The sequence below is a fragment of the Sinohyriopsis cumingii genome, chromosome 2 (assembly GCF_028554795.1).
Source record: "Sinohyriopsis cumingii isolate HCF-2022 chromosome 2, ASM2855479v2, whole genome shotgun sequence".
NCBI classification, from domain to species: Eukaryota; Metazoa; Mollusca; class Bivalvia; order Unionida; family Unionidae; genus Sinohyriopsis; species Sinohyriopsis cumingii.
In genome coordinates this window covers 141,927,053-142,071,231 of record NC_142962.1, presented here as the reverse complement: position 1 = coordinate 142,071,231, position 144,179 = coordinate 141,927,053, and the positions used below count along the sequence as shown (strand labels likewise).

At 36.6% G+C, this 144,179-nt stretch overlaps 3 protein-coding genes across 7 annotated transcripts; 2 read left to right on the top strand and 1 right to left on the bottom strand.

Annotated features, from left to right (window-relative positions):
* Window positions 1-23,095: 23,095 nt before the first annotated feature.
* On the top strand, window positions 23,096-89,794 carry LOC149805969 (adhesion G protein-coupled receptor L2-like). Its single transcript, XM_089950763.1, has 27 exons — window positions 23,096-23,256; window positions 25,123-25,332; window positions 32,535-32,697; window positions 33,023-33,151; window positions 42,049-42,345; window positions 43,219-43,530; window positions 43,986-44,051; window positions 44,460-44,591; window positions 47,567-47,679; window positions 49,278-49,436; window positions 53,462-53,563; window positions 57,811-58,030; window positions 58,365-58,517; window positions 59,245-59,314; window positions 64,512-64,641; window positions 66,259-66,320; window positions 67,479-67,602; window positions 69,597-69,706; window positions 71,100-71,199; window positions 72,730-72,898; window positions 73,632-73,698; window positions 77,434-77,494; window positions 77,808-77,893; window positions 80,492-80,618; window positions 81,864-81,905; window positions 85,655-85,771; window positions 89,039-89,794. The coding sequence occupies exons 3-27, from the start codon at window positions 32,613-32,615 to the stop codon at window positions 89,198-89,200; spliced, it is 3,195 nt and encodes a 1,064-aa protein (XP_089806889.1). The 5' UTR covers window positions 23,096-23,256; window positions 25,123-25,332; window positions 32,535-32,612; the 3' UTR covers window positions 89,201-89,794.
* Window positions 89,795-99,712: 9,918 nt separating this feature from the next.
* On the bottom strand, window positions 99,713-108,477 carry LOC149805968 (uncharacterized). Of its 3 annotated transcripts, XM_089950766.1 has the most exons (3): window positions 107,182-107,336; window positions 104,887-105,050; window positions 99,713-104,131 (listed from the first exon to the last, which is right to left on the bottom strand). In XM_089950766.1, the coding sequence occupies exon 3, from the start codon at window positions 104,027-104,029 to the stop codon at window positions 103,100-103,102; it is 930 nt and encodes a 309-aa protein (XP_089806892.1). In that variant the 5' UTR covers window positions 104,030-104,131; window positions 104,887-105,050; window positions 107,182-107,336; the 3' UTR covers window positions 99,713-103,099. The 3 variants fall into 3 exon arrangements, with proteins under 3 accessions (XP_089806892.1, XP_089806891.1, XP_089806890.1); XM_089950765.1 differs by lacking the exons at window positions 104,887-105,050; window positions 107,182-107,336 and adding an exon at window positions 108,195-108,477; XM_089950764.1 differs by lacking the exon at window positions 104,887-105,050.
* Window positions 108,478-109,065: 588 nt separating this feature from the next.
* Window positions 109,066-132,141, top strand: LOC149805967 (uncharacterized). Of its 3 annotated transcripts, none has more exons than XM_089950760.1 (4): window positions 109,066-109,219; window positions 128,240-128,414; window positions 130,303-130,353; window positions 130,847-132,141. In XM_089950760.1, exons 1-4 carry the CDS (start codon window positions 109,167-109,169, stop codon window positions 131,009-131,011), a joined length of 444 nt encoding a protein of 147 aa, XP_089806886.1. In that variant the 5' UTR covers window positions 109,066-109,166; the 3' UTR covers window positions 131,012-132,141. The 3 variants fall into 3 exon arrangements, with proteins under 3 accessions (XP_089806886.1, XP_089806888.1, XP_089806887.1); XM_089950762.1 differs by lacking the exon at window positions 109,066-109,219 and adding an exon at window positions 126,784-126,959 and having other exon boundaries at window positions 128,207-128,414; XM_089950761.1 differs by lacking the exon at window positions 109,066-109,219 and adding an exon at window positions 126,789-126,959.
* The last annotated feature ends 12,038 nt before the right edge of the window (window positions 132,142-144,179 follow it).

The following is a 144,179-nucleotide window of genomic DNA, read 5'->3' as shown; positions in this document are numbered from 1 at the left end:
CGTCTTGGGATTCTCCTTCCACGGTCTCCTCACATTCCATCTTTAAAGTTTCTCCACTAGGTAAAGAGGGATAACAGTCTTCCATGGCTTCTAATAATCTAGAATGACTTCTCTCAAACTGTTGATTTCTATGGTATTATCGAATTCTGCATACAGGATGACGTTCACTGTCTCGTCCAGTGCCTTTTTAAACTGAAGTTCCACACGAATCTGACCGGATTTTATAGGGTGGAAATGTCCCTCGTCGCTGCCTTGGTCTGGAGTGAAATCAAACGCCCACAAAGCATAGCCTCCTGCATAATCTTCGTACGTAATACCGTGACTGGTGTTGGTTCCTAACTGACCGGTGGCTTCGTACAAGGACAAGTACGATCTCAAGTAATTTTTGCTGGCAAAGTCAGGTTCGAAAGGTCGGGTACACAAGGTTTTGCCATCGCGACTGACTTCGATCTTGGACACGTCAAAGTGTTTAAAGTAGAAAGGATTTCGATTGAAGGCTCCGTTGAAGGCTATATTCTCGACCATACCAACGATCAAACGTTTGGGTAGCTGTCCTTGAAACAGATGATCTTCGATCATGGATCGCTGTCCAGTGGGAATGGTGAACGTTTTCACTTCCACGCGTCGTATGGGATATTTGGCGGTCGTTCTGCTCAACGTCTGACTGATGTCGTTTCCCACTTTAGGTAACACTTCCACACGGCGTACGTAGAGTCTGGCTTCTAGGATTTTGGTTTTGTACTCGTCAGCACTAGCCAATAAATGGAAAGCGGTACTGCTCCGATTCAGTCTCAGGCGAACATTCACTCCGTTTAGCAAATATTTCTCTTGCAACCACATGTCCAAATGCAAACGGTCCATCAGTTCTAAACTTTTGTCGACTCCTTTGATTCTCTCTCTTCGTTCTATAAATCCCGCATTGTTTTTTTTGACTGCTGGATCGGTTTCTAATGTTTCAAACTCGTCTGTTTCGTCAGCTTCCCATACTACACAGGCATTGAGATGAGTGTTCTTGGCATCTATTCCGTACGTCAAGAGATTTTCCAGGTAGGCACGATAAGGGTAAGTATCCATGCTGCTACTGACCAGTTTGTTATTCAAGTACAAGTCCACTCCACTGAACAAGGAATGCATGAAATTGTTGACGGGAGCTACTGCTTCATCGTCTATAGGACCTCCAGTCTTATCTAGAATTTTGACTTTCAGGTACAAGTAACTGCTATTCAGATCGATGTAATCTTCGGGCTGTCCTTTGATTTCAAACTCGATGGGAGCGGAATCGGTCAATGAGGAGACGGGGTGAAATTCCACCCACTGAGATTCTTGCATGGTCATCATGGTGGGGGGCATGGCAAACAGATCCAGTTCCGTCTTGGAACAAGCGCAAGACTCTCGGTGCATCATTTTTTTGTTCTGTGTCTCAATAATCGAAAACGTCTAAGTCTCGAACGGTTCTTCTTTTCTTGGCCTTTCTCGCTTGAAGTCTGGTGAAAGGGTGTTTTCTTCGTCGTCTCTTTCTGCCTTGTCCTTGCTGAATGCCTGACTCGGTAGCGTGCAGGGCATTTATAGGTGTGTCTCGTCGGCCCAAAATGTCTTTGCCCGTTTGCAGCAAGACATTTTTGCCTGCCCTCATGAAGGCTTCTTTAGGGTTTTGTTTGTCGATGATGACATTTTGGAGAAATTCTTTGCCTTGCGTCAGTGCCGCATCTTTCAAGGCGTGCAATCCGCGTGTCACCATCGGTTTCAACACCGGGGCCACCGAACGAAAGGCCGATTTTAACATATCTCCTAAACCGTGTCCTCGCTGTCGAGCCACCCCTCGGTACACTGGATACATGACTTGCTTACGAGTCGTGAGAGAACCGTTTTCGAAAATGGAGTTTCACCGTGACTTTTCCTTTGGTGAATGGAATATTTTGTCCCAGATCTCCTTTTATAGTAATGTTGACCGTGTCCAAATACGACTTGCTGACCGGCAAATAGTGAGGATGGACAAATTCTCGGTGGACGTGGTAAGTGTTTCCACCTTCCTCGTCAGCGTTTGCGGCAGAATCCACTTTGAAAGGAATGACACGCAGTAACGGTACGGAGGTGTGTCCCACCACGTTGTATTCCACCACATCGGAATACACGAACATCAAATTCAGTCCTTGGTTCAGTTCTACCGGGGTACGAAAATACTGGCCAAAAGTCTCGTTGTCGTAAATGATTGATAATTCGGGGGTTTTTTTTTGTTGTTCTACTCTCTTCCTCATCTCCATGTCACCGCCCAACATGTCAAACAATTCATCACAAAAATAGAAACCCATGATTTTATCCTCAGGAAATTTTATCAGGAAGCGACGAGCTGTTTTGTGGTATTCCAGGGTGACAGTTTTGTTCTTGACATTCTTAAAAGCTTCCCCAAACACGCCATTAAACCTGGTGGCTATGGTGTTGACCAAATGTTGACCACTAAAATAATACCCTTGGGGAACGAACAAGTGATAGGTGGTGTACTTTAGATTTTTTGTGCTAGGGGTTTTATGCTTATATTTGCTATGGGTATCCATCCACTGTTGTATTTGTTCGTCATAAACTTCCACATCAAAAACATTTTGATTGGCAACGACATTGAGGACTTGGGTCGGGTGAATCATTTCTACTAAAGCCACTTCCCAATGGGCTTCGTGATCTAAGGGGATGGCTTGAGGTAATTTGGCCGTGTAACAGCACAACGCGTTGTTGGGAAACACCTCCATGGAACTGTCACTGGGTAAGGTTAAGTAAAATTGGTTTTGGTGACTCATAATTCCAGAGTTCTGTGGCTGTCCGAGGGGTTAGTGGATGTCAGAGGCGTGTCTCCGCCCAAAATGGGGTTCTGGTTGTGGTTGTTGGAGTGGTGACTGACACTGGCACTGGACACAACGTTCCCGTTCGAGGAGAATTTCAGGGAGGGATTGGGAAGTAGGTAACCGATGCAACTGCTCAATAAAATGGTCCACAATTGTTTGTCTCCTTGTTGCAAACTCAAATTGGCGATGGCTGCCCCGATGACACAATACACCACGAAGATTTGGCAGAAAAAGACGATTTGCGTTTTAGGCACACGTTCTCCACACCACACCCACAAGGGTTGTTTTTGTAAATCTTGCACAGAAGAACTAGGGGAAGAAGGAGTGGTCGACGTAGCTGCGTCTGCTGTGTGAAAGGGCATGATGGTCACTTCTTCTTTTTATAGTCGATGACTTGCGAAGCGTCGATCCAAGAATCGAAACTGGGTGGATATCCTTTCCAACGTACTTTGACTTCTTTGACACGTCGTTTGCCCACTTTACGGGTTCTGCGTTCGAGAATGCTTTCGATGTCGTACACGTCGTCTTCTTTTTTGGTGACACGTTGTAACTCGGGCAAATAAAACGTTCCTTTGAGTACTTCTCTGTTCATGTCTTCCAATTTATAGACGGCAGGATGACGGCCATGCACTCGTCCAGTGACGCGAAACAATTCGGTCGTCCAGTTAGGTAAGTAACCTTTGTCGAAAGTGAGTTTGGTTTTGCCAATGCGCACCCAATCTCCTACGGCCAACTCTCCACTTTTCTTGGGGACAGCCCTCGTCGGGGACGTACCAAACAGGCGCTCGAACACCAGCACTTCGTTGTCGGGAGTCACGTCTTGCGGGGCACGTCCGATGCTTCGATGGTAACATTGGTTGTACGCTTGCACCAGGTGCGGTAAGATGTCAATGTACTTCAGAGTGTGGTGATGCGTAAAATATTTCCACATGCGTTCTTTCAAAGTGCGTTGAAAACGTTCCACGATGCTGGCTTTGGTTTCGGGATTCTCGGTGGTAAAAAAATGAATGTCACGTTTCTTTAATTCTTTTTGGAAAGCTTGGTTCAGAAATTCGGTGCCTTTGTCCGTTTGCCATCGAAGAGGGCGACGACCGCTTTGTTTCAACACCCGTTGCAGGGCTCGCACTAACTCGCTGCTCGATTTGGAAGTCAAGGGCACGACCCAGGCAAATTTGGAAAAGACGTCGATGACACAAAACAAATATTTGTAACCACGATTGTAGCTGGCCAAATGAGAGACATCGGCTAAATCGGCTTGCCATTGATGATCGATGCCTTCCACTCAGGTGCGACTTCTGGCAAACTTGCGTCGAATGGGTTTGTGTAAAGTGTAGGTAGCTTGTTCTTGTAACCATCGTTGCACTTGAGGTAAACGGAGACTTTTCAGTCGAGTTTTGGCAGCACGATACAATTTTTGAACTCCTGCGTAACCTGCAGGATGCGAGGGATCGTAGTAAATGCTAGCTAAGACTTTTTCCATTTTTTGTGTTGATTGGTGTCTTAATAAGGCACCCACTCTTGGAAGAGGCTACTCTTTTTCTCTTGGGGTATTTTCTTGGATTGCAAGGCTTTGCGTGTGCGGCCAGCAATAGGTGTCGAAGAGGAGGAGGATGTCTGAGCGGGGGATATTGGTTCTTGTTTCACTTCTGTCTTCACTTCTGTCTTCACTTTCTTTTTCTCTTGTGAGGAAGAAGGGGTGGCCATCATCTTTTTAATCCATCCAATTCTGGAGGTAGGTGGTGTTGTTAACTTGCGTACTTTTTCGGGTGGAGTTTGAAACCCTTCTTCTTCTTCTTTTCCTTTTTCTGTCTTGACCACTGGTACTGGTACTGGTACTGGTACTGGTGATGGTGCTGGACTTTTCATCAAGGTCTTAAAATCTTTCAGAGTGGGTAAAGCTGTTTCGTCTAAAGCTTTCTGGTGAAAGAGTTGCAGTCGTTGCAAGAGTTGACCGTACTTTTGCGATTTTTCTGTTTCGGACAAATCTTGGCGATCCAGCAAGGATTGCAATTCGTGTTGTAACTGGGACATCTCGCTCAAATTGGGATTGGGAGGTAAATGCGGGGTGCGTTGTTCTTGCCACCGATGGTATTCCATCCATCGTTTGTAAGGCACTAAAGCTAGTTTTCGTCCTTCCATGGGGTTGTCAGGGGTGAATTCTGAGATCTTGGGACTTCCGAAGGCCTTTTTATCTTGCTCCCATCAGTCCTCCCAACATGGTTCCCAAGACTCCTTTCAGTATGGGGCCTAACAAGAGAGGTAAAATGCCTCCACGTTGGACCAACATCTTCTTTTTTTGACGAATGGGAATTTTCTTTTGAACCATTTTCCGAAGAACGTGACGATGTTTGCCTAAGCATTGTTTCTGGTGTTTGGACAAAGGGATCGTGCCTTTCAAAACGTTCAAACAACATTCGCACACGGTATCGATGACCTCTTTGGAGGCCGTTTGAATGAGTTTTTTTCGTAGGGGTGGAGAAGCTTTGGACAGGACAGATAACAGGTCCCCATGTTTGGCTAAACGTGGTGGTAGTCCTTTCCTTTTCTTTCCTTGGGGTTTTCTGGAGGGTGACATCTTTGAGTCTTTAGGAGCACCTAAAAACACTGATACCCTACTCGGTCACAGGCCTTTTTTATACTGGAACGCGTCGCCACTGATTGTCTTTACGTTTTATCAGTTTGAGGACAGGCATGACACGTCGTGCAGGGGTACGTAACGGACTAAATCGAGCCAGTTCTTGCTTGGACAAATCCAGTAAACTTTGTAACATGCCCGATCTTTCTTGAACTTTGATTTTGGGAGAAGGTACTTTGTGAGCAGCAGCCGCTGCTGCTAAATTGGAAGGTCCTGCCACTGGGGAAGTTCTTTTGTGGGTCATCAACGGAGAAGTTCTTGGTGTGATCAACGTCTCCAAGTACTCTTCAGTTCCTGGTGACATCAACGGAGAAGTGGACAAACGTGAGGCTGCCGGAGACGTTGTGGCAGGTCGTGGCTTGCGAGTGTAAGGTTGCGTCCTGGCCGAAGTGCCTCTCTTGCGACTAGTTTTCTTCTGTGGACTTTTCTTTTTTTGAGGACTTTTTCTCTGTTTCTTTTTCTTGGGGCTTCTTTTCTTTTTCCGGGGTGATGGTGGTGGTGTCTGGTAAGAGGAGGGTCCCGCCACTGGAGAAGTTCTTCTTGGGGACTTGGTCTTTTTCTTTTTCTTCTTGGGGCTTCGTTGGACTTTTGTCTTAGGGATAACTTTGGGGGCATTAGGATCCCATCTTAAGAGTGAGCGAATGATGACCCCTCCTAGAGTACCGCTCCCTCCAGGTTTCAAAATGATTTGTTTTTTGGTTTGAGTGTCGATGCGGGGATCGGCCAGTTGGACCAAAGCGACTTTGTTTCGATCGAAAAAGCGTTGGGTTTGATGAGGAATCTGAATGATTCCTTGGAGTAATTGACGTGCCGTCACCGTGAACCATCGTAAGACTTCTTTGAGACTAGCTTCTAAGACACGGGCTCGTGTTTGTGGATCTTTTTCTCGGCTGATGCCATACAAGGCACGAATCAATTTGACGGGAAGATGCGACTGAAGGGACGTCATGTTCACACTGTGTGAGACAGACGAAAAAGGGTCTGAGGTTTTTATAGATTTTTTTCATGGGGAGTGAAATGAAGTCGAGGACGGAGACGTGTACAGGACAGGCCCTCCGTCTTGGCACCAGTGGTGAAACAAGTGGGTACGAAATCGCAAATCCTCGGGGGTCGTAGGTTTCAAATCGACGAGTAAATAGGCGTGTGGCGTTTGAGTGGCATCGTCGTACGCCTGAGTCAGCCAAGGCGTTCCTAACTGTTTGGCTAAGACTTGCACTTGCGATTTATCTCGAGGGCTTTTAAACAAGACCACGTAATGCGCATTGAGACTGATGGTGCGATGGGCTTTACTTTGTTGAAACAAATTTTGGGTGATGTAAACGACACTGGCATTACGGTGATGCCCTTTGCGCGTGAACCACAGTTTAATTTCTTCTTCGTCTTCTCCTAACATGTCGTCGAAAATGACCAAATGGGTTAGACGGGAGTCAGAGACGATGCCATCGTCTTCTTTAGGAATGCCTTCCACAAACACGATGGAATCGCCTTGACTTTCTCGCAAGAGGCTGTACGCCGATTGCCACTCTTTGTAACACCACACGATCCGTTGAGGGGGTCGATCGATCAAATGATGTTTATGTTCGATCAAACGTTTGACGAATTCGGTTTTGCCCGAACCGCTAGGTCCAGCAATGAGCATGTTAAAGGGATGGCGAAGATACAAAGCCTCCCAACTGGCACGATCTAAGTGTTCGTCGATGACTTTGACAGTAGAGGAAGAGGGAGCAGAGACAGCAGAGGTAGCCATGGTATGAGAAATGTCACTTGTGACACAAAAAACAAACAAGACAAGAGTTTATATACTTTTTCAGAACACGTTTATTGAATGTTTTTTTTTCAAATATGAACACGAAAGACAAAAATACATACAACCCAAATAGTGATGTACAGGAATATAAAACACAGCAAAGCGATCAAAGTGAAATATAAACAAGTGTCTGTACAACATGTTTTGGGTAACCAAGATGTCCTAGGGACAGTGTGTAATGTTCTTACAGTCTCTACATGAGGTATTGTCACACAAGTGTCCTCCCGGAATGACCTTTCAGGAATGTCCATGACAGTCCTGTCCTGAAGCGAGTGGTTTTTCTCGGTGACGGGTTCTTCTGGCACCGTCACTAACACAGGTTGAAAAGTAACTTTTTTCCTTGAACAACTCTTGTGCATACTGGGCCACTTCTTGGGTCCAAGCCTCAAAACCCCCCTTTTTCCAATCACGAACATCTGTCCAATGAGGGTGTAAGTCACAAGCTACACACACATCGTCATACACGTCTTGGGTCGCTAAAAGTTGACGAATCTTTTTTTCCTGTTGAGGTCGAGAAGTATCCAGATGAAAACGCAAGGCTTTGAACAAAAGGAGTTTTTCGTGACCATTTAAGGCCATGGAGGTGGTAAGTACTGATCGTAAAGAGTCCACAAAGAATCGGCTGGTAAACGAAATCCCAGAAAACAAGTCACTAAGACACACACCACTTGTCGTCCAAAATTGAATGGATACAGTTCTTGTAATAATCGATGGTAATGATCCACGGTTTGAATATGGTCATTGAGTACCTTCCACGGAATCTGTTGGATGACATGTGACATAAACCGTGGCATGGCAGCCTGTTTTTATATTCTCTTTTTTTCGGATGCAATAGACGTACTTTCTAGCCAGAGATCTTCGTTCTCCAGTAGGGAATCTAAATCTTGCATACTGTAACCGAAACGTCAGAGTTCGTTTAGGTGTTTCATCTTCCTCTAAGTAGATTCCACGTAAAATATGTTGGTAATCCTTTAACTTGTCTTCCTCAATGCATTGCACTAGGTGAATCTCGAAGTAACCATAATCATGAACATGTCGATCATTAGCGACCTCAAAGTTTTGAACAATGTCTGACCATTGAAAGAATTTCTGACGAATCAGTTCTCTTATACCCTTCAGGTACCAGTGGTTAAAGATCTGGTGACGTATCGGATGCAATTGTTCTTTACGTTTCACTTGTATTTTCACCAGCTCTCGGTAAATGCGTTCTCTCAACTCCACAGGCAAAGCACGAATGTTCTCTTGTAAAGTATCCATGAATAGGTCATACTAAATCCTCTTTGGTCTGACACAAGAAATGTACTCTTTGCACAAACATGGTTTCACTTCAGTGTCGAATTTAAATCGTTGAGTCACTAATCTACACATTACAATTCGTTCAGAAGTTTCCTCTTTCACCAAGTTGACATTGTGTTCAAGATGTTGGTAATTCGTTAACTCTTCCTCTGGAATTCGATGCAGTACGTTTACAATGTAGTAGATAGAATCGTCAATACCAAACCATTCCTTTTTATAACCAGGAGGTCGTTGATCAATGTCTGTCCAATGGAACACTTTCAATTGAATCAGTCCTTGTATAGCCTTCAGGTACCAGTGGTTCAAACACCGGTGACGTATCGGATGCAATTGTTCTTTACGTTTCACTTGTATTTTGACCAGCTCTCGGTAAATGCGTTCTCTCAACTCCACAGGCAAAGCACGAATGTTCTCTTGTAAAGTATCCATGAACAGATGATTATGGTAAAAAGTTACTTCAATGTCTCGGTCCCACTAAGGGTAAGTAATGACAATTCGGTGACCATCGAGCATGTTCAACGAAGGCCGAATCTTGCGGTTCCCAGTGGTGAAGTGACACACCGCAACTGAAGCACTTGACTTTATCTCCTTCGCCCAAGTAGAAAAATCCGGCTCTGGCTAATTCTTCGGGGGTCGGTCCTCCCAGATACTTTGGCCATTTTCCTTTGAACGATTGAAGACGATTTTCAAAGTCGCAGTATTCCGACAAACGCACAGGAAACGAATATTCGTTTTTCACAGGTTCGTTTCGATGAGGGTTGAGTGACATGGGTAGGAGTTTGCTCAGGGCTGGATGACATCCGTAGGGAGGTAAACGTGAAGGTCGACATTCCCCTTTAAAACGAAACCCAGTAAAATGTCCAAGAGGACGAGCAGCATCGCTTTCGCATCCCACAGGTTTGACACGCACAGCATCACTTTCCATGACAGGGGTAGGGGTACTAAAGTTCCCATGATGCTTTACGGCATCGCTCAGGTCACAAGGTACAGCATCGGTCCCATCGCAAGGCTCACAATCGCACTCGTCTGCAAACTCCGTTACGCAATTACAATGGTAACCACATGGACAATCGCAGTTTCCTTCCGGACATTTTCCGTCGCAATGCATGGGTCTTATCCATCCAATATTAGTCACACTAGAGGAAGATACAACTTTTTTACAATCCCCAAACTGGAACGATGTCTTTTTCAAAGTATTCATCTTGTTCGCTCGGTCTTGGTAGTCACAATGAACTATCGATCTTGACCATAGCCCCCCTTTTTATACTAGTCTCAATGCAGTCTCCAGCTTGTACATCTTTCCTTTTTACGTTTTTTATGTCTTGTTTCGGAAGGTACCGTCTCTAAGGTACCGTCAACATTGTACCGTAGTGTGATGGGTGGAAAGGCCATAGAAAGGTAAGGGCAGTGCGGAGACCATCGAGTATGTTCCAGAATAGCTGAATCTTTATAGATACATAGATCCATTCGTAACTTCAGTCCGCAAGCGAAACACTGTACCTCGTATCCCAATCCTGACTCAGGTCCCAAGTAGACAAATCCTGTTCTAGCTAAAACATGCGAAGAAGGTAATCCTTCCCTATCCGTAGGCCATTTCTGAAACGTGTCCAATCGACGGGCACAATCACAATAGTCAGGTAAGAAGACTGGAAAATGGTAGGGTTTGAACTTGGAGTTCTCATCGGGTTTCTCACTCGATTCTTGCTGTGGCGAAGTCATCTTTCTGGTGGGTGGCTATCCTCTTACAACCAATGTTTTATACCAACGTGTCAATACGGTAAGGTGAAATGATTGGGAAGTCGAACTCGCTTCTGGTATACAATTTGATAGACTTTTTCCAAGGGTCGACTGACGATGTGGTGAGTGGGTAAACGTACAATCTTGTTCGGTTGATAGGTGGTCACTTTAAAGTTTCCATCCTCTCCCGATTGCAAGGCTTCTTTCAATACCCCAAAGTTGACCACTCGACTGGTACGATAATTCAGAGTCAGTCCTTTCACTTTGCACGTCGTGTGCACTTCTCCTTGTTTGTCCCGGTATTCGTAGCCGTAATTTTTGGGACCGCCACTGACGAAACTTAGAATCTTGTCGTCGGGATGCTCGTCTGTCCAGGCTCCTAAACGGTCTCCTTCGATGTTAGGGTGATGTTGAATCGGGTGATGGATGTAAATGCAACTGTCCGTGTCAAAGTACAGGACGCGTTCTTCTAACAGTTCTAAAGCTTCGTACAATTTTAAGCGAGCATGGGCTGTCACGTAAGCCGCAATGATGACATTTCCAAAAGGGTCGTCTTGTACAAAGTCCAGATCTTCTTCGTAATTGACCAAGATCAAATTCTCTCGAACGACGTCCACGTGTTTCATGTATTTGGTTTTGTCGTGAATCATCTGGAAGTAGCGGGAAGGTTCTGTCAAATATTCCGTCTTGGGTAAACACGGTCGTTGTGCCATTTTACCCCACAAGCAATTTAACATCACTTTGGCAAACGATCGCCTGCCTTCGTTTTTCTCGATGTGGTCTAAAGTGATGCCTTCTTGTTCGTAATATTTCTCTTTGAATTGTATTTGGTCTTCGGGAGTGTGACACCAGGAAGGATAGCCGCTGGCTTCTTGCTTCAGTTTCAAAAAGGCATCCACGTAGTCGGCGAAAATGCCTTTCTGCGTGGGGTCACCCTTGTGGTACTGTTGTGTCTTGGGAAAGTGGCAAATTTCGTACACTTCTAACAGTTGGTATCCCATGTCCAGAGCTTTGAACAATTCTACGCTGACCCAGGTTCCCGTCAAGGCCCGTTCTTCCTGGCTGTGATGGCAAGGTTGGTCTTGGTTGCACGTTTCGGCACAAGTACGACACAAGGGAAACATCAGTTTGCCTTGACAATGGTGAGGTAAGACGGGATGGTATAGGTTCGTGGGAGGCAAAACTTTGCACTTGATCAAACCTTCGTATTGTCGAATGTTTTTCAGGTCGATGTGTTCCGTCAGCAATTGCGGGTGCCCTACAGGAAAGCGACAATATTTGCACACGTAGGGATACAGCGAACACACGTCCAAGTATTTGATTTCTTCTCCTTTCTCTTCGTCGGCTTGGTACAGCAAACAGGTGGCATTGGTCCTTCCTCCGTACAAACTATCCCTCGGGTTCAGCGGGTCCATGAACTGGTAACTTTCCACGAGGCGTTTAAACTCGGGATCGGTTTTCATACGGTGATCGTACTCGTGTTCCCACATTTCCACCACTTGGTATCCTTGCTGTTCTAACTTTAGGCGTCGCTGACAAGTGTCCTGGTACAAGTCTTCCATGGTTCGTTGCAAAAACTGATTTTTAGTGCCACGGTCAGGGTAACAGACGGGACATCCGTGAAATAAACAACCGTTAAACTCGTACACGATCTTGGGGTTTTCTAAGTCCCAGCCATCGACCGAATACGTTCCGATGGTCTTTTCGCCTCCTCCGTTGCGGGCATGCTGAATCCACTTGTCTTCCTTGTCGCACAAGTAATGTAACCAGCGTAGGGCTTTGACCGAGTATTGACGTTTGACAAAGTGGGTCGTTTGAGGACTGATGACAGCCACGGTCTTTTCAGGCATGAATCGTTGTCGATACACTAAGGAACACGCTTTGGCAATGGTGCAAGCTTCTTTCAAAGGATCGACCCCTCCGTGTTCCATGAACAGTTCTCGAAATTTTCCACAGCAACGCCGTAAAATGTCCACGTCGGAACGACAATACTTTAGCATTTCTTCCTGAAAGTCGAAAGGGTCCGAGGCGTGAATCTGGTACCAAGCGTAGAAAGCTTCTCGTTGTTCGGTACGCATGTTGTCGGGGTCGTAATAGTGAGCCTCTGGTAAATGGGGTAGAACGGCGTGTTGGTTGGCTTCCGTATTGAAAAAGTGTGGAAAGTACCCTTTAGCGATTTCTGTCATTCCAAACGTTTTAGGCATTCGACTCAAAGGCATGGCCAAGTAACTCATCGAATCTTTAAACTGTACTTGTCCCACTTGCATGAAAATGATTTTGGCTCCGTTCAAAGTCACTTTAGGACGCTCGGTGCCTTGTTCCGTATAGTATCTGAGAAGAAACTGTCCATCGTATCCGGAAAAATTGTGAGCCATCACCGTGGCATGACGATGACAATCTCCGTAACGTTCGATGTCCTCTTGGCTCCACGTCTTGTCGATGGGGTCTAAGACCCATTGGGCAAAATCGGCTAACGTGTTGGGTCCCCGAAAGATTTTTTCACGCCCTCCGGGTATCTTGCTGCAGTGAGGGCAATGACTGAAGATAGGTTCTTGAATGCACTTCTCGCACGCTCGATGAGCCACGCAGAAATTAGGAATGTGAATGCCGGTTTCTTGCATGCATTCGAAATCGAAAAAGATGAAATTGCCTTTCTTCTTGTGACCGTCCTCTTTCTCTGGTGGGGGTTGGTATTTTTGCACGTAACATTGGTGTTCCAAGTCCACGATGTGGTGACAAATGTGACATTTTTTCTTTCCTGAACATACGTGTGCCTTGGTATTATTGGTACGTATGCCTTGTCCACACGTAGGGCACAATCTCAGGAGTTGACAAGCGCATTTCTTCTGTGAACCTTGCGTCTTCAAATGTTGTTGGTAACAGGTAGGGCTGACAAACGTGCGCAGACAAGTGGAACAAGGCACTGGTTTTTGCCCTTCGCTCAGACAGGGTGAAGAGGCCAAACATCCTGAGCATTTCGATCCACAATGCTTGTGTTGCTCTCGATTGTTATAACCATGGTCACATTTCTCACAATAATAACAGTATCTCAGGAATCCAGTGATACTGGTAATGGTATCGAAATGTTCATCGTGATGATAAAGGTGAATGTATTTTCCGTCCTTAAAGTCTTGGCCTCGAAACAACAGAGGTCCGCGCACTTCTTGAGGGTGCACTTTCAAGGTGTATCGTGGAGCTAGGGCATCTTGCAATTTTTGCATCTCAGGAATACCACAGGGTGTGTCTTTGGACAGGTCAGCTTGTTGTAACAGGAGTTCTGCTTCGTTTCGTTGTTTGGCTCGGTCGGAACGTTGAATAGTGTCCCAGGTTCTTTTCCATTCTACCGTGTCGTTCTTGTTGGCATAGGTTCGTCCCACCACGATGGCACGGGATAAACACATCTGGTCATGAGGGTTGTTAATTCGGACAAGACTCTTTTTGGTGTTGCGAAGGTCGTCCACCAATAACATCTTTTTGCGTCCTGTCCCTTGAGGAGGAGATACGTGGGTCATGTCCAGTGTGGCTTTACCATCGGTGATGTCAAACTGATCATTAGATTGTTGTACGTGTTGAATCTTGTCCATGACTTTGGAAGCAGTCAATTCTGCAGGGGTGCTAAACTCGATCCAAACAGGGGATTTCAAACCGTCGTGTTGTATGGAAAGTCTCAAGCGATCGTCTTCTTTGGGTTGACATTGTCGCTTGAGTGCAGTGAGCAAAGAATCCCACACCTCAGTGATGAACCCTTCTGCTTTCTCTAACGGCACTTCAGCCTTGAAATCTTTAAACTTCACCGTGTATTTGTAAGCCGTGGTTCTAAATTTTCTAGAGGAGCGCTTTTCCGTCTCTCGAATGGAATAGTACTTTTCAGGGTTGACAAAGGGTGATGAACTTGGTTTAGAGGGTTCGGATTCTGGTTCACTCATGTCCTCTTCAAAATCACTGGCATGAATTTGTGCCAAGATTTCAGCCCTGGTACGAGGCGAGAGATCACGTTTCTGCCTCTTACTTTCTTCTTCTTTCTTCTCGAATGAATGGGATCGTTTCATCTTGAAAGCAAAAAGTCAAATGACTCAAGTTCAAACACCATAAACTACTTTATAGTCATAGCAGACCAGCGTATATAAAAGGGTGTGTGTCTTGTCCTTTCACTATTCATTTCACTCTCAAGCCGAGCACAACGATGGAAGAGACTGACCAGATGGAACGTTTCGTCAGAGCTTTACGAGGGGTCATTAGAAAATTCTCTTCAGACCAGCCTACGGACTACTCTCCTTCCTTTAGAGATAAAAGTCAAGATACTTGCTATATCTGTCAGAAGAAAGGGCATTGGTCTTCAGAGTGTCCAGACCGTCAAAAAAGAAAAAAAACAGGGGATAAAAAAGACAAAAGTCAAGATACCTGTTATTATTGTAAAGAAAAAGGACATTGGTCTCCAGATTGCCCCAAAAAGAAACAAGAGGAGTCAGAAGAAAAGAGGAATTCTTCAGAAGAAGAGAGGGATTCTTCAGAGGAAGAAGAGGAAGAAAAAAGACAATTCTATTTAAATGAGGCAAAGAAACACGAGAAGAAAAGAAGAAGGGAAGAAAGCGAGGAGAAAGAAGAAGAGGAAAAGAGTGTAACGGTGAAGAAATTCAAAAAACAGAGAGGCTAAACAAGGAGAAATCAATGAACTTTTGATTAAAGTGTTGTGTTGTGAATTGTGAATTGGATTGTAAAAAATGGAGAAAAGAATAAATGAATGATATAAGGTAAGAGTCTTTGAGTTGTGATTTTAAAATAAGAAGCTACACTCACGCACTCATACACAGACACGTACTATAAGGGTAACATGGGTGAGGTTTATTTTTTTGAGTTATTGGCAAATCGAAATTGTATTTCTTTTCGAGAAATGTGGGTGGCCCTGAAAAGGGCCTTTTTCTTCATGGTGTAGGGGTGAGTTTAAGCAATCAGCTTTAACTGCCTTATGCCTTTGCCACGGCCAAGGCCTACTTCTGGACTGCGTAATGTTGATGATGATGATGATAATGATTGGGTTGAAATCACTAAGGGTGGTACGGTAGGCTTAGTCACAGGGTTAACGTGTTTGGCTCGGGAAGGTCGTATTCTCTTCGGTCGTGATAAAGAAGTCTGATACATTTGTTTCAGACTTCTTAACTCCGCTAAAATGTCCAACAGTACCGTGACCGTTTGATTTTCACCCTCTTGTTTCTTTGCTGCTACTTCTTCTTGCTGTTGCTGCTGTTGTTTTTTTCTTACCTCTTCTTCTTGTTGCTGTTGCTGTAGGAGAAAAGCTTGTTCCGCTTCCTTTTGTCGTTGTATAAATTTCTCCAATTCTTCTTTCTGTCTCTGTCTAAAATTTTCCACTTGCGGTAATGAAGAAGGTAACGAAGGTTCCGGAACAAATTCTTGCGAGGAGAGAAAATCCACAAAATCCCAATTCACCTCTTCTGAAAGTAAGTCCGGGTTCCCTTGGGCGGTCTCCCCTGCTGGTGCACCCCAATGGATCGTTTTCTGAGTTTCCGTCATGTTGAATCACTGTCGCATAGACTGAATGCACACAAGCGCTAGCGAATCTATATTGACTACGTGACGTCACAGACTGCTCTCTTCGGATTGGATGCGAGCTGACTGAATTCTGTAACGCGTGTTAGGATTGGTGAATGAACTCAATCCGTTTCAATCCTTTCTGTCCCTATAAATAAGCGCCGTTCAATGCATTGATTCACCTGTTCTCGTCGCTTCAAGATGTGGACTACAGTTGAGTCATCCACCCTTGTGTCTTCCATGATGTTTCGGACAGACTTGCTCATGTATGTCCGATCCAAGTGGACCGTTGTCCACAGGACAAACACCAGCCTGTGGATACGTAGGATCTACGTCGAAAGACAAGGATGCCTGAAAAGAGTGCTGATGTACGGACCAACAGTAAGACGCAGCCTAAGGACAAGAAGAAGACCAATGCGGTGCCATTTATGTTAATGAATACATTAACATAAAACCCAAAGGCCTTTTTCAGGGCCAGCCATATATCTCGAAAAGAGATAGTCTTTGAATTGCCTACCCCTTTTTTTAATTTTTTTTAAAAATTTTTAAAAAAAAAAAATCCCGTGTTCAATTCCCCTTGTCCGTAAAGTGACCCACGATTTATTGCCATGTTCAATTCCCCTTGTCCGTAAAGTGACCCACGATTTATTGCCATGTTAAATTCCCTTGTCCGTAAAGTGACCCACGATTTTTCGCCATGTTAAATTTCCCTTGTCCGTAAAGTGACCCAAGGGTGTTTTTAATGCTAATTCCCATTGTCCGTAAAGCGCCCCCTTTCACTACTCTGGTCTGCATTGACGATACTTTTAGTAATCCCATAAAATGTATCGCTGTGCTAACTATCGTTTCTCCAGTGAAAATGATTTATACTGCTGAAGAAAGAGACACATTTGTGAAGTCTGACTTGTGAAGACCATTATCTGAGGCTGTCTCTTTTGACTTTGACCTATGAGCAATGGCCCGAGGCCAGTCCCTCCAAGACAGATGCTTTATTTAAAAAATCTGCGATGATTGACAGATCGAGTAAGCTAGGGCGGGTACTGAGTCACCATAACTTGTATCCATATGGCATTTACACAGACTACTGGGGCTTACTTGTTCTTTTTGTGAAAGTATGAACTTGCTGCATGACCACTCTTCTTTGATCTGCTGCAATATTTTAAGGGATTTGACTTTCACTTTGTTACTTCAGCATTGGAATTACATTTTAAAAATTAACTGATGATGACAATTCCTAAAGACCCACTTCCACCAGGTGTTCAAAGGATTTGAATTTCGTTTGAGTATCGATGATGCATCCATCAGTTGTGTCAACCCCCGATTACTGTTGTGTCAATTTGAAAGAAAGAAGCGAATGATGTTGTTATAAGTGTTCATTTCAGACAGACGTCAAAAAAGGTGACGTTTTAATGACATATCCTCCTTTCTTCACGTCAATGGTGAAATAAATCTCAAATAATCGGGGGTGATAATTTTTCAATCAACCAGTGAATACAAATTAATGTTTGAGTGGCATTGTCATACGTTTAGTTTAGCTAAGGTGTCCCTAACTGTTTGGCTAACACTATATCTTGAGATTTGTCTCTTGAACTTCCAAACAACACCGCATAATGGTGGTTGAAACTCATCTAAAATTTGTCTCTTGAACTTTCAAATAACACCGCATAATGGTTTTACTTTGTTGAAATATTTTTAGTAATGTAAATAATACTAGCATTACGACGATGCCATTATCGTCTAAAGTTTAAATTTTTCTTCGTCTTCTTCTAACATGTAGTCGAAGATGACAAACTGTATTTGACTAACGTATGACACGATACCATCATCTTCGCTAGTATAACAAACAAAATAGGTTCCTCTTGACTTTCTTGGAGTAATCTGTAAGCCGATTAACACTCCTTCTAACACCACACGATACGTTGTAGTGGGCGAGAAAACAATTGTGATTTGTGTTCGATCAAAAGTTTGACAAATTCGGTTTTCTCTGAACACATATGTCCAGTAATCAACATGTTAAAGGGATAGCGAAGATACATGTATCCAACTTTGATTCTCAAACCTTTAGTCAGTCACGTGTTAAAACAGAAAGGGGAGGGGGAGTGTCGCTGGTTCTTCCCGGGATTTTTCAGGGTTCGTCCTCCACCAGTTATACTAGCCGCCATGTATTTATCTTGTGCTGAAAAATGGCTTTAAACCCTACAACAACAGCAACAACAACTATTCACGTACAACGTACTTACATTTCATAAAAACAAAAAATGCATCTTTTCTTTCTTAATGTAATCAATGTACAGTTGAAAATATACTTGCGCACACAAAGCTCACGCATTGTTTGGTGTTTTTTTGCATGGTCGGCTTCCTCTTGTGTCCAAGAGCCGGCTACAAGGTTTTTCCAGTCGTAAGTCTGTTGGTGTATCCAACATTCTATACACATTTATTGGCAAGCATCAAAAGTACATCAAGGAAAGAGATTGTGTTCTTCATGCGAATAGTCGCTTTTTCATCGGTGATGTAAAACTGTTCTCTCATTTGTTAAAAGTCTTGAATATTTTACAAGCGTTAGGAATAAGTTAATTCTGTAGGTATGCTAAATCCAAGTCATGCAGGAGATTTCAAACTGCTGTGAGATATAGATAGACTCAAACGATATTTATCTTTAGCCCCACACTGTCGTTTCAGTTCCTCCTAAGAATGAGTCCAATAAATCAGTAATTAAACCTGCTGCTTTCTCTTGTGGCTCTTGAGACTTGAAGTCTTTAAATTTTACCGTGTACTTATTAGCGGTGATTCTAAGTTTTCTGGAAGTCACATTGTGCGTGATTTCGAAGTGAAAATGATCTTTAGGGGCTACTTAATCATTTTCGTTTTGGACGAATTTGTATCTGATGGTATTGTGAAGGAAGACATTGATGGTGTCGGATAAGGTATTTATTCTGCGTGAAATTTTACTGTTCAATGTCAGCGTCTGTACTCAAAATTACGTTTCTGTTTTGGAACGTATTTTAAACTTCCGCACAGTGTGTCCATATGGTAACGTGCTTGGTTTGGAAGTCGCTCTCGTTTCTAACACACAATTTTGCTTTTTCTAAAGGTCGACTGACGATTTGGTGGTATTGAAAGAGTACAATATTAGCAATTTTATTTGGATTCAATGTTTTCACCCCGAAAGTTTTGATCTTTTTTGGACTACAAAGCTTCTTTCAAGACGTTACCTTTTGTGTCAATCCTTTGACCTTATGCTTGGCATGAATGTTTCCATGTCGGTCTCTATATTAGTATCCATACCGTTTGGAGCCACCACTAGCAAAACTAAGAATAGTGTCTTCTGGGAGTTCGTCAGTCTTTGCACCTATGCGATCCTCTTAGATTTCTGGGTGATGGCAATGAGGACGATGGATGCACATACAGCTATCGGTGTCAAAGTGAAGCACTCGACCTCTGAACGCTACAAGGCATCAGACAATTTTAAACGGGTATCGTCTGTCACAAAAGCTGCAATGAGGACATTTTAAGACTCATCGGAAGGTGTAAAGTCTGTCACTTCTTCGTAATTCGCCAAGATCAAATCTTCATAGATGATTTACACGTTTCATGAGTTTTCCTTTGTTGTCAACCAATTGAAAGAAGCGACTTAGATCAGACAAGCATTCCGTCTTGAGTAGTATACGACATTGTGCCAATTTTCCCAACAAACAATTCAACATGACTTTGGCAAACGATAATATTTTCCTTCTTTTCCACGTGTTTCAAAATGAGATCTTGTAGGAATCAGTACCGTTCTTTAAATATCTCTTTGTTTTCTTGAGTCTGATACGAAGATTGACAGACGACAGCGCATTGTTTCGATTTTTGATTTGGTTCGACCTTCGAAAACAAGTCGCCTGAATTGAAATGTGCGATATTCACTGTTATAACATTCGGCAATGCGTTCAGCTTTGATCATAATTGTGTTCCCACATTTCTGTCACTTGGTATCCTTCAAAAGTCGTTGTTGGTATGTTTGCTCATACAACTCTTCCATGGCGAACCCACAGAGAATATTTTTTCATGTCTCGTTGAGGAAAACAAGTGTGGCATCCGTGAAAAAAAAAAAACATCCTTGTAATTCGAACACCGACTGAGATGTTCTTAAATCCCTGCCATCCACAGAAAGACTTCCAATTTTCTTTTCTCCATCGTTTCCAATATGTGCTATCTATTTGTCTTCACTTTCACACAGGTAAAGCGTTTACATAGTGTCGACGGCTGACCGTGCAATAGGATTGAGGGAGGTACGATAGCTAGTTTGTTCTCAGTCATGAATTTCTTTCGATAAACTAATCCACACGTTTTGGCGATCGAAATCTCAGTCATAAAAAAATAATTGTTGAAACTGTCCACAACACTGGGATAAAATGTTTACATCAGGTCAACAATATTTGAACAGTTCTTAAAGTCAAACGGGTTTGAAGAGTGAATTTGGTAGCAAGCATAGAACGCTTCTCCTTGTTCTGTGAGCATACCGTCTGAAACTTAATAGTGAACGTCAGGCAAATGCGGGAGCACAACTTATTGATTAGATTTGGTAATGAAAAGGTTTGGAAAAAGCCTTTGCACATTTATGTCCTTCAAAATGTTTTAGGCTCTCTACTCAAAGGTATGGCCAAGTAACTCATGGGATCGTTCAACTGTACTTGTCCCACTATCATGTGAATAAGTATGGCTTCATTCATGGTGTATGTGGGACATTCTGAATTATATTTTTAAAAATTGTCCATTGTGTCCCGATAACATGTGAGTCTTGACTTTAGCACACCCTGTAACGCTGGATCTCCTCTTCTCTCCAAGTGTTTTCAGTACGGTTTAAAATCCATTTCTCAAAATCAGCCTCAGTACGAGAGCTTGGGAAAAAATTCTCGTCATCCTAGAACCGTACTATAACTGGGGCAACCATGGTTTTATGTGTACTTGTTTGTTTGATATCTATACTTGTTTGTTTTCATATGTGTATTTGTTTGTTTGATATGTGTTCTTCTTTGTTTACATATGTGTACATGTTTGACATTTGTATTTGTTTGTTTGTTATGTGTACTTGTTATTTTGATATGTGTACTTGTTTGTTTAATACATGCGTACTTGTTTGTTTAATATGTGCACTTGTTTGTTTAATATGTGTGTGTACTGGGGTGTGTGCTTTGTGTTTTTATAAGGTCTTTTCAAACACGAATTACGGATGAACGCAAACTTAGCATGTAGCATATCATCACTGTATTTCACACAAGTTCAAGGGTCTTCTATCCACGAGTTCAAGTTCAAGGTTAAAGGTCAGGACAACGATTCTTGTACTGCACTTATCATGTAACCATCTTTATTCAAACATTAAAAAAATTATTTTTGATAATAAAACCCGAGTCTCTCAAGAATATCTTACATTATTTCAATACTCATTAATTAAACAAGGCAAAAAGAGTAAGAAACAGACTTCGTATTTTCCTTCAAATTCTTGTCTGCCAGTAGAGAGTCTTTTTTTTCTTCAAAAAGAGGAAAGAAAACAATCTTTGTACTGAATATAATGTTGTAGGAAGATGTCTTTGACGTAGTTCTTGATTAACAAACACGCCATACAAAGGTTAAGTTAGTATGAAGGTGAATCTAATGAACGCAGAAACAGTAAAATTTCGCCACCACGTGGCTACAAGTTAACCGTGTGTGGGAAAAAAAAAACGGAGGATTTTTCCACAAACATAGCTTCGCAAGAAATCGCGAATTGTCCACTAGTGTGAAAGAACTTTGTGCAGAAGGAGTATTTCGCTATTGATCACATGCAGAAATGTAATTAAACTGGAAAACGCCGCCAGAATTATTGATCTAGTCAATAAGTAGATTGTGTACACAGCTGTGTAAATATCTCGATAGTAAATTAATTTATACTGATGCAAAGAACGAGCTGATAATTAGGATAAATAAAACCTCATAAATTTAATATTTGATACCAAAAACTGGTCTGATTCTCACACGAAGAAATGAATAATTGAAACTTAATAAACTGTGCATTTTGCTGCATAAGATTGTAGATGTTGTCTAACAGGGCAACATTTCTTATAAAATTATTGGTGGACAGATCTGAAATACTAATCTCAGTTGTATCATTTATTATTAATCTAGTACATTAGTGAAGAAATTTGAACTACTTTAACGACAGACATTATCTATAACTGCAAAATACAGCTTTTGAGTTTGTTCATCATACCACAGTAGGATGGAGTTAATTACATATGAAAATTTAAGCTTGAAAATGAAAATTCCTTAGAATATTCGATTCTGACATTCTCATAGATGGCTTACACTTTCACCCTGGATACATACAGTCGGATATATTCTATGTAACTGCCAATAATAAATTTAGACCACTGACAAATAAATTCCTTTTTTTATAGCGAAGTATGAGCATAGATACACGATCTATACAGTATGAATACATATTTGTCTGATTAAATTCTCAACTTGTTACTAGAAAATTTATTCATGTGTAGACCAAACTATAATTAAATGAATATACAATAATCGAAATACATATGGATAAGGACTGCATGAGAACTTTATGGAATGAGTATGGAGACATTTATTTGATCGGAACATTGCTACGTCATTTCCGTCAGGTGGTGGAATAATGGGGGAGCGTACCACACGTTACGACATCAGAGGCCGAGGATATTCCGATTTTGACTTTGTCTTCTGCCGCTGCTATATTGTTCCATGTGAACGAAAGTAGTTTAGAATCTAGTTCTTAACGGCGACTAAAAACGTCGGAGGTTTCTTCCCCGAATTGATGGAAAAGGCCAAGATGTTCCGATTATGAGAGGTAAAGGGGCCACTGTTGACATCATGTATTGCAGATTTCATGAAAAATTTGTAAAATATAAACATCGATTTTAAGTTCTGATCTTGATTTTACAAGACCTTAATACTTCATCGGAAAAGTAAGCTCCAAAGAGAGAATTTTTATTTGTTGAAAAGCCCAATTCAACTCCATTCCTTCTAACCAAATTATTGGTTTTCAGACATAAACTTTACGATACAATGATAATAATTAAATTAGATCCTCGGTAGATGTAAGGTTCTTTTTTTCCCCGGCTAAGTTAGAAAAAAGAAATGATATGGCGTTGAATCTTCTTTCATAATATTAATAATGAATGGATCGATACAGTTCCCGCGCTGCTTTGCAGTGGCAGACGAGAGTGAAAGCTGAAACCAAAATAACGGCGGCCGCTGCTGCTACAAACACAGTTACTGGTGTGATGCGACATGCATACGACGGTGCTTGTCCCGACGTATTAACTGATACCATCCCTTTGGACTAATCGATTGATTTAGAATTACAGCTCATATATTTCTCGTCAAGAAAATTCTTCCACTGCAAGGTATGTTCACTTGTTTCGTTACAATGAGTAATGCTATACAAAGGGTAGATAAATGCACTCTTATAATCTCAACATGTCAAGACCTTCTTTGAGGACTGTATCTGAAAATAGGTTATACTTTTCGTCCATGTCGCAAGTAGGCGCTGTATACTAAACAGCTGACAGTATAAATAGTAATATGGAACGCATCCTTAAAGTGCTGGTATTTGCATACAGAATGAAAGGTGGAATCAGGCAATTCAGCGGTTTTAATCTGACTTGCTAATCGACGATATAACTGCTTTAAGTTAACCCCGACTTTCCTACATTCCACCATGCTGTAATTAACATTGCTGGTTAAGATCAAGACATACAAATTACGTTTTGTCTTAATGAATCCATCACACCGTCTTGATTCTCAAGCAAAGTGTGAGAATAACACGCATCACAATTCGAATATCTAGAAATAAGAATCCTTGTCGTGCTAATTAGGGTCAGCGCGACCTTGAATCGTGAATAGATGAATAGCAATTGAAAGTACATTACATGCTATGAGTTGGACTTCTGTTCTAAATCTCACTTTTAATATTTTAATATGCAGGTTAGTATGGTTGAAGATACAACTGGATTTCAGAGCATTCTGTTGTACCGTATGTACTCGCTTATAAGACGAGTCCAACTGCAAACTGTTCAGAATCAGATCGGCCGGCGCGTTATGCGGCGTGAATGTGTGCAGTTTGTTAGGGTTAATCAGTAGAGAAAATAATTTTGACCCTGGTCTGCAAGGGCATTATGCTACGGCAGATAAGATCTATGTGTTTTTCAGTTAGACCTGTCTTATAGGCGAGTATAGAGTGTAATGAATCAACGAATCTCTGCCACCCATCAACAAGTTAACTATTGTATAACACACAATTCCTTGCCATCTTTATGTTTTATTATTATCGATTTAAGACCAACAAGCGGTCTTAAATTCCAACGTTTGCTTCCAAATAATTATTTATACAAGACTCCTATCTCCAAACCTGACAACCTTACACTCGACTAATGAATAGGCTCCTTCGATATTCAGGATGTGTTAGCGCATCATGGAAATTAGGGTATTGATTTTTCATCATTTTGTAAGTACAATTAACCATTTCACCAATCTATGCAAGAGAAAAAGAGAATAAAATGAAGGTTGTCCGCCAGTACTGTCTATACTAGATGGCCTTTTAGTTGGGCGGGATGGGTGAGTGTATTTAAACCACTAAAGGAAATCAACTGATTTTCATTATTTAAACTAACTAATTGGATTTCTGTTGTAGCAACGGTACCATTCTAGCTGTCCACCTATCACCAAAGGGGTCTGCTAAATATCAATGTTTGTAAATAACTGTCTTCTTTATTAGACATGTAAGTGTTCTTTAATTAGTAATGCCTCTCACAAAGCAGAGACAATAACTTGGGTAGTCAGAAAACAAAACAAACAAAACTACCCCTGATGTAAGGTTGCGGTTGTCATAAAGGTACACAATCTTGTTCAGTGGCTATATACGGTTTCACAACAATCCAACATCTCCATGAAATTATCTTGTCAAGCTATACTTTACAAAATAGAAAACATAGTCGTGGGTGGGTAGACACAAGAAAGAAAGAAAAATACAAAAGAAAATAAGATTATTAATTATAATAACATTGTTGCTTATTTATTAATACACTGGGCCATAGCGTCCGAATTTGTTTTGACAACGAGAATTCACTCTCTTTAGCAATGGCGGACTTTCATATTTCACTACCTTTCACACTTTTTCAATTGATCCTCACTGTTCCCTACTTTTATTTTAATCAGCCCTACTATCCCGACTTTTGTAAATTTCTGAAACACTTTTTCATGACTTTTTTCAGTAATGTACGCAGTTGTAAGGAATACTTGGTGTTCTGATGTTATGAATTTGTCCAGACAGCATGTTCCATCCATTTGTTGTGCTTCACGAGTGCTTGAGACTGCACGTGAAGATTGTCTGAATTTCAGTTTCATATAAAGGTTGGCTGATGAAGTGTGGAAGCTGTCTATTTCTGGGGAAGCAAACAATTTCTGGTTGGAGGAGCAGATACGTGAGTAGAAATATCATTAATTCAGCTTAGGAAGATACAGTCTTGCTCGCTTATAAGACGAGACCAACTACAAATTGGACAGACCCAAATCTGCTATCGCATAATGCACCAGGAGATCTGGGCCTGTGCAGATTGTTAGGGGTAGTCAGTAGAACAAACAACATGGAACCTGATCTGCAGGCGCTTTATGTTATGGTAGATCATGATCTTTATTGTTTGCAGTTGGACTCGTCTTATAAGCAAGTTCATGGGTAAATAAATTATGTTTCATTCGTACATTTCTGTTTGACTGTCCCAGATTTTCTCTCTACTTTTAAAATAGATAACCCACTCGCTCCACACTATTTCACTAATAGAATGTTTGCAGTTGGTGAGTGGACATGTTTCCGTGGTAAGCAATAAAGAACCAGCTAGTGTGCTTTGTTTGCGGGTGATATCAGCTTGTTTTGCTGGATATAATTTTCCAGGATTTTGAATGTATATCTTTATGATGAACGATTTGGTATGGTCTTTGTGATACCGCCTACGACAGCCTTTTTATACGTTTTTGTTCGAGCGGATGTGTTCGAAAGTGAACAAGCAATCGAGTCTACAGAGTCGTGGACTTGTTATGTTTGGTAGATTGTGTACAGATAAACAATATCATGCCTATATCTCCAAAATTAAAGTTTCAACATGTACAATACGGTTGTCAGTATTAGAATTACTTATTTTCGGATAATTACATATGTACTGACAAGTATATTTGCGCACCTTTTGATCAGTAGCCCGTGTAGCAATGAGGCTGTGAAACAGAACGAGAGGTGAAATCATGCTAGTTGTAGTCAGATGTATAGTGAACTTCAAAATGAAATTTAAAACTTAAACCTATTTGAAAGTACCATCATTTCGGATTGACCGTAGCACTTGACGATGACACACGGTGGTAACAAGCTCTATTCATGCTATGGGAATACTCCAGCATCAGTGTGCTTACACCGGAAGCTAGTACGATATGGTATGTTCCTGAAACTAAAGCGCCCTGAGAGTTGCCATCTATTACATCGATAGTCTTTCTGCTTACGCAGTCAAATGTAATCAGACAGCACTTTGCCATGTATTAGTTGTTTGGCAGGAACGGCCAATGTGCATATATGTGGACTCTGCAGCTATCATTTTTAACTTTTGCACGTATAGTTTTTGTATAAGCAGTAGTGGATTTGATAATCCTCCTTTGTATAGAACGCGCTATACTAAATGTATAATACTCGAAAGTTGCACGGCGGGGTTCGCCAAGGGTAGAACATTTCAAGTTTGACTAGACATTGATTCTCAAATCAATGAATATTACATGAAAGGCAGTAAGAAAATATTTTTAAATGAATTCTCATTAAAATATAAGCCAAAAGTTCTCCCACCGGAGCTGCATCATGCATCTGGCAGACTTGCTAGGTCGTTAAGTCGTAAACATTTAATTTTATCAATATCAAAGACAATGAACGGATCAATCAAATGTTGAAACTTAAAGGGTTTTAAGCAGTCGCTGTAGCTGATATGACAAAGTTGTCTATGTGATGTTATGTACGTATGAAATGTGGTCACTGAAAACCCCTTTTAAGCTTTATTGATGCTGTATAAAATCCTGACCCAGGCATACGTCCGATAATGGATGGTTCTTACGCGCCTGACCTTTTCGTCACAAATTGAACTGGACGGCTGTGCATGAAATAAGCTTGGAAGATCGATTTTGTTTGCTGCACGAAAATTATTGAATCCAAATGCTATTTTCGGAAGGAAAATTAATGGCAGGATTTGGCTGTCGATCATGTCCAGATGAAATCGCCTCATTCGTCGTGACCTACTGAAATATACTATCTCTGATATATATATATATATATATATATATATATATATATATATATATATATATATATATATATATATATATATATATATATTCTGACATGCCCTTTTCTGTTCTTTTCCGTTTTATAAGTGCGTGCGTTTGGTATGGGCACCAAACAAATTATATATAAAAGGCTGCATATCAATGTAAAGCCTAGAAATCCCGTCTTCACCTTCTTTAATTTCAAGAGTGCGATCGATACGAGGTTGGCTGCTTCTGAATAAATTGGTCTTCGATCAGTTTGAAATAGAAGTTGAGCCTAGCAGACGCGATCTTAATACAAATACCCCCAACCGCTCATCTTCAAACTAACAGCCAGAATTTAAAAAAATTGAAGTAAACGTAAATGTCATTGCTTTATTTAGGTTATTATATGCGACTGTTATTTACAAATATGCTAACAATCATACTAGTTTGGATCGATAATTCGATATATAATTGGTATTGTTCCCAATATAATATTTTCCAACTGTTTGTATACGATAAGTACACGTGCTCATGAAAATATTTATTCTTTCAAACAAATTGTAAAACCAAATAATATTATAGCTGTAGATAAATCAACGAATCGCTGTTTAGAACAAATTAAAATAAAAGACTATTCAAAACACAAGTATTTCTGAATTTCCGGCAATTTATACTCATAAGATCTTTACATTGATCTGTATTCTAAACTGACTTCCTTGTTCTTTTTATTTATTTTGTGACCACCTGCATTCATTTTTCTCTTACCAATGCCCCATGTGTTCACAACTATTTTTCAGGTAAATAATACGTATTAATAATCATTTTCTATGCAAAACTTTACTTTCAAATATGTCAGTATAACTATATATTTAAAGGACCATGAAAACTACGCTTCATATTTTCTTTTTATGGTGCAAGAGATGGTTTGGAAACTAGACATTGTTTTGCATGCACTTACGTAATTTCTAGACCGTGGACTGAAAACATCATACATTTTTTCTAGACCACGGACTCAAAACATAATACCTTTTTATAGACCGTGGACTCAAAACATTATATCTTTTCATAGACCATGAACTCAATACATCATACTTTTTTATAGACCGTGTACTCAATACATAATACCTTTTTATAGACCGTGTACTCAGTACATAATACCTTTTTATAGACCGTGTACTCAATACATCATACCTTTTTATAGACCGTGTACTAAATACATCATACCCTTTTATAGACCGTGTACTCAATACATCATACCCTTTTATAGACCGTGGACTCAATACATCATACCCTTTTATAGACCGTGGACTCAATACATCATACCCTTTTATAGACCGTGGACTCAATAGATCATACCCTTTTATAGACCATGAACTCAATACATCATACCTTTTTATAGACCATGAGCTCAAAACATCATACCCTTTTATAGACCGTGGACTCAATACATCATACCCTTTTATAGACTATGAACTCAATACATCATACCTTTTTATAGACCGTGTACTCATTACATCATACCTTTTCATAGACCATGAGCTCAAAACATCATACCTTTTTGTAGATCGTGTACTCAATACATCATACCCTTTTATAGACCGTGGGCTCAAAAAACGTCATACCCTTTTATAGACCGTGGACTCAAAAAATATCATACCTTTTTATAGACTTTAGACTCAAAACATCATACCTTTTATGGACCATGGACGCAAAACATCATACCTTTTTATAGACTGTGGACACAAAACATCATACCTTTAAATAGACCTTTGGATTTAAAACATCATACCCTTTTTCTAGACTGCAGACTCAAGGCATTATACCCTGTTTTCTAAACTTTGGACTAAAAACATCATACCTCTTTTCTAGAATGTGGACGCAAAACATCATACCGCGTTTTCTAGACTGTTGACTCAAACATCATACCTTTTGTTCTAGACTGAATTATATCGTTATACATTTGTTTTTCTAGACAGTGGACTAAATCACCATACTTTTTTATAGACTGTGGACTCCAAACATCATACATTTTCTTCTAGACTGTGGACTCGAAATATCATACTTTTTTTCTTGACTGGACTCAAAACATCATACCTTGTTTTCTACACTGTGGACTAAAACAGTATATCTTTCTTCTAGACTTTGGAATCAAAACATCATACCTTTTTGCTAGACCGTGGACTCAAAACAGCATACTTTCTTCTCGAAAGTGGACTCAAAACATATTTTTTAACCGTGGACTCAAAACATCATCCTTTTTTCTTGTCTTTCGACTCAAAACATCAAACCTTTTCTTCTAGACCATTCACTCAAAACATCATACATTTTCTTCTGGACTGTGGACTCAAAACATCATTCCTTTTTTCTAGACTGTCGACTCGAAACATCAAACCTTTTCTTCTAGACCATTCACTCAAAACATCATACATTTTCTTCTAGACTGAGGACTCAAAACATCATTTATAAAGTGTGGACTAAAAACATCATAACATTTTTCAAGACTGGATTCAAAACATTCTACCGTTTTTCTAGACTGTGGACTCAAAACATCATACATCTTTTTCGACTGTTGGCTCAAAACACCATTCTTTTTTTATCTTCTTCTAAACGGTGGGCCCAAAGCATCTTACCTTTTTTCTAGACTGTGGACCCAAAACACTCCTTTTCTTATAGACTTTGGACTGAAAACATAATGCTTTTTTACTACACTGTCGATTTAAAACATCGTATCTATTTTCTAGACTGTCGATTCAAACATTAAACCTCTTCTGCACTTTGAATATATTAATCTCATGAAGGGAATCAAACTTCAAACTTAACACCGACTTCTTGCGATCTATTTATTTTGTTACAAAACACCAAGGTATCCGTAATCTTCTTGTCAAGCAGATGAAAAACGAGGCTTTTAGCACAAAGGTCTCTATCAACAACATAATGAATTTTTATTCATAATATTATATCATTTATATTCCATTCAAGGTTGCGTTTTTTTTTTTCTTCCGGCGGGTTGGAGGTATGTTCAGTCTGTATAATGAACGACACATCTCCACCACCACCCACCCTTGTGCAGCTCCAAAGTCCAGTGTTAGAAGTATTCCATGGGGAAAATATACATCAACGAAATGTTGCAAGTTTCGTTCATGAGCCAACAAATTTGGAGATTTTGAAAACGGTGGTAATTCTAACTATATTACACTGAACGTTGTAAAACAACAGACATTTTGGACCTAGAATTTAAAATCGATATCCACATTCACGAAAATACGAAAATATGGTGAAAAGATCAGTATAACGAACGATGTGTCATTATCCTTTCATTGTGATGGATTGTGAAGTGTGTATCACTTAATGAAATTTTCTGCAAATAATTGGCAGAATTTATTTAATATACAGGTTGTCAAAATCCAGTCATTTGACTGTGCATGGACTGTTATCTAAAATGGAACTTTTTATGGCAGCTATTATTTTCTTAAGATATAATTTTGGCAAAACGATACATCATTAGTCGAAGATGGACTGTTTGTAATAAGTTCCAAGATTGCATATTGGAAGCAGTTGTCAAACAAATGGCGTGTAGCCTCTGGCAGACTGAACTTAATGATTCATCGTACAATTCAATTCAATTAAATGATTTATTCTCATAAGCATTTATAAATTCACAAGAACGTACTACAAATATTGTCTTTCATAAAATGCGATACATTCAAATCAGAAAAACTCATAAAAGTCGATCTGCTAAGCTGCTGGAAAAAAGATGTACATATCTAAATAATCTTTGTAACAAATTACTGTAAAAATAATAATCTATTATTTTAGACTCTTAATAAAGAAATTAAACTAATGTACATGTTATTTTTTTATTACTAGAGGTCAAGAACAGAACAATATTAATGTACGTCGATGGTTAGTTGCAGGGTGTGACGTACATGTGTCGTCTTGTTCTGGCAGTAAAATATATGGGGTTGTATAATTCTGAAATAAGGGAAATAATCTTAGATATCATAACAACTTTTGATCTCTTCAAGCGAGTACAGTCATGTTGATTACCACAGAGATAACTACTTTTTATGTCTTGAAGCGACTACATTCATGATGATCGCCACATAAATTATTTTTCATGTCTTCAAGCGATTTCATTCATGATGATTGCCACGTCTTCAAGCGACCACATTTCATAATGATTTTCACATAAATAACTACTTTTATATCTGCAAGTGACTTCATTCATGATGACTGCCAGCCACATAAACAATTTCTTTTTGTATATTCATGATGGTTGCCACAGACATAACTACTTAGAGATAGTGACATTTTTATTGATCTCGAGTAACTCTTCTCATTAAAAACAATTTAATAGTTTGATTGTTCCAACAGTTTAAACACGATCCTCTAGTCCACAAAACGTACCAGCCTCAAACATTGACATGGCAGCTTACTCCATCGAATATGTTTTTTTATACTGTTTGCTTACTTCTTCGTTTTTATGCAAAACACAAAGCAAACAAATCACACACGTACACCAACGTTCACATTCCTATGTAAGAGAAAGAAAAAAAGCATTCTGTGAGTTTTCTTTTTAATTACGAACTCAAGTTGTTACCTGCATATTATCTATGAATTTATCTAAATATATTTGTATTAGTTAAATATCCAAATTATGAGATAATATTCCATATATATGTGTTAAGGATTTTCACATTTGTGCGGCATTATGCAATATTTCAGCTGATATCCAACTATAATATTTCTCCAGCATGACTCATATTGACAGTAACCAAAGATAACGTTCACAGCCTGCATTTTATCGTATTAGACGAGGTGGACGCAGAAATGGCTTTTAGTACCGGTAAGGGTAACAGTAAACAAGTAGACTGGAGGGTATTTGTGACGGAACTCATGATAGTGGCCCGGAAGGAGAAGCCTCCTGTTTACGGAAGTTTCTGCATTTTAAACATTTCCAAGGCAACTTTTTTTAAAAACCAATTTACTGTAATTAAAACTTACTTGTTTATCGCTCATTTTGGGATGGGGGTCGGGCTGTCTGCTCCTACTCCTCGCAAGGCCCAGGATCAGCCACTGCAGACGGATAATAGAACCAAACTATGCATAGTCTTTCACTTAGACAATTATATGCTACTGATATCATTCATTCTGTACCAGTACTTGTTTTATATAGAAACCACCTTTTGAAATGTTTATATTTCAAGTGCATAGATGTCTCAACCTTGTTTGTATGCTTTTTTGTGCCTTAGTTGCCACTGATGAAATTAGTTCCAAAATAAATACCGATATCCATCTAATTCTGGGGGTCCAGTTTTCACAATAAATATGTGGTACTGTTCTTTTTCAGACTCTAGCAAGACTGTTATATTTTCTCAGTGCTTTTTACTGTATGTTTGGAACATGATGAAATATCGATGAGAAGGGGATGTTCCGAATGACTGACTTATTTCCGCTTTTTGAATGGATCTCTGTAGTTTATTTTCTGCTACCCATTGCTTCCAGTGTTGCCCGTGAGTATGACAAGGTAGTTTCTGTTTCGAATAAGGTCAAAATATTGGGTAATTAGATATACTATTAGAATTTGTTGCTATGAGGATATATTATTGGGTAAAATGTGTGTGGGGTAGCCGAGACGAAAATAAAACGGTATTTGCAGTGGAATACTTACATTCAGTTAACGATTCAATCGAAAAATGTAATATTTACAGAAAATATACAAGAGTTATTTTTTAATTAGACCAAAATATTTATTTATAATGCATTTGTTATTGTGTGTGTTCCTTTTCGTCACATATTGCATATAATCTCCCTCCATTGTTAAATATTTTGTTGCAGCTCCTTCTCGACTGTACGGTAATAAATGCCTACAGTCTTACTATACCCCTCCTAAATGCATCGATCATCCAGCGGGATACGGGTGCGACTGTGGACCGGGATTTCACTGGAATACTGTCATGTGCATGTGTGAGTACATGGCTAAGTGGTCAGTTACCATTAGTTTTATGAAAACTTCATTTCGCTGATCTTAATGTATCTCGGCCAACGTCTCATGAATTATTTTGGTGTCTGATACGTAATATGTAAGCTAAAATAAGCTGACATTAAAACTGTTATTTACAAAATATTTTAATTAGTATTTTATCAGAAATATATTCGAACTATTTAAAATTATACTTAAAATGCAAATAGGATGAAATATATCAAACAGAAGTTATTGTAAATGTAAATTCTTTAGTTCGCATTTTAAGAAATTATTTTAAAACATACCTGGAGAAAAGTAAATGGAACATAGCACAGTAGAATCGAGGAGACAACGGTAATTAATGTTCTTATAACGCTCTATTTTTCAAACAATATGCATTATGAACACAATACCAGTTATCTGTTTAGTGTGATTATCCTGGATTTACCCAATCGTAACATTATGTGTCTTGTTATGAGATTTTGTATTTGCTCATATCTATAAGACACAGTTAAATATAATTCATATGTAGTTGCTGATTTAACATCCTTTGAATTAAACATTTATTTACTGATGGAAAGATACTCTGAAGAATGTGAAATTTCTTGCTAGATTTGTTTTCTAGCAGCTGAGCTGTTAACTCATTAGCAATTTTTAAAACAAATCCACGCTACACTCAGTCAAAAATAAAAGACATGTTAGGATTAGAGATTTGTGAACTTTCTTCTTATTGTTTCCTCTAGTAAGCCATACCTTAACGACAAATGTACTGCGAGTTTCGTATCCAAATTTGGTAGACTGCTAATTTCAATTCTCTGTTCTGCCTGAAGAGCCAGAGGTCTTGCTACGCTTTTCCAAATGTGTACAAGTATTAGTTGTATAAAGAATTACGTTTAACCTATACAAAGATAATACAATACAGTTTTAGTTGATATTTTAACAGACGTATTCCAAGTAATTTGCGTACATATTATATGTGTAAAATTAACATATATCGATTTAAATCAACACATCCTTGAAACACTGTACCGTGACTGTTTTCAATATAATAAGGTCAAAAAAATTCAAATGTTTTGTAATCTAGTAAGCTATTGGAACAAAGCGAAATATTAAAGTAAATCCAGTACATTAACACATTAACCCCATGCGACGACTTTACGGGGCAGGAGGTAGTAGCCTACTGCCGAGCTCTGTAGCGTCATGGTCATGCATGATACACTAAAGTGGGTGGTATTATAGAAAGGTAGACAGATGTAGCTCTACAATGATACCAAATAATCTGGAATATCTAGTTGCACTACAAAATACAGATAGAAAAACCTCATTTTTTGGACCCGACTTTTTTTTAACGCAAAATTCGCCCGTGGTCGGAATCCGATTTTGTGTCCGGATTTTAGACTTTTTGGTCTCAGATCTAATGCAAACCGGTATGAACTGCAAACAGACAGATGAGCCTTTGCAAAAAGTAGTATAAGATGGGCATTTGGAATAAAGAGTGGTCTCCATACAAAAATAATGGCTCCGTTTAGCAACAAAAAAAAAAAAAAATAACAAAAATCCATTTTTTACCCTTCTGCTCATGCGCGAGTCCAATAGCCAACGAAAAATGATGTTTCTAACACAACTAGGCCGTATGTTATTGAAAGTCTATTCAAAAATAGCTTTCAAAATGTGTTTCCTACTCGATTTTCATGCAAAAATGGCAAAAACCTCCAGGGGTTAATGTGTTAAGAAAACAACGGCTTACTTAAAGACTCATCGACAAGTCTATCAAATCTAGTAGGACGATATTTAAGTAGAAGACAGAAGGACATACAAACAAAATACATGGGCATAGGGAGTATACTGTAATGCCGAAGAACGTCCGAGACAGACTTTCTGTTTTTTAAAAATGGTACCAAATATTCTTGATATTATAGTAGGCAGATTTACAAATTTGTATACTTTCAACTAATCGAAAATAAAGGAAATTTTAGGATTACAGAACTTAATTCAAAACAAAAATTGTTCCTCTTGTGTGGATTTGGTTTGAATTAGTATAATATCATCTTTTTCTACACGGCATTGTTCGATCTTGATAAATTGATTGAATATTTAAGATAGGTTTGACATCAAGTTTGAGTTTCTTTGCCATCTACTTGTCCCTCAGCCCAATCACAGTTTTATCTCGAATGAATTTCATATATAAGAACAAAAAACTGCAGTATTCTTCTTGACAGTTTATTGATGTAACAAAAGCATCGACGGATTCACTTCCTGTTGTAGTCGCTGGTTAAATCTTTAGTTCTTTCGAAAATAAAATTTCTTTTCTTGATGAAATACCCTTTGAATTTCTCTATAAGAATATCATATTTCTTTTTGTCGTTATCGTTTTAGCCAAAAGGAAAAAATATGCCATCAAGCTGAAGCTCAATGGTATAGATCAGAGTCTTCACTAACGTTTCGTCTTCCTTTTCACTCAATCGAAAAGCAATTCTAAAACAACTCAAATCTTTGACTCCACGTTGACCAAAACTCTGGGAGAAAATTGAAATTTGTCTATACTTGGAACTGAGAATGTTGGCATCACTGGAAACTATTTGGTAAATAAAATCTGAACTGGAACGTACCTTTTGTGAAAATGATTCTCAGTTCGATTATATCCAGATGTCGCTGATAGTCCACGGCGTCTTAGGCAAACGCCGCATCTGACACAATGTTGTGTGAGTGTTTAGGAACAAATACAAAATATTCTCTATAATACATTTAATATATTTAGACAAACCTATTAGCTAAATGAAGTCCTTACATCAAATGAACATAAAGGTGTTGCTGTTCTCCCTTTGAGATGGAATATGACCATGACACCACTAACTGGGTTGGTTTCTGTGAGTACCTGAGTAGCTGATCAGGCCAATTTGTACTCTGAACTGTCTGTGGCACGCTGACAGAAGATGTTGCTTGGGTTTGCTTGATCAAAAGAATACGCGCTACTTGCGCGTATGCTCTGCCTCTGCAGTTCTCCGTTCAAACTCTGTAGCTCTAGCATGGATGAGATTCCACCAGATGCAGCCATCCTATGCGAAACCTTCCAAAGACTCAGGGTCAGTGCTGAAGCGTTTCAAAGATGACTTGATGGAATCTTTTAATCGTTTCTTCTGACTACCCCTTGAATGCTCAACTTCATTCATTTCATCATAGAAAATCTTTTGGTATTAGCTCTTCGGATACCCTGGTGATGTGACCTGTCCATCCCAACTGTGATTTCTTCAGCAGAATGTAGATGGTTGGAGTTCCTGCCTGTGTAACAACGTCAGTATCTGCTTGTACAAGTGGACGATGAGATATAGTTCGCTGAGTCCACCTTGACTGGAAGAGTTTAGTCATTTTATGTACCACGTGCGAGCCTTCGGCTTTGTAGACTTCTGCTGATATAGCATCTACTCCAGGTGCTTAGCCATTTGAAAGCGGATGGTTTGCTTTCATTGTTGCAGACAGCACTGGAGGATCAGAAAGTTATATATCAATTTTCACTTGATCAGTTATTTCCCTTCTCATTGATAGATGGTTTTAGATTTGGGATGTTGTCCATAGTTGAAGTATCTTAATTTTGTCAGTGACCAGCGTGGCGCTGTCAGCACTCAGTATTGGAGATATTCATCAAGTCTGTGTCCTAGAGATTGTCATCAAAGCATCATAGAAGTTCTTCATGCAATTCTTGGCTTCCCATGATTGAATCTCACCTGCCATTTTGCTCAGCCATGAGTCTTGTAACTTTCTGAGTTTGCATTGGACAGTCCGCTTGATATTGTTGAAGTTCGCCTTCTTACATGATGAAGTGCTGTCTTCTAGATAAGCCTTCTATAATCCATGTTTCTAATTCAGAAGTCTGTTTATGGCATTATGGTTCTGATCAAACCAATCCCGATGTTTGCGTATGTTAGGACAACTAGTTTTGGATGTAGTTCAGTACACAGTCTCTGAAGAATGCCTAAGTTTTCCTCGACATTCTCGGAGTTGGTTCGATTGTATCCAAATAGCTGCACAGTTCTTCGACAAAAGCTTGTTTCACATTCTCCTGCTTCAATTTGACGACGTTAAGCTTTTTGAGTAAATTTTCGCCTTGTGGTCGTCTGCTAGACTGAATCCGGATATTGAACTTGGAGACTACGAGCCTTTATCGGTGTCTAAGATTCAAATTACAAATGGTTTGCCCATTAACTGATGCTACACTACGTCTCAAACTCAAATAACGTACGGATTAGCCCCATTAACTGATGCTATACTACATTCTCAGAACTGGCTGCAATCGGAGCATCTTGATCCTTTCTATCATTCCAGAAAAAAGCAAAGTCAGATCTGTTAAACATGTTCAAGTTAAGAAATACACTGTCAACTGACAGTATTTTTTACACCTGTTTTCAAAAGTGAAGATTTAAAAAAAATTACAGTATTCTGAATTAAATTCCAAATAGTCATAAAATTTTATCACAAGTCAAGTCCAAAAATACAAAGTTCCAACTGAATTCCATTAGTATTCCAAATAAGTTCCAATATTGAATGTGTTGATGTTCCTGTAGTCTCGAAAATGCTAATGTACCAGCGACCTGGATTGTGGCGATATGTTAAAAATCTTCTGATGTATCACAATAATACAATCCAAAAATGTTCTTGTCAGAAATCACTCTAATTCAAATTAATGTATCTCTCCAATATTATTGATGAGCACTTTGTATTTCCTGTCAATAATAGTTTAAAAAATAATTCCACCCAATGTAGACCATCACAAGTAAAACTTAAATATATATTTATTTTAAAGCTTGAAGTTGCAGATACCTATTGATAAATTTACTCAGTTCTACGTGCGTCTCTAAATGCAAGTTTTAATAAATTATTTTATGTCCTGCCAGTGGTAGGTTCATATGAGGGGTATTTTAAAAGTACCGAATATTAGTACAAGAAAGTGATTTACTGGCGAGCAGTGCATCAGTGCATCCCCTAAAATTACTCCCTATCAATCTTTCACACTTTCTCAGTCTGGTTATAGAATTATTAGATGCCACTTGTATGATCTCTTTTCGTATGTTGTTTATATACTGGAAGACTAGACTTCGTATGCACCTCAGCAATTTTTTTTATATAGAGTTATTCAGATACAAATCACTTCGAGCTAAATCAGATCGGTATGGAGAACGTGACAACGTTGGATGCTGTACTACTTTAGCAAATCTGTCACGGTGGCAAAATGTATTAGTTGACATCGGGTGGTTTGATACATACCTCTACTGCCGATGCATGGACGGGTGGTTCGGTAGTGTTCGACAAGTTTAGCAACACTATGAAAGTATAACAGTGTAGACAATAACAGCTAGGCACACGCACCTGGATGAATAGGCCTTTTACATGGAGAAGTAATCTCTCTTGGCAGCCTGGCTACATCGAGCGATTTTCTGGTGTCTGTTCGTTTTCTCCGATCCAAGTTTTTATTATTTTCTCGTGAATCGGGTTCGAAAAATTAAACCCATGTTTCATCACCCTTGGCCATCTCATTTAAATGTATCGGGTCATTCTTTTCATATTCTGCAAGTAACAGACGATTTGAACACGAGTCGGATTTTAATCAGCCGCAAATAAGTACGAGACAAATTTTGCACAAACATTCTGAGCTACAAATGATTCTCCATTATCATAAAAAAACATCAAACGAATTAATACCCGTGATAATGGACGTATCGAGCAGCTTTATTAATCGTAGTAGAAATTTCCCGCTCACCATCCTCAGACAACGGTCTTGCAGTACGTGGGTCATCTCCCATGGATTTGGAGCCATCAAAAATTGTAGGATAAGACAGACAATTACCAGGAATGTCATGGGGGGGAGGAGGGAGGCATTTGCCCCCCTTCCATTTGCATGTGCTGTAAAATGTAAAATTGCTGTTGCCTATATACGAAAACTGACAAGCCCGTCAAGTTTTGCCCCCCCCCCCCAACAAGTTCACCCCCCCCCCCGAAAAAAGTTTAACTGACGTCCCTGAGAATTACCCGTAAAATGTGTTCGTATCGGTTTTGATATCAGTTGGAGAGACAAAAAGAGCACTGTATTTAACAGTACGCTCTTTGCTCAGTAGCCAAATTTTTCTCCATGTCTGACATTTTTAGGTAACTGTCATTTTCCCATGCCACGTCACGCGCATACATATGCAGTTGTGTGGGGTGATGAGGTGCATCTGTGGGTGATTTTATCGAACGTTATGTTGTCTAGCTATTGGCATTATATTTATTGACGGGTTAAAAAATAGCAAAACAAAATTACAAAATACTCAGAACTGTTCAAATACCCCTCGTATAGTGTTATCCAGTGATGTGATCGAAGCATATGTGCAAAGCTTCAAACAATAGAAAGGTCAATACAATCATAAATAAATAAAACATTGGAAATGAGAAAGCAAAAACACGTAAATAGGAAAATCATTTGTAGGCAAGTACAGGTCTATCAGAAGATTACATGAACCGGATGATACGTTTATCTGCAGGAGACAAAGACGGACTAAGAGAAACTTTCCTAGTGGTACTCCTAGGATTATAAACAATTAGGTTGCGTAGATGGTTGCAAGTTAATCTTGGAGAGTCCTTGTTCTGCGAAGTTTTTGGTCATGAATGAAAATTAACTGAATAACTGCTTACAATTAAACTATAGCAGTTGACAACGGGGCCTGTCTTTTCCTAACTTCCTTGCCAATAAATTTATTCTTTTTCCTTAATCTATAGTCCTTGCTGAATAGAATTGTTAAGTTAACAATCTTTAAATTTAGATGTTCAGCTCATAAGATCTCGGAGATTTAAAAAAATGGGGAGTGGTAACCATATGTCGATAAATGTTGTCTCGTTCGATTTATAATATAATGCTACGAATTATTGTATACGGTAACCTAATGACGAGAAATTTCCATTATGCAAACAAAATATGTTTCATATATCATCTCGCAGAATTTGCGATTTTTCCCTGGATAGACAGGTGATTAAACATATTATTATTGTTATATTTCCCCGGAAATACAGGGGATAGCACAGATTAATATTGCGACATTTCCGTGGAAAGGGACCATCCATTTAGTACGTACAAAAACATCTGGAAAGCGTGACCCCTCCCTTTCCCTGTACACATGCGAACATTTTTACACACACCCCACCTGCGTACATACGCTTGACTCAACCCCCCCCCCTTTCCCGAATTTTATAGAACGGTCTATATTTAATGCACGCAGAAGCGATCAAGAATTAATAATATTAACGTGTTTAATAAAACAGATAGTCCACCGACGTTGAATGTGTGGCTGCATCAAAGAAATAAGCTGCGTAACTGTGGCTCATTTGAAGGCCAATGTAGACAAATTATTATCGAGGTTTCACCCCACCCCCACCCCCAGTTTCATATGCGTACGTACATTATCAGTAGATCCCCCTCCCCCCATACGCAAGCGTATGCATTTGGGTTACCCCGTCCCCCCTCCATGCGTACGTATTAAATGGACCGCCCCAAAGACAAGCGTTTGCACAGAAGAATATTGTGATTTTTTCCATGGAAAGACAGGCCTTTGTACAGGTTAATATTTTACGATTTTTCACTCGAAAGACAGGGGATTGCACAGATTATGATTGTCATTCTAGTAGGAGTGACTTTTACTTCTGGAAGATGCCTGGATGGAACGTAATGAAATCACGACATATTTGCCTGATGCGACTTTACCATTCTCGAATAACAGATGAAATAAATAACTTAAAATTATTAAAGATTATAACATGCATTGTTTGGAAGAAATATTGGTTTGTTAAGTTTTAAAATGGGCAAGGTCATTGACACTAAACTTCTGAATGATAGCCACTCCCAAATAATTATTGGTTTCCCGAAGACATGTCCAGGGATAGCACTTCCCATTCTGACTGGTGTATATTTATAATTCTCAATAATTAATTCTATATACCTTGATTTCTTTCATAGGAATCCGGAATGACTGTGTAGATAGATGAGAATTAATTATTAGGTCGTCATGCGAGTGTGTCTGCTACACACAAGTGCATATAACACCGATTGAGTAGAATCATTTTTTTTTTTTTTTGGTGATGTGCGCTTATTCGTGAGGGAATATGGGCTCGTTTGTGCAGGCAAGGCGATGGGTGCCGTTTACCCGCGGACCTGGGTTCGAATTTCCGTTGAGTACGAATTAAAGATTCTCTAACCTGTATGATAGTATTATTTGTATAATAACTTAAATACTAAATTTTTTAATGTCTTTATTTGGGAAATGTTATTGATGCATGATTAATTAATTCAACACCTACTTACCTGTTTCAGGAAGGAAATCAAGAAAATTAGAAAGAAAAAAAAATACAACTTTATATTTAAATGTACTATCAATTTTAGAAAGAACACTCAAAACATGTTTTGTTCTGAATATGACATTCGATGAGAATGCCGCAGATTAAAAAGTTTCTGAATCACTGAATTTAAAAAGTTCAAGAAAACCAGCTTACGCTAGAAACGTCTTCAACCTGATGAATATAACTGTAAGTCTAAAAAAAATCGGAACGGTTGCGCGTGATCTCCACCAACATTACTGTGGAATTAAGAAACATTTATGATGAAAAAGGATTTTAAAAGTTTTCTTTACAGTTAAAAGAACACATTTTTTATTCACGATTTTCCTGTTCTGAAACGTATTACATTCCTGGACTAAGAGCTGTATGGTTGTTTTTTTATATATGAGACATTTCTATGTACGTGCGTACGTATGTATGTATGTATGTATGTATGTATGTATGTACGTGCGTATGTATGTATGCATGTTTGTATGTATGTATTAGACAAATTGAATTGATTTTGAATATATAATGATATTCAATGTAACTATCTATTTTAAAGCCACAGCAGTGGATTCAAGACTGGAGTTCAAAAGACAGGAACCTGTTCGTTACACATTACTACTGAGCAAAGCTTTCCCCAGTCTAAGTCAGTTCACCGTTGTCTTCTGGGTTAAGGTCATGGATTCATCCATCAATGGAACGATTTTGTCCTACAAACATAAAAGTAACCTAGACCTACTTCTCATGCGTTGTGGACCGACTCTGTGGTTCGAGGTATTTGGAGAAGGATTCGATACTGGTTTTAAGTTTAGGCGAAACACGTGGTATCACGTTGCATGGACATGGGAAGCTAAGGGTAGGTTTAGTTCGAGCAACTTTAAACGCTGCGGAGGGATTGAATGTTGAGGCTAATATTGAATAATGAGGCTAATACTTAACGTACATCTCTTGCATATTTTCTATACTGTTTTTCTTCTGATTTCCTTTCCTTAATTAACTTTTTGTAGCTGTATTATATCATTCAAACACGATAATAGTTTAGGTTCTCTGTCTGTCTCCCTTTCTCTGTATGTCTCTGTCTTTCTCTCTCTCTCTCTCTCTCTCTATATATATATATATACATATATATATATATATATATATATATATATATATATATATATATATATATATATATATATATATATATATATATATATATATATATATATATATAAAGCAGCTTAAATAAATCTTCCATTTAAGCAAAACTAAAAAAGCGCCTCAAGTGTAAAGTCATGTCATTCGGAATCATTGTGTCTTTCGTAGTAGACACATCTTCGATATTCCCTAATGCAAAGAATGCGGAATATTTCCTTGCTTTACACAACAATCAATAGCCAATTTTATTAAAATTCCATCATAAAAATAATCATCATACATTAAATGTGGACATTTTATTTAAATCATTTTTCATATGAAACGTACTGTTTTGTGCTGTACAAATGATGTGCTCCAAATAAATATAAATGACCTACGGCTATGTAACCTCCATTTCTTGCCGTTGATTTTCCTGTGGATATCTTTACAATGAAGATTTACAATAAATATACTAGTTTTTCTGCTTAATTTAGCCATACACATTTTCCTTTGCCAACTTATGCCTCGTCAACTTTGTTTCTCAAGCATTTCATAGCTTTTACATGGTAAAGGCTTCTAATAATTCTCAGAATGGCTCCATTTTTTTGAGACGGTAACTGGACGTTGCACGTGAACGGCGGGTTCTACAATGGCACTAACGGCAAGCAAAGGAGCGTCCCATCTGGAGGGGAGTTCGTGCTGGGCCAGTCATCTATGAGAGAGTTCGACTTTGACACTCAGTATGCCTTTGTCGGCGACATTGCCCATCTACATATCTGGAGTTTTGTACTAACGTCAGAGGAAATAAATGCAGTTAAAAATGGTTGTACGCTGATGTACTGCGGAGACGCAGTACAGTGGACGGAACTAAGAAGCGGAACACGTGGTTCGATGAGAATGAGATGGCCATCTGGTACAGTTAGTGAGTTGACCTTTATTTTCAGTTTCCTTTTTTTTTGGGGGGGGGGTATTTTTGCATCATTCGCTATGGATGGATAAGCACTTTTTGATCTACAAACCTCATTCACAAATTAATCTTTTGTATCTTATTCCATCGGTCATTGTCAATTACTTAAAACAAAATCATTTTGTAAATCATATTTTACTTTTTCTCTGATATTTTTTTAACATGCGCTAAAAGTATTATATTTGTTTCTTTCATAACAATGATAAATTTGTACCCTTTTGTCCACTTGTTTCAGTGCAAAAGGTCTTTTGTCTTACTTAATTTTAGCCTCGTTCTTTCTTTTACCATATTGTATGCAATGTTAGTATTTCAAAGACGTTCAGAAAACTCGAACGTTTTATCCGAATTAAGTCTGCATATTACTCCAATGTACTTGTGATGCTGATCTGCAGAATGTCTTTCCATTGCAGAGCAACACTGTTTCACCGAAGAAAAGGTTGCAATCACGTGCAATAAATACTGCAGCGATCTCATAGGTAAATGTTTCGTACGACGTCAAAACACCAAATAATAATTTTAAAAGTTGAAGCAAATTATTTTATATCTTGGGACACATAAATCAAGCTAAAATTATATCAGTTTATTATAACTGTTTCCTTCCTCTTCGGAGGTGGGATGCGTTATGTAGTCAGATATATCCTATCTTAAGCATATACTTTATGAAATACAATTAATACGAATAATTTTGCAATGCTTATTGATTGGGGGATTGTCAAACAAGTGGTTTTAATCAGCTGAGTGAACGTTCATATTAAGCTCCAGATACAAACCCGGTATGATTCCATATGGCTTGTCAACATGTAGACATGTCAAAAGTGTGACTCGTATAATTACATTACAACAAGGCCAAATGTGAACCACTGTTAAATTGTTTGCTGCCACAGGTGCTCAGTGTAATCAACAGACAGTGGAGAACATCGAGTGGTCCCGAACACCAGCCATCAAGAACATCAGTATAGCCGTATGTCCCGGGACTAGGAAGGACAAATCAGGACACCTAATGGGAAACAAGACAGGTTTTTATTTCTTTTATAAATGATCTGCCTTCTAAGTTCACTCAAGGTAAGATTGGGTATATTCAAAGTATGATGGTGTTTTCTAAAAAAAAAAACATCGTTTATATATAGTAGCCCTATATCGTATGATTGTATTCGTCTTATGTGTATGATTTAGAAACTGTTTCTCTAAATTTCATGTTAATCTACAGAACCATTTGACATTGATTGTTTAATTCATATGTTACGTGTTAGTTACGCTATATACATCGAATTAGATATGTAAGTTGACATTTTTTGTACATATCTTTCTTGAACACTTGTTGTCTTCAATCGTTTTCACTAAGATTTAAAGTTCATAACACTATGTAAAACAATTTTTCTTCATGGGTGGTAGGTGCTATTTCGTAATTGCTTATGCCTAAAACGTATAGAAAAAGGCTATTATTCCCAACAAACTTTCCTTTTGTGACTAGGACAGTTATATTTTGAAATTTATCTCTTTCCAATGAGAAAACGGGCGAATTTGTGTCTTTTCGTTCACATAAAGTCAACAAAAAAATGAATCAAACTTAACGTTTATTTATACTAAAGTAATACAAAAATGACCACAAAAGATATAGAAGTGAGTAGTTTTTTTAGATTTACGATTATACTGTTAATTACTTTCACGTATCAGCCCCCAAATGTAGTCTCTCGTCATGTTCTCGTTATACTGTCCTTGGTAGAGGCGTTCAAAATCCAGTATATACTGGTGGAAGCGATCGCCTTGCTCCCCCAGTACGCTGCCATGTTCTCCTTGAATTTATCAAGATGAGCATCAAGGATATGGACTTTGAGGGACATCCTACAGCCCACTGTGCTGTAGTTCTTCACCAGATCCAACAAGATCCACATAGTTTTCGGCAATGTGAATGCCCAGGAAGCCCAGAACCACTGCGACAAAGCTGTCCCAAGCCGCTATCTCCTTACTAGCGAGCTTCTTGGGGAATTCACTGCACTCCAGGATCTTCTTTACCTGTGGTCCTACGAACACACCGGCTTTGACCTTTGCCTCATACAGCGTAAAAAAGAAGTCTTGAAGGTACTTGAAGGCTTCCGACTCCTTATCTAGAGCTCTGACAAATTGTTATATAAGGCCCACTTTGATGTGCAGTGGTGGATTCAGCAACTTCTGGGGGTCCACCAGTGGCTCCCACTTGACGTTGTTTCTCCCCACAGAGAATTCGGGCCGCTGTGGCCAGTCCCGCCTGTGGTAGTGCGCCTTGGTGTCCCTGCTGTCCCAAAGGCAAAGATAGCAGGGAAATTTGTGAAAAACGCCTTGGAGACCCATCAGGAATGCCACCATTTTAAAGTCTCCAATGACCTACCAGCCGTACTCATCATACCTCAAGGCGTCCAGAAAGGTCTTGATGCTGTTGTAATCCTCTCTGAGGTACATCGAGTGAGCCGGGGGAAGAGAAGGGTACTTGTTCACATTATGGAGCAGCACAGCTTTCATGCTCCAGAATGAGCTGTCAATGAAGAGGCGCCATTCATTCTGGTTGCAGGCGAGTCCGATTGCCTCGAACAGACTGGTCACATTGTGGCAGAAGCAGAGCCCATCTTGACGGGCGAAGAAGCTGGAAAAAGCTTGGTGACGCTTCTTCTAATCTGCGACTTGCACACTTTCATCCAACATGTTCCACTGATTGAGCCTTGATGTCAAAAGCTCGGCATTGGTATTGGTGAGACCAAATCTCTGATCAAGTCGTTGAGGTTTTTTTCGTTGGGGTATTATGGGTTTCTCTCCTCAGCCCCACCTCTGAAATTGTCGTCAGGATCGACAACGTCTTCCTCACTCTCTGACTTGCCGCTCTCTTCTAAAGAAGGCTGCCCTATATCCAGAGGAGCGGGTACGGGGAGCTCAGGGCAGTGTGGACCCGGGCGATGGATAAAGGAAGGTCCGGATTCGTGATAGCATGTGCATTCTTGCCAGTCCGACTTTTGGAAGGGTCCACCATGCACAAGTAGCAGAGCTTGAGTGGTCAGTGGGTTCCCGCCAAAATAGCGAACTTCATGGCTCTCTTTTCCCCTCTGTACCATCTTACAAAAATACATTTATTTCACCCATGACTATTGTTTAAGAGATTCTCGCAGCGTTTTTCAAATATGATAAATTTTCCAATACCATTTAAAATTTACAATTTTAAAAATTTTAACAAATTTTATACCATAAAATTCCGAGCAACAATTGTCCATCTTACCTTCCAGAGTTATTTTTGCAGTACTCGCAGGTGAAATGAGGTGCCCAGGGTTTGTATTGATCCCCGACGGGCATGCCGAAATATGCTATGTAGGCCTCACACATCTTAGCAGATGCTTCCACTCATGCAGCTGGAACTAAACTGAACTGGTGGGCTTAAGGTCTCTGTATTTATACTAAACTGAACTGGTGGGCTTGAGGTCCCTGTATTTATACTAAACTGAACTGGTGGGCTTAAGGTCCCTGTATTTATACAACCATTTATATCACTGGAAAGTTCTAGAAGTTACTCCAAGTTTACTCAGCACTGAATCTATCTCATATGTTCTGGAAAATAGGTAAATTTCACAATATCACTGTCCTGGTCACAAAAGCAAAGTTTGTGGAGAATAATAGCCATTTTCTATACTTTTGAGGCATAAGCAATTACAAAATAACACTTATTACCCAGGAACAAAAAAAAAAGGTTACACGGTGTAATAACTGTTTGCCAATAGAGTGAAAATTTAAGTCCATCCGTCAGTTTCCACGGCTTTTAATGTTCAAATTAATCTCCTTGACACATTTCTGTGAATGTTTGTTTGTTTTGTTCAGTCAACATATTTTATATGGTATTTTACCAGTTTCTTTGATAGAAACTGCAATAGTTATAACATTTTTGTACTAGTTGTCCATACATGATTTAAAATTACCATGAATTTTGAAGTTCATAATTCACTTGATGACTGTGACTTTAATTTGACGACTTCAGTTTCAGAAATCGCTACAAGGCCTTGTTATGTCACTGACGAAAATGAAGGGGAATGGGGCAAGCCTGACATCAATAATTGCATATCAGAGCCATTACGAAAACTGAAATATAAGGTATTAAATAAGCAACTGAACGAATAAATATGTTAAATATATATGAGTAAAAATGCTATATTTTTCTTGCAAAGATCTTGCACTTTTGTATGTAAAGAGTTATGCCTTGGATCATGTAAAATGATGGTCACTTTATGTCATGGATCATGTAAATAGATGGTCACCTTATGCCTTGGATCATGTAAAATGATGGCCACGTTATGATTGGATCATGATGAATGATTGTCACGTTATACCTTGGATCATGTAAATAGATGGTAACATTATGCGTTGGAGCATATAAAATGATGGTCAAGTTATGCATTGGATCATGTAAAATAGTTGTCACGTTATGCCTTGGATCATGTAAAATGATGGTCGTGTATTCCTTGGATCATGTAAAATGATGGTCACGTTATGCCTTTGATCATGTGAAATGATGGTCGCGTTACGTATTGGATCATTTAAATAGATTGTCACTTTATGCCTTGGATCATATAAAATGATTGTCACGTTATGCATGTAAATTGATTGTCACGTTTTGCCTTATATCATGTAAATGGATGGTCACGTTATGCCTTGGATCATGTAAATAGATGGTCGTGTTATTCCTTGGATCATGTAAAATGATTGTCACGTTATGCCTTTGATCATGTAAAATGATGGTCGCGTTGTGTGTTAGATCATGTAAATAGATTGTCATGTTATGCCTATTATCATGTAAATGGATGGTCGTGTTATGCCTTGGATCATGTAAAATGATTGTCAAATTATGCATGTCAGTTGATTGTCACGTTGTTTTGGATCATGTAAATGGACGGTCACGTTATTCTTTGGATCATGTAAATAGATGTTAACGTTATGCCTTGGATCATGTGAATAGATGGTCACGTTATGCCTTGGATCTATTCCTTGGATCATGTAAAATGATTGTCACGTTATGCCTTTGATCATGTAAAATGATGGTCGCGTTGTGTGTTAGATCATGTAAATAGATTGTCATGTTATGCCTATTATCATGTAAATGGATGGTCGTGTTATGCCTTGGATCATGTAAAATGATTGTCAAATTATGCATGTCAGTTGATTGTCACGTTGTTTTGGATCATGTAAATGGACGGTCACGTTATTCTTTGGATCATGTAAATAGATGTTAACGTTATGCCTTGGATCATGTGAATAGATGGTCACGTTATGCCTTGGATCATGTAAAATGATTGTCACGTTATGCCTTTGAGCATGTAAAATGATGGTCGCGTTATGCGTTAGATCATGTAAATAGATTGTCACGTTATGCCTTGGATCATGTAAAATGATGGTCGTGTTATTCCTTGGATCATGTAAAGTGATTGTCACGTTATGCCTTTGAGCATGTAAAATGATGGTCGCGTTATGCGTTAGATCATGTAAATAGATTGTCATGTTATGCCTATTATCATGTAAATGGATGGTCGTGTTATGCCTTGGATCATGTAAAATGATTGTCACTTTATGCCTTTGATCATGTAAATGGATGGTCACGTTATGCCTTGGATCATGTAAATGGATGGTCACGTTATGCCTTGGATCATGTCATTTAATAATCGAGTCATAAAGTAATCATTGTTTTAATTGTTCAGTTTCAGAAATCGTTGTTCGCGACAGTGGTCAATGAATCAACTATACTGAATCTTTCGCGCGAACTGTGCAATCACACAGAAAAAAATGCCTATACAAATCCTATAGATGTCGCTGCTGTCATTGACCTACTAGAGATGATCGTCAACACACAAGCGGAGGTATGTATGTATGTATGTATGTATGTATATATATATATATATATATATATATATATATATATATATATATATATATATATATATATATATATATGTGTGTGTGTGTGTGTGTGTGTGTGTGTGTGTGTGTGTGTTGCAAAGGCAGTAGTATTGACGTTGTTAGGCTGTATTTATTGTCAGGTCCACTGTATAATTGACAAAGAAATGGTTTCTTTTCAGTTTACATTTCTCCTTTATCGTGCAAAACGTGATATATAGAAATGATGATTACGACAGATACCAATCATGAATATTGTATTAATGCATAAAAGTCATGAAAATAGATTTGTCCATACTCATTAAGATCTATCACTTTGTTGTCTAAAAGTTCTTCATTCTGGATTGGAAAGTCTTCACTATTCCTTCTCTGCCATGTATTGACATTAGGACAATTTCTAATGCGGTCAAGCACTTTGAACATTCCTTACACAGATAATACAAGTTCTATATTTTGCTTCTGGCCCAAAATGTATGATATTGGTAGGTTGGTATACTTATTTCCTACGAGTAACTCACTATATTTTCTTACCACCACTAACTTTCACATAGGCACCACTCAAACTTTCTGAACATTCGTGTGTGAAATCTGTATGCTTAATATATCGTTTATTTATTTATTTAGCAAAGGAGAGGGATTTATATAAGTGATCGGTGTTGTTTCCTTATCCCTGCCATTTTCTGCCTAACATTTATTGAAAGACTCAGCAACTAAATATTGTTTAAACCAATATGCAATTAATTAATCTTATGAAACTATTACGATTCTGCGTGTTCACTTTTTGTGCAAAGTGCTTCTGCCTTCAAAGCAATAAAGTAAAACAGCGTTTTCACGAGGTCTTTCATCTTGTACGTTAGTTTTTGTTGGGTTTAACGCCTTTTTTGAGCACCAGATAGGCTATACATGGCGGCCAGTATAAATGGTGGAGGAAGAATCCCGGAAAAGCCCAGAAAGAACCACCGACCCACGAGAAGCTACTGGCAAGCTTTCTCACGTACCCACATTGGCCGAGCTCGAGACGGAACTCACGCAAACAGAGGTGAGATGGCAGTGATCCGTAACGGTGAGCGCTTGAGACCACTCTGGGTCACAGGGGCTCGTATTGTTGCTTAAAACTGACCTGTCATACATGTACTATATAATAACTACAGGGGAGGACACTTCTCTCCTTTCTGGCGCAACCCATTTAAGAATAAACGCTGTTATTACAAGCCACATTTCGCGTAGCGTAATCAATTTGGTACCGATGTTTAGCTCAGGCATTCGACTGTGTATCCCTATCAAACGTTTGACTTAATATGATACCTTTAAGGAATGCCAAATCATTTTCCCACAGTACCGCTCGACATGTACCTGATCGGGCCCGCTTAATATGCAAGAACAAAGATCTGAATGGAATACTATCCTCTCATTAATTAAAAGAAAATGACGTCCTGTATTTATTTTATAACTTATTTTCAGTTGGCCAATGAGCGTCAAAGGGTGTCACTCGTAACGGTGTGGATACTGCTACATTTTGCGCAAGCTTGTTCTTAATTTATACACAATTTTGAATGATTCTCCTGGCCATATATGGACATTTGTTTAGATACTTGTGTTCGTGCATTTCGAATCAGAACGAGGCTCTCGTCTCTTCTCACTGAAACCGACGTCGTCTGAGTACGTCATCAGACAGACAATTCTGCCGCATCAGCCTCTTCGTTTCAAGAAACGCGTGAATCTCCTAGCTTACTCAATCAAGGGAAATTTTAGGAATTGTCTTGTTCAGCAACTTGCACAAGTTACCGTGTAAATTTCGCTGACTTTTGGATGCAAGAGAAATGTGCAGTACAGTGGGGGTTTCGCACTTGCTCGTAAGGGCGCAATCTTTATTAAAATAGTATACAGTTGTAATACAGAAATAAATAAAAATTACTCTCAATATATTTTAGTGGAAAATAACTTTCAATATAATTTAATGAAAAATTACTTTTTAATACGATTTAGAGAAAATTTTAATCTTAATACTTTACTCAAAAATTCTGGCCTAATAATATATGTCAAAGAAAACAAATCTGATAGATAGTTTGAATAAACCTCCTGATGTATTACCAATACTCACAGTATTTTGCACGGCTCATTGAAATTTATTAATTATATAAATTATCAGATTTTCAACATGTTTCAAAACACCTATCAAAGAAACTAACAGATTTAGACAAAAATTTAACAAAAAATGTAACGTAACCAGATGCATGGTGTAATTTCTCTTTAATTTATGTTTTAAAACGGATTCCATGATCATGCCATATTTGTTCTTTTGCATTTATCCAAACATCTATTTATTGTATCCATATTACATTTATCAGTATTTTAGATCATGTTATGACTTTGTTATTAGTACATTCACTTGCTGGTCTCTCTCTCTCTCTCTCTCTCTCACACACACACACACAGTTCCTTATATTAACTTAATCTGTAATGTTAATATGTAGGTGTACATGTTAATATAGTTATTCTTTGTACGGGGAAGAACTATTAATAGATTTTAAGAACATGTCGTTCTTTCAACGGGGAAACGCTGTTGGTTATAAAATCTTGTCGTTCTTTCAACGGGGAAACGCTATTGGTAATAAAAGCTTGTCATTCTTTGTACGGGTAAACGCTATTGGTTATAAAGAAAACTTCTCATTCATTATATGGGAAAGGACTATCAATATATTGCAAACACTTATATTTTCTTTGTACGGGGAATGGGTATCACTAGTTTGTAAGAACTTACCATTCTTTGTACGGCAGAGGGCCATTACTATAATACAAGTCACACGGGTCGTGTAGGCATTCAACACCGACTATTTCAGTAACGGGTTTCATTGTTAGAACTTGGTTCTAAAAGTGACAAGTATTCAGTTCATTTGGATTCGTATACACCCATATTCCTTTGAAAGGGCATTATTTAGACGCCCCAAGAGGTGCAAACGGCAAAATCAATGTTAAAGAATGTAGACATTTTTGGATGAAATTGACGATTCCACTCGACGCGCTCTTATGGCCATCATTGTAAAAGTCCATAGCGATATATAATTTTCATCTGGGAGTTTCTTGATGACAGTTTAGGTGCAGAACATTCAATAATCAGAATCGAATAGACTGTGCTTAAAGAAAGTTAGCGTTAAATTTTAAAAGAAAAATTAATACATCATTTAAAATGAGAAAATGCGCATACAATGTGACTTGTACTATAGAATGTAATAGCTTGTCATTCTCTTTACAGGGAAGGACTATTACTAGGGTGTAAGAACGTATCATTCTTTATAAGGGCAACATCTATTGCTAGGTTGGTAGAACTTGTCATTCTCTGTACGGGGAAAAGCTATTACTAGTTTGTAAGAATTTGTCTGACCCAATTGTGCCGACGTTTTTTGAGGCCATAAAATAAGATTCAAACGAAAGACAACAAATCAAGAAGCTACTTTCGCTGAGGTTACCTTAGCTCTACAAGTCCTTGCTACTTGGTGCGTACTTTCGATCTAAGTACAAATACATATTTTCCACATTGATCGGGCTCTCTATACTGGATTGTCTGGATTTATGCATCCCTTTTGAAACAGTAAAAATGCTACTGTATTAAGTAACGGGTTTCTTCAAGTTTCGGACATCTTCGAGACTATTATGAAATATCGCCCGGATAGGATTTACAATGGCTAAAATGGTGCAAATGTAAACAGATCAAAGTTATTTGAAAACAAGTTGCTGAAAACGGTTGGCTAATGACCATCCGTTTCGCCTAAATGGGCACTGAATTATAGAACATCAGATGTTATATATTTTAGAAGATAAAAAGAAGCGATTATTTTATTTATCAAACTGATGTATATATACAAAAAGCCAACGCGAAAAGGTATATGAATCTGACATTAGGCCCAACGTCCCCACATAGATTAAACAGCAAGAGAACTCGCAGAGATATGTTAATTTCAACTAATAGTTGCATAACTATTTTTTCTAGGTAATTATGCTGGAGGTTGTGGAATGGTCCGATGGTCGTCAGAATTACGCCAGGGCCCAAGAAGTCTTTCCAACTTTGGAAGAAACAAATGAATTCATGGAGGTGAACAGAACAAAAATTAACCGCAAATGCTATGATATTTTGATGTTTCCGTTGTTTTTTTAAGGTATCTGATTTTTTTCCAGAAGTGGTATGTGAGCATTTGTCTACTAAGTAGAACTGGTTGAACTCTGCAGGCACATGAATTAAATGTGTTATTTAAGCCTGTAGTAGTCTTTATACGAGGTTCAGAACTAGTCGATCTTAATTTGTTTAGTCATAGTTTTGTGTTTGTATGGGGGGGCACGAGAACATTCAAAAGTAACATTAATACGTTATTAAACCTCCTCATAGTTTTGTGTATCACCGTTGAAAATCAAAGATAGGAAAGCACCAGACCAGTCAGAGTACGAAGACAACTAGCAAACATTAATTCGGAAAATTATTATCATTTGGCAAAAACAGGTATAAGTTATGAAGAAAATAGAACAAATAATGGACTCAGCATATAAAATATTTTTAGATTAAAAATCAATGGAATGAAAAAACTGACATAGCCTGAAATAATTCCAGAGTTTGAAAGGATTAAAAATATCTTTGGATTATTTTTGATAAAGTCGAAGTTACTGTAAGTGAAGGATCTTTAGATGACTTCTTAACAGGACCCAACGACAACGTAGCCAGCATAAAGTATTATCTGGGTGTTTTCTTTTTTAAAAACCGTTTTATATGAGGGACAAAGAATATTATTAACACGTCTGAAATTCGACCATGAAAGTCCAGTTGCTTCCATAAATGGGGCCCCGAGTGGCCGAGTGGTCTAAAGCGCTCACCGTTCCGGATCACTGCCATCTCACCTCTGCCTGCGCGGGTTCGAGTCAAAGAATCGGCTAGCGTGGGTACGTGGGAAAGCCTGCCAGTAGCTTCTCGTGGGCCGGTGGTTCTTCCCTGGGTTTTCCAGGGTTCTTCCTCCACCAGTTAATACTGGCCGCCATGTATGGCCTATCTTGTGCTGAAAAATGGCGTTAAACCAGAAAACAACAACAACAAAAAGCTTCCATGAATACGAATCATTTATGGCAAGAAATCAAATGGGGAAAAAAGAAAAGAAAATAGATTGAATTGAAAACATGGACAACTGAAAAGTCTGCCTAAATTACACACGCAAGTAAGTAAGATCTTGATACAGTGGGGCCAATATAAGTTACATAGATAGCCAAATTCAGGTTCAAATTATTGGTGTATGTATGTGTGATTTGGATTTTTAGGTAGCTTTATATATAAAAAAAAACTCAGTCATATCGCTACGATGTCTGCAGTGTAGCAGTTTATAGAGATGTCTAGCACAGTCACATTATCCTGACACCAGACCAACCCGTCCTAACACTAATTTCTTAATGCTGAGCACTTAGCGAGGCAGCTGTTAGTATAATTTTTATACGTTTTTATACGTTTTTGGTATGACTCGGCTGGGATTCGAACCCGTGTACTCCCGCATCCTAAGCGGATGCTCTAACCATTAGGCCACTGGAGTGGTCTCACATTGATGGTATCCAAGTATATGAAAAACACAAACAAATATCCAAGTACATTTTGACAGTGATATAAACCTTTATGTTGTACTTATAAAGTGAAAACGAATAGTGAGATGAAATAGGGAGATGACATATACAATATACTTAGATAAATCTTCTACGAGTGAAAAAGATGAAAATATACAGTTTTGTGAAGAAGAAGAAAAAAACAGGAAAGTGGAAGATTTGTTGGAAAATATTGAATATATTTCAACTTATTCTGACAAGAAGTATATTAATAGAACGGTTTAACAGAACGTTAAAGACTTGAATGTGGAATTATTTCACTAAAGATGAAACCAAAATATGGGTCGACCATTTACCAAAGCTAAACTCATCACAGACCAATAAATATGAATCAAGTCAGAGCACGAAAGGAAGAAAGCATAAAATAAATCAATTTTATGCTGCTATTTGAAAACTGGTACATTTGTAATGCATACATTTGAAATAGCTGAAACAGGTATAATTTTTATAAAAAATCTTTGTGAAGGTTATCTTCCTAACTTTACTGAGATATTCACAATCAGGCAAATAGTATTAGGTGATCCAGTTGCTTATAAGCTGGAAACTTGAAGGAAGAAGATATACAAGGAATATTATATTAACAAGATTTAGACACACATGATGACATAAACAAAGTTGAAAACATCTTACAAAAACAAAATGAAGAAATGGTAAATATTATGTACTAGTGAAATAGAAAGGATATTATGAATGGTTCATCAGTTGTGATTCAGCTGGAAACAGTGTGCTATTAAATTAATTTGGTATCAAAAGTACATCTCTTATCATGAGATGCTGTGCCAAAGTGTGATTGATATTGCAGAAGTGAAACTCTGTAATCAAAGCATTTAGAGAAAATTCATGTTTAATGGTCCTCAGTATTAAGGATAAAATGCAGTGGAAACTCTTATCACTGAATCTTATCGCATATGTCTTAAACAAATAGATCTTTTACCTTACCCACAAAACTCTTTAATTTAATTTCTTCTTGAAAAGTCCAGGACGTTCCTTGTCCTTGTGAAGTATGACAAACACATTGACCTAAAATAGTCACATGTCTCGTAAAATTCGCTGTTTCTTGGGCAAGATGTCTATTGAGTTGTCTACACTGTAATGTACCTTTTTGTGTTATGATACGTTTTAGTGTTGACTGATACAATTCAAATATTATTTGACACATATACTTATGTCTGTATTGTCAATTTATGTACGATGACAAATTTTAAAAACTTTTTAATGCTTCCATAATGACGATATCCATCATTTGAAGTAAATATGACCAACGTATGTCAACACGTCTTACCTTGTATGTATCGATTATTCTGACCAATTTAATGTAATTTTTCTATAAACTTCGCTGTATATTCCTTCTAATATTTCACATACATTTACCCGGTACATATGTATATTGAACGGATGCTCAGTTTTTTCATTCATTTTCTATTTTCAATAAACATTTATTGAATCAATTGCTGTATCTAACCAAACTGTATGTCATCTTTATTTTTTCCATTTGGGTAAATCTCAGTATAAATTTTCTCTTAAAATGAATCATGTCTAACATGCATTTTGTACTGTCGCTCATTTTCTGTCCGTATTCGTTAGGTAAAATGTCTAAAAAAATGTTCAGTTACATCATTCATATTCCTTCTGTTCATTGACTTAGTAGGTTGTGGTCAGGTATACAATTATCTGTATTCATCTTCTCTCTGTCCTTAATGTGTCTCTTTATTAGTATAATCATTAAGTCTTGCTGTACTCTAACAGAACCAAATTGTTGAATTTTTGGAATAATAATTTTCTTTACATATGCATCAGTGCTATTAAAAATTCTTATAAATCTTCATTGAATTACTCCTAATATAATCTTGTAACTTTTTAGTGGTAAGTCATTTTTAATTTGCTTATTCAATTGTCTCTGTTTATTTTCTTCTCTGATTACATAATAATCGAGCCTTAATTTTTTTTCTTATGTGGAATTGGGAAATTGGCAATGTAATCGATTGCATTATTTTTCACATATATATGCATGTAAATTTGCATAATTCACCAGGAAGGTTGGGTTGGTACCTTTTTTCCTTCAAAGATAATTTACTAATGTTCTGCTATTGAGTAGTTATTTATTAGATACTCAATTATCAATGTGTGCTGTAGATACAGGCCACAGTTGAATTCAGGGTCAGAGAGTAAGATGCTATTTGAATACATGTACTCACTTTGCTGGGGTGTAATTATTAGATACTCAATTATCAATGTATGCTGTAGATACAGGCTACAGTTGAATTCAGGATCAGAGAATAAGATGCTATTTCAATACTCACCCTGCCACGGTGTACTTATTGGATACACAATTTTCAATGTGGGCAATATAATGGTCGCACTTTAATTCAGGGTCAATGAGTAAGAAAGTAATCACATAGCCACATATGTATACTAAATCTCAGTGAATTAATAACTTTAAATTTCTTTAACCTCAAATGCTTTAGTACTTCAATAGTTACAAAATGTTTTTAATACCAATTTAAGAGATGCGCTCTGCTTTAGCAAAAGCAAACAAACTGATTGCAAAACCAAATCTTCCAAATGTCACAAAACATTAATTCTTATTTCACTCCTAATTCAGGTCAATATGTCTCAAGACAAATGTACAAATATAATACACATAAAAAAAAAATGTTAGGTGCATGACATATATTTTAAACATTTTCATGCTTCCTTTTCTCTCTGTAGATTGTGGCTGATATTGTGAACAACCTGCTGAATCAGAAGAACAGTGAAGGATGGCAGGCTACACAGCCTGCCGGTACTGAGGCTGACAATCTCCTCCAGGTCATGAAAACATTTGCACGTGTCCTTGGCAGAAGCTTAAATTACCAAGTGACAGATGGAAACATAAAGGGGACATTTGGCTTTGAGCAGGCATACTTCAAATTAGCCAGGAATAGGATAGGTATTATGCTAGACAGGGAAGTAATGCTGGAATAAAAAATAATTACACATGAACCATATGGCTTCAATACCTAATTATAATCACATGTATAATTTACACCTAATACATTCCAGTATATGAGGCATTTACCTGTACCATATGCAGTACCAATAACACTTCATGAGAAGAAAGTGAAAAGACTTGCATTTTACCTATTCCATCCTCTAAACCTCGAAGATATTGTTATTTTTATGAACACTTGGCCCATTTGTTATCTTAAACTCTTTACCTTCAAATTTATCTTGTGCCTGGTTGTCAACATCTATGGTAATAAAACAACCAATTTTTCTTTTAGAGTTCAGTGTAGAGGTTCAGTGGGTTGAAGACTTTCAGGGGACTCATTTTCCAAATAAAATAGATACTGCAGAGTACAGCATTCAGTCACGCTATGGAAGTATTGAGATCTCTGACCGCCTACTGGAGTTAACCAACTCATCCAATTTACCCGGTAGGTTCAATGCTCACATTGCAACTACTGTCATTTGTGAATTGTTAGAAAATATTTATGAATGAGTTCAGTTGGTAATCACCCTACTATTTCTATAGGAATGAGTTCATTTGGCAATCACACTACTATTTCTATAGAAATGAGTTCAATTGGTGATCACCCTACTAATTCTATAGGAATCAGTTCAACTGGTAATCACACTATTATTTATTTATGAATTAGTTCAGTTGGTATTCACCCTACTGTTTCCTTAGGAATGAGTTTAATTGGTAATCACACTACTATTTCTTTAGGAATAAGTTTAATTGGTAATCACATCACTATTTCTTTAGGAATTAGTTTAATTGGTAATCACACTACTATTTCTATAGGAATGAGTTCAGATGGTAATCACACTATGATTTATTTTGTTTGTTCTTAAGCCAAGAAATGAATACATGAAATATTGAATAGCTTTTCATTTTTGTTTTGTAAATTTACAGTGGTATATAAAAATTCTTGACTTACTGGATATATAACATATTTAAGCAACCTCAGCACCGCACAAAGCAGTAAGATTTCAGACAATTTTCTATTTAATCTTATTCATTCACAAACAGAAAACAAGAAATTAGTGGATAGAATTTTCATTGGGGAATTCCATGAGAATTTTCATGGCTCATCATGAGACTCTGGAAGAGCAAGGTTAGTGGGGAATTAAACAAAGGTAAAATTTTTCCACTTACAGCTTTTGTGAAGATCTCGAGTTTGCGTTTCAGGGGCATGGCAGGCATATTGCCAAATCATGATCCAAAAAGGTGAGAAAATCATTTTATTTGTGTTGTTCTCCTGGGCTAGCATTAGTTTTTGATACACCACGATAAAATAAATTACTGCTAGTTTGCACAGAATGTGCAAATTATAATATTTGTTTGAATAAAAGTCAACTCTATGAAATATATTCCTGCAAACAAAAGATGTCATTGAATTAGATTGGCAATGAAGAAACATGGCACTAATATTCAAAACCATTCAGTCAATGGAAATTTGAGGGAGATTTATTTTAAGTAATCATACACCCTAATTTGTCCTCATTATTGTAAACTTTGAAAAATAAATTATTTGTTCTTCTTATTTGATTTAAATCACATGAAGCTAGTATTTTATTTTACTTAGGTATACGAGGTCATAATGCTACAAAAAAGAAAGAAAAATGATTGAATAGTTAAATATACTTCTAAAGATGCCCTATAAAGATACGTTTTCTCTGAATCTCAGCAGGATCTGTATACACTCCTAAATCCATAAAATCATATCCGCTGTATTTTAAAGGTTGAATACATTAACATGTTATGTATTTTTATGCTGTATCCTACTGCATTATATATATATATATATATATATATATATATATATATATATATATATATATATATATATATATATATATATGACTGTATATTTGTGTCTGCATGTATATGAAAGTGTATAAATTCTGTTTTGATTGAATGTTTGTGCATGCAATAGATTTGTTTTACTGCATGCATCAAACATGCCACAATCAATTTCTGTAGCAACCTTAAACATATGGGTATGTACTTGTTGATGGTCAGTTGGCAATATTATTACTCTATGTCTAAAATTTTTTAACAGAAAAAAGTGAAACCAACAATTTAAGTAAAATCAACAAACAATTTATTTATCTAAAAGTACATGAAAATTCAAGACACTCTTACTGTATTGTGAATTAAATCCCAAATAATCCTAAATGTCTTAACACAAATCCAAAATATAGAATGTTTTGAATGAATTCCAATGGTTTTGAATGTCCTGTTAAAAAACAATGATGAAGTCCAGAATGTCTTTGAATGAATTTAAAATATAAATCCAAAGTGGAGTGTATAAATCCATGTTGTGAATGAGCACTTTAGTAATTCCAATGAATATTTTAAAAAATTGATTCCTCTGAAATTATATCTGAACACAATTGTAAAGTCTGACCAAAATGGATTCCACACAGACTGACTTAAAACAATAATAACTTTTTTGCACACATTGATATGCATTTTTACTTGATCTACAATATAATAGAATGTGAATATTGACAACAGAACAATATAGCCTAATTTTAAACAAGACTGACCTTGAACATTTGCTATGTAAACATGTTGCTTACATCTTACAATCATGGACAAAAGTTAGCAATGTAAGCATACTGTTTGCAACATACAACAAATGACAAAAGTAAATTACACAATATAAATGAAATATATATAGCACCACCCCTCACAAAGAAAAAGAAAAGGTTGTACAATAAAGTTTTCTTTTATATATTTGTCAAATATGCATATGACACTATAATAATTCTAATTGCATAAGAAGATGTCTTTTGATTCCCCCTAAGCAATATCTGATTTTGGTTTTCATTTTGTTCATGAAAGTCAGGGAATTGTGATAATTGAATCAAATAACCTGAGAAAGAGCTGAACATATATTTCGAAATGTTGCAAGACCAGTGCCAAAGCCAAAAATTCTTTCTCAGTTATGGAATAATTTCTCTTTTGCTTGTTTATTTTGTTTGTAGAAAAATAACACACTTGTTGAATGAATACTCCATGAATGCCCACACCACTTTCATCAAGAGACATTTACAACAATTGACTGAAATCTGGTGCTGAAGGAACTGGTGCACCTTTCAGTATGGCATTTAATTTGTAAAAAGACTCTTGACATTTGTCACACCAACAAAACTTTGATTTTTTGCTCAACAAATTTGTCAAAGATTCACCAGTTATGGAGAAATTTGAGCAAAATTACCAATAATATGAAGCCATACCCAAAAAGTTAAGTTTTTACTAACTCAGAGGTAGCTTTGACTAGACCTTGTCTCACAAATGTGTCTTAAAATGTAACACAACCATGGTAAGACTCAATGTTCTCTGAATTAACCATCAAATTTGCATCACTGAGTTGATCAAAGAATTTCTGACTGGTTTCCAAGTGATGTTTCCAGGTCTCATTGTAGATGGTGATGTCATTGAGATATGCATCACAATTATCCAGACCAGATGCTAACACGTTCATCACATGCTGAAATGATGCCTAAGAATTGTTTATTCCGGATGACATTGCTTTATACTGATAAAGCCTATTTGGATTTGCAAATATGGAAATTTCATTTGCTCTTTCCATGAATGGAATTTGCCATAATCCTTTTAACAGGTCAACTTAATGATATAGTTTGCGTTTACAATTTTGTTAACTAAACCATTTATTCTTGGCATTGGAAATGACTGCATTTCGGAGACACTGTTCACTTTTCTATAGTCAGTGCTCCATATGTGGAATATATTATCTGATTTAGGCACAATAATATATGTGAACTCCAGTTACATTTACACTGCTCTATAATATGAGTTTCCAGTAAATATTGAATTTCTTTCTCCAAAATATTTCTTCTTAAATGTATTCATCATGTAAGGATGCTGTTGCATGGGTATAGAATCTATAATATCTGCATCATGATAGATTTTATTTGTTCATGTTGCAACTTCTCGAAACAAGTGCTCATATTCATATAATAACTTTTCATTTTTTTCCTGTTGTGTTAAAATTTCTGGTCCAGATTGTTTAATATTTCTGAATTCTGAAGATTGTTTAAATGAGAGTCACTACAGTCAGATTGTATTCCATCATTTATATCATCACTGTATAGAATATGTACAACTAAATTAATTGAAAATAATTAACTGTGCCATCTCTATCAAAATACTCCTTTAACATTTTTATATGACAAAGTTAATTTTGTTTCTGCCTCCCAGGAATGTTAAGTACATAATTGAAGTCATTTATGTCCTTTTCAATTATATAAGTATAATAAAACCATAAAATTTAGCCCAAAGAGGATTTTCAAGGTATGGACAAGAGAGTCAGAGCTCTATCACCAGGCTGAAAACTCCCTTCCAGTGTATTTCTGTGATATTTTCATTTAATTTTTAACTGAGTATATTAAACATTAGCTACATTACAAGCCTCTGACAATTTATATTTCAAATCAGAGACATAGTCAAGAAGATTAATCTTTGAAATATTTGAAAGAAATTTTCTTTTAATGACTTCAATGATCTACAGACAGTATATTTAAAAACTAGTTGAAAAGGACTAAAACCTAATGATTCTTTAACTGATTCCCTAACTGCAAATGAGAGTTAAAAACACCCTTATCCCAATCCTTTCTGTATCAAAGTAATATGACTGAATCATATTTTTCATTATTTGATAAAATATTTCTGAAACCCCTTGACTTTGAGGGTGATAGGCAGAAAATTTAAACTGTCGGATGTCTAATTTATGCATAACTTGTTGGAAAATTCCAGAGATAAAATTTTATCCTTGATCAGACTTGACAGATTTGGAAAGGTCAGCAAGAGTAAAACCTTTACTAAAGCTTTTACATTGATTTTAGTTTTAATATTTCACAAAGGAATTGCCTCTGGATATCTTGTGGATGCACACATTATGATCAACATGTATTGGTTGCCAGATTTAGTCTTAGTCAAGTGACAAACACAAGTCCACCATTATTTCGCTAACTTTTTGTCAAATGCATGAATAGGTTGCAGATGAGCCTTAGGTATCTTCTGACTGGGTTTTCATACCATTTGACAAGTGTGATAAGATCTACAGTACTGAGAAACATCACTTTAAAGTTTTGCCTGATAAAAATGATTCAAGAGATCTTTTGATAAGTCTTCTTGACTCCCAACTGACTGGCCAGGACGTTTCATGGGCTAGATTACGAATTTCCTGTCTATATGACTTTAGAGAGAAAATTTGATAGTTGACTTACCACTTATCACATTAGGCACACCATTTTTCAGAAAGTAATGAACTGGAACCCTTGTGGCTTCAGTTTCACTAATAGACCTCTGAAGCAAACAGGAGTTCTCTTGATCTTGCTTCTGTTCAACAAAGAGTAATAGTCTTTTGTTACCCTTATTAGAATAGAGAGAATTTGTCAACTAAAAAATCATTTCCTGATCAACATCATTCTCAAGAGCACTTCTTGTCATAGCTCTGGTAACTGCACACACATGATACAAATCAGGGATTTTACTCTCACCTTCTATAGATAAAAAAATCACTGCTACCACAGACCAGAAACCAAACTGACAAATTGGAGAAGATCATTAACAAAGCCTTACTCTTCTGCCTCAATAAGAACACTTTCACTAGAAGACTTCTCAGACAAAGGCAAAGTAACTGATAACAAAAGACTTTGAGAAACGCCATGCCCCTTAATATTTTAATAGGGATAGGATTGGCAGAATCACCAATAAGTGATATAAAACCTTTCAACATGAATGGTTAAATTCTCCAAATTATAATCATGCTGGGGTTTGTTTCACCAAGCAAATCTACTGCTTTCAGCAAGAGATAAGGATTTCAGATCAGTCTTATCAGAAGTTCAACTTCTAAAAGCTGTGCTGATTTTATATTTGGAAGTACTCATATGAGAATAAGATGACCTTTTACCAAACAACTGCTGAAAGGAAAACTTATTAACAAATGAAATTTTGTGAGTCAAGGAATAATCATCAGCTCTAAGAGCAGCACTTTTTCAATGTTTCCACTTATTGTTCAGTTCTAATTTCTATTTTTCTATATTGCATTGCTATTCTTCCCTATGCATCTGCATCTGTATTTCCCTGTAATCTCTCTCTGTCTCTGTGCCTCTTTCTTTTCCCTCTGCATTTATTTCTCTTCTCACTTTATGTAATTGCATTCTATTTCCCTCTCCTCATTTTGTCTCTCTCTCCTTTTCCTTTCTCTGACTTTGCCCCTCTTCTCTATCTCTCTCTCTCTCTTAATTTGCATTTCCATCATTTCCTTCTGTAGCTGGAGCTTTCTTAAGTCCAGTTCCATCAGGTATTTTTAGCTGTAATTCCTTTAATTTCATAATATATATATATATATATATGTTTGTATATAAAATCATCTTTTTGAATTTTCTAGCACCGGGATGGAGGCAAAGGAGGACAATGTGAATACACCAATCATAGCAATGTTCATTTTTCCTGTAGATGACTTAGATCTGTCCAGGAATCTGTCTTCATTAATCACATATACCCTCCCCTATTCAGATGTAAGTATTCTAATTATGACTAAATGCAGTAGTGCCAGTATTACAGTTTGTTTTGCTCCCTCAAATTTAGTGATCTTTGATAAAGTGCCTATTAAAAAGAGGAACAAATACGACTTACTTCTAGCAGCATGAACTAAGTGATACTAACAGCAAACTTAGCATCTACTATGTGTGTGATTTTTCTCACACGAGGTCTCTGGTGAGCATATTATCATAGCCTCTTTACTTTTTTATCAGCTATGTATAAATGGTACAAATTATTATTAATTATAACACAACATTACCATTAACAGTAACACAGAATTTGATGATTGCTAAGATAATGTAACTGCTTCTTTCCTCCAGTGTATTTTGTTGCTGTTGTTATTGTTTATTTGTTTAATGCTGTTGTTATTATTGTTGTTTAATGCATATTTTCACTACAGATGAAGTAGCAATTATTCACCTTCATGCTCTACATATATAATTACATGTGTATCTATCTGTCATGATTATCCAGCGTTGATGATATTGGCCATGAACAATCCCCAATTTCTAATTTGCCTGCTATAAATGATAAATAAATAAATAAATTTAAAAAGAGAGCATATGCCATTGGATTTTTTTCTTTTATGACATATAGCAAGTTACCAAGGGCATGTGTGTCAAATTGGGGACCTGTGGATATGTCTTGTGTGATATGGCAAGTTAACAAGGGCATGTGTGTCAAACCAGGGAACTGTGGATATGTCTTTCATGCTTAGAATCTGGCATATGCACAGGACCTAAAATACTTTGCCTTTTTAGTTAGATATGTCTCAATGACATTTATTGTCATAATGTGGCATTGCAGTAAATATGACAACAGATGGCACTGATTACAATATTCCATCATGAATTATGCTAGCATTTAACTTGCAACTTTACTACATCGCATATTTCAGGTCATTATGTATTTTTATGGTTATTTAGATTAACACATCATGAAATGAATTGCCAAAAATGCAGAGACAATATTCAGCAATGGAACAATGTGATGTAGAATGTTGATGTATGTAATATAAAAATATGTACATAGAATAATTCACATGGAATTTGAAGATATTAAGTTGTAGTATTTCAATATCAGACCTATCAAATTTAGAAATAAATATTGGCAGTTGTAAAGATGCAATGAAGAATGTACATCCTACAAACATAAAAAAATGCAAAATAGAAAAATGGAAAATAAAATAATGCAAAATAGAATAATGCAAAATAGAATAATGCAAAGTAGAATAATGCATTATATATTACAAGAAAAAACATCCACATAATTATGGTGGTGATCCCCTATAATATCAGTGTCAGGTGAGGTGAAGGTATTAAAAATCACAAGCTTCACAAAAAATGACACAAGAAAGTTGAACAGGTAATTCAGCTTGTAATCAAACAATTGAGAACAGTTATTTTTTACTAGTGCTATTGTCTGTAAAAGTTTCCATCACTAAGGTTTTACATCCAGCAGTTCATTTCAGACATTGCTACACAATGTTAGCTTTGATAAGAAAATCAGTAGTAATTTAATAAGTTCAAGTGAAATTGAAATAAAATGGTATACTTTTGCATTATTTTCATAACAATTTATTTTACTTACAGACATTCAACATATCAAATCCAGAATGTGTCCGGCTGGTCCATGGCAAAATCAATGGAACAAGGTTAGAATGAACTGAACACCATGTGTCAATCATAATGCAGCTTTCTTTCAATAATATATTTTCATGTCCTGTTGAAGGAAAGAGGTAATCTGGTGGAAAAACTGAACTTGACCTTAAAAGCCATGGCCACAACATGACAGAGAGCCCATGTGCACACATATTTATGCCCATGTCATAGAAAAACTGCCAGTCCACATGTAAGGTGCACTGAAGATGTCTGTAGAATGTCAGATTTACAGCTGATCATAAATATAATAAACAAATACCAGTGCACTTTTACAAACAAAAACAGAAAATCATGAAAATAGGAAAAGGAACAATGAGAATATCACATTGGAATGGTCACTGTTAAACAGAAAAACTGCCAGTCCACAAGTAAAGTGCATGGAAGATGTCTGTGCCAATTGAAGAAGACCTGAGGATGGATGAGGAGGTCTCAACACTAAATGTTGACCTTTGACCTCTTATTTTGGATGGCAAACAGTAGTGACATAAAATTTTATTTAACTCCAGATCGTTCTTATCTGGACGTTTCCAACAAGATATCAAGATAAAATCACAGGACCAATCTTAATGTCTAAGAGCTCCAACCATTTCTTAGCAAATCCACAGTAAGGAGAGGTTGGGTGGAGTTTATTTCCATTGAGAAACTTTCAAATCTGCACTGGATATGCAAGTATAATAATACATTTAGCATAATTAGCAAACGTTGACTCCCCAGTTTATTTTTCATGAGGAAAATAAAATATTAAATCATGGTGTCTTCATACCATTCAAATGCTAGCATTTGGATGGAGAACATAACTGTAAAGTTTCTTGGTAGAGCATCTATTGTAATCATTCTGTTATATTGGAAACTTCCATACTTGTACCATGTAGAATCCTATACAGATTTGTAACATTATAGACCTTCATGCTAAATTTCAGCATCTAAAACAAAAGGTGGAAGCTAGACTTTTAGCATTAAAGCCTTTTTAGCTACTATGAACTCAATCTCAAACCCTACTTCTTCTCATAAGAACTGCCAAGAATCATTTGAAATAAAAATAAATGTCTCTATATACAAAGGGTGGAACTCAAAATAAGGTAAAAAAATGAAAAGAATAAAAAATGTTCAGAATAGATCTAATCAAAATGCAAATGTTTTTATTTCTGTAGAATCAAAATGTGGCAGTGGACCAGAGAGGGCTGTCAACTGATGAGAGACATGGGTAAATCTGGGACTTGTAAATGTTCATCTCCAGGCATCTTTGCTATTACAACGGACATGTATAACGATAATGTAAGTAGAATTAATAAATACTTTTACCACGTTTTTATTGGACAGTTTAAGGAAAATGACGTTACAACATAATTTCACAGTTTATTTGTCAATATTTACAGTCTAATTCCAAACTTGCATCTTGAGAGTTGAAGTTAGAATGATGTTACTAAAGAATATGCCATTCATTTAAAAAGAACTGCTGAACTTCAACCTTCATGCCATACATTTAAAAAGAACTGCTGAACTTCAACCTTCATGCCATGCATTTAAAAAGAACTGCTGAACGTCAACCTTCATACCATTCCTTTAAAAAGAACTGCTGAACTTCAACCATCATGCCATGCATTTAAAAACAACTGCTGAACTTCAACCATCATGCCATGCATTTAAAAACAACTGCTGAACTTCAACCATCATGCCATGCATTTAAAAACAACTGCTGAACTTCAACCTTCATCAGTGATTGTTGTCAAAATAATGCTATGTTGTACTTATTGTTATGATTTTTGCATTCAGAGAAAAGTGGTGACTTGCAGAAAAATGACAATATTTGACATGAAGTGTACCTATCATTACTTAAAGTCACTGGACCTGAGTATGTATGGTATAGAATAATGTTTTAATTTTACATCAATATTAAAAAAATCAACAGGATAAATTACTTCAAAGTGTGGTTTTGGTTGTTTCCCAAAGTGTTCATGCCAAAGAAATTACAGATCATGGTACAATTTGGCCATATATAAAATGATATAACCATTTTCTGACAGGCACTTAAAGTAGGTCTCATCGCATTACTTTTTCCTAGCAATGGAGGGAGGGCATATATCTGATGAAATTATTTTTGAAAATCTATAATCACCAACAAATCTTCTTACTAATATGTTGACTATATCATTATTTCAGTCATTTTGTAAATTTTGTTATTAGATATAGTGATATTTTATTCTTTATAGTGATATTTTATTCTTTATATACATTTTCTCAATATATACAATGATAATTTAGCCAGTGTTTACATTTTGTCAAAAGATACAGTGATATTTTAGTCAGTGTATACATTTTGTCAACATATGTAGTGATATTTATACACCTTGTCAACAGATATAGTGATATTTTAGTCACTGTATACATTTTGTTAACAGACAGTAATATTTTAGTCAGTGTTTATCTTTTGTCATCAGATATAGTAATATTTAACTATGCATCCAATAAATTTTTGTCAAAACAAGAGCAAACAAAATGTATCCATCAAGCATATGCTATAGGTATATAGCCTTTATTCTCATTATAGTAAACGATGTTTGCAATACTTCCTGACCTTGATAAAGTTTTCCATGAATTATATTAGTGTATGTACGGGGTAAAGAAGAAAGGTCATCAATAAAGATTTCCACAGATTATATTAGTGCATGTATTGAGTAAAGAAGGTCATCAAGAAAGTTTTCATGGATTATATTAGTGTATGTATTGGGTAAAGAAAAACGGCCTTCAATAAAGTTTTTGGTGGATTATATTAGTGTATGTATTGGATAAAGAAGAAAGGCCTTCAATAAAGTTTTCATGGATTATATTAGCGTATGTATTGGGTAAAGAAGAAAGACCATGGGTATAGGATCTATAATATCTGCATCATGATAGATTTTATTTGTTCATGTTGCAACTTCTCAAAACAAGTGCTCATATTCATATAATAACTTTTCATTTTTTTCCTGTTGTGTTAAAATTTCTGGTCCAGTTTGCTAACTGTACATTATTGATGGGTTTTTAATTGACAATACAAGGATGTTCATTGAAGGAAAACAATATTGCATATATTTGAGGAGCCTTTTTCAGGAGAATGTTGACAATTTTCAGGTAAAAGTGTATAGCTTAAAAGAAATTATATCTCTGGAAAAACATTTGCAACTTTACAGTTGCTTTGAAATCTTAACTAGATCTTTTTCTTAACATAGTTTCTGATGACAATTACCAACATCCATGTTGATTTTAACCTGACATTAATCCAATTCCAGTGGAACAAAGGAGAAGTCCGCCCTTTACTTATGAATTTTGCGTCCTACACTGGTTGTGCTAGTTCTGCTGTGTTGTGCCTTCTAACTTATTTATTGCATCTATATTTCAGGTGAGTAATTATTGTAAAAAGGTATATAGGTAGACAATAAGTGTATAAATATGGGTTAAAAACTGGCTGCTGTCTCTAAATTGAACATAATACTTGGAATTTGGACCAAAGGAGTGGTCTAAATGTAATGACAACGAAATCATGATCAGTTATATTTTGTGAACTTAGAATCTTGTCCTAATTAACTTAAAACTTATCTATCTATCTATCTATCTATTTTGTATGTGAACTAGATTTTCCCAAATGTCAGTCATGAATTTTCCTCTACCAGACAAAAGGTATTGTAATATGTAAGAAATAAAACTTTCATGTCCACTGTCAACATAGTGAGTTCAGTATAAGATATGTATGTATCAAATGTATCAAGCTTATAAAATATGCATGTCTCCAGTCTTCAAATGTATCAAGCTTATAAAATATGTATGTTTATAGTCTTCAAATGTATCAAGCTTATAAAATATGAATGTCTCCAGTCTTCAAATGTATCAAGCTTATAAAATATGCATGTCTCCAGTCTTCAAATGTATCAAGCTTATAAAATATGTATGTTTATAGTCTTTAAATGTATCAAGCTTATAAAATATGCATGTCTCCAGTCTTCAAATGTATCAAGCTTATAAAATATGCATGTCTCCAGTCTTCAAATGTATCAAGCTTATAAAATATGCATGTCTCCAGTCTTCAAATGTATCAAGCTTATAAAATATGCATGTCTCCAGTCTTCAAATGTATCAAGCTTATAAAATATGCATGTCTCCAGTCTTCAAATGTATCAAGCTTATAAAATATGCATGTCTCCAGTCTTCAAATGTATCAGTATTTAGTTCATGATTTATGCATGTTTCCAGTCTTCAAATGTATCAGTATTTAGTTCATGATTTATGCATGTTTCCAGTCTTCAAATATGTCAGTATCAAGTTCATGACATATGCATGTTTCCAGTCTTCAAATGTATCAGTTTTGAGATCATGAGATATGCATGTTTCCAGTCTTCAAATGTGTCAGTATCAAGCTTATAAAATATGCATGTCTCCATTTTTTGAATGTGTCAGTATCAAGTTCATGACATATGCATGTTTCCAGTCTTCAAATGTATCAGTATTTAGTTCATGATTTATGCATGTTTCCAGTCTTCAAATGTATCAGGGTCAAGTTTTTTAGGATATGTTTGTCTTGAATCAATATCAAATAAATGTCATTTAGTCAGAAAAATGCATAATATGGTCTAATATATTTTCTAGCTGCAAACTCCATTTTTACACACAATGTTATTGGTAGGATACAATTAGGTTTTGGTGAAGTATTTTGAAGGAAAAGTCAAGTATTGGCTCCTTGTGTATAGAAAATAACATGTACAATTCTTTTTTATTTTCTTCTTTATTTTTTACAACAGGACATCATCCAACACGGCATTTCTTCACAAGAATTTGTCAGTATCTATTGTCTTTAGTCAGATTGTCTACATGGTTGGCATTGATAGATATGAGAATATGGTATGTAATTAACTCCCTTTTATAGAAATTTCTTGAAATTTTATTCCAAGCGTTATACAGTTTGGCAGCTAATATGGAAAACAATATGGTGTCCATATTTTCAAACAGTATAAATAATATGTTGGTTTTAGTTGATGCAAGAAATGAGGAGGTTTATCCATCACAAAAATGTGCATCTACAACCTTTTGGTTGTTAATTTACTATTTAGCTTAGCAATGTGTGTTCAAACATTTCATACAGTAAATTTATAGAAGAGAAATAGAAAGTGCTGTACAGTTTCAATACAAATTTAAACCCATGCAGTTCAATTTACCGATTACTATCATCCCCAAATCAGAAAGTTGTACAGACATACAGTCCATCTTGAAATTTAAAGATTGCTGTCCGACTCAGCCAGTGATACCATAAACAAATTGGTAAAGAACTTTTGGGTGTAAATCTCACCAATTACGCATAAAAGAGATGCTAAAAGAAAAGAAAATTCAGTCCAGAGAATCTGCATCACCATGAGGTTAATACCATATTCAACACTGCTTATGTTTGTTGTTTGTGTTGAGGATTTACAGGCATAAAATCATTGCAGTGGTCTTAAGCAGTATGGATAAAAATAGCCAGACCTGTTTGATTCCATTTACCCCATCCCCTCATGCTCAGGGAATGTCCCCCATATTCTTTCCTCGTTCATAAAGCATACTATTGACATATAATTTCCCAAACAATGTATGTTAAATCAGGTGACTCAAACAGAAAGGATTCAAAACTATATGTGCTGTGATTTTTGGTAATTTCCACATAACTATTTGGCCATGTGGTTGCACCTGTATATAAGTATTACCATTTGTTTCTCTTAATTTTGTTTGCATCATGTTGTCCAAACTGTCTTCGATCTAATCTGTTCAAATTGCTTCAAGACAATGTCCTACCGAATCTGCTCCAAGACAAAATGTCCTTTGCATTACAACAGACCTAACTTCAGTCAACCAATCTAACTGGTCATCAAAATATGTAGTTTATATAATTTTCTGAAATTTTTCACCTCTGTTGAGCCTTGATTTAACCAACATGTGTATTTGCAGAAGCTTTGCCAATATCTTCCCATTGGTTGGTAGTTCTTCCAGAGGTCTTTCCAGGATCTTCTTATACTTTAATATAACCTATAAATTGCTGAAAAATGACATTAAACCCCACAAAACCAGATCTTAAATGTGAGTTCCTGGGAAGGGGGTGATGTGGGAGTAAGTGTGTTGATTCCATTACTTAGAAACAAAATATTAGAGTTTTAGTGCATTAATGTGTTATTGATAAATGCAGGGGTATAGGAGTAACTTTACTTTGTGACATCACATGTGAAATTAAACAGTGTTTTATCCCAGATTTTCTTATATGATACCATTATTGAATATAAAATCATATTTATCTTTTCGTTAGTCATAATTTTAATTGTATTTAAGAGTCAACATTGGTTGAAAGTTATATTGCTTATCATTGGACCTAATATTAATTGCTGCTATAAAACACATCTTTTGCAGTTGGTGTGCCACGTATTCGCTGTTATGTTACATTATTTCTTTCTGACAACATTCTCATGGCTGATGAATGAAGCTTTTAACTTGTACATTGTCATCACCTATTCGGCCCATTCCCATGGTGGCCTGAGCGAGTCAGGGTCCTCACTTCGCTACCACATCATTGGATGGGGTACGTTTAATATCATTTGTTTAGCATGTATACAGTGTGTGGGTTTTTTTCATGTAATCCCTTGAAGAAGAGACCAAAGACCAGATTTCTTGTTTATGTGCAAAGTTTCGGATGAGCCATCAATATGAATATCTTGGAAAAAACAATTTAACTTAATAAGCAATGTAACTTACTCCTCAGATGCTCTCCAACCCAAAGAACATTATGAGAAACTCCCTGAACAGCATAACATTATTTAGCATACAGACAACATAACAATAATGCTACTGTCTGTGCAAAAACAAAAAGAACAAAAAAACAAAACAATGTAGATGGAGCCAGGAATGAAACAAACCTCAGGCATCTTTAGTTATTACTCAATTGTGTCAGTTGTGGTTTTGAGAGAATTTTTGTTTCTACAATGCAAATGTAGTTTAAATTCACTGGATTCCAAATACTTTGCCTTAGAAAATGTATGACTTAACACAGTCTGTCTGAATTTATGATTTAAATATAACAGTAAAGGTGATATAGCCCTAGATGACTTAAGCTCTTCAATCAGATATGTAGAGGATAACATTCTGTAGACTGGTCCTTTTATTTACATAATAATTGCTGTGATGTCTCATTCAATATTTGCATATTTCACACAGAGCATTTCTTTTGATGTAAAATGGTGGTCATCTTTATGTCCTTTTTAATGATGTATGAACTAACTGGTAACAAAGATTAAGGTGTTTTGTATGAATTTCAGTTATACCTGGAGTTTTAGTGGGTGCCTTTGTTGGATCACAGAGAGAGAGTTATTACAATCCTGCTATGTGAGTAGTATACAACATCTTGACTACTTTCATCAATCTTGTACTTAATTCAGGTGTGATAATATTTTGTCAGTAAAATTAAGCCCTTGAATCATATCAAACAGCATTTGCATGAGTAAATAAGCATACAACAATTCAGAGGGTATCAATACAATGTTAGATGTTGTTATTCTTGTTGTAGGGTTTAATGCCATTTTTCAACACACGATAGGCTATACATGGCAGCCAGTATTAATGGTGGAGGAAGAACCCAGGAAAACATGGAAAGAACCACCAACCCACGAGAAGCTACTGGCAAGTTTTCTCACATATCCGCATTGGCTGAATCCGAGACTCGAACCCACACAGACAGAGGTGAGATGGCAGTGATCCATAATGGAGAGCACTTTAGACCACTCGGCCACTCATGGCCCCCAATGTTAGATGTAATAAATACATGCCTGAGTATATAAGTCTAAGTATATAAGCATAGAGAGACTCAGAGGGCATCTATACAATGTTACATGTAATAAATACATGCCTGAGGATATAAGCATAGAGAGACTCAGGGCATCAATACAATATTAGATGTAATAAATACATGCCTGAGGATATACGCATAGAGAGACTCAGAGGGCATCTATACAATGTTAGATGTAATAAATACATGCCTGAGGATATAAGCATAGAGAGACTCAGAGGGCATCTATACAATGTTAGATGTAATAAATACATGCCTGAGGATATAAGCATAGAGAGACTCAGAGGGCATCTATACAATGTCAGATGTTGTTGTTGTTGTTGTTGTTGTAGGGTTTAATGCCATTTTTCAGCACACGATAGGCTATACATGGTGGCCAGTATTAATGGTGGAGGAAGAACCCGGGAAAACCCGGAAAGAACCACCGACCGACGAGAAGCTACTGGCAAGCTTTCTCACATACCCGCATTGGCTGAATCTGAGACTCGAACCCACACCAACAGAGGTGAGATGGCAGTCATTCGTAATGGAGAGCACTTTAAACCACTCGGCCACTCATGGCCCCCAATGTTAGATGTAATAAATACATGCCTGAGTATATAAGTCTAAGTATATAAGCATAAAGAGACTCAGAGGGCATCTATACAATGTTAGATGTAATAAATACATGCCTGAGGATATAAGCATAGAGAGACTCAGAGGGCATCTATACAATGTTAGCTGTAATAAATACATGCCTGAGTATATAAGCATAGAGAGACTCAGAGGGCATCTATACAATGTTAGCTGTAATAAATACATGCCTGAGTATATAAGCATACAGAGACTCAGAGGGCATCTATTCAAAGTTAGATGTAATAAATACATGCCTGAGTATATAAGTCTAAGTATATAAGCATAGAGAGACTCAGAGGGCATCTATACAATGTTAGCTGTAATAAATACATGCCTGAGTATATAAGCATACAGAGACTCAGAGGGCATCTATTCAAAGTTAGATGTAATAAATACATGCTTGAGTATACAAGTCTGAGTATATAAGAATATAGAGACTCAGAGAGCATCTATAAAATGTTAGATATGATAAAAACATGTTTGGGTATATAATGAAATAGAAATAAACTTAAATATAATTCTAAATAAATACATAAAAATGAAATAAACTTTAACTGTTCTTACTCATTTCATTTCAAAATTTCTTTTAAATTCTCTATCACTACTTCATCATAAATTAAATTGTCATCACAAAGTTACTAAACTTGCTTTTCTGCAACAATATCCATTAGGAACAAGCATTGTTGCTCTCATACAGTGCCACTTTAGACTGAAGAAGCCATGTTATCTGGAATGCCAAACGTCACATATATATGATTCATTACAGGGTTTTTAATGACATGGCATTTACTGATTGATGTTGGGCCATGTATATTAGTTACAGTGTTTTTAATGATATGGCATTTACTGATTGATGTTGGGCCATGTATATTAGTTATAGTGTTTTTAATGACATGGCATTTACTGACTGATGTTGGGCCATGTATATTAGTTACAATGTTTTTAATGACATGACATTTACTGATTGATGTTGGGCCATGTATATTAGTTACAATGTTTTTAATGACATGGCATTTACTGATTGATGTTGGGCCATGTATATTAGTTACAATGTTTTTAATGACATGGCATTTACTGATTGATGTTGGGCCATGTATATTAGTTACAATGTTTTTAATGACATGGCATTTACTGATTGATGTTGGGCCATGTATATTAGTTACAGGGTTTTTAATGACATGGCATTTACTGATTGATGTTGGGCCATGTATATTAGTTGCAGTGTTTTTAATGACATGACATTTACTGATTGATGTTGGGCCATGTATATTAGTTACAGTGTTTTTAATGACATGGCATTTACTGATTGATGTTGGGCCATGTATATTAGTTACAGTGTTTTTAATGACATGACATTTACTGATTGATGTTGGGCCATGTATATTAGTTACAATGTTTTTAATGACATGACATTTACTGATTGATGTTGGGCCATGTATATTAGTTACAATGTTTTTAATGACATGACATTTACTGATTGATGTTGGGCCATGTATATTAGTTACAGGGTTTTTAATGACATGGCATTTACTGATTGATGTTGGGCCATGTATATTAGTTACAATGTTTTTAATGACATGGCATTTACTGATTGATGTTGGGCCATGTATATTAGTTACAGGGTTTTTAATGACATGGCATTTACTGATTGATGTTGGGCCATGTATATTAGTTACAATGTTTTTAATGACATGACATTTACTGATTGATGTTGGGCCATGTATATTAGTTACAGGGTTTTTAATGACATGGCATTTACTGATTGATGTTGGGCCATGTATATTAGTTACAATGTTTTTAATGACATGGCATTTACTGATTGATGTTGGGCCATGTATATTAGTTACAATGTTTTTAATGACATGGCATTTACTGATTGATGTTGGGCCATGTATATTAGTTACAGGGTTTTTAATGACATGGCATTTACTGATTGATGTTGGGCCATGTATATTAGTTACAATGTTTTTAATGACATGGCATTTACTGATTGATGTTGGGCCATGTATATTAGTTACAGGGTTTTTAATGACATGGCATTTAGTGATTGATTTTGGGCCATGTATATTAGATTATATGTGACCTTATTTATGTTCTACATTTACCGTTTATTTTTTACAGTACTCAATGTCAAATCAACAAATTATAATGTGGAATAGAAAATAGTATTTTGTTTTATATAAAATGACTCAAGACTGTCATGCTAATTATGATAATGTAATTGCAATAATATTTAATTTTTGGAGATTACTCAATGCATTTTAACTGCTGGGGTATTTCTGTACACCTTCACAATATAGTGGTGATTAAGAGATTGGCAAGCAATATGAAACATTCTCGTATCCCTATAAGAGATGGTACTATTTAAATTTGTATGTGGTCTCTCACTATTGTCGTATACATAAAGGGGATCATAAGCCATTAAAATATAAAGTACTTTTGCCATTGTCTTCTGCCCCTATAAAAGATAGTAATAATTACATTTTTATAGTGATTTCAGGGTATTCTTGTTGTACTAGATAAGATGTTAATAAAAGATAAATAGTGATCTCTTATGTCCCTACCCTACCACCTGCTTTATTCATTGATCTATTTCATGTCATTCTCTTCTTTTTGTCAGAACTAGTTAATGCTAAGACATGTCTTTGAATTTCCTATAGGTGTTGGGTCTCTTGGGATAATATATGGTTGTACATTGGACCAGCAGCTGGAATTTTGCTGGTGAGTGCCAATACACTTCTGGAAAATTACATAATCAAATATCTTAAAAGCTAAATGCAAATTGAACAGATTTACTTAACTTTCTCAGTACAATGTAGAAAATAAGTTGTTTGTTATTTGTCTTCATTGCAAAAAGTATGAAACATCCAGAGACTGACATGACAGAATGATTGACTTCATTCATTCAATATTACATAAGTCAAGAATTATGTCAATCATCATACTTGTAAAGGTAATGTTTAGTTTGTTAGAATTAACTGTTGATCAATATTTACCTTTATACTTATATCTGATCCATTCTTTTTAACTTCAGGTGACAATAATGGTGCTGATTTTTACAGCCAAAGAACATAATGAAAATTCTTACACTAAATCTGAGAAAACGAACAAGTTCATACTGTAAGTTTGGTCCTTATTGCTTTTCTAAAAGTATAAATTCACTCATTCACATTTTTCCATTTCAAGAAAGCTGTTTAAAATCAAAACTATTTCACATTTATTATATATTTATTGCCCAACACTTTTAGCAGAAACAAAATGTGAATATTCATCAAAAACAGTGTTTACACAGGTATGTCATTGTATTCACAATGGTAATGTCTGTTTGGTTTAGAAATGTTGTGGTACCTCAGTTTGATTAAAATCAAGATCTTCAACATAATGGATTTAATGAAAATCTATCAATGTCACCTTCTGCTGACCTTTTGATTTACCAATCAAATCACTGCTTTCCTATATATGAAGGTAAAACACTTAATTTTAAAACATTGCGTTTTAGCGATAACTCTGCCTAACATGAAATGCAGTGCTTACTATGAATTCTATAGGTCGGCAGAACATAAACCTACAAGGTGCCTGTCAGATCTACTTATCATAAGTAGATCTTGATTTTAGTCAGATTGGTGGTACCACTATAATCAGATTGGTGATATTACTGTACTCAATTGGTGGCACATTTATAGTCAGATTGGTGGCACATCTATAGTCAGATTGGTGGCATGTCTATTGTCAGATTGGTGGCACATCTACTGTCAGATTGTTGGCACTTCTGTAGTCAGATTGGTGGCATGTCTGTTGTCAGATTGGTGGCATGTCTATAGTCAGATTGATGGCACATCTATTGTCAGATTGGTGTTGCTTCTTTAGTCAGATTGGTGGCATGTCTATTGTCAGAGTGGTGGCACTTCTTTAGTCAGAGTAGTGGCACATCTATTGTCAGATTGGTGGCATGTCTAAAGTCAGATTGGTGGCATGTCTGTTGTCTGATTAGTGGCCTGTCTATAGTCAGATTTGTGGCACCTCTATAGTCAGATTAGTGGCACATCTATAGTCAGAGTGGTGGCATGTCTATTGCCAGATTGGTGGCAGGTCTATGGTCAGATTGGTGGCACATCTATTGTCAGATTGGTGTGCCATCTATAGTCATATTGGGGGCACGTCTATTGTCAGATTGGTGGCATGTCTACAGTCAGATTGGTGGCATGTCTATCATCAGATTAGTGGCCTGTCTATAGTAAGATTGCTAGCACATCTATAGTCAGATTAGTGACCCATCTATAGTCAGATTTGTGGCACCTCTATAGTCAGATTAGTGGCACATCTTTTGTCAGATTGGTGGGATGTCTGTAGTCAGATTGGTGGCACAGCTATTGTCAGATTGGTGGCACATCTATAGTCAGATTGGTGGCATGTCTATAGTCAGATTGGTGGCACCTCTATTGTCAGATTGGTGGTACATCTATAGTTAGATTGGTGGCACATCTATAGTCAGATTGGTGGCACATCTATAGTCAGATTGGTAGCACCTCTATTGTCAGATTGGTGGCATGTCTATGGTCAGATTAGTGGCATGTCTATAGTAGATTGGTGGCACCTCTATAGTCAGAGTGGTGGCATGTCTATAGTCAGATTGGTGGCATATCTATAGTCAGATTGGTGGCATCTCTATTGTCAGAGAGTCCCACCAGTAGAATTTGCAGTCCCCTCCCGTAAGCATATTGGGCATACCTGAAGTGGCTAAATATCCAGATGAAAAGAACCAGTAGTTGTCATCAAGTTTAAGTTTCCAAAATCTTTACACCACTGATATATAGCTCTTGTTTGTCTATTAGAGTCAGACAGCATGTTATCATTTCATGGAAAGGCCTTATTCAAATATTAAGCCAGGCATCACACACTTTCTTAACTTGGCTACTGTCCCATTTAAACTGTCAGTTCTAGCAACTTTAGCACTCTTCTGAATCTCATTGCAATCTTTGTTAATTTGTCCTTTTTAACCCAAAATACTTATCCAGATTTGTAAATGGCATTTTGTCTAAGTCTTGACATGTCTTGATTTCAAGGTCATATGCACTACTTATTTGGCTACACAAGGAAATTAGGAAGATAATGAAGGCTAAAGTTGTTCACTTGATGTAATCTTATAATTACCACATGTACATATCTGGGTCTTCCTGCCTCAGAATTCAGTCATTGTAAATATCAGCACATTTTCCCACCACTTGGTAGTAAGTCTAAGTCTTTGAATTTGCCACTTAGATATTGGGTCATGTTCTTTGATGTACTCTTATAATGACAACATGTACATATGGGTGACTTGCAGCCACTGAATTCTGTCATTGTAAATATCAGCATGGCTAAAATGATAATGATCTATTGATCAACACATTTCCCCATTTAACAGGTGGTTGAAGCTGGACAGGAAAGCCTTTGAATTTGCTGCCTAGCTATTGCGTGCATTCAGAGGACTCTTGCCTAAGTGATTTTCTGAGTCCCAGATAAAAAATTGTGTCCAAATACATGTGATTAAGTGTTTCTGAGACCTCTGATCAAACTTGAATTATTAATAATGTTTTTTGTCTGCAAGTCCATCATAAATTAATCATTCTTATATCAATAGTACATTAATGCACTTTTCTTATTAACAAACACAGCACTTTATATAAATTTTGGCAACAAAATTGTTTCAGTTAATAATTTCCATGTATGTTTTAACAGAAATATCATGAAGGCACTGTGGACACAGGTCATCCTCATAACTGTTTTCTGGTCATTTGCCTTTGTGTCACTGAAGATGACAGACCGGATTATCAAGTATTTATTTGGTCTATTTGGATTTTTACAAGTAAGTGGTTCCATTACAAGTACGTGATTAAGTAGGAAATAATTAATATTACTGTCTTTAACCCATGTACAGCACTCATCAAACTTTAATGAACGTGGAGCAAGATGTTTCAGCAGATCATGATCTATTCTGTTCAACGAAAATTATAAATGAAACAAAAAGGGTAGCTTTGATCTGCCGCATTTAAATTGTTATAAATGAAACAAAAAGGGTAGCTTTGATTTGCCGCATTTAAATTGTTATAAATGAAACAAAAAGGGTAGCTTTGATTTGCCGCATTTAAATTGTTATAAATGAAACAAAAAGGGTAGCATTGATCTGCCGCATTTAAATTGTTATAAATGAAACAAAAAGGGTAGCTTTGATCTGCCGCATTTAAATTGTTATAAATGAAACAAAAAGGGTAGCTTTGATCTGCCGCATTTAAATTGTTGTAAATGAAACAAATAGGGTAGCTTTGATATGTCACATTTAAATTGTTGTAAATGAAACAAAAATGGTAGCTTTGATCTGCAGCATTCAAATTGTTGTGTACATGGACAAGTATGTTATTCATAAAATCTATTACTTTTGTTACTATTTCTTAAACTTTAATAGGTGAGTTTTACATGAACCTTAACCAGTGAATTAGGTATGACATTTCATAGGTGAGTTTTAAGTGAACCTTAGTGAGTCAGTCTGTGACATTTAATAGGTGAGTTTTAAGTGACCATTAGTGAGTCAGAGTGTGACATTTAATAGGTGAGTTTTAAGTGAATGCTAGTGAGATTGTGACATTTGATTGGTGAGTTTTAAGTGAACGCTAGTGAGTCAGATTGTGACATTCGATTGGTAAGTTTTAAGTGAACGATAGTGAGTCAGATTGTGACATTTGATTGGCGAGTTTTAAGTGAACGTTAGTGAGTCAGAGTGTGACATTTAATAGGTGAGTTTTAAGTGAACGTTAGTGAGTCAGATTGTGACGTTTATTAGGTAAGTTTTAAGTGAACCTTAGTCAGTGAGTCAAGATTGTGACATTTAATAGGTGAGTTTTAAATGAACTTAGTGAGTCAGAGCATGAGAGAAATTTAGTTTGGTCACAGTATTTTGTTGCTGACATACAACTAATATATATAATTCTTGTTATGAGATTTAAAAAAAAAAAAAGAAATAATCATATTTTTTAAAATTTGTCTAGACCTTTATAAATCATACATCAGCAAACTCACTTTCTATTATGGTTAATAAATCTTAATATTTTTTCAGGGTGTTTTCTTCATCGTATTTTACTTCCTGCTTCACGAAGAGGTACAGTTTCCTAACTTTAATCCATGTGTATGTATGTATGTATGTATGTATGCCTGTGTCTATGTATGTATGTATGTATGTATGTATGTATGTATGTATGTGTGAATGTATGTATGTATGTAAGATGTATGATGTATCTATGTGTGTGTGTGTGTGTGTATGGATGTATGGATGTATGTATGTATGTAAGATGTATGATGTATCTGTGTGTGTGTGTGTGTGTGTGTGTGTGTGTGTGTGTATGTATGTATGTATGTATGTAAGATGTATGATGTATCTGTGTGTGTGTGTGTGTGTGTGTATGGATGTATGTATGTATGTATGTATGTATGTACGTATGTATGTAAGATGTATGATGTATCTATGTGTGTGTGTGTGTGTGTATGTATGTACAGTATGTATGTATGGATGTATGTATGTATGTACGTATGTATGTAAGATGTATGATGTATCTATGTGTGTGTGTGTGTGTGTATGTATGTACAGTATGTATGTATGGATGTATGTATGTATGTATGTATGTCTCGGTCCAGTAAAGCAAGAAATGTAGTATAGTCAGGATGCATAATTTCAGTTAACTGTTCTGAAATATTTCTTTCAATCTGATTACACTGAGATCTTAGACCGTGTACGAGATTTTCAGTTATCAGTTAGGATAAGACGTTTGACATCTCTGAAGTAAACATCCCTGAAGTACATGGTCCGTGTTTTTTTAAATCTCAGTCACCGACTGAATGCGAGCCATTCTTCTTTTCTCTGTAATTTAAGGCATGTTATATCCATTTGTCTTGAGTTTCTCACAAGTAATATAATGAAAGCAAAACCATGGCCGAATATCGATGGCTGGCAGATTGCTGTTTTGAGATGTTACAACTACTAGCCAAGTCTTCTCATGCATGAGCTTCTTTTGGTCCACTAATAAAGGGCTGAAGCTTGCTTCAAGGGCTTGATATCTCCGTGTTCGAGAAATTACTCTTGACTTTTTGCACAGAAACGTCATAGAACGTCGACATCAGACCGATAGTACTTCATCACTTCTTTTTTAAAGAAAAGGATTCGATGAGTAGGGTTGGATCGAGCATAGATAGTTTTTCGCTTTACCACTCACATACCAACGGTGCGATAGTACTGAGCGGGAGCGCAACATATTCATTTGCGTCGGTATTGAAAAAGTGAGGAAAATATCCCTTGACGATTTCAGTCTTTCCTAACGGTTGGGACATTTTATTCGATAGCATAACTAGATAACTAATGAAATCTTTAAAGTATGTATTTGCCACTTTCATGTATATGATCGTGGCTCCATTCATGGTGACTTATGGAAAACTTTGTTCTGAACAAAAAAATGTTTCAAAGGCAAATGTCAGCCATAGCCCCGAGAAATTGTGATAAATGACCATTGCTTACTCTGACAGTTGCTGTAACGAGTGACCTCTTCTCCATCCCAGTGGATATCATTGGGGTCATAAACCAACTGAGCGAAATCAGGAAGTGTATGGGATCCACTAAACAGGAACACACCACGGTGATAAAAGGCACCTTCCCGAATAAATTCGGGGCAAGCACGATACGTAACACAAAAGTTAGGAATGTGAATCTCTATAACTTGTGAACATTCAAAGTCGAAAATATAAAAATCCATGCCTATTTGCCTTTTTGGTTTTGTAGATCCAGTAATTCATCCAATTTGTTGTCATATCTCTGATTGCAATACTGATGATCCACTTTGACATCTTGATGTCAAGTAGAACATAGTTTCTTTTTTGGACAAACTTGCGCATATTTGAAATTGGCACGAACATGCTGTCCATATTTTGAAAACTCTTCCAATACTTTTGAAGCACTTTTCTGTTGGAATTGTTTTGTGTGATGTCACAAATGTTTTTCTGCGGTTGGACTGCAGAAACATTTTGTGTCCCTCGTGAACACAAAGTGTGGACACTAAAAGGCCACGACATATCTCTCCAAAATAAATATGTTGCTCTCGATTGTTAAATCCTTTTTTACATTTGTCACAATAATAATCGTATACCGGAAATCATTTGATACTGTTAATGCAAAAAAGATAATTTGGTGCTGATAGATGTGAATGTATTTTCCGTGTTGAATGTGGGGTCCTTAAAACATGAGATACCGACAAATGACTTTAGAGAAAACATTCTACTAATAATTAGGGGTTAGCACTTCATGCATTTTCTGCATTTCAGGAGGTCCACACCCTGTCTCTTTATAAATTCATGCTAGTTCCAAAAGGTTTTATGCTTCTCTCCATTTTTCTACTCATTTAGTATATCGATTACTCCTCCATAATTACTTTTATTCTGGTTTATCTGTTTTCTCTGCATAGGCACTCGCTACTACGATTGTGAGGACTAAAACAAGTCTGAGCTTGATCATTTTCAATCTTCACATACTTTATACAGTAGTGAGGAGTTGATCAACAGATAAAACGTTTTGCCCTTTCCGATGTCTATGAAGTTGAAAACAGAAAATGTCTTTTCCACTGATCGTGTTAAACGCATTATTCAATTGTTTAACGTTTTGAAATTTGTCTAAGATGTTGGCAGAGGCTAATTCATGTGTACTAAATTCGATCCAGACAGGAGATTTCAAACTGTCATGAGTAATAGAAATTTGCACATGATCTTCAGCTTGACGCTGTTGTTTCATCTAAGGTAGACAACCATGTGTCGATAATACATACAAACGCTTTCTCTGCAGGGACAAGGGCATGAATGCTTTAAATATAACCCTGAAAGTGTACACGCTCTTTCTACATTTTCTGGAAGTCACTTTCTGAGTAGCTTCCATGTGACAATACATAATAATGTGATGTCTGTTAAGACAAAGGACATTGGTCTTCAGAGTGTGCAAACGTCCAAAGATAACGAAGAATAGAGTAAAAAGGAATTTTCAAAAACTAAAGAACCCACTCCATCTAAAACATTGAAAATGAAAGTAAAGGTAGGACAAGGGAGGGCATTTCGGAAGCAGACGAAAGAGCAGAAGAATCTATCTTAGCCAACACATTCAAGGCAAGATATTCCTTAGAAGAAAAAAATGAATTTCTGTGATTTGATTCAAGTTTCATTGCGATACTAGTTCATAGGAATATATCCAACCATAAATGTATCATTATTTGATTTAAGTATTTGTCACACACACACACACACACACACACACACACACACACACATATATATATATATATATATATATATATATATATATATATATATATATATATATATATATATATATATATATATATATATATATATATATTGTTTTTTGATTCCCAACCCATTTTTATGTCTGTATCCGCATGTTTTCAAAATGGCATCTTTAATGTTAATTCTCCATTTGCCCAATTACCGATTTTGTGGCCATACCCCCTGCAGGCGCTGATGTGATATATGTAAAATATTTCATGGTCATTCATCATGTTGTATGGGCACCACGTTATTGACAAGTACCTGACGTCATAACCGTAACTTCATGCAGTCAGTCACTTGGGATAGCAGTTCTACAATTCCAAAAGCCATTTTTTACAAGAAAATTATATAATAAAACAATTATATACATTTATGTGGATGAATGTGGTTTTGAATCTGTAAACCAATCATTTTGACTTTAGCTTGGTGCCATTCAGAATTTGAGGTTTACTAGTTCATACACAGTCTAATTGACCTCAATAAAGATTTATAACTACATATTACTAAATACATGTTTCTCTTCTTCCATGATAGATACGAGGAATAATGAAAGTCATGCAGAAGAAACAGAGCCTCGTCATACAAGGATATAACGATCAAGAAGACAGAACCACTGACTCTAGGTCAGCATCGTGCCACTTACTAGAAAAGGTAACTTGAGAGAAAAACAAACATAATCCTTGCTTGTTCATCACGGATTTAGTTTTCGTTCTTCCAAATCTCTAGGCTTATTTTCTGATATTTATTCCCAGAGAATCATTTCTTATCACTCCATGTACATAAGGTTGTGTACATACTGCTAAGTTTTTTCACAATATATTTCTCATGACATGCTTTTTTCCGTAAATAATGTTTTCATTTCAGACTCATTAATACACAACGAGGTCTTTTTTTTTCTATTTTGACATGTTAATTTAATATAGTATTTATCTTTTATATTTTTATAAATTGTTTATGGTACTTAGCTATACAAAAGCACGTGTTCCAAGGACTTTATCTTTCTACTCTGTTGTACAGTAAAGCATAATCACTATACATGTGTTTCTACTTCACTGCTGTGCAGGAGATCAGTGTAGACCCTTCCTGTTCACTTTGTCTTTTACCCCTAACCCCAATCACTCCGTTTTCTTTCGCTGAAATATGTTTTATTGCCGCAAGTGGTAAATGTTATACAAAGCTAAAAGACTGGACGTTATCCAACTTACTTTTTTATCCTTTATTTAAATGCAATAGGATGTATGTGCACAATCTTCTAATCTACTTGTACACATTAAATGGAAACAAATGGGGTGGGTGGTGTAGTCTGTCGGTTTTATTTATTAGCAATTATTGCCAATTATTTTGACAGTAGATAGTATGCGTATATAGTATTTGTATCTGAGTGAAATTGTACATACCAACAAGTAGTTGTTAGTCAAGATCTTACTGAAGTCAAGTCAAATTAGCAATCACATTTGAAGCGAGAAACGGTTTCTCCCTGTTTCCCATTTGTGAAGTTTCTCCACTAAGCTAAAGGATGAACATCAATAATTCAGTTCCAACTCAGTCAGTCAAAAACACTGCCTAAAACCGTATTACACAAACATCCTATATGTTCCCTTCCACCACCTGCTTTCACAACCACAATGAAAGGTATCTCAAAATAACAGACTGACTCCTTCTTAATCATTTCATGGTATACATATCGGTATATATCATGAATATTTAACACCGAAAGGCACAACTGAACAAACCTCTTAATTAACATAGGAACTACTTGGCTCAATGCCAACCTAAAACTTTTTATCCTCCTCTGACCCCATCTCATGCTAGTAAACACATATACCTTTATACGAAACTAATCCATGCTATCATAGGGCCTCGTGAATACTGTGCATTATGAAATAAATAAATAAGTAATCCCTAAAATCATAGAAAACTAAGAACAGAGGAGTAAATACAGATGACATGCCCAAGATTCATTACAATATGTATACCATTCAGTTTCAAAACATTCCAGTTTATTTTTTCTGTTGGCTTATTCCATTTCACAAATGTAGTATCGTTTTACAAAGTTTCTGAACAAAGATAGACAAGGGGACATTCTTTTATGGCACATAATATATGTGTATATTTTGATATCAGTCTTCTTCTTCGGTTGTCCATCGTGTCTGATGATAAAGGTAGTTGTGCTGACCATGGTGACAACGCATTTGGCTCCTGTTTAGTAGCATAAAATTAATTTCACAGCCCTCTTAGATATCAGTAGCATAAAATTAATTGCGTTGCCCACTTAGATATCAGTACCATAAAGTTAATTACACTACCAACTTAGATATTAGTGGCATAAAGTTAATCACATTGCCCGCTTTGATATCAGTAGCCCTCTTCCAGCATACCAATAACTGAAAGAAAACAGAGTGTACAAGGAGGTATAAATGGACCATAATTACAATTGAATTAAGTGTGTTATCAATAATTTTCTTTATGTTGGAATAATCTATTTCATTTATCAGGATTCTATAAATTTACTAAGCTACAAAATCGGGAATTATCTAAAACCATAAAGATGTTATTCAAGAATGAAACTCAAGGTCATAACTTTATCCAAAGTAGTCACTTTTTCCTTTTTCAACATGACATGAATTTTGAAAATAATTTATCTTTACGTCAAAATACATATTTTCCTCTTCTCAAATTTCGAGCGAATAATTACAGACTCCTAGTTAGTTAGAGCGTTTGAGAAACTATATCACGTCACGACAGAAAATGTCATCTTTCTGAGAGAAAAAACCCAAACATTGTTGATAAATACTTTTATTTGTTCATCTGACTTCATTGTTTCAAAAGAAAGCCATGAATTATGAAATCTTTTTTGTATATTGGTCCAAATGTTTTGAAATTTAAACAACTGCTTTAAACGAAAATAGTTCTATTTTAGTAAAATGATAAAAATTAATCATACATTATAATGAACAAATGTGCATAAATAATATTATTTCATAAATAGCGAGTTCGCATGAGTTCAGAAATATTACGTTTTGCTATACTGGTTCGTGATCTTGTTATCAGCCAGTTAGAAATTGAAAAGAATGTGGAAAGAAAAAGAACGAAAGCTCAACAGTGTTAATGTACAGTATAAAGTAACAATCCAGTTTAAACAATGTCTGTCACATTGATTTTATATCTAGGTTCACCTAAATATGGGAACGATGGCCATAATCAAGGGTTAGGGTCAAGTAAAATTTTTCGTTGCATATTTTCAGAATGTTGTCATCTGTCTTGCTTGTGCGTTGCAGTGGTTTAAAAACCATCTCCTTTTCTTAATCTGACTGGCCATTAGACTTCAGAAAGTACATGTCAGTCTTAATTAGCTGTAAAATAGGATTAATTACCCTACTGTTCAACACACCACTAGATTGATCACTCGGTGATTTTTGCGACCTTGAACTTTTGTCAAGAAACCATCTCCTTATTTGATAGGGTTAGGTGGATAACTTCCACCTACTCGACCAATCAAAAATCATATAAGTTATGCCTACTCAACCAATAAAATTAATATGTAGCATATGCTACCTACTCCTTTCTAATGACCGAGAGTGGTTTAAAACTTGGTCCTAAAAGCGCCTAAAAAGCTGTGTTTTGTGGATAAAACATGGTAATCCACCCACTTCTTTTGAAGTTATTAGTTTGAACACAATCACGCATGTCTACGAATATTGAATGTCCCTATATCATTTGAACATTACAAAACATAATGATTTCTCGATCTGAGTTATAGTTGACAGCAAAATTTCGCTATTTGTAAATTTTGCAACCATTTTCTGCATTTTCAAAAGCAAATTCTGTTACAGTAACGATATTCTTATTTTTTCTTAGCTAACGGTAACAGCAAGTCTCTCACCTTATACAATAATTTGAAAACTACTGTCTTGGCAGGAACCTGTCCAGGTAGTTGCTCTAGAAACAAAAGCAAGACGAAGAAGAGAATTCCGTGGGAAAAAGAAGCTGAGGAGACAAAAATCAGAGGCAGAGACCATCTTGGGAGAGAGGGAGGAAGAGGAGATGACTTCCGATTGTGAGATGATCACTTCTTTGTAATAACACTAAATGTGACATTGCCAATGTATAAAGAGACCAGCGTAGACGATCGTATCATTCACCAATAAATACTCAGCATTCATAAGCTCTATATCCTGGGAGGTACAGTAATTTTAAAAAATAAAGAACGAAGTACACGAAATAAGCTTTATTCAATGAGTAGTTTCGTCCCAAAGAGTGTACAAAATTTGACAAGACTTTAGCAAGATCGCTGGACGAGCCATGACAAATTATTTAGTTATGGTGCTTAGGCAGCCGCTGTAAAATAATATTTTATCGTGGTTTTTCACAATATTTTAGAGTGGCTCCATGTCAACAATTGAAGAGGAATGTTGTCATAATGTTGCTTGATAAATATTTTAAACCTTCTGGGAAGAATATGACAATATAAGACCGTGTTATACTGGAAGGAATGTAGGCTTCATTTAATCAAACACTATAACTGTGATAATTTAATATGAGTAATTTAAAATCTGACAAATTGAATTCTTATATGTATGTACTTTGATGTCTTACATTTTCAGTAGATCAGATAAGTACTGAAATACGTCAAGCCTCAATCCTGTTCTGCTAATAAAAGTTGCGTCTACTTCAGAGTTTTAAGTTTTATCATTGACATGCTCCACCATCTGCTAATTATAATTCCGTGCACGGGAATTATGTGGCTTCGGTCGTTTTCGTAAGCAATGGAATACTATTAACAGTTGAGTGAACCTTGTAACTAGATCATTTCTTCCTTTAAGACATATCACACAGTTGTTTACATGCATCTCGGTGTGACAAATGACGTCATACTTCATCGGTCATGACGTCTGGTACATGTTGCATTGGATACTAGAGGTACTTTTTTAAGGACGCTCAAGATAGGGTAAACAATACCCCAAGAAAACGTAAAGATAACCCGAATATCACAGGACACAACAAAGTGACTTGGCATTCATTTGCAATGTGTGCCGATGATAGACGATTGGTTCTGAATTATTCAGTCAATCTGAGTTTCAATGAATTGGTGAGTTGTTAACAATTGTGAAAGTTAGGAAGCTCACATAAGCTGTGGTTGCATAAGGCTGGGTCATACACATTGTTCATCACAATAATCACTCTGTATTGAGAGAGAGAGATCGAGAGGGAGATCATATAGTATTTCAGTATCACAGTTAGATAGAACACTATCAGTGATATTTCTGAACCAGACTTTCATTCGCTCTTGCCGCGTAAAATTTGGTTTTCCAGCTTTGCATTCTTAACCTTTCTAATGAAACTATTTGTAGCGGGAATAGTGTAATATGAAAACTAAAATAGTCAGTTAACTGATGCAAATAACGTGGAGTGTATCCACATACACCCAGACTTATCCTTTTTACTTTCTTTTTAATCCTTTTTAATACTTCTGCCGCTATTTTAGCAGACTGAAAGAAATAGTTGGTAATATGTTTCTTAATCTTCTAAATTTACATTAATAAAGCACATTTGCTTTTGCTAGACCACGAGTTGCTGCTACCATACCAGTAACTGTAAAACCAATAGCAATTGTAATAGTAACGTTTCTTTAAGTTTACGCTCAATGTTATTAATATTGGTTAGAGATTATTGTCTATAACAGACGATCTATGTTGTGATGTTCCACAGGGGTCTGTTATTGGACCCGTTCCCTTCATTCTATACACTCAGCCGCTCTCAAGTGTCATAGATCATCATCCAGTGTCTCACCAATTGTATGCTGATGACACCCAAATATACAAATCTAGCCACCCAAATGAAGTTGATGCTACCATCCAAGGTGTAGAGAGGTGCATTTCTGATGTGAAATCATGGATGACATGTAACAAGCTGCAGATGAATGATGATAAAACTGAGGCCATTCTGATTACAACAAAATGACCTTCTCATTCACATCCTTTATCTCAAACAGTAAATATCAGCAACACCATCATTAAATTCACACAATCAGTACGAAACCTAGGTGTTACTCTGGACAGTACTCTCATATTGCAGCAACATGTCATGAACATATGCAAGGCTGCATATATTGAGCTGAGACGCATCAGCTCCATTCGCAAATATCTTTCAGTTGATGCCACTAAAACACTTGTGTGTTCATTAGTACTTTCAAGACTGGACTATTGTAACTCAATTCTGTTTGGCTCATCTCGATATCTACTTCAAAAAGTTCAAAACACAGCTGCTTGGATCATACTTAGAGTACCATGATCATAGCACACCTCTCCGCTGCTCTGTACCCTACACTGGCTATCTATTCGATCCAGAATCAAACACAAAATTTGTTCTCTGTGCTACGTTTCACTGACAGACTCTATTCCAACATACCTATCCGACCTCACCCAGGTGTACACACCAGCAAGATACTTACGCTTCTCTTCTGACAATCATATATTCATTATTCCCAATATGAAAACAAAGTCATATGGTCAGCGTTCTTTTGCATACCAGGGCCCAGCAACGTTGGAATGAATTGCCCACTGAACTTAGACACAAAGACACAGTGATCACATTCAAGAGTGGTCTCAAGACTCACTTATCTTGACTGCAAGAACAAACTTAAAGACCTAATGATGTTTCCTACCTTAAATATTCTCAGCATGTTTTTTATGTTTTCTGATTTCATGGTATTTGTGTTTGCAATCATATCATTATATATGTTTTTTATCTTATAGGTGTTGTCTAATGTAGTAAAGCGCTTAGAGCTTTTAAAGATTAGGCGCTATACAAAGTCCTCATTTTTATTATTATTATTATTATTATTATTATTATTATTATTATTATTATTATATCTGTTAAATGTCAAATGTCAAATTAATTGAGCACTTTTGCTTTCAGTATTTTGCAACTTTCTGTAACTTTTTTTAGTTGCATTTTCACTTTACTGATGTCTATTTTTTATTTTTCTATCACATATTTCAACTTCTGTTTTCATTATCATATTTGTGAATTGTCTACATACACTGCATCTACATAGCTAACTATTTGACTTTTTATCATTAACCCTTTCTTTTCCAGTATAACTTCTTTCTAAATCTTTCCTTTAGGTTTTAAGTTTCATTTTTAGAGCCAATATTTCCATACTTTAAATCATGTATATTACATCATACAAGATTTATTCTTTAAAATATATTTATTATAAAGTTTCATTAGCTGTCTGCTGAATATGCTGGTTCTAATTGCCTAAAATGTTCTCATTTTTATTTTCCGCCGTATCTATAGTTCGTTGCTCGCTAGCTTCAGTTCTTTACCTTAGTAAGTTGTTTTAATGGTTTAAATGTTGGCTGTTGCAATATATTTCTCTCTTGTCTTCCCACTTCTTTATATATAATATAGTTAGAAGCTAACATATTTTCTTTACCCTTTTTATACATTTGCATGTGTTTGACTGTTGCTTGGTAAATCAGTATCTCCATAGTAATTAAATTGAATTTAATTAGATTATACTGTTTCAACTATCTCAAAAATATAATAAAATCTTTATATTCATCAACTACTTTAGTATTTAATTGGTGAGCTGTTCGTCGGGGAGTTTAAAATTGAGTATAGAAAATGGCATATGCAAATAAATAACTGATATACATTTGAATGACATGGTGTTGGATCAAATAGATTCAAACAAATAAAGAAAACATATGACATTTGTGTACATGCTATATCATCTAAAATATCAAAGTCGTTGCGAGATGTAATACTAATAGAAATAACTTGCAATTGACAATTTAAATGAATTGTAGATAGAGTTGAAAGAAGATTACTTAACAACAGACGGAATATAGATACTTTGCTGGGATTTTCTTGTAGGAATGGTTTTACCTATTGTAGCATTGAGTGTTACCTTGATAATTTCAAACACATTAATTTTAGAACATATAGCAATAAAGCAAACAGCTTCCAGCACATAGAAAAACTGATCATGAAAACTATGTATGCAACAACGATATAATTACAAATACATGCTAAAATAATATATTTGACATTTTGTCAATACAAAAAAAATAGCTTCAACAGTTTCTAATTTCCTGTTGTGTTCATATATATCTTTTTTGTACTGGCATCTTATCCATTTTATATGCTTTACTAGCTAACATACATACCATGCTTGACCAATAAAAGTGTTGTTATGTTGTTGTTCGGGATCAGAAAAGAGAATAAGGAATGGTACGGTCAATCTCTAAATAACTTGCTTCTTCAGGTTTAGTGAGAAATTACTATCTTTTATAACATCCAACACTTACACTAGGATACATGGACTTTTGGTTTGGTACTATTTCAAAGAAAGTCAGGACCCCTTTTAAAATTTTGGATCAACCACCAATTCTAGTTCTACCTTGCTTATTTTCAAATAATTAGCTTGTCCAGGTACACCATTATAATGTGCTGAGTCTAGTTTTTAACTCTTTAAACATACGGATCGAAATTCTTCAAATATGTCACATATCTTTACAGTATGTTTCTTAAGGTAGTAAATGTGACGATCGTTTGTAATATTTCATTCAATCGTTAACATGCAGGTAATCGTCTTCACTTTTTCCTGATCCACTAAGAATTATTAATCTTTTCGATTGCAAGTTATTAAGTTTATTAAACCTTTAAAGAAATCCATTCAATCATACTAATAAAAAAAATCAAATAGTTTGGCTCTATCTCCTCAAACTTTTACATTGTTCCTATAAATTTTTCAGATTTTAGAATGTGTTCTAAGAATTGACGTTCAAAATTATATAACCTTAAATGCTATCTAAAAAGTCTCTTTGCTCTTTCTTGCAAAACTTGCTGTCTTATTATAAAATCTATTAATTATAATATCCTGACTCACGTCAAGATATTTATCATCATTATTCGGCATATACTTCTAGATCTGGATCATTTTCGTATCTCGGTCTTCAAAATTAATCGAGAATCGTATCCAGACAAAATATGAAAAAGTAATGAATATGTTTTAAGTATTTATAAGTTCAGTTAGGCTCAGCATGTGAAGGACCTATGAATTTGCCGGTTCAGTGATCGTCATACCTTGCTTGCAGTTTGTCGCTTCATCTGAATTGTCTTTTAACTTCTTTTTCTTGACTAATCTCCTTTACACACTATTACATCAACAGCGTTTCTTAATTTTAATTCTTCTTAAAGTTTCTGCAAATAATTACAATTGTTCTTAAAATATGTAGGTAGTCTTCTCCTCTGTAAAATATTTGCTACTAGGCAACGTAGATTGATTTAAGCTAAAGTCCCAGTCCTGATGGCATGCGTTTCATTTTTATTTTCCATGATGGCGCAAAAAAGTGCTGCCCTACGTATGGTACAACTGTTGATGATTTTTTACGCGGATTATTTAGTTATATTTTCCGAGTCTAACGGGGTCTGCAAAAGGGTCTAAGTACTCTGAGTACATATCGTGACAAGTTGCTCTTACAAGTTAATAAAAAAATACGGTTTTCCATCATGGGGAAAAAATAGCAGATGTCGTTAATGAATTTGTATTTCTTGGTTCGTTTCTTCAAGACAGGGGTCTTTCACACATGCTTAGCAAAACTTGAAGTTCATAAGCTTCAAATGGATTATTTGCAATGGATAAACATTTATAAAAGTTTGGAAATGTAACTCAAAGGTAAAATCTGAAATTTTTGATTCACTAATTTCACCAACGGCTAGCAAATCAGCAAGAATCTTGAAGAACTAAAAAATGCAGACATTTGTTATTACAGCTATAATTAATATCAAGATATAGTAGCAGTGACAAAATTGTAAACATCCGTTTAAAAGAATAGCGGTCTACCCATACTATATATATTGAATTCCGGGATATGGAAGAGAATACAATGTACCCCATAGACAGAAGGACTTCTATTTTTTGCTACGTACTGGAAGCTATCACCTTGTATCAGAATGACCTTTTTACTTGCCGCTAAGAAACGAGTTTACAAAATTTTATTTTTGGAAAGGCCCGAGTATGCTGAAATCTATTAAATTACTGAATCCCTCGAAACCCATAGAAGTTAGAAATGTAGGAAATTATATTCAAGGCGCAGTAGTTACGTGTAATATTATGAAGAACGAATTTTAAAATTACATATAATTATATGACGTAATTAATTGGCTATTAAAACTTTTATTATTTTGTTCTTAAGTTCACTGTTATTTTCACCTCATCTGCATTTTATAGTTTAATATATTCATTACTATCTCACATAGTTAATATATATTGTTCTTATGATACTACTAAGAAAGCATTGTGGATTATGTTGACATACTGATGTCACTGTGCTGGTGAATCTTACCGGTCGCACATTAAATGTTGTAACCTTTTTTGTATCCTACTGGATGTATATATGCACGTTGGTATGCATGTTTATGCGTGTGTGTGTGTCAAAATCTGTGTTTATGTGTGTATATGCCTGTAGGCTTGTGCGCGTATATATATATATATATATATATATATATATATATATATATATATATATATATATATATATATATATGTGTGTGTGTGTGTGTGTGTGTGTGTGAGTGTGTGTGCCACCATCAATTTCGTTAATAAACTTATAAAATTGACTAAATGCAAAGATTATTCATATTTTTGACGTTGTTTACAATTCTCTATTGGCAGAATAATTCTTTAAAAATCACCATATCGAACCAAAGGAACAATTAGTTCTGGTAGTTTAACGACATTGCCCTTTTCTTTACTGGCATTATGACTATTGTGTAAGCAGTTTGGTTGGAAATGCTTTTGTGTTCTTGTAATTTTATTTCAGAACAAAGTAGTTAATGAATTTCTTGCATAAATATTTTCTATAGTATCTTTTGCTTACTTGAGATGGAAGCAATTTTGATAGGTCCGTTATGTCACAAAAAATGTCTGGTTTTGTTTATAATGAATAACATACATACATAACTATCTCTTTCTCTTAGCATGAATAACATATCTACATAACTGTCTCTTTCTATTAGCATGAATAACATATGTACATAACTATCTCCATTAGCATGAATAACATATCTACATAACTATCTATATTAGCATGACTACCATATCTACATAACTATCTCTTAGCATGAATAACATAACTTTCTCTTTCTATTAGCATGAATAACATATCTACATAACTATCTCTTGCTATTAGCATGAATAACATATCTACATAACTATCTCTTTCTATTAGCATGAATAACATATCAACATAACTATCTCTTTCTATTACCATGATTAACATATATACATAACCTTTTCTTTGTATTTCTGTAATTCTAACTAGTTTTACAAGAATTCTTACTATTTCAATGTCATTAACATAAATGTCAAATTGAATTTCAGTTTTTATATGTTTCATATTTATTGGACATTTATTGAACATTATCCGAGGTCTATATCGATGATATATATTGTTGATTTGTCACAGTAGATTATATTGTATAAAATGACCATTGTCTTTGTTTTGTGCTTTAAGAAAGGATTTTCTTTAGTTTTTAATCTAATCTATTAGCTATAAGCATGAATGGTCTCCTTTTGGGCAAAGTATTTAAATCTTTCAATATACTGAGTGATATATATATATATATATATATATATATATATATATATATATATATATATATATATATATATATATATATATATATATATATATCCTTGATTCCTTTCTAAATCTTGTATTTTGCAAATCGTTCATGTTTTAAACTCTACTTTCAATTTTGCTTTTATTAATTATGGCTATAGGTAATGTTTTATGATACCACTATACAAAACGTACATTTTTATTTTAAAAAATCTGTTTTTCTGTTATTGCGAGTTTAATTGATAAAACGTTTTACTGGGCCGAAATCTTAAACCTATTACTTTCAATAAATATGTTCACGGGATTCAAATACTAAACACACGTACTGCTCGGGTTTCTTTTCCTGCTCCAAATTTATTCCGTTAATGAATAAATATGAAGTTCGTATCCGAAAGGTTGAAATGAGAAGTAATTTCATTTTGTAGTTATATTTTGGAATCTTATTAAAATTTTATGAAAATTAATACGTGTATAAAGGGGCGCCCACATAATTATTTTGTTGCGGAGGGGGGGGGGGGGCAACGGGTAGTAGTCAGCTATTAAGTTTTATGGCTGTCAGCGAAAACATGTTAAGAGGTGAAATCGGAGGGGGGGGGCAAGTAATCCCGATTTTCTCATGCTGACGATATATATATATATATATATATATATATATATATATATATATATATATATACGTTTCAAGACGAGTAGGAGAAGGTTGATATCTCCTTCTTTCAGATTTTGGTTCTGCATTTTTGACTATTTCTGTATTATAATACTGCTGGTACTTTTCACATAAAAATTTGTTGTGAAATCTATTTTTTGATTGAACATTGAACCTCTTCATACAGTTGTTCCACTTTTATAAGAGTGGCCGAGTGGTCTAAAGCGCTCACCGTTACGGATCACTGCCATCTCACCTCTGTCTGCGTGGGTTCGAGTCTCGGATTCGGTCAATGTGGATATGTGAGAAAGCTTGCCAGTATCTTCTCGAGGGTCGGTGGTTCTTTCCGGGGATTTCCCGGTTTCTTCCTCCACCATTAATACTGGCCGCCATGTATAGCCTATTGCGTGCTGAAAAATGGCGTTAAACCCAACAACAACAACAACAACAACTTTTATAAGAAATTGTCTTTTGGTTGTATTCTCACTATGCTATTAATTACTAATTTTTGTCTCCATTAACTGTACATTGTTGGATTCGTTCAGTATATCTCCAAACTGCAATGCTTCCTAATACATGACACGTGTGTCTAAAAATAAATAACAATGGACGCTCGTGTAGCAGACGACAGCTCTTTGGTTTATTAGATTTGTCTGCAGATGAACTAAACAAGCTCCTTGAGCCATTTGAATGCAGAGATAATACAGTTGACGATATAGATGAGTTAACTTAGTCCCAGAAGAAACGTTCAAAGAAGCAAGCAACTTAATATGAAATCCGCAATGGCCGTTGATGGCCTTAAGGTAACAAATGTGAGACACACTGTGTTGAAAACAATCATTCCTGGTCATTGAAACGCTTATCTAGGAGACATGTTTATAACGATTCGCAAACTGACTGTTTCAGAGTATGAGCCGTGCTCTCAAGAGTCTATAAACATAATATAGAATGTCATCTTGAAGCTAATCCATCTTTCTCACAGACAGGAGATTTTTTAAGTCTGACCAAGCACTAAATTCGAAATAAAAAATTGCAACTGAAAAAGGCGGGGATCGGTAGAAAAGAGTTGAAAAGCCAAGATGACGAAGATACCTTGTCTTCCGCTTGTGAAATGGACTCTCACACCCCAGCTACTTTGAAGTTTTCCTTGTTTCACGTTTTTGGGAAACTGTTTAGATGTAGAAGCAGAAATTAATTAACGAGTACAATTAAAGTTAGGAGATGTGTGAGTATTGACACATTCCACATTATAGTATCTTCAGTATGCTGAGAGGGATAGCAAAACTTTTGACGGTACTGGGAGGGATGAATACAGGTGTCCACAGTACCTAGCAATCGAGACTGTTCATCTTAACCCGCACTATTTAAAAAAAATACCTTCATAATTGGTGAACAACGACTGACCATTTTATATGACCTCCAATTCCAGCGTTAAAACTGACAGGAACTTGCTAAAACAAGCAATCATATTTCTAAAATTTCAATTCAATGCCTTATTTCAAATCAAGAGATAATAAGTCAAAGAAACAAAGTATTAAATATATTTTGGATAATTTGATGTATGAATGAATAAAGTTCAAGAAAATAAAGAAAGAAAATGTAACTAAAAGTAAGCTAGTACATTTTTTGACCATGCTCAAAATTAAGAAATCCAGAATCAAATGGATCAATAAAACTTAAAAGATATATGAAAACAAGTAGATTCACAAATAGGTTAATAAAAGATTTGAAAAGAACCCCACAATTGAAAATGTACTAGGTAGGGAATATATATGTAAATAAAAATAGCCTTCATTGGAGAAAATGTTCAGTTTCAGGCATTATTCATAACCATTGGGAGTTACTGAAGAGGTATCTCTGATGAAACTGGCTGCACCAAGGGCAGAAATCCAGAGTGGAGTCACCAACCAATCATTAAGAGAGACTAATACGACAACTATCGAAATCTGGAGTTCTGCAACAAAGAACATACACGAGACAGGACATACAAATATGTCATCTATAGCTGGCAATAATAATGTTAATAAATGTACTTACTTTTTGCATCTTGAATTTCCCCAAAATGTATTTTCTTAGCTATTTCTGTTAATTTGAATTACATGGGTTCATTAAATATATCCCGAACGCTAAATTTTACTGCATATAGATAGATACACACACACACGCATACACACACAATCGCTTTGTTTTACATTCAAATGCACATATTTCATGAATCATCAACAAACATATCAATATATACTCTCTAGATGTTCCCTGCGCCCCGGGGAGTCCATTTAGCAGGTAACAGTGGTAAAAACAACAATAAAACACTAATCAAGTTTTTAATTATTTAGTAAAATAACACCTTTGAACAAGCCTACTGATATTGACAGTATCAGACTACCATCACCTTGATATGACTTCTTCTTCTTTGTTTAATTGTGTTAACTGCGTATTATAATGCAGATATTTTTTCTTAATCTATATATTTTTTAACCGCATATCAGAACCACTTTATATATCGATTGTGAAAGAAAAAAAAATTGAAAGGCATTAATAATCTCTGGTTATAAGCTGTTCCGGAACAAATTTTGTGAGTAAAAAAAACTTCTTTTGAATAATTTCTTAATTGGTTTGGAAATTTTATACAGTGTGGTAGGCATATATCTCATGCGGGTAGTTTTACCAGGTTGCATGTGCTTTAATAGTGACTGTAAATAGGAGAACTGTTATTGGATTTCTTGCATAATAACTGGCCTTTCTCAAATTAATTAGGTCTTTAAAAATAATATTTGTAATTAATAAAGTTTTTCCTTCTTTCTGATTTGTTCAATTTTAGCCTAAATGTTCATTTTTGATGACATTATTAACTTAGCTATATTATCGTCGTTTGAATTGCCCCATACATATTACAGTATTATAAACAGGGTTGTATGTCACTATTATAAAAACAGTCCTTTGTTTCTTTCTGGAAGAGAATAACTCATCAATATTGGGAAGCCATAAACCTGAATTAACGTTTCTTCTGATATAGTTGACATGTTCCATCCACAATAAATTATTATCTATTCAAACACCAATTGCTGTATAGTCACTTACCATTTGCAAATGTATTCCTTCGATTTTATTATACACAGATCATCGATATCATGAAAATGAATCTCCCCTTGGAAGCGGTACGTCATTAATAAATAATAATCAATAATAAAGATAGCAATAGGTCTGGAATTGTTTCAGGTTCAGAGAGAGGTGACATAATATTGTTTTCGTTGTTTTTCACCGAAATACTCGCATGCAATTCACATGCACAGTTTCAGAAGAAGAATAAATAAATAAAATTATAGATCTGAAAAGTGTGATTTGTCCTATAACGAGGTTCATCGTTTCTTTAGTCGAGCAATCTATAAAGCGGATAATGCTGAATGGATCGAATTTAAGCACGTCACAACTACGATATGATCGAAAAGGGATCAGAATTATGTGAAGATAATTACCTATGTTACTCATTTTTCCACACAAAACCAACATTGCACTCTCGTGTCACGTGTTAACACATTTGGGATAATGCAATGTATATGCTTGCACGAACGGGCATAAAATTACACGCAAATTTAGGTTTGTGAAAACTTAAAATATCCATTTGTAGGCATTACGTTTAATAAGTTCGATTTCTTACTTTCTTTCACATACTCAGTCATTTGTTTAGAATCGATATATACATTTGTCACGTAAGATGAAAAAGTTGTTGCAAATTTATATACCTTCGATGTTATCACTATCGTAAATGTAGTTCCAAAGAGACAAAATTCTGCTAATACTTATTTAATTGTATGGCCTTAGTGGATTTTAATTTTCACTGTAATCATTATTTCCACCATTAATGAACTGTGTTTAATTAAGGAAGTGTTTGATTTTTTGGTCTCCATAAAAAATACAATATATCCATCTTTGATCGTTGTAAATGCAAGCGTGATATCTAATAGACGAATTCAGTTTGCGACTGGACATTGGAAATTCCAGTTTATTATCACTAAGACATATTCAGTTGAAACGTTTATGCAGTTTGATGTAGACATTTTTACAATCAATGAAACACTTAACTACCGTAATTTTATCCATTTTCTAAGTTTCACAACACTAGAATGTCATTGCGCCCATCAGTTAATATGATATATGTCAGCCACTGATTGCTACGATAAATACAAAAAGATTGTATGTAATGTCCATGTCGAAAGTTATATACAGTATTTACTGCTGATTCTGATCATAAATGCTCGTACTATAAAACCCGAAAGTACACGAAGCATATAACAGTCCCCGAAAAATATACGAAGCATATAATAGTCCCCAAAACGTATATATAGTCCCTGTATTTAATGGTTCAACAATTAATGTGAAGTTTTTGTTTCAAGGTGTGCTGATCAGTATGTGTTTTGCAAGACTGATAATAAATGTTTAAGATTCCTTGTCACTAAATTTGAGGTTCCAGATTGGTATTAATATTAGAAATCTAGTACTTAGTGATAAGAGATTGTTTCAGGGTTATACAGTTATTTACGCACGCAAAATTCGATTCAGTTAATTTTGCGCATTACAGTTTGATCTCAAGCTACACCAAAATGAATAATTTTTGTTGTCTTTTATTGAACGATCTCGCAATTTGAAGCTAGCCAGATTTAGTCTTAATTTCATACATCCAAGTGTTTTCCTATCTTACCACAAAGGTGCTCATACTGAAGAGAAACTGGTGAGAAATTCTATATCAAATAGATGACACACAGCAAGGTGACACTTGAAATTGCCAATGTTTCAAATGAGACGTACACGATTAGTGTGTAAGAAGACACAGTTGGTTCTCTTGGTGAATATATCATATCCTCGGTCTTGTATACATCCAGATTTATGAACTCGCTGCAATCAACCCACTCACCCACCCACTCACGCGACCCCCCAAAAAAGGAGTCTATTGGTAGTCAACCAATTTAGGAAAGTGGGGCATTCAATATGATTTGTCCATTAGATATTCCACACGGTACGATTAATTAAATTAATAACTAATGTGTATTTATGAGGTTTTAAGCTATCACACACTTATCTAAAATATTCAGACACAAGCACTAGATAATATTTATGTGTAAATAATAATTAACTCTTATGAAATATTTCTATTCCAGTTTTAGTACTTCATAGTTTAGTTTGGCTCCGAATACATTTTTATATTCATGTTTCTTTTTGCAGCAAACTAGTAAGAGATGACATCAGACGGAGAGTTCTTAAGGTTGTGGTGGTATTTATATGCAAGGATGCTTCACTGTTATTTTTGCTTAAGGACAAACAACATTCTAATTCTCGGCTATCCAACAGAACATTTAACTTTAAAATTTACCTTCGATTAGCAAATATAGACTTCGCAATTTTTATTTTATTTTATGACACACCAATAGTAAAGTTGACCCATTACATAAAAATCAAACTATTACCATGATGATTATGTAACATTCCAATCATCTGGATGGTAAGGGAAAAATTGCAATTTTGATTAATCAAAATCTTAACAGACAGGTAAGAGAAAAAGAAGGAATCATGATCAATAAAGATCTTATTCGATTAGTAAACAATTTTCAGTCACATAACGTGTCCATGCAAATTTCCGATTGCATTGGTAGTGGAGAATTTCAGTCTGAAGTCTTGAGATCTGAAAGAAGTCAAAATTCTCTAGGGAAAGACTATTCCCCGCTCTTTCATAAACTGTCTCAATTTCTCTACAAGTTTTTCCTTTGGTTCCGTGTGCCGTCTCGATTGGATGTGTAAAGATTCCACGTTTTCAATTATCGTTTCCACGTCCAAGTCCGTTTGGGAAGGATAGTTTGGAGACAGTGCAGCCTCAAGTTTATAATATCTCGGGTCAGCAGTTTTTCCAGGAAACTTTTGGCCAAAGGTGCTTAAACATTTATCACGTGTTGACCAAGTCTTCGATGTTTCCCACGTTTTGGTAGTTTCCATGCTGCTCACATTGGACATAGTCTGACTTATGACGGACACAGGCCGGCTGAAACGCCCCAAGGGTGTTTTTAATGTGTTTCTACTCGGACTCCTGATTGGAGTTGAAAATTTCTTCCTCGTTTGGTTTAAGTTTTCTGAATTCCGAATGTTGATCATCGTCTTTGGTCTGGTAGGCAAGAGTTCTGCCGGACCAGTAGTTAGATAGCTTGTTTTAAAAGTGTCAGGTACAAATTGCACTGTTTTAGGGCGTAAAAATGGAGATGCCCTTATGGGAGAATTGACATTATCCCGTGACCATTCCTCTAGTGTTATGTCTATTTTTCTAAAATTTGTTGGTGATTTGACAACCGTTGTGTTTGTTTGCTTTCTCTTTAGCAGAGCCATCCTTTTCCTTTGTTTGTCAATAAATATATGCTTTTCATAAGCGTTCTTGGCAAGAAATTTAAATCTTTCCTTTCCCAGTTCAATGAGTTTGCCTCGAAGCAATCGATCTTCTGTGACATTTTCGGTCAATTGACCGGCATGCCTTGAAGTTTCCTTTGTAATATCTGTACCTGATAACGCCCACGCTTCTATATCCTTAACGACGTTGGTGCGTTTTGTCTTTGTTCTAGAGAGAGCACTTTTTGGTTTTGGGTGCATGTTTGAGTGAAGCGATCAGCCTGCCACACGGTTCTTGGAAAAAAGAAATTTTCCCACAGTCCTTTTCCTAGCAAGGACCCACTGTAATCATCGTCTTCTTATCTGAAACAGATGCCATATTTTGTGTACGGCCTAGTAACAATAAAGCGTAATGAACAGAAACAGACAAGAACACACACTACATATACGTAAAGGAAAAACAGCATCGAGTGTTCATGAGACAAACGTGTTCTTTACATTCATGCTCAATTTGTGTAAAAGATTAATTCAATAAATATTACAGGTAAATGAACTGAAATTGGCAATTACATTTGATTTTTTATTATCCCCTTTCCAGAGAGCTAAGAACTGAAATATGTCGACTATATATACATATTTACAAGTCAACTACGAATGCCACATATTACAAGAAAAACTTTCATAGTTTTCCATTTGATTCCTATAGGAATTCAAAAAGATAGAATGATGCTTGCTAATATAGATGATCAAGATCCGTAACATTTAAGCTTCTCTCACACTAAATCTGTATATGCAACGAACGCAATGACAATAAATATGAGAAATAAGAAATAAATGTTAAAAATAAAAGAAGCTACACACAAAACGTTGATTCTCAAGCTAAACTTATAACTTAGTGACCCGCAAACATATCTCCTTATTTAGTAGGTCTAGGAAATGAAGTTTAATTTCGTCAGGAAGGGATACTCAATTAATTTTAATTCTTAAGTTTGCCAATAAAACGGCGAGGTCGACGAGAGAGAAGATCTCATATCGCAAACGGAAATTGTTATATCTTATATAAACCTGATTTGGTTGCAAGCATCACACAAAAGCATCTCACAAAGAAAGAAACTGACCGAATCCTCTCCAGAAATAAAGATCCTAGAAAACTTTGCATACGTCCATCCACTGTGGTACCTCAGAATATACGATGCCTCCATTTTGTATTCAAGCACCTCAGGCTTCTAGTCCTATGAATCATGTTATACAGGTTGTATCCAATCACCTCAAACGTTTAGTCCTATGAATCGTGAAATACAGGTTAAGACACAACCTTAATCATCTCAAATATCTCAAGATATTATCAGTTTTGGGTAGAGACAATGCATATGTGATGTGCAATACAAATCAACGTAGACATGATATAAATGGAAACGGTATCTAAACCTTCCCAACAAGATGAATAAAACGCTGGTACAAAGGAGTTGGATTCGGGTACATAGTCCATAGAAATTCGACCGAAATAAAGTCTTTGCTCAGTCAGGATATTAATTGCATGACAAAAAGTCTCTAAATAACAAGCATTTTATTTTGTGGAATCTACCTATGCATTTGTCGTTGTAATCAACGTGAAGACTGCACAATCATCCGATTACATTTCAAGACATACGTATATAGGGCAAGTAATTCAAATAAGCATATCTATGTGCTTACTTTTCTTAAATGTCCAGTGCTTTTCTCCACACTGTAAATTGGCACACTTTTTTTTATCATATTTTGTCCGTAAAAGGAAATTAAAGCAGTTATTCACTCAAAGAAAATGCTACTGCTCACATTTGCACAACTTTGCGTGATTGTAAACATTTACACGGTTTTATATCCTTATTTGATTAACCTAAACGAGGCTATTTTTTCTTTTCAGCGGCTTAAATGATCCTACCTCAGAATTCGTCTCAGGTATTTATGCATATGAATTGATTATGATTTAATCATAATTGAATATTATCATGCCCTATCAAATCTTTTATGACGGAATGTTTTACATAATTGTTACAAATAACAGACTGCATATCTCTTTTATATTAACATGAAATGTATTTCTGTAGCTGTATTCTATCACAGTAATTTGACATAAAAGAACATTATTCACTCGCGTTTAACAATTTGATTGATCAAACATATTGGATCTCATATAAATTACATCAAAAGATTTTTTGCTGAAATGTAATGCGAAAACTGTTTAATACAGAGCCGGAAGATAGAAATACAATGACACGGTTTTAATTTTTATATAGTGCTCAATCTACATATGGCTGTTTTAATTATTTTTTATGCTTTCAAACGACTTTTTTATAAAAAAATCAATTAGAGGCTGATAACAATCTCAACAGTACACTAATTCGGAATGAGTGAAATATACACATATTAGTAATCACCATGGCATTCAATGGTTTGAAATTAAAAACAAATATAGTTTAACGCTATTACCTCACCTTTTGGCAATCATTGCATTACGTATGAAATAAAATAATAAGCTATTACATAACTACCTTTTGCCATCGTTGGAAAAAGACTCTTTCAAATTTAAAAAAGTTTTATTCAAACCTACGTGTATACATGACTTAGCATTCTGATTCACCATTTTGAATAGGTTTCATGTATTTGTCTTAATATCGTGGTATCTTAGTCTTTGAACGGGTAGACAAGTATACGCAGAACTGGTATCTCGAAGTAAAGTATAAGTAGATTTATAACACGTAAATATAAACAAAAATGATGAGAAGCAAAGAAACAACCCCAAATTTAAAAAAGAAATAGGAGAAAAAATATCCTACTGAAAAGACAACCCAACGTGTGACCTATGTTTCCCTTTCTTATCAGTGATATAGAATTTGATAAGCTTCACGCCGTTCAAAAACGAAAACAAAGTCAGGTTTGTCTCTTCCGAAAAAGATTCCGAACAAAGCATCGTTGCAGGATCTGTCTCGTGACGGCTTCAGTATGGTTATCATATACCAGTCCATAAATTACGGATATTTTTGTCTTCTCGATTATGTCCTCTTTGAAGTTCTTTTGTGATCTGATCTGATCTTCACCAGTTCTACTCGACGAGAACGAGGCGCCGCTGTTAGATCCTGCTATATCCCAATTCAAGTAAATATGCAACTTAGAAAATATATGTACCATGTTATGACTTCTAAATAAGGACGGAGGAAGTTTGTTAGCAGAGTAAAAGAAAAATGGAACAAAGCAAGAAATTAAAAACAGACTATGCTATAAAACTGCCACCAGTTGACTGTCGCATTAGTAGTAGGCTACAAGCGCAATCTGAAAATTCGTATCAATAATCCATACTCTATATATTGGCTACTATTTATCACAGATAATATCTGCCGATCAAAGCGGTGTGATCGTGGTAAAACCCAACTTACCAAATTCGTAGAAACGATGAATTTCTCATGTAAACAGTACGATTTTCCTCTTACTATCCAACTGAATACGTTGTAATGAATTACATCTAAAATTTTTAAACACGGTTGTTTTTGACAGCAGGAATTTAAGTATGTGTTTATTTGATATCACTACATCGCCCCCGTCGTCCACACAACACCTCTTCCATACAGCTCTTTTAAGTATGTGATAGAACTCGTGGCATGGATCGCTAAATATTCCCACTATTAAGATTTAAGACAATATCAATCTTAAGTCAAGGTATCGAGACGGCTTTATTCTATTTAGATTCGTTTGTCATATTTTATTGAGGCATTGTTTGACAAAACTTGACACCGGCACAAGTTACAATGAAGATTTTAGATCTGATAGAGATTTCTGATATCATCCTGGCCAAAGGTGAATCTCAATGGGAGCAAACTAAATACAGCTAGTGAGTAAAGTCCGGCTCCGATTCCATACTCATAGAAAACCAGGTAAGTTACCAACGTGGGAGTATTGCTAATTTGGGTATCTTTTTACACCCCTCACAATAGTAACATGAATATAGGTTACTGTATCGTCATGATGAACACAATAGTAACGCGAATCTATGTTACAGTATAGTCATATTACGTTTGGTCATCTCAACTGTACATATTATGACTGGTGTACAGTCATCTGATAAATTATGTGGTAGAAAATTATAAATAATTGAATACATGTATATGTTTGATAAAAATATTCAATGAATTCACACTAAATTTGGAAATAACATTTTTAACAGATAAGAATCTGTTTGAAGTTTTCTACCGTAATGCACACCATGTGGAATTTTGCTTCCATATCCTCGGTTTTATGTTTGTCATGCCATATGACGTCCACTGGCGAGATTCTACTAACGTTCGATCAGAATCGTATGGATTTTACTAACTTTAAATGACGTCAGTTTTGAGATCACAACAAGAGGATCTTCTGGTTGGCACCGGCAAAAGAATCACATCAAAATACTTACCACTATTTTTTCTTCCGGGATCACTATAAGAGTATTTTTCTTGTTTCTCACACTTCATCTTCATCAGTGGTGAACACAAATGTGCTCAGTGATATTTATTTCCGTAATGTCTGCACCATGAAATAATAACAAATGCTTTTATAAAGTCTAACCATACTGTTTTGATTCCTCCAATAAGGTACGTTCAAGAATATGTACGTTGTTGTGCATATCTAAATATTTGCATTAGAAAGGGAACATTGAGAATGCGTCTTGTTATGATTCCCAACGCAACACAACTTTATGATACAGTGGCAATATTCCTGTCTAATCAACTGGTTGGTGGGCTGGGGATAGACAGACAAAACCATGGGTACGAGTCTAGTATCGGCCCTATTTTTCTCACGTGACAAGGGCTTACCTATCATCATTTCGTTCTGCTGTTTAAAAACGTGCAAATTGTGACAAGGGTAGATCTCAACAAATCTTTAGATTATGAAATACCACACGTCTAACGGCTTTTTGGTGCACTCTAATATACGAGTGTCTTCATTCATCTCGCAGCAGCTAATCCGTCAATACATAGAAACAACACCCATTCCCTTTCTCGCATTCAAACAAATCAATAAAACACTAGAGTACAATGTAAATTCGCGATGAGTTATGTATACCGTAAGGAGAATATATTCTTTATAGCCGAAACTGCGTATAGTTTCTTACGAATACAGTATAACTAGACTTGAGCGAATTCTGAAATCAGTTCCTACTCCATTATGAACTTAGTAAACCCTTCAGTTTTATTTAATTTTACTCGGAACTGTTCAGCGTTTCGGGAGTATAATATTCTTTAATGTATTGCTGTTCATTTGTAAATGTACCAAATACAAATGCTCTGCTGACTCATCGAATCTGACGATTCAAAGTAAGGTCTATGCGATATAGCATGTCAAAATGGTCAAATCAAGCACACGTAGCACATATGCGGGTTAAAATATGACTGAGACAATTGTACTGGAATTACCAGGAGAGAAATATCAAATAGCAAGGTAAGCATGTCAAGGGCCTCAGTTTAAAAAAAAAATTTAATGAGGACCATTTTGGTATAATTGACTGTTTGTATCCATTAGTCAGCTTTTTACTCAAGTAGTCCACGGCAAAACAGCTTGATCGCATTGTATGTTTTCATGTGGAACTGGGGTGATTCAGATTTGCTTTCTGACAATCATACAGCCGACAAGTCTCTCTCTCTCTCTCTCTCTCTCTCTCATATTTACTTTTGCCCAGTTCTGTTTCGTTACTTTATTTTATACATATAACATGTCTCTTGCAAATCTAATCATGTAGATAGATTTTAGAATTTTTTTCTGGATTTTGTGTGTATTTTTGTTGTTGTTGTTGTTGTTTTGTCCTTAGAATTGCAACTCTCTCCCTACCAATTGTTCTGTCGTTATACAAGCGTCCCCACACCCTCACGCTGTATTCCTGTATCTAATAACCATTCATATTATATGGGGTTTATGTGCATATATTTGGTGTCAGTTTTCACGTATATAGTAAAAATGTATGCAAAATTGTTATTCGATGACAGTGCCCGACAGCAGAGAACTGGCATCAATGTATGTCTATATTTTTGTTCCATAATGCACCACACCCTCTGGTTTGGTTCACAGTTACGTATTCTGTCTGATACGTCCTACTCACGAGTAAGAAGACAAATATTTAATTAGTTACCGGCCAATGATACTGGCTTCTAGGCCCGGAATTAGCGAATAACAGTAGAAGAAAAGACAACTCAGTTTTCTTTACCAGGTATGGATAACCCTTTTTGATTAAGGCAACTTTTTTGTAAAAAGAGAAAGACACTATAGTTTAACTTTCTTTTGAATGTATTAAGTACTGATTTTGCTTTTGAATACAACTTCATTCATTCTTTTTTTTTACTAAAATGCTACTGAATTGTTTTTCACCGAAAGCATAATTTTGGACACGATAATTTAAAATGTACGTGTTTATTATACCAAAACAAGAAAGCTAGTAAAATTAATTATATTTAACAGTTTACGTACCATTAGGGCATTCTCTAACATTTTTTAAGGAAGTTATTTTTATTTTGTGTATCGAAACATGGTGTCAGTGTTGAGCATGCTTTTCCGGCTGCCTTTATAAGTGTCTTGTATTCAGAGAAATTCAGTCAGAGAGTTATAATTGTTTACAGCCGAATATAAAGATTGGTTATTAAGAGGTACGTGATCCACACACTGTTAAGGATGCCGTGAACAAAATGCAAAATATGCAAAATTTAATTAAAATAAGTCGACTATAAGCACTTAAATTATTAAACACATAACTGTAACCATTGGAATACCCTTCATCGGCTTAACTTGATTTTCATTACAACTTTGTACACATTTTACACGGAATTATCGCTGTCAAGTCATTGAATTATAAATGAACTTCAACCAGTTGAAATCAATGCCGAATGACTACTAGTATTCCATAATTTAGAGAACAATGCATCCAAACCAGGTTGTGTAAATTGACCTGAGTAACCATGAAACATGAGGCTAGTTCGTTATTAAAAACAGCTATTCAATTCGTCCCACAACTGGATATCAATCTTTGTATACTTATATCGGTGCAAAAGCTTATTTATTGGCATTTTGTATATTTTTCATTGGCAGCGTGAGGGTCTGAGGCGCCCGGGGGCAATGTTCTTCAGTGGCACCCCAACATTTTCTAAAGAGAAAAGTATAGATGTCAGTTACCCAACCACCATCTCCCAAATATAAGTGTTAGGAAGAATTGCCCTTGTTTCACTACGGTGAAGGTGAAATAATGTGAAAATTTCTGCTGCAAAAATAAAATAAATCTCCTGAATCTGCCTTCACCTTCGCATGGTGCCCCCAGGTAAATGACCCCACCCACCTACGCATCGTCCCGCCACTGTTTACTTTATTTGTTCCTTTTTGTTCATTTCTTTTAAATTGTGTTTGTGTGTATGTGTGTGTTGGAGAAATACAATAAATAGGCAAAAATTAAATAATCAACATACAAGCTTGTCGGATGACAGTTATTAATGGTGTGCAACATACATGTACACATATGTGAGCGTCACCAGGTGTTTTATTGTGACTATTCTTTGAGATTTTATCTCTAGAGATTCATTTAACCGCCAGAAGAAGTCCTGACAACATTCGTTCATTGGAATTAGAGAAATAGCAGGATACTTATATGTACCAGCTACATAAAGAAGGTAGATAGAGGACTGATTCCGTCAACAATCTGAAATACGTGAACACTTACTAAGGAAATTTTTTTATTGTAATCATTGTTTGTTATTTCAACTCAGGTATCTTGTAGAACTGTAGGAAAAGTTGAGAAACAATTAGTTCTGCAGATGTCGAGAAAAAAGGGACCTAAATATACGACCTTTATAACAAACCCCATAAGGCGATTACTCTCTAGGTCCACGTGAATCTTTAGTTCCCTTTCCCAAAAATTAATAATTTTATAAAAATAAAAAAATAAAAAAAATAAACGTGCACATGAATACTTGTATGGTATTTTTTACCTAAGGATTTATTGGGCCCTAAAAAGGAAATGAAGTAATTTGTACACAATAGTCAGAAATACGATGGTTTTTATTGAACCAGCAATGAAACACTCGTACAGTGAGAACCGAGTACATCAACATTTTGCAATATTTGAGCGTACCGAGAGACTTTTGATTCCCAACTCCTCTTTAACGTTACTACCCTGGGATCTGCTCTAACGTTAGAGAAAGTCCTTTGAACTCTCTGTGCGAGAAATAGGTTCTAAATATGAAAAAACGATATAACAAAGGCCGTAAAGGTGAATTAATCTTACGTCCATATATTAACCCCAAAATCCTCTCCTCAATTAATAGTGACATGTACCCCTCTCTGAGATTTTGTATCGAGGGATATGTTTGACAGCTCGAAGTAGTGTTGACAAAATAATTCATCGGGTGGGATTAGAGAAGTCTTAAAAGGTACCGGCCATGTAAAGCTGATACACAGTGGACCGATTCTGTCAGCAATTTACACTGCATAAACTCCTGTATAAAGGATTTCTTTTCAGATCTTCTTGATCAGTTTCTAGAAAGTAGCCTTCTTAGAGTGTAGGAAATGTTTAGAGAAATATCATTCTGTCGATTTTGATGGTATTTATAACAAACCCCACACCAACATTGCCTCTAAAGTCTATAAATGGACCAACATAATACTTCCAAAAGAGATTTTGACATTGACTCCTCCGGGAGAATTTGGGTCTAGGTATTTATTAGCCTAAAGGCGTTTTCACGAAATTCTACCAGCGGAATCCTTGAAATAGGTGGGATTTTGTGGTACTGGCTATCACATTTGATACATAGTCGGCTGTTTGTATCAATATTTTGCACTAACTGAACCCGTACTTAGAGAACTTAGATTTTTGATCATCTTATTGCAAACCTCCAGTTAGACAACATTACAACAGTTGGGAAAGCATAACCGATTTCGAGGAACTGAGTGTTAAATAGTATGTTATATTTAATAACATTTGCTACCATGTGAACTCCTACTTAGAAAATTTTCATTTCATCTTATCATTGACATTTTCTAGGTATGAATTTTTCCCAATCGTAGAAAAAGTTTATACGAAATTCGTCTTGCCGACTTCGAGGTGTCGAACGCTAAATATATCGCTGGAGTAAAAAGAAAGAAAACAAAAAGATAACATCATTCTCCACGTAGAGACTCTTACATCCCATGCTCAACGAATTCGTGTATTTGTATTCGTGTATTTGTATTCGTATATTTGTATTCGTGTATTTGTATCTAGGAATATATTTATCCTTCAGAAAATGCAGTGGCAGAATCGAGCTTAGCCAAGGAAATTGGCGGGTCAACATAAAGCCGGTAGATTCTATCATCATTTTCTGCTACATAACCCCTAATGAAACTATTTTTTTAAAAATTTTAGCCCGTCTTTGTGGTAGTTTCTAGTCAGAGATCAGCTCCAACTAATAGACAGGTATTTGTCAAATAAAGTATCTGATATTAATACGTTAGGAATACGATTCAAAGGTTGGAATTCCAATCCTCACAAGCTTACACATTCTTCAGGCCACCTAGAGGGAGTCAGGCAATAGTCTTCTCTCCTTAGCTAGAGGGATTGGCGCTAAAACCCGACCATAATTCAGTTATACCACTTCTGCTTGACTATTATGCAGTCCTATCAAAACTAGTTTTCCACGTGTGCACTTTTGATGTTTGTAACAATTTTAAGGAGATTTCGAACACACTGAAGTATGTTTCAGCTATATTTCTGACCTTTTTCTGTCAGTGTCGAAGAACTAACACTTCATTGGTCTAACCTGGTATTATAACTCTATGGTCTTAAACTAAGTAATAAGAAAGGGCGAAAACGAACAAGTTTTGTAAAATTTAGCAAATAATTTATTTCCCTAGAAGACAAAGTGAAAATTTAAAAACAACTTACAGTAATGCGATTTAAATCCAAAAATAGTCCAAAAAGGGTTATCTCAAGTCCTAATGAATAAAGTTCTAATTAAATTCCAGTGTTATCGAAATAAGATCCAACACTGAAGGTGTCGATAGGCCTGTAGTGGCCTGAAACGTGGTGATGTGAGAATAATGTTTTGCAATGTTTTGAAGAATAACAATAATATAATCCAAGATGTCCTTGTTTGAATTCAATATGTAAGGGTGCAAAACTTTGGTAGATGTAGAGCACATTTGGTCGTGGTAAGCATGACACGTAGCAATTAACTTTGACGTATGTGCTATAAATTGCTGCCAGCGAAGAATGCGATATGCTGGGGGGGGGGGGGGCATGATTGGATTTTAATTAGGAAACGCTAGGATAACGGTCCGACAGATATGTTAACGTAGGGTCAAGTAGAAACAAACGACAAAGTATGACAATCAAGAGGCAATCTGTGCCATTTGGAAATAAGTGTTAAACAAATTTAAGTTTTCCAGGCTATTTTTTTTTAATTTAGGCGGAATAGAGAGAATTATTTTAGCTTCGATTGGCGTGTTACATTTTTTTGCGGCTGAGAAAGTTAATCCTATCTGGCCATGCTAAACGAGGAGGTAGTTTTTTCCAGACGAAATTCAAAGTTTGAAGTAATCTCCCTCGCGAAATTAGTGTTAAAGTTTTTCTACCGAAACAAAAGTCTGAGGGAAATTAACAAGTAATTTTCTGTGGTTAAAAAATCGTCCAAGGGTCTGAACGAATTTGAGAGACCGAAACCAGAGAGAGAGAGAGAGAGAGAGAGATTGCATAGAAAGAGCCAGTTCGAAAGAGCACAAAGGTATTGTCTCAGTCACATACAATATGCTCATGGATGTAAGTTTGTAATTATTTGTTGAATTTATTCGTTGTAAATTCATACTTAAATTTTTCGTGGAGTTAAGAAATTATCGTGCATTCATTGACTTGAATGTTACACGATTCACGTATTGTAAGGATGTCATACATTTTTCATCGATATGAATGAGTTCGGATTTAGTAGTTTGTATCTTATAGAAATCACGAATTCTAGGAATTTCATGCATTACTCTGATATGAGTTGTCTGGATTAATTTATATGCCTTAAATTATATGTATCTGTTTTCCTATGTCTATGTCAGTGAATCGCTAGTTAGCAAGTAATGTAGTTAAGGCAAGACGTGAAGTCCGCTAATTCCTTTGTGTAACTAGGTGTAAATTCTCTTAACCGAGGAAATTCGGCGTTTACCGACAGACATCATTCACATAGTAATTAACCGCCCACGGTGGGATGTAATGGATTATCTAAAACGTCTAGTTATGTCATGGTTCCAGTTAGGAATGTGGCTAGCAGCTAAGGGAAGGGACATTAATCAGATGATAATAGGGTGCATTTGTGTCAGGGTGCAAACTGACCACATTAACTGGGTTCTGTTGGATTACGATAAGACTATGTCTGACGTAAAAAGAGTGGGGATATTTTTCGATCCCAGAAGAAGAAAAGCTTGACAAATATTTAGGTTGCGTGTTATATTTATCTGAAGGAGAAACATAGCTCCATACCTGTGCATACAATAGGATGGAGTGCAGCCTACAAGCAAGATACGGTTGATGACCTGTCACCAGTAGTGATTTGGAAAGGTTATGCTGACATTCCGGCAATTTGAGTTCGACGCTATGGTGAAATTTGTTTTATCGTTATAACAGAAAGGCTAAATTACATTTCGCATAAATTTTGAAATTCTATTTCGAAGAGAAAGTGTATCATTCAAATGTCGTGTTCAATTTCATTTGTGTGTGTGTGTAATTGATTAATAAGTTATATTTTACATGTAGGGGCTCATGTTTTTTACTCTTTATCTTTGCTCAGATCACTGTTATTCCATCCATTAATTTCATATTTTACTTTATTGTTTGCTCGATTTGGACAATAACACCGTGCTCGATCATCTCCTAGATTACAATAACCAAAGCGCCGCAGCAGGCGGGGATCATATGACGCACACCCTAACACATTATAATTTCCAGTTAATGTATCTGTCCAAGCAAATATTTTTTTATGAACCATTTGTATTTACAGTGAATAAATAATTTGAATAAATAATTTCACCCAAATCAAAATACTGAAAATTTTCCATTCTTTAACATCCTGGGATCTCAACAAGATAAAATCTGATACTAAAATTATAATATTGAATGTGGTAAACATCAGGTAGGCCAGGTATTTTTATGGGGGAATTCCAATAGACATGACACAGACATTAGTAAATATGTTTACTTCTGTTTATAATGATCCTAATATTTAACCCACATTCCTAGAGAAATATTAACTATGTATTATTTCTTGATAAAATTAAAACATTACCAGTGTCTCTAGTCAGGAATACTATGAACTTGATTTTGGACAAGGTCAAGTCCAAAATGCAGCTGAACATAACTGTCACGGAATTGTGTAAATCCCTTTATTTATCAAATACATGTACTCGGGTTTCGTTTTTGTGTACAACGATACCCGAGGGTGATTTATGTATATTGTACAATATGTCGAAACAGTGAGTTCGGTTCATCCGATGCCGCACGTGCGAAGTGCTTTCATTGGGAAAAACCGAATACTTCCAGCGCACAGTATAAATCCCCCACTGTAAGACTAAATCTGCACATTACGGAACGTCTTGTCAGTGAGCGGTCTACTTAAGGCCTGCACATCTTCAGATGTAGAGGTATGTGAGTTATTTATTGATTTCTTGTGTATAAGTTATAAATAATGTACTGCCACGTTTGTTTTTGTATTTTTTGTAGCTTCGGCTTACGTAGTATAATGCAGATAGTTTATATTCTTGTTTGTGACTTAGCAAGAGATTTATATTAGCAATATAAAGTTGCACTTTTAAGCAACGTTTAGTACCGTGGGATTTTTATCGGGCACGAGTAGGTTCACTTCTGAACCTGGTTACTCTTTTTTATAATGCTTGTGCCTATAATGTAATCTGTATAGCTTGCCATATATAAAGTCATTACGTTGTATCGTATATGCCCGTGTCATTCATAGTACATGGTGTCAGGTGTATTTTCAGCTGATCAAAGTCGCAGCTGTAGAGCCGATTGGAGTCGACCTGGTACCAGCTGTAGATCTAACCATTAGAAGTTGACCATATCAGCTGTAAAGCTGAACCATAGCAGCCGTAGAGCTGAGTGAACAGTGTAGCTGGTCGAGTAGCAGGTGATCGGGCGTTGCTGACCGATTGGTGGTTGCTGATTGCTTGATTGACCAAGGAATTGAATGATGGTCGATGACTTCCTGGAATACTGACCGCTTCATTGACCAGTGTGAATGGTAGCCAAGTGAGCTGGTGATGGAGTCTGTAACTCCATACATGTAATCTTTTAGCCGTGGGCTAATTATGGGGTTTGTAATACCCAGTGTTTTGGGATTGCAAAAACATTTCTTATGATATCTATCCCTTTATTTTCATCATTTTACTATTTGAGTAAAATACCTCAATGGTCACTATTTGAGTGAATTCACTTTTACTATCTGAGTAAATCTCATCATTTTTCGTCGTGTGAAATTAGTGAATCATTCACCCTTGTCCTTGTACTCCAGTGGCCTAGTGGTTAGAGTGTCCGCCTCAGATGCGGGAGGTCATGGGTTCGATCCCCGGCCGAGTTATACCAAAGTCTTATAAAAATGGTACTAACAGCTGCCTCGCTTGGCGCTCAGCATTAAGAGGTTAGTGTTAGGACTGGTCGGCCTGCTGTTAGGATAATGTGACTGGGTAGGACATCATGCTACTTTTCTGCGGAATGATGCCCCAGTGGTAGACATCAATCTAAACTGCCCCACTGCAGACATCGTAGCCATATGACTGAAAAACTGTTAAAGCTACGTTAAAAATTCATATCACACACACACACACATTGTCCTTGTACTGTGTAAGGTCATTTATTTGCATTTTCATTTGTTGCATTATTCGGTTCGTGCGGATTATGTTAATTTGTCCAGTATTTGGATCTTATACATGCGCGTATTAATCATAAGTATTTTCTCATTCAAGTCATTCATCTTTAAACATTGTATTTGTATCACCATCAAAAGTGTTCTGCTAAAAATCCGAAATCCAACCCGGTTATCTTGTTACAATAACACCCAATGATGGAGGAAAAACTAAGAAACAGTACAAATTAAATATATATAACACTCGTCTTTCGAGTCATGCCTACTGTATTGTCGCATGTAAAACGATATCTTATGTAGGTGAATGAGTCAACTGTCTAGTAAACTTATTGAAGGACAACTCTAACGACTAGCTGTAACGTCTAAGAAAATATTGTATGAACGACCTTTTGGTATGTAATACTAGACAATTATTTAAGAGAATTCATATAATAGGTCGAGTAATAAGATTGAATTGACGTACCATAGACCGTACGACACGTTATTAAAACACCATCGAAATGTATCTCGAAAGACGAGTGTTAAGTATATTTAAATGGTATTGTTTGTTAGTTTTTCCTCCATCATTGGGTATTATGTGGAAACAATTTAAGCGGACGAAAGATAACCGTGCTAGATGTATGGAGTGCAGTTTGGGCCATACATGCGACCATCTTGGTCAAACATGATGAACGTTAAAAAGCAAGAAAGTACTCGAACAATGATGCGAACGCCACTAGTATTGCCTCTGAAATTTGAAACAGTAGCGTAAAACAAATGCTGTTGGCCTAGTACATGCCACTTATATACTACTCCTATACAAGGACAACGCGAAAAAATGTCGAAGCATGCGAAAATCTCGTTCATAAAAGAGCAAGAAAAGTCCCTTGAAGTGCAGCTATTAAACGTTTTCCTTATTCGAACAAACGCACATTTCTGCCAAATACTTACAGTGGTATATCGAAGGATATGTTCATTATATCTCTGAATCACTAACCAATTCCTGAAAAAGGAGAAATGAACAAAAAATAAAAAATAAATGACTATATATTACATCTGTGTCTTTTTGAAAAACTTTGACTCCACGATTGCCGATAATTCAAATTCAAACTCTAGCTCATTTTTTGAGTGCCGAACTATACAGAGCATGAATAATCTTGTTTTGTGTGAAACGTCTGAATACTGGGTTGACTGACCTGAGCAGACATGTTCATTATGTTACATCGTAACTTATATTTTGTTTTTGCAACTTTTATACTATCACCCAAAGAGTAAGATGTCAAACAAGCTGGATGAAAGAGGTGTTAAACCTCTTCTGAGCAAAATTAACTTCCATTAATATTCCATTCTATTAAAAAATAACACCCATAGTACCCTTAAAATCCCTACAACCCTTGTAATGAAATGAAGGATGACGGGGTAGGAATATGCACGCACTGTACAAATAAATATAAGTATATAATAACATACATAGAGTAAAACATTGATGCAAACTATTCAATGTCAGTTTGGTTTACTTCATTACATGTGTATATTTTTTCCTGATTTCATACATTAAGTAAAATGTTGCCTATGTTCTGTTGGTAAGAGTATTAAGTGTGACACATTGTCAACCTAGTTCTGAATTTGGCGCACTTTAAGGTTGCAATTGTTAAGAGATATTTTTGCGACCCCTGGTTACATGATTTTATCTAATTTTTATAATGTTTTATACATGGCTGTAAATCATACAAAATATATTTGGTTAAATTTTGCATACGTGACCTGAGTATCTTAAGAACGTAGTAGTTACAGAAGATCTATAAATATGTGCTTACGTATGAGCTGACAATTATTAATACCAATCGTAATAATAAGACTTAATGATGCTTATGGATAAATTTCGCAATTCTGTAACTTCCCATTGGCTTGGCTATATCACATGAACAGGACAAATTGACGCACAATGAGTGGTATTAAAATAGGTGTATTTTAGAATGATTATGTGTACATCTCTAACCAAACGTTTCATATGTTGTTGCTCCTCCATCTCACAGGTTGAAAACTGCATGAGTACATTATTTTACACAGATTGTTCGTGGTTTTTTTTTCTAACAGTAAAACATACTTACATTTCGAGGAACAAAGTTTTTTTCTTTTATGGTGCGGCAAATATTTATATTTTTAAAACAAACAACAAAATTTGTGTTTCTCTCTTTCATCCACCAAACACAATGTCTTCGGCATAATCAGACGTTTCTTTTGCATGTGTCAAATCCAGAACTTTTCCAGTCAGTTATATCCTTCCAGTCGTAAATATGTTAGTGTCTCCAACTAGATATACACACTTATTTGTAAATATGAAGAGAAGATAAGGTAGGACAAATGGCTTCATCACACGATGTACTGAAGTCGTATTTATCACTATTATGGCTAATTGTAACAAAGAGAGTTTTCCTTGCACACATAAAGTTGTGTTAATCGAAATCCAAGAAATTTAGTCACCAAGAGACACACGCTACACGCCGTCACAAAATTCAAAGGAATCATATCGTTTGTTGGAATCGATTATTTTAAAAGTACTTGGTAATCCACTAACTTTGAATGCTGACATTAACTTCCTTCCATGTAATTTGGTGTAACATTAACTTTGAATGCTGTCATTAGCGTCGTTCCATGGAATTTTTAACGTCGTTCCATGGAATTTGCTGTAACACTAACTTTGAATGCTGTCGTTAACTTCGTTCCATGGAATTTGCTGTAACACTAACTTTGAATGCTGTCGTTAACGTCGTTCCATGGAATTTGCTGTAACACTAACTTTGAATGCTGTCGTTAACGTCGTTCCATGGAATTTGCTGTAACACTAACTTTGAATGCTGTCATTAACGTCGTTCCATGGAATTTGCTGTAACACTAACTTTGAATGCTGTCATTAACGTCGTTCCATGGAATTTGCTGTAACACTAACTTTGAATGCTGTCATTAACGTCGTTCCATGGAATTTGCTGTAACACTAACTTTGAATGCTGTCATTAACGTCGTTCCATGGAATTTGCTGTAACACTAACTTTGAATGCTGTCATTAACGTCGTTCCATGGAATCTGGTGTAACACTAACTTTGAATGCTGTCATTAACGTCGTTCCATGGAATTTCGTGTAACACTAACTTTGAATGCTGTCATTAACTTCGTTCCATGGAATTTGCTGTAACACTAACTTTGAATGCTGTCATTAACGTCGTTCCATGGAATTTGGTGTAACACTAACTTTGAATGCTGTCGTTAACGTCGTTCCATGGAATTTGGTGTAACACTAACTTTGAATGCTGTCATTAACGTCGTTCCATGGAATTTGGTGTAACACTAACTTTGAATGCTGTCATTAACTTCGTTCCATGGAATTTGCTGTAACACTAACTTTGAATGCTGTCATTAACTTCGTTCCATGGAATTTGGTGTAACACTAACTTTGAATGCTGTCATTAAGATCGTTCCATGGAATCTGGTGTAACACTAACTTTGAATGCTGTCATTAATGTCGTTCCATGGAATTTGCTGTAACACTAACTTTGAATGCTGTCATTAACGTCGTTCCATGGAATCTGGTGTAACACTAATTTTGAATGCTGTCATTAACTTCGTTCCATGGAATTTGCTGTAACACTAACTTTGAATGCTGTCATTAACGTCGTTCCATGGAATTTGGTGTAACACTAACTTTGAATGCTGTCGTTAACGTCGTTCCATGGAATTTGGTGTAACACTAACTTTGAATGCTGTCATTAACGTCGTTCCGTGGAATTTGGTGTAACACTAACTTTGAATGCTGTCATTAACTTCGTTCCATGGAATTTGCTGTAACACTAACTTTGAATGCTGTCATTAACTTCGTTCCATGGAATTTGGTGTAACACTAACTTTGAATGCTGTCATTAAGATCGTTCCATGGAATCTGGTGTAACACTAACTTTGAATGCTGTCATTAATGTCGTTCCATGGAATTTGCTGTAACACTAACTTTGAATGCTGTCATTAACGTCGTTCCATGGAATCTGGTGTAACACTAACTTTGAATGCTGTCATTAATGTCGTTCCATGGAATTTGCCGTAACACTAACTTTGAATGCTGTCATTAACGTCGTTCCATGGAATCTGGTGTAACACTAATTTTGAATGCTGTCATTAACTTCGTTCCATGGAATTTGCTGTAACACTAACTTTGAATGCTGTCATTAACGTCGTTCCATGGAATTTGGTGTAACACTAACTTTGAATGCTGTCGTTAACGTCGTTCCATGGAATTTGGTGTAACACTAACTTTGAATGCTGTCATTAACGTCGTTCCGTGGAATTTGGTGTAACACTAACTTTGAATGCTGTCATTAACTTCGTTCCATGGAATTTGCTGTAACACTAACTTTGAATGCTGTCATTAACTTCGTTCCATGGAATTTGGTGTAACACTAACTTTGAATGCTGTCATTAAGATCGTTCCATGGAATCTGGTGTAACACTAACTTTGAATGCTGTCATTAACTTCGTTCCATGGAATTTGCTGTAACACTAACTTTGAATGCTGTCATTAACTTCGTTCCATGGAATTTGGTGTAACACTAACTTTGAATGCTGTCATTAAGATCGTTCCATGGAATCTGGTGTAACACTAACTTTGAATGCTGTCATTAATGTCGTTCCATGGAATTTGCTGTAACACTAACTTTGAATGCTGTCATTAACGTCGTTCCATGGAATTTGGTGTAACACTGATGAGAAAGGTCATGGTATGGAGAGTCTTGTAACCAGTTCGCAGTTTATCAATGTCTGAACATTTTCATCCTTTCATAGAATTCAGATGCAATGAATAAAAAGTCTCTGTCATTTCGGATGCAGCTGTTCTTTGCATTTTACTTGGATCTCACAAAGTCTCTCTAAAATGCCCAAGGATAGATTCTGAATGTGCTCTTTCAAACTATCTATTATAGAGAGAGAGAGAGAGAGAGAGAGAGAGAGAGTGTGTGTGTGTGTTGTGGACAGTCTGTGTACGTTTCTCATACCAGATTGACATCACCGCTCTGGTGGCCTGGTGGTTAGAGCGCTCGCCTCGGAAACGAGAGGTCGTGGATTCGAACCCCGGCCGAGTCATACCAAAGACTTACAAAACTGGTACTTACAGCTGCCGCGCTAGGCGCTCAGCATTAAGAGGTTAGTGTTAGGACTGGTAGGTCTGGTGTCAGGATAATGTGACTGGGTGTGACATGATGCTACATGTCTGCGGCATGATGCCCCAGTGCTAGGCATCACTATAACTTGCCACATTGCATATATCGTAGCAATATGACTGAAAAAATGTTAAAACTACGTTAGAAATCCTAATCACACACACACACACACACACACACACACACACACACACACACGTGACATAAATGGTATAAGTAGTGAGAAACTATATAGAACATATCTAATCTTGGATTTTATACTGATACAGCTGTCAGCTTTATATGAAATTGTTTTACTCATTGAATTATTTCTTGCAATCGTGTAGTTCGTGCTGTCGTGCAATCGTGTAGTGCGTTCAATCGTGTAGTTCGTGCTGTCCTCTGATACATATGCTCATAACACTCTCTAGCCAGAATCCTTAGGTTTCGTGTTAATCTGGAGCTTTCCAGGCATTCTTAGTAGCTATATTTTCATTTTTCCATTTGTATCTTTCTTTCTCTTGATGTTTCGCATATTATTATTACTATTATTATTGCGTCCTTGTCGATATGCTGACATGCATGACTTTTTTCATGTTTAGATCGCAAATGACTTTATTTCATACGCCAGACACTCACTTCATATCCGCTTTTGAATTATCGATGACGAGGAAATTGTACTAATATTGTAGTCTGTTAAGAAAACAAAATGAAATGATTTATTTCATATTAACAAAAAGTTCAATAATACCTGGAGCGTTCTAGTTGGGCATTTTTTTTGGTGGCTACATTTTCATTGTTTACATTTTTATCGTTTCTGTATTTTTCTTTGTATCTAGTACATTTATTATTATTATTATTATTATTATTATTACGTCTGCTTCGATATGCCGACTTGCATAAAGAAGTTTTACAATCATGTTAACATTGCAACACTCACTTCATGCCGCCTATTGAATTGTTTGTGAGAAGTAAATTGTACTAATACATTTGTCAGTTACATTTACTTTAAATGATTTATACAAATCACCTCCGATAAGTATCTGAGTCTAAACAGGAAAGTGCAAAGAAAAATCTATGATCTAGTGTGCTGACTTTATGCTAGAACTGACGCTATTGATTACTGACTGTGGAAATAGTGTCCGTTACGGTACCTAGTGTAATTACCCTACAGACGAACGCATTACTATTTTACAATCTAAACTTAATTCATAATCCATACTTCCAAACACAAAACAAACAAACTATAATCAAATTGAATACATAACAATATTATCACTTTCAAGTCTTTTTGAAAGACGCTGGTAATTTTCACTCTTAAAGGTAAACGAGTCATGACACACATAACACGCGTTTACAGCAAAGTCATATTGGAAAAGAAATAAGTGGGAGTGAAGAGGCACAAATATTAACTTAGATTTTAATTGGGCATCATCGTCCACCTCTTGATTATTTCACTCACATTCTGCTCGATTTTTAATCATGACAACAATGATTTTCCTATATGATTCTTTTACTTTTTCTAAAATGTCTTAACATTTTTTGAAACGTTTCCTACATCCAAATGTAATTAAGGGCGGCCAAAGACAATACCAATCTTATGGGCAAAAATACACAACGACTGGCGCTGATTATTCGCAAATATCTAAACTAATTTTGACAGACATACTATAAACTCGAAATGCTCGTCAATCACAGACACAGATTATGCACAAAGATATTCACTACATATGACAGACACATTATAAACTCTAAACACTCGTCAATGACAGGCACGGATTATGCACAAAGATATTCACTACATATGACAGAAAAAATTATAAACTCTAAACACTCGTCAATGACAGACACAGATTATGCACAAAGATATTCACTACATATGACAGACACATTATAAACTCTAAACACTCGTCAATGACAGGCACAGATTATGCACAAAGATATTCACTACATATGACAGACATATTATAAACTCTAAACACTCGTCAATGACAGGCACGGATTATGCACAAAGATAATCACTAAATATGACAGACATACTATAAACTCTAAACACTCGTCAATGACAGGCACAGATTATGCACAAAGATATTCACTACATATGACAGACATATTATAAACTCTAAACACTCGTCAATGACAGGCACGGATTATGCACAAAGATAATCACTAAATATGACAGACATACTATAAACTCTAAACACTCGTCAATGACAGGCACAGATTATGCACAAAGATATTCACTACATATGACAGACATATTATAAACTCTAAACACTCGTCAATGACAGGCACGGATTATGCACAAAGATAATCACTAAATATGACAGACATATTATAAACTCTAAACACTCGTCAATGACAGGCACGGACTATGCACAAAGATAATCACTAAATATGACAGACATACTATAAACTCTAAACACTCGTCAATGACAGGCACGGATTATGCACAAAGATATTCACTAAATATGACAGACATATTATAAACTCTAAACACTCGTCAATGACAGACACAGATTATGCACAAAGATATTCACTACACATGACAGACACATTATAAACTCTAAACACTCGTCAATGACAGGCACGGATTATACACAAAGATCTTTACCAGATGTGACAGAATACTATAAATTTTAAACACCCGTCAATAAGTGCAACACAATTTAACAGCGGCATATACAAAAAAAAAATGTAGTGCAATAAACAGCCCCTTGATGAAAGTACATTCTGTCTCTATTTGATCTTTGCAAATTTCGATGTTGATTGTAGATAGCTACATATGATTATCTCGTACAATTTTAGGATTATGGAATAAATTACAATATAGAACTAACATACTTTTTGCAGTACCCGATAATAACATACAGGGGATAGGGGATTGGGAAATCCTTACCTAACCCAGCAAATGGTACCCGTCTCCTAATGTTATGCAAACGAAATTAAGACTTCACTGTAATATCATTAAGGTGGATTTGTTGAAAGGTCCAGAGAAGCTTGTTAATGATACATAGTTTGTAAACAATCCTGCTCCTATAATACACCACCGACAAAGGAAATGAGTGTATATATATTGACCAAAGTTGTGAGAGTGCATTTGTGTAATGTGTATGGATATTTATATCAGAATGGAGGAGAAAAGTTTGTTTCTTTTAGTACTTATATTAACTAAATATTAAATCGTCATGTAAAAATGTAAATGTTAGAAAGAAAAAAAAAACAATCTTTACAAAAACTGGTATAGCTAACTTCAAGCTATCATCTGGGTAAGTACAACTGTGTGGCTAGAATGAGGGCAAATTAACCCCTGTCCATCCATCATACCTTTGTAAACCACGTTTGCATATAAAGAGTGATATCTAGAGTTGTCATACCGTGTGATATATACTGTTCGTTCCCTATATTATATAATTTTCAGTCCCTAGCATGGCCAGAGTAAAGCCCTCCAGGGCCTTAAGCACTAAAAATAGTATGTTGCCCCACCCCCTTCAAAATGTGAAACTAAAAAAAAACACAAAAATACCCCCACATTATTAAAAGCTAAAATAAGGGAAAATACCAGTGTTGCCATCATTCCAATCAAAATACTCAAACATGCAGATCGAAATAGTCATATATATAATTCATTCAATTTTATCATCAACAATTAATTAGAATTTTTCTGGTGCCCCTTTTGGGCTGATGCCCTAAACACTTGCTTAGTGTGCATGCTGGATAATCCCGCTACGTCCCTATGTTATATAATGCTCAGTCCCTGTGTTATATAATTTTCAGTCGTCGTGTAATATAATCAATATTACATGTACTTGAGACTCCGAACCTACTTCTCAAACGTGTTTTCCTAAGCCTTTAATTTTACGTACGGTATACCTGCTACTTAACAGGTGTACATAGAATAAGCCATGTTGAGACAATTAATGTTTTATGATAAGCTGGTTTAGAATGCATGCTTGGTTTGGGGTTGTTTCAAGAGACAAACACGGTCACACGTTGGGTCAGATAACTGGTTGCCAAGCCGAGTTTTACAGGGACGAGATTTCATACTCCACTGGGGGCCGTTATTGGGGTGTAATATAAGCAACCAGTCAACTCCAAAAAGGGTGCAGTATTGTCTTGGCTACGTTCACAGTATTTATACTGATGTGATTATAGGTATGTATATACTATTATTTTCCTACTATTTAGGTTATATTGATGACTAATTAAATAAGTTCATATAGGAACACGCGAATACAGTAGTTATCCTGCATACATAAAGACAGACGGATAAATAATAAATTGTTGTGAAAGTAAACATCTCAGCCTTTAAAACGCGTTGCAATTTAAATAAATATATTTAAAAAGAATGCTTGCTTTATAAAAAAAATTAATGTTCAGGAGTCAAAATAAAGGTTTGTGAATTCCATGTTTCATGTATACTTTATCTTCACGTGATGAACATGTCACATTTAACAAACATTAATATGCAGATTATTCACGTGTCTGATGAGATTTTAGGAGATGTTATTTCAGTACCCAATTCTGTGATGATTTTCATTAATGTTATCTCGATCAGTAACACTTGTTGCTGTTCTTGAGCAGTTTGTTGTCTTTTCTGCCTTTGTTTATCGCTTTCAAAAAAAATGTTGAGGTTCCCCATTCAGAGAGATTTCGTTGTTGTTGTTATGGGTTTAACACCATTTCTCAGCACAAGATAGGCTATATATGTTTGCCAGCATAACTGGTGGAAGAAGAACCCCAGAAAACCCCGCTAAGAACCACCTTCTTACAGGAAGCTACTGGTAAGCTTCTCACGTAGTCACATTGGTCGATCCCTAGACTCGAACCCACGCGGTCAGAGGTGAGATGGTAGTGATCGGTAAAAGCGAGTGCTTTTGTCTTTCTCTTGACCCTGGTCTTACTCTGACTCAGTGAATACTACTTTAGACTATATTCATCAGCTAAGTGGACAACTCAGGCAGGTTTTGAAGGAAGAATGCATATTCTGCTAAGGGTGTCGTCAATATTCAGATATTCTGTGGCCGAATTTTTATTTTTGAAATATTACTCGGGATCACTTATCCATCCCTGAAAATCTCGAAGTAGTAAAGTCAGATGTTGAGCCATGTGTCTGAACATGCAGGATTTACCAACACCTCTACCCATGACATATATTTTATTATTTCAAACATGATGGCAGAGGAGTATAAATCTTTAATTAAGTCAACCAGTGTGGGTATGTTTTTCTCCATAAAATTGATCCTTATCATCTCATTTTTATGCAGTTAAAGAATCTGTTACTTGGCGGAAGAGTTTCTTTGGATAAATAATGGCATTCATTGCCTAGCAGATGTTATTATTGAAAACATAAATTCAAGAAACGTTGCTTTATATTGACATCCTTGTGATTGGTTTTGCAGCTTTCTAATTGGGGAATTTTGTATTTTCGTCAGAGAGCTGACTTTCAACATGGCTGCCAATGGTAGGCCATCAAGCCCAAGACCCAACTCTTCCATCAGCACGGCTTCAGAGAAGCCGATAGTCGGGGGCCTCAACAAGAACCAGCCCCTTCCTGAGGAATGGACACTGCCTCACGAGTGGAAGATCGAAAAACGAGAACTGTTTGAGGTAGCATAATACCTTCTTTCTGGACCTTGTCTTTTTCATTTTTTATCCTTTAATTTTTTTTATTCTCACAAAAAATCAACTATAAAGCTGAAGATCAAACATACTTTGTAAAGACTGGATAATATGAACATCATAAATACACGCCAAAATGAAAACAAAATATACGCCTGAAACAAAACTTTACATTTATTTCTATTAAAGTATAATATTGCGAAGACGTTAGACCTCTTTACCTATTATTTTGTTCATTTCTTCAAACATGGACAAGATAGTATACCAGTCAGTGTCGCATAGTATGGTGTGTCTCTCGGTAAGACACTTTACATACATTGCCTCGATACTAAATAGTCGTTCATGTGCTGACGTTTTGTTTGACACAAGTCAATGAATAAATATATAAATTAATGTTAAGACTAGATTGTTATAAGTCAGATAAAAAAGCAGCTAGACTGGATCTATTACGAGTCTGATATAAAAAAAGGCAGCTAGACTGGCTTTATTACGAATCTGATGAAAAGGAAGCTAGACTGGATCTTTTACTAGGTCCGATAAAATGGCAGCTAGAATGGATCTATTACGAGTCTGATAAAAAGGCAACTTAACTGGATCTGTTACTAGTCTGATAAACATGCAGCTAGATCGGATCTATTACGAATCTGATAAAAAGGCAGCTAGAATGGATCAGTTACGAGTCTGATGAAAAGGCAACTTAACTGGATCTGTTACTAGTCTGATAAACAGGCAGCTAGATCGGATCTGTTACGAGTCTGATAAATAGGCAGCTAACTACTAAGGATAGTTAACTAAATCTGGTTTATGTACAAAATCAATATTTGTGCTTTTTTCATTTCCTTTTTCTCTTATTCCGAAATGGCATTTGTTTTAGTCTCGTAACTGCTCAATTTCAAAATATTTCTGACATTTGGATTAACTGAAACGTATTCGAAATGGATTCAAACCAAACACAATTCAACTGTCTTCTTCTTTCACAAAACCCCTGTATCTATTCTCATATTTCATTTATTAACGGGTGCTATGTTGATCTATACTTGCTCAACCTTGTAATTATGGCACAGTAGTTAGGAATGGCTGGTTAAGACTCAATCTTATCGGATTAATCGGCATGTAAAGAACAATGGCTGATATACACTGTCTGGGGGTCGATAAATCCCTTAGCGAGACAACCCAGACATCGGTACGTGGCATTAGATACCTGTTTGCAGTCAGTGGATATATAATTACCAGTCGGATATCATGGGCCTTGACTTTCTTCATTCTTTAATTCATACGTATGAATGAATATGTAGCCGTTAAATGATTTAAATGAATCTTTTTCAGAAATTTAATCCGTGATTTGAAGCTTAATAACTTTGCATTCAAATTATGACGTATGTATTCATGTAATAATAAATGTTAAAAATCAGTTCGTTAATAGTTCCTTATATAGATTTGTTCCTATTAGTGAAAAGACAGCAAACACAAATTAATTTTCTGAACGAATAGCTTACTACACTCACTAATTAGGTGTTTTATTCATCTCGTTTATTTCTTAGACAGTCTATACTATGGCAAGACGTGTTTTTCTTGTAGCGCGTTATTTATTATCACGTTAACAATGCCTGTTCTGGTAACTGCCATTATTTTACCCCCTTTTTAGTTTGTTCAATTGGAGACACCTTCATACATTCCATACTGCCTGCTATTGTTTCATAGATACTGCTACTGTCGTTTTCTTCCATTCTGATGTTCTCTCTTTTCGCCTCCTCTAATGACGTTCCTTCGTTATTCTTTGTTGTTGTTTATATGGTTGTTGTTGTTATTGATATTATCCGTCACTTTCACATTATTATTGTTATTATTATTATTATTATTATTATTATTATTACAGAATTGGAAAATGGACGTTCAAAACCAGATTGCTAATGTGGCTCGTACTTTGGTGAGCTTATTGACGTATTTCTTATTTTATACACTGTAAACAATAACCACGAGACAGTGTAAAGCTAGCAGTAACATTGCATATATAAAATAAAGATTTAAATATGCTAAATGTAAATATTCTCACAAACTTAAACGACGCTAAATAAGTTTGATTTACAATATCTAGCACTTTATTAAATATTTAATATGATATGGAATTTTGTAAACTACATAAGTCATTGATGAAATGTAATAGTTTTATTTTGCCTATCATCTAATTTGTCAGGCAAGAAAAACGATAAAGGCGTCCAATCCCAGAACACACACACACACACACACACACACACACACACACACACACACACACACACATATATTGTGTGTGTATGTATATATGAATATATAAGGCTATGTCGTCTGTTGCTTCAATGGTACATTTTTGTGTGTTTAAAAGTAAAAACCATGCTCATTTGATTTATAATTGTTGTGTCTTGTTGCCCTGCCTTTTCCAGACCGATTCCCTTCAGAAGCATCCGCGTAATGACATAGCAAGGTTCACCTATGAAGACGCAGTACAGGACGCCCAGCTCACGAAGACTCTCCGACATAGGGAGCGGATGGCGGGAAATACCCTTTTGTACGGACTAGCAAGGGTGCCGGTTCCTGATAAATATTGACCCTTTGAAAACGTTGGGTTTCAGTTGTTTTGAATGCAGATTATTTGTGCAAGAATTGCTTCCCCTGAATTGCTTGTCATCACAATCATATATCAAAAGACCGGAGGATCATACACGAGGAGTTAAATAAATTCGTAGCTTGATACGTGATAAAATTTGTATATCATTTTCGATAAAAGTGCATCTGTGTGTCATAACATATTAAAATTAACAACCACAAACAAAGAGACAAATACTACAGATATATTTATTACCTTGCTGTGAACTAAAACTAGCCAGGTAAAGAACTGAACTTAATACTTTGAGGCAGTGATTCTACCGTCTTGTATTCATTTGCTATGAAGGCAGTCTTGCTACCGTTTGTACTTGCTTATAAGGTTAGTACTGTTGCAAACTGCACAGACCCAGATCTGCCGTTGCATAATGCGCCGTCAGATCTGGGTCTGTGCAGTTTGTTATGAATATCAATAGAATAAACAATATTAACTCTGATTTACAGGCGCATTATGCTACAGCAGAGCAGGATCTTTGTTGTTTGCAGTTTTACTTGTCTTACAAGCGAGTATACACGGTAACGTCTAGTATTCATTTGCTCTTGAAAAATAGACGATCAACTTGCATTTCTTAAAGGATTTTCTCTCTCCTCCTTTCTAACATTTATGTTGTCATTTTGACGTTTCTACCACTTCATTAGTAAAGCTGTTGTAAACTTTGCACAACATGGAGTAGTTACGTTCAGTATGAACGCGAAAATAATGGTTACGTTAAATATACAAAGACGGTTTAATAGTAATACACGAATACTTGGATAAAAGTGCTTGAGCAGAATTAGTCTGTACAAGTTTAGGCCATTCTTCCTGAACCAGAATGTGTAAGTTTGATTTATTCCCCCTCAAGAAATTAATTTAACATCTGAATTTTACTCACACCAGAATTGTATGCACGTGTTTGGTAACTGGTTCAAGCCATTGGACCATATAATAGAGGGTTTTTTTATATTGGGGCGTACATATTGTGCTAACTTATTTTTGTTCTTTTAATTCTATAAATTTTATACATTAATGGTTTTCTGCAATATTTGCATCTTAATTTTTTTGTGTTGCTTTGAGCAATAAAATATGTTAAAAATCCATCTTTTTCTGTTGATGACATTCATTTTCTTGTCTAAAGGATGGTCTTCACTCTTTGCCAGGACTTAAAAAGAGGTTGTCTACCTCAATCTATCGTAGAAATTATGGTGTAAACTCAAAAGCTCTGGAACTGGAGTGACCAGGGCGTTAACCCCAACTTATTTGAAAAAAAAAATTGAATTGCTATGGTAATCGCCGTCCGTTTCATTTGACCATGTTCTCGTGCTTCTGAACGAGCTGCCTCGCTTGAGAAATTGTTCCGACTCCCTTAAACCTGCAGTAAGCCTTTATTTGTGTATATTTATTCAAATATTGGAAATAATTTTTGTCAAATCTTAGTGATAAATGCGTTTGGTATCATATGAGCTGGAATTCAATATGTATGCAGTAGCGTCTTTGCAATCAGAGAGTATTTGGAATAACCAGTATTATCAGAGTTGTACTTTTACCGCCTGACCGAGTACAGATGGGAGTGCCGATTTGCATCCCTCCGCGATGGTGGTCCACCTTATCTGAAGACAGATCCAAAGTTTGGCCCAATATTGTATGCATCTGTCATTAGTATCGACTGACTTAGTACAGTACTAGTAGTATATGGGGTCACCCTAGCGTCAAGTGGACTTACCATGCAAAAACAGTCGATTCACTCTGGCGTCAAGGGGAATTTAACATGGGAAATTTTAACATGGATGGAACTGTAGAGCGACAAGGGGAATTGAACATGGAAATTGAACAGGACCGGTACTTTAACGTCAATGGGACTTTAACGTTAAAATATGGGGTTTGCACTTTGTCGTAAATGGAAATTGAACATGGGAATGTCACCTGGATGTCAATGGGAATTGAACTTTGGTTGACGTCATGAGGTTTATAGGGTCAAAACATTTTATAGGGATTTTAATGTATTTGTAAGGACAAAGGGTAGATATGGACAAACATACAAATACACATTTAAACACACAGAAAAGACGACAGAAATGTTCTAAAACAAACCTCACAGAGAGAATAGAGGCTCAAAAAAGAAAAGTCTATTGTATGGGTTCAAAACATTTATTCAAGTATATACATGGGCTCTCTGGCCTGTGCTTTGGTCTAAGCACTATCCATTTAATACATAAACATTTCTACATCAAACAAACCTATTTACTAGTTATTTAGTTCTTGGCTCTAGTAAACCTGTTTACATTTAATGTTCATTTATAAGAAAAAGCTAACACAAAACAAGTAACATGCAATCAAATAGGACAAAGTTCATGTTTCTCTCTCTCTATTCGTCTCACACGTTGTTAAAAATCTGGTCAGCTAGCACTTGTGTCCCAGCGTAGATATTTCCCATCACTTAATCCATTTCATTCATAAATCGGCTGTTATATCCATCGTGCTAGGTACACTTATCAGTAAGCAGATCAAGTGCAGTCATCGTCTTCTTCCCATGGAGGTACAATGTATACCATATGAATGGTTACTTTTCCTTCGTTGATGTCAAATTTTCCTCTCATCGACTGCACGTCTTCAATAGCCCTAAAAAGTTTGGACGAAGTTATTTCTGCAGGTGTGCTAAATCCGAGACATACAGGTGAGTTCAAACTGTCGCGATACATAGATAGGCTCAAACGACCTCGATCTTTGACTTGGCAATGACATTTGAGTTCCTCTAACAGTGAGTCAAGTAGGTCCGTAATGAAACCTGCTACTTCCTCGGCTGAAATGTCAGACGCGAAGTCTCTAAATTTCACCGTGTAGGTGTAAGTTGTCGTTCTAAATTTTCTTGAGGTCGCTGTCTGAGTCATTTGGATGCTAAAATACTCCTGTAGGTCTACTGAATCCTTTCCCTTCTTGGACGCACTTTGCTGTGACGGTATGGTAGTGAAAGAGGTCAGTGATGTTTGTTCCTTCTCTTTTTTCATCTGCGTAGAGTGATTCATCTTTCTCGTTGCTTGTCCTCGCAATGAAGTGTCGTTCTTGGAAGTCGTCCCTTTTTATACTGGGTGATATCAGTATGTCCATAAGGTAAAGTTTTGTGGTCTGGAAGTTTCACTAGCTGCACGTAGTTTGTCATGGCGTTAGTACATAAATAACTAAGATGTGTTACTGCATTGGTGATGTGATAGTGAGGCAAAGAATCACACCCGAGTTTCTCGTTGGACTTGAGTCTTACGCTCTATACTTGCTGTTTGAAGGGATTCATTTTTTCTCAATTGATCTTAGTAGTGACAATGAACTGTTGGTCTTGGACGTTGTCCTTTTTTATATGCTGACCAATATTGATGTGACCGTACGGCAAAGTAAAGTGGTTGGGAAGTCGCACTCGCTTCTGGTACACGATTTGATAGACTTTTTCCAAGGATCGACTGACGATGTGGTGAGTGGGTAAACGTACAATCTTGTTCGGCTGGTAGGTGGTCACTTTAAAGTTTGCATCCTCTCCAGACTGCAAGGCTTCTTTCAATACGCCAAAGTTGACCACACGACTGGTACGATAATTCAGAGTCAATCCTTTCACTTTACACTCTGTGTGCACTTCTCCTTGTGGGTCCCGGTATTCGTAGCCGTAATTTTTAGGACCGCCACTCGCGAAACTTAGAATCTTGTCGTCAGGATGTTCGTCTGTCCAGGCTCCTAAACGGTCTCCTTCGATGTTAGGGTGTTGCTGACCCGGTCGATCGATGTAGATGCAACTGTCCGTGTCAAAGTACAGGACGCGATCTCCTAACAGTTCTAAAGCTTCGTACAATTTTAAGCGAGCATGAGCTGTCACGTAAGCCGCAATGATGACATTTCCAAAAGGGTCGTCTTGTACAAAGTCCAGATCTTCTTCGTAATTGACCAAGATTAAATTCTCTCGAACGACGTCCACGTGTTTCATGTATTTGGTTTTGTCGTGAATCATCTGGAAGTAGCGGGAAGGTTCTGTCAAATATTCCGTCTTGGGTAAACACGGTCGTTGTGCCATTTTACCCCACAAGCAATTTAACATCACTTTGGCAAACGATCGCCTGCCTTCGTTTTTCTCGATGTGGTCTAAAGTGATGCCTTCTTGTTCCCGGTATTTCTCTTTGAATTTTATTTGGTCTTCGGGAGTGTGACACCAGGAAGGATAGCCGCTGGCTTCTTGCTTCAGTTTCAAAAAGGCATCCACGTAGTCTGCGAAAATGCCTTTCTGAGTGGGGTCACCCTTGTGGTATTGTTGTGTCTTGGGAAAGTGGCAAATTTCGTACACTTCTAACAGTTGGTATCCCATGTCCATAGCTTTGAACAATTCTACGCTGACCCAGGTTCCCGTCAAGGCCCGTTCTTCCTGGGTGTGCTGACAAGGCTGATCTTGGTTGCACGTTTCGGCACAAGTACGGCACAAGGGAAACATCAGTTTGCCTTGACAATGGTGAGGTAAGACGGGATGGTATAGGTTCGTGGGAGGCAAAACTTTGCACTTGATCAAGCCTTCGTATTGTCGAATGTTGACCAGGTCGATGTGTTCCGTCAGCAATCGCGGGTGCCCTGTAGGAAAGTGACAATATTTGCACACGTAGGGATACAGCGAACACACATCCAAGTATTTGATTTCTTCTCCTTTCTCTTCGTCGGCTTGGTACATCAAACAGGTGGCATTGGTCCTTCCTCCGTACAAACTATCCCTCGGGTTCAGGGGGTCCATCAGCTTGTAACTTTCCACGACACGTTTAAACTCGGGATCGATTTTCAAACGGTGATCGTATTCGTGTTCCCACATTTCCACCACTTGGTATCCTTGCTGTTCTAACTTCAAGCGTCGCTGACAAGTGTCCTGGTACAGGTCTTCCATGGTCCGTTGTAAAAACTGATTTTTAGTGTCACGGTCAGGGTAGCAGACGGGACATCCGTGAAATAAGCAACCGTTAAACTCATACACGATCTTGGGGTTTTTTAAGTCCCAGCCATCGACCGAATACGTTCCGATGGTCCTTTCGCCTCCTCCGTTGCGGGCATGCTGAATCCATTTGTCTTCCTTGTCGCACAAGTAATGTCACCAGCGTAAGGCTTTGACCGAGTATTGACGCTTGACATAGTTGGTCGTTTGAGGACTGATGACAGCCACGGTCTTTTGAGGCATGAATCGTTGGCGGTACACTAAGGAACACGCTTTGGCAATGGTGCAAGCTTCTTTCAAAGGATCGACCCCTCCGTGTTCCATGAACAGTTCTCGAAATTTTCCACAGCAACGTCGTAAAATGTCCACGTCGGAACGACAATACTTTAACATTTCTTCCTGAAAGTCGAAGGGGTCGGAGGCATGAGCCTGGTACCAAGCGTAGAAATCTTCTCGTTGTTCGGTACGCATGTTGTCGGGGTCGTAATAGTGAGCCTCAGGCAAATGGGGTAGAACGGCATGTTGATTGGCTTCCGTATTGAAAAAGTGTGGAAAGTACCCTTTAGCCATTTCTGTCATTCCAAACGTTTTAGGCATTCGACTCAAAGGCATGGCCAAGTAACTCATCGAATCTTTAAACTGCACTTGTCCCACTCGCATGAAAATGATTTTGGCTCCGTTCAAAGTGACTTTAGGACGTTCGGTGCCATGTTCCGTATAGTACCTCAAAAGAAACTGTCCATCGTATCCGGAGAAATTGTGAGCCATCACTGTGGCATGGCGATGACAATCTCGGTAACGTTCGATGTCCTCTTTGCTCCATGTCTTGTCGATGGGGTCTAAGACCCATTTGGCAAAATCGTCTAGCGTCTTTGGTCCTCGAAAGATTTTTTCACGCCCTCCAGGAATTTTGCTGCAGTGAGGGAAATAACTGAAGATAGGTTCTTGAATACACTTCTCGCACGCTCGATGAGCCACGCAGAAATTAGGAATGTGAATGCCAGTCTCTTGCATGCATTCGAAATCGAAAAAGATGAAATTGCCTTTCTTCTTGTGACCGTCCTCGTTCTCTGGTGGGGGTTGGTATTTTTGCACGTAACATTCGCGTTCCAAGTCCACGATCTGGTGACAAATGTGACATTTTTTCTTTCCTGAACATACGTGTGCCTTGACACTATTGGTACGTATGCCTTGTCCACACGCGGGGCACAATCTCAGCAGTTGACAAGCGCATTTCTTCTGTGAACCTTGCGTCTTCAAATGTTGTTGGTAACAGGTAGGGCTGACAAACGTGCGCAGACAAGTTGAACAAGGCACTGGTTCTTCGCTCAGACAGGGTTGAGAGGCCAAACATCCTGAGCATTTCCATCCACAATGTTTGTGTTGCTCTCGATTATTATAACCATAGTCACATTTCTCACAATAATAAACATATCCCAGGAATCCAGTGATACTGGTAATGGTATCGAAATGTTCATCGTGATGATAAAGGTGAATGTATTTTCCGTCCTTAAAATGTTGGCCTCGAAACAACAGAGGCCCGCGCATTTCTTGAGGGTGCACTTTCAAGGTGTAGCGTGGAGCTAGGGCATCTTGCAATTTTTGCATCTCAGGAATGCCACAGGGTGTGTCTTTGGACAGTCCGGCTTGTTGTAACAGGAGTTCTGCTTCATTTCGTTGTTTGGCTCGGTCGGATTGTTGAATAGTTTTCCAGGTTCTTTTCCATTCTACCGTGTCGTTCTTGTTGGCATAGGTTCGTCCCACCACGATGGCACGGGCTAAACACATCTGGTCATGAGGGTTGTTAATTCGGACGAGACTTGTTTTGGTGTTGCGAAGGTCGTCCACCAATAAGACCTTTTTGCGTCCTGTCCCTTGAGGAAGAGAGACGCGAGCCATTTTCAGTGTGGCTTTACCATCGGTGATGTCAAACTTGTCATTGGATTGTTGCACCTGTTGTATCTTGTCCATGACTTTGGAAGGGGTCAGTTCTGCGGGTCTGCTAAACTCGATCCAAACAGGGGATTTCAAGCTGTCGTGTTGTATGGATAGTGTCAAGCGATCGTCTTCTTTGGGTTGACATTGTCGCTTGAGTGTGGTGAGCAAAGAATCCCACATCTCGGTGATGAACCCTTCTGCTTTCTCCAACGGTACGTCGGACTTGAAATCTTTAAACTTCACCGTGTAGGTGTAAGCCGTGGTTCTAAATTTTCTAGAGGAGCGCTTTTCCGTCTCTCGAATGTGATAGTACTTTTCAGGGTTGACTGGTGAACTTTGGTTTGGAGTAGACTCTCTCTGTCTGGTCGCAGACGTGGAAGGTGTTGGTTCAGGTTCGCTCATGTCTTCTATTTGAGCGAACACTTCTTTTCGTGTGTGAGGCGATACGTCACTTCGCTGCCTCTTACGTTCTTCTTCTCTCTCACTGAAATCGTGCGATCGTTTCATCTCGATTGCTGATTCAGAAATGATTTAACCAAGTTCATTCTTTCCATATATATACCCTCTCTACCTCTCGTTGTGACAATGACTTGGTATATTTCACAAGGCAAGTGAAAGCCAAGCATATAGGAACCCAACGACAGCGTTGCGTCTTAAACACCTCATGCATCTTGACGACCCTTCGATTCAAACCCTACCACGAAAGAAAATAGTTGCAAGAAAAATAAAACAGACAGTTGGTGTCTTCAAGAGAGCTAGAGACGGCACTGTGTCGCTGGGACACGTACGTACGTACTCCAGAAAACTACGCTACTCGACAACGTGAGTGTGCTTGTCAAAATGTTTGAATAAGATTAAAAATGTTTGTCAGTTTCAAAACGCGAACCAGTACTGTGGCCGTTTAATATTTGATGTGGCAAGAAGAAATGGTACAATACGCAACAAAGGGTTTGTACGTTTACACTCCAATCTGTCTGTACTGCAATGGTAACAGCGCTCTTGCGTTGGCATTATTTTGCCACACTACCTTTTAAATAAAACAATGCATCACTCATCATAAACGATTTCATTGGCTATACTTATTTTCTTACCGCTTTCGCTTCGAATTGACTTCAGTACCTTTTCGCACAGCGACAAGATCGGACGTGTTTTTTTATTCTGCGTCTGGTCGCTACACTACTTGCCCTGAATTTACAACCAAACAATGTGTTACACATTGTAATTGACTTCATTGGCTAACCGATATTTTACACTTCTATCTCTGTTGATGTGAGTGTGCTTGTCAAAATGTTTGAGTAAGATTAAAAATGTTTGTTAGTTTCAAAACGCGAACCAGTACTGTGGCCGTTTAATATTTGATGTGGCAAGAAGAAATGGTACAATACGCAACAAAGGGTTTGTATGTTTACACTCCAATCTGTCTGTACTGCAATGGTAACAGCGCTCTTGCGTTGGCATTATTTTGCCACACTACCTTAAAAAAAATCTCAATGCATCACTCATCATAAACGATTTCATTGGCTAAACTTATTTTCTTACCGCTTTCGCTTCGAATTGACTTCAGTACCTTTTTGCACAGCGACAAGATCGGACGTGTTTTTTTTTTATTCTGCGGCTGGTCGCTACACTACTGTCAACAAGCCCTGAATTTACAACCAAACAATGTGTTACACATTGTAAGTGACTTCATTGGCTAACCGATATTTTACAATTCTGTCTCTATTGATGTGAGTGTGCTTGTCAAAATGTTTGAGTAAGATTAAAAATGTTTGTCAGTTTCAAAACGCGAACCAGTACTGTGGCCGTTTGATATTTGACGTGGCAAGAAGAAATGGTACAATACGCAACAAAGGGTTTGTACGTTTACACTCCAATCTGTCTGCACTGCAATGGTAATAGCACACTTGTGTTGGTATTATTTTGCCACACTACCTTTAATAAAACCCCAATGCATCACTCATCATAAACGATTTCATTGGCTATACTTATTTTCTTACCGCTTTCGCTTCGAATTGACTTCAGTACCTTTTCGCACAGCGACAAGATCGGACGTGTTTTTTTATTCTGCGGCTGGTCGCTACTCTACTTGCCCTGAATTTACAACCAAACAATGTGTTACACATTGTAAGTGACTTCATTGGTCAGTCGATATTTTTCACCGCCTTAAGCTTCAAATTGGTTTCACTTGTTATTCGCACATTTTGACAAGCACACTCACATCAATAGAGACAGAATTGTAAAATATCGGTTAGCCAATGAAGTCACTTACAATGTGTAACACATTGTTTGGTTGTAAATTCAGGGCTTGTTGACAGTAGTGTAGCGACCAGCAGCAGAATAAAAAAAAAAACACGTCCGATCTTGTCGCTGTGCAAAAAGGTACTGAAGTCAATTCGAAGCGAAAGCGGTAAGAAAATAAGTTTAGCCAATGAAATCGTTTATGATGAGTGATGCATTGAGATTTTTTTTAAGGTAGTGTGGCAAAATAATGCCAACGCAAGAGCGCTGTTACCATTGCAGTACAGACAGATTGGAGTGTAAACATACAAACCCTTTGTTGCGTATTGTACCATTTCTTCTTGCCACATCAAATATTAAACGGCCACAGTACTGGTTCGCGTTTTGAAACTAACAAACATTTTTAATCTTACTCAAACATTTTGACAAGCACACTCACATCAACAGAGACAGAAGTGTAAAATATCGGTTAGCCAATGAAGTCAATTACAATGTGTAACACATTGTTTGGTTGTAAATTCAGGGCAAGTAGTGTAGCGACCAGACGCAGAATAAAAAAACACGTCCGATCTTGTCGCTGTGCGAAAAGGTACTGAAGTCAATTCGAAGCGAAAGCGGTAAGAAAATAAGTATAGCCAATGAAATCGTTTATGATGAGTGATGCATTGTTTTATTTAAAAGGTAGTGTGGCAAAATAATGCCAACGCAAGAGCGCTGTTACCATTGCAGTACAGACAGATTGGAGTGTAAACGTACAAACCCTTTGTTGCGTATTGTACCATTTCTTCTTGCCACATCAAATATTAAACGGCCACAGTACTGGTTCGCGTTTTGAAACTGACAAACATTTTTAATCTTATTCAAACATTTTGACAAGCACACTCACGTTGTCGAGTAGCGTAGTTTTCTGGAGTACGTACGTACGTGTCCCAGCGACACAGTGCCGTCTCTAGCTCTCTTGAAGACACCAACTGTCTGTTTTATTTTTCTTGCAACTATTTTCTTTCGTGGTAGGGTTTGAATCGAAGGGTCGTCAAGATGCATGAGGTGTTTAAGACGCAACGCTGTCGTTGGGTTCCTATATGCTTGGCTTTCACTTGCCTTGTGAAATATACCAAGTCATTGTCACAACGAGAGGTAGAGAGGGTATATATATGGAAAGAATGAACTTGGTTAAATCATTTCTGAATCAGCAATCGAGATGAAACGATCGCACGATTTCAGTGAGAGAGAAGAAGAACGTAAGAGGCAGCGAAGTGACGTATCGCCTCACACACAAAAAGAAGTGTTCGCTCAAATAGAAGACATGAGCGAACCTGAACCAACACCTTCCACGTCTGCGACCAGACAGAGAGAGTCTACTCCAAACCAAAGTTCACCAGTCAACCCTGAAAAGTACTATCACATTCGAGAGACGGAAAAGCGCTCCTCTAGAAAATTTAGAACCACGGCTTACACCTACACGGTGAAGTTTAAAGATTTCAAGTCCGACGTACCGTTGGAGAAAGCAGAAGGGTTCATCACCGAGATGTGGGATTCTTTGCTCACCACACTCAAGCGACAATGTCAACCCAAAGAAGACGATCGCTTGACACTATCCATACAACACGACAGCTTGAAATCCCCTGTTTGGATCGAGTTTAGCAGACCCGCAGAACTGACCCCTTCCAAAGTCATGGACAAGATACAACAGGTGCAACAATCCAATGACAAGTTTGACATCACCGATGGTAAAGCCACACTGAAAATGGCTCGCGTCTCTCTTCCTCAAGGGACAGGACGCAAAAAGGTCTTATTGGTGGACGACCTTCGCAACACCAAAACAAGTCTCGTCCGAATTAACAACCCTCATGACCAGATGTGTTTAGCCCGTGCCATCGTGGTGGGACGAACCTATGCCAACAAGAACGACACGGTAGAATGGAAAAGAACCTGGAAAACTATTCAACAATCCGACCGAGCCAAACAACGAAATGAAGCAGAACTCCTGTTACAACAAGCCGGACTGTCCAAAGACACACCCTGTGGCATTCCTGAGATGCAAAAATTGCAAGATGCCCTAGCTCCACGCTACACCTTGAAAGTGCACCCTCAAGAAATGCGCGGGCCTCTGTTGTTTCGAGGCCAACATTTTAAGGACGGAAAATACATTCACCTTTATCATCACGATGAACATTTCGATACCATTACCAGTATCACTGGATTCCTGGGATATGTTTATTATTGTGAGAAATGTGACTATGGTTATAATAATCGAGAGCAACACAAACATTGTGGATGGAAATGCTCAGGATGTTTGGCCTCTCAACCCTGTCTGAGCGAAGAACCAGTGCCTTGTTCAACTTGTCTGCGCACGTTTGTCAGCCCTACCTGTTACCAACAACATTTGAAGACGCAAGGTTCACAGAAGAAATGCGCTTGTCAACTGCTGAGATTGTGCCCCGCGTGTGGACAAGGCATACGTACCAATAGTGTCAAGGCACACGTATGTTCAGGAAAGAAAAAATGTCACATTTGTCACCAGATCGTGGACTTGGAACGCGAATGTTACGTGCAAAAATACCAACCCCCACCAGAGAACGAGGACGGTCACAAGAAGAAAGGCAATTTCATCTTTTTCGATTTCGAATGCATGCAAGAGACTGGCATTCACATTCCTAATTTCTGCGTGGCTCATCGAGCGTGCGAGAAGTGTATTCAAGAACCTATCTTCAGTTATTTCCCTCACTGCAGCAAAATTCCTGGAGGGCGTGAAAAAATCTTTCGAGGACCAAAGACGCTAGACGATTTTGCCAAATGGGTCTTAGACCCCATCGACAAGACATGGAGCAAAGAGGACATCGAACGTTACCGAGATTGTCATCGCCATGCCACAGTGATGGCTCACAATTTCTCCGGATACGATGGACAGTTTCTTTTGAGGTACTATACGGAACATGGCACCGAACGTCCTAAAGTCACTTTGAACGGAGCCAAAATCATTTTCATGCGAGTGGGACAAGTGCAGTTTAAAGATTCGATGAGTTACTTGGCCATGCCTTTGAGTCGAATGCCTAAAACGTTTGGAATGACAGAAATGGCTAAAGGGTACTTTCCACACTTTTTCAATACGGAAGCCAATCAACATGCCGTTCTACCCCATTTGCCTGAGGCTCACTATTACGACCCCGACAACATGCGTACCGAACAACGAGAAGATTTCTACGCTTGGTACCAGGCTCATGCCTCCGACCCCTTCGACTTTCAGGAAGAAATGTTAAAGTATTGTCGTTCCGACGTGGACATTTTACGACGTTGCTGTGGAAAATTTCGAGAACTGTTCATGGAACACGGAGGGGTCGATCCTTTGAAAGAAGCTTGCACCATTGCCAAAGCGTGTTCCTTAGTGTACCGCCAACGATTCATGCCTCAAAAGACCGTGGCTGTCATCAGTCCTCAAACGACCAACTATGTCAAGCGTCAATACTCGGTCAAAGCCTTACGCTGGTGACATTACTTGTGCGACAAGGAAGACAAATGGATTCAGCATGCCCGCAACGGAGGAGGCGAAAGGACCATCGGAACGTATTCGGTCGATGGCTGGGACTTAAAAAACCCCAAGATCGTGTATGAGTTTAACGGTTGCTTATTTCACGGATGTCCCGTCTGCTACCCTGACCGTGACACTAAAAATCAGTTTTTACAACGGACCATGGAAGACCTGTACCAGGACACTTGTCAGCGACGCTTGAAGTTAGAACAGCAAGGATACCAAGTGGTGGAAATGTGGGAACACGAATACGATCACCGTTTGAAAATCGATCCCGAGTTTAAACGTGTCGTGGAAAGTTACAAGCTGATGGACCCCCTGAACCCGAGGGATAGTTTGTACGGAGGAAGGACCAATGCCACCTGTTTGATGTACCAAGCCGACGAAGAGAAAGGAGAAGAAATCAAATACTTGGATGTGTGTTCGCTGTATCCCTACGTGTGCAAATATTGTCACTTTCCTACAGGGCACCCGCGATTGCTGACG

What these genes read in the sequence shown, in the direction of transcription:
- LOC149805969 (XM_089950763.1), top strand. Translation starts at nt 32,613, where the DNA reads ATGTTCCGAATGACTGACTTATTTCCGCTTTTTGAATGGATCTCTGTA. An exon ending in TCGTCAACACACAAGCGGAG is followed by an intron (nt 49,437 to 53,461) that starts GTATGTATGTAT and finishes TATTTTTTCTAG; the next exon opens with GTAATTATGCTGGAGGTTGT. An exon ending in ACTTCCTGCTTCACGAAGAG is followed by an intron (nt 81,906 to 85,654) that starts GTACAGTTTCCT and finishes CTTCCATGATAG; the next exon opens with ATACGAGGAATAATGAAAGT.
- LOC149805968 (XM_089950765.1), bottom strand. Translation starts at nt 104,029, where the DNA reads ATGCACCCAAAACCAAAAAGTGCTCTCTCTAGAACAAAGACAAAACGC.
- LOC149805967 (XM_089950760.1), top strand. Translation starts at nt 109,167, where the DNA reads ATGACTGAGACAATTGTACTGGAATTACCAGGAGAGAAATATCAAATA. An exon ending in GAGAAATATCAAATAGCAAG is followed by an intron (nt 109,220 to 128,239) that starts GTAAGCATGTCA and finishes TATTTTCGTCAG; the next exon opens with AGAGCTGACTTTCAACATGG. An exon ending in AAAAACGAGAACTGTTTGAG is followed by an intron (nt 128,415 to 130,302) that starts GTAGCATAATAC and finishes TTATTATTACAG; the next exon opens with AATTGGAAAATGGACGTTCA.